This window comes from Ochlerotatus camptorhynchus, unplaced genomic scaffold (genome assembly GCF_037179485.1).
Source record: "Ochlerotatus camptorhynchus isolate MF236.1 unplaced genomic scaffold, CSIRO-AGI_Acam_v1.1 ptg000491l, whole genome shotgun sequence".
Lineage (NCBI taxonomy): Eukaryota > Metazoa > Arthropoda > Insecta > Diptera > Culicidae > Ochlerotatus > Ochlerotatus camptorhynchus.
In genome coordinates, this window is record NW_027040976.1 from 2,419,284 (window position 1) to 2,563,462 (window position 144,179).

The 144,179-nt window shown below is 39.7% G+C and overlaps 1 protein-coding gene across 1 annotated transcript; it reads right to left on the reverse strand.

The window, feature by feature from the left end:
* Positions 1-48,336: 48,336 nt before the first annotated feature.
* Positions 48,337-109,402, reverse strand: LOC135712523 (protein yellow-like). The gene is made up of 3 exons (XM_065235478.1): positions 109,147-109,402; positions 67,633-68,433; positions 48,337-49,593 (listed from the first exon to the last, which is right to left on the reverse strand). The coding sequence occupies exons 2-3, from the start codon at positions 68,132-68,134 to the stop codon at positions 48,539-48,541; spliced, it is 1,557 nt and encodes a 518-aa protein (XP_065091550.1). The 5' UTR covers positions 68,135-68,433; positions 109,147-109,402; the 3' UTR covers positions 48,337-48,538.
* Positions 109,403-144,179: the final 34,777 nt, after the last annotated feature.

Below are 144,179 nucleotides of genomic sequence, written 5' to 3' on the forward strand. Positions count from 1 at the left end.
TTAAGCGAAAAAATCCGGTTATCTTGTTCACCGACGAGAGCATGTTTACCGTCGATCCCGGTAAAAGAAATGGCCGACGAGTACAAAAACGTGTATCTGACCAAGCATCCTGCTAGCGTTATGGTCTTTGGATTGGTGAAGGCGACAAGATCAACACGGAAGTCTACATCGGGATTTTAAGAAAGTATGTTCTTCCGTGGATCAAAGAGCAGTACGGTCCGAAGCCAAATGTTGTATTTCAACAAGATGGGGCTCCGTGCCACACCTCGAACCGCACTCAGAAGTGGTTGCAGGCACATCTTCCGTTCTGGGCGAAGGATATGTGGCTGCCATCCAGCCCCGATCTTAATCCGCTGGATTACTCAATATGGCGCGTCATGAAGGCCAAAGCCTGTTCGAAACGCCACCCGAGTACAGCAAGCCTCAGACAAACATTGACCCGTACCTGCAGAGAAATGGATCCAGACTACATTATTAGAACCTGCCGGAAGCGTGTGGAGGCCGTAATTGCAGCAAATGGAAACTCGATGATGATTTACATAGTTAAAGACTCTGATAAACATCCTCCTTTGAAGAAATAAAAAAAACTCGAAAACAAAATTTTTGAGAATTGTTTTAATTTTGACATTGCTTAATGGTGCAAACATTATCACGCATACGGTACTGCGTCAGAATCTGTCATGATTACCTCATTTTTGTCAAAAAAAAAAAACGTACACATTTATGCTGTATACAGCAAAGAATCGGCAGTCCTGCAGTTTTGTGTCAACCATATGATATGATCAGCATAAATACTTCTTTTTACGGCTACTGCTGGATACGGGTTGACCCGGTGGTTTGAAAGGCATCGAACTTCGCTACGAGAAATGGGCACTCAGAGAGTCGGCCCAGTTGCTTCAGGATTAGAGGCTTGGTTGCTACCACACTGGTTTCAGGAATTTCATTCATGCCAAGTTTAGTAGAACTCCTAAACCATCTCTTTTGAAATAAGTTATTGGCCCTGAAAAGCGCCGTTTCATATAAGGAAAATGAACGAAGCTTAACCTCCGAAACCATACAGGGTGCGTCCCTAACGCTTCAGAGTGGACACATGGCATTTTCAGAGTAGGTAACAGCGTCACGAATGACGTTTTCCAGCAACACCTTCAGCACATCTCGGGTTTCCTCGTAGATCAGACCGGAGATACGCATTATCACGACGAGCCTGACGACAGTCTTGGAAATATACTGTAAGGGCCCATGCATTAATTATGTCACGCTAAATCCCCCCCCCCCCCCTATCGTGACGTTTTTCCTATACCTAATGCATTGCTTATCACAAATTCTTAGACCCCCTTCCTCCTTTAGGGCGTGAAATAATATATGCATCAACCCTAAGTTATCATGCAACCCCTTACGATGACGCTTGGCTCCTCCTTAGCCTCCCTTGCCACTTCCAGGCAATGTTTATGCTGTTTAAGCTGCCATCGGGTACGGTTGACAGGAAATGGATGCGAAAAACTTTCCATTTAACTATAGAGAGCGAGCTCAATACATACTGACCTGCTTGACGGTTTAACAAAGAATGATGCTTATTTTGACCATGAATACCTCTTTTATACCTACTCCAAGGCTCAATTCTGCTGCAATTTGTTGCATTTTTGTTCTTTCATCGTTTATGATTGGTTGAATATAACAAAAGTATGGTAAGAAATAGAGGAGAAAGCGGTTGAAATTTTTATTCAACGTATTCGGAACTACCAGCAGAACCAGAACGGCCGCCTGCTATTCGACCATTCCCAGCATGGTCTCTATTCCGTCTGGTTTCCGGACGAACCAACCTTCACATCACCGACGGGCAACCCATCGACGCTGGACCTGTTCTTGGCAAACACCAGATTAGCCAAGCCGGTTGCCGTCAACGACCTGAGTTCGGACCACCAATCGGTGCTGACCGAGCTGGGCTACAACGTGGCCCCTGCACCGTGCCAGCGGAAGGACTACCATCGAGTCAACTGGGTCCAGTTTCGACGCGTGGTCGACCGCCACATCGACGACAACCCACCGCTCGACACAGTGGATGACATCGACCGGGCCCTGGAGGGTCTCCATCAAGCCATATCCGTGGCTGACGAAGAGTGCGTTCGACGAGTTCCTGTGAGGGGTAAGTTTCAAGCAATTGATTCCCACACCAAACTCTTGATTCGGCTCAGAAATGTTCGTAGACGCCAGTTTCAGCGGACTGGGGATCTGCAGCGTAAATACGAAATGGTCGATCTGAATCGGCAGATCGCTTCCAGAATGGTATCAATCCGGAACGAGAGTTTCGGGCGGCTCGTTCAGAACCTGGACGACCGTTCCAGACCATTCTGGAAGGTTGCCAAGGTGCTGAAGTCTCACCCCAAGCCCATTCCACCACTTAGAGTCAATGACGAACGGCTTATCACCAACGAAGAGAAGGCCAATGCAATTGGGGAGCACATTGCCCAGTCGCATTTGCTTGGCTCTACAATCCCAAGTCCACTCGAGAACCAGGTTGTGCAGTGCGTCCAGACGTTAGATGCCTCCCCTTGTGCCGTCCCTCCAGAAGAACGGATTACAGAGGAACAAATTTGCTCAGCGCTGAAACACAGTACGAACATGAAGGCTCCCGGGTTTGACGGAATATTCAACCTAGAGTTGAAAAATCTCAGCGCGAGGGTGCACTCGCTGCTGGCTGCCATCCTCAACAGATGCTTGGAGCTGCACTACTTTCCAAGCATCTGGAAGGTGGCAAAAATCATCCCGATCCGCAAACCTGGGAAAGACCCTTCACTACCGTCAAGCTACAGACCGATTAGCCTGCTCTCAGCGCTGAGCAAGCTGTTCGAAAAATTGATCCTCAGTCGACTAAACAAGTTTGTGGAGGAACATGACATTCTTCTTCCGGAACAGTTCGGGTTCCGTAAGGGGCATTCCACCAATCATCAGCTAGTGCGGGTGATGAATAACATCCGGAGTAACAAAGCTGTATCCAAGTCCACAGCCATGGCCTTGTTAGACGTCGAAAAGGCGTTTGACAATGTCTGGCACGACGGACTTATATACAAGCTTTGTAACTCCAACTTTCCACCATACCTTGTGAAAATCACCCGTAACTATCTCCAGCAAAGGTCGTTCAGGGTGTCGTTGAATAGTTCCCTTTCGGGACAATTTCCGATCCCAGCAGGTGTTCCGCAAGGGAGTCTGCTGGGACCACTGCTTTACAGCATCTACACGTCGGACATCCCTCCTCTAGGAGACGGTTGCGTGTTCTTTCTGTTTGCAGATGACACCGCGATAGCTGTCAAGGGTAGGATGCCTCGTGAAATTACGAACAAGCTCCAACGATGCCTTGACACCTTTACTGATTATGCCACCACGTGGAAAATCAAAATCAACGCCTCGAAAACCCAAGCGATCATGTTCCTTCACAGACAATCATTAAAACTTAAACCGTCTCCCTCCTGTACCGTAATAATGGATGGTACAAGGGTCGAGTGGTCCACTGATGTTACTTATCTCGGGATGTTGTTCGATGAGAAGCTCCTGTTCCGCTCGCACATAGAGAAAACCCTAGTTAAGTGCTCCGCCTTGGTTAGGTGTTTGTATCCGCTCATTTGCCGCAGATCCCGCCTCTCAAGGCAAAACAAACTGGCTGTTTACAAACAGATCATAGCCCCCGCGATCTTCTATGCCGCCCCGGTGTGGGAATCGTGCGCTCAAAGTAGATTCCAAAATTGATGATATGACAACTAAATTTATTCAAAAATGCAATCTTTCTGAACATGCTTTAATAAGCAATTTGTACATAGTAGGTTAAGTGTATATAGTAGAGTAGGTTAGTTTTAAGCTGTAAATAGTAGTATTAAGTAGTTTCTCTTCAAATTCTAAAAACAAAACAAACCAATCCCACCAAGGTGGTCGACCGTGTACTAAGTCTAGGACTAATTCTGTAAAACAAATTTTGAATTTTGCCCATACCTTAAGATGAAGAAAGCAATTAAATCACTTAGTAAAAATTTATATGGTAATCGTCCAAGTTAAACTAAAATAAAGATCATTTAAACTAAAAAAAAAAAAAATAAACTAACTTCGATTCATTGTATCTGCACCGTAACTAAGGCTTGTATCAAGCAGACCGCTCGTAAGTCCACCGGAGAAAAGGCTCCTTCTGAAAACGCCCAGGACAGACCGATCTGCGCTTCCAGAGCTCGGCCGTTGCCGGAATCCAGCACGGCCATCTGGTCGGTCTGTTCGAAGATACCAACCTGTGCGCCATCCACGTCAAGCGTGTCACAATTATGCCAGAGGACATTCAGCTGGCTCGTCGTATTCGTGGTGAACGCTCTTAATTTCTCCGTCGAAATCTAACAAAACTGGCCCTTCTCAGAGCCATTAAAAGATTCCACAAGAGAGTTGGGAAGGAAATTTCTGCTGCTTTCACTAATCGCATCACAGTGAATCCTGATCTTAAAATTGCAACCAGCAAGTGCCCTAGAACCAAAAGCGGTGCGATGCTAGTTTTCATTGCTGTTACGAAGACTGTAAGGGGCTTAGAAGCAAAAGGATTAAAGGCAATTATCTATCGATTTCCTCTTTTGTGATCACCTTGGCTTCATTTACCTATTTCGCACTATTTCTGCTATTATCTTCTATCATCCACAACAACAATGGTATCAATGAATGTTGGCCGTCGAGTATCCGACCTCCTTAGTTGCTCCTCAGTGAATGATCAGAACTAATCAACTTGCACATTTTGGTTGTTACTAGAGACCGAGAATTCTTCAACACGGCTGTCTCGGGAAGGATAGTTGTGCTAGTGAGGTAGGTTATTTTTAGATCAGGATTCATGTGGTAAGTGATGCGATCGGTTAAAGCAGAATTTGTTTTTTATTTAAATCTAGTTGGGATAGGATAAGGCAAAGTGAAAAATTGCAAGGATGGGTACAGGCCTGGGATTGAACCCCGACATACTGCTCAGTAAGCAGAAACGGTAACCACTGAGCTATCGAGCCTCGTCGTAATGCTACATCGACATGTTTCGTCTAGGAATGATTCTCTGATGACTGTGTTAGGAAAGCAGGAGTGTACCCCATTAGGCATAAATACGTTAGGCATACGGACGTTAGGCATACGGACGCTAGGCATAATGGACGTTAGGCATAAAGTCATTAGGCATAATGGACGTTAGGCATAATATACCTTAGGCATAATGGACGTTAGGCATATAATACCTTGCTGCTGTGCAACTCTAGAAACCTGTTTCGAGCATGGTGAACAATGCTTAAATAAGGCTAAGCGTTGAATAAAAAATGATACAAGTTAAACAAGCATAGTTTCTTTAATAAGCACAGTATGAAATCCATTATTTATCATATCATAAGTGACGTAGCTACATATTTACTCAGATCCAAGATTAGTAGCGATAGCGGTTAAGTAATCTGGCAATGAAAACTCAGCATAGTTTTGAACTATAACTTGAAATAAATCGCATCTAGAAATAAAAAAAAAATCACACATTTGATGTAATATATTCTTACACACATATTACAATTGTCAAAGAAGAAAAGATTTTCCTCAAAGAACAGCTCATGAAATGAAGAAAAGTGAATTCTGTGATTTTTCATTCAATAACAAAAATCAGCTAAGGTTGAATAAAATATGATGCAAAAGAACAGCTCATGAAATGAAGAATGGTGAATTCTGTGGTTTTTCATTCAATAACAAAAAAAAAACATACCAGTGAGCGATACTTCCATGAACAATGACGAGTTGCCGAAACAAACAAGGAACTGTGGCAAACGTACCATCTGTAACCCAATACTTTGCCTGCCCAAGACGTCGCAAGTTTTCATGAGTTCCAAAAATTAAGGCTCTTTCATTATTGTCACCGAAGTCAGCAATCAATAGACGGTCCCCATTATCATCCTTCTGGAATTCATCGGGTAGATTATACCTAACGTCCATTATGCCTAACGTCCATTATGCCTAACGTCCTTTATGCCTATTGTACATTATGCCTAACGTCCGTATGCCTAACGACCGTATGCCTAACGTCGTGTACCCGGAAAGCAGCATAAGCATTAGACTGATGCAAAATTTGAAATTTTAGCTCCACAGTGCTTAAACGGTTCCAAATCGGGTCCTGGTTAGCCTCCCAAAATTTGAACTACTTTAGTCAGAAACTGCCTTGGCACAAACCATTTCAAGTTTATATGGGAATTACTATGGGAAAACTTATGTTTTTGTTCATTTCTATCTAACAATTCACCACATCACTATGCTTTTAAAAATCATACCAGTGATTGTAGAAAATTTTCTCAGCTACAACTTTAATCAAAATCACTTTTCAATCAAAAGTAAGGAACAAAAGTTATTAATGATTCAAGCCACTGATGTCTTATAATTATACTCATTCAACTGTTCAGCAGGCAACATTGGTATTTCTGGTGCGAAGAATAGAACACAAATATCATGGCTACTATGTCACACTGCAGAATACAGTGTTGCCCACAGAACAGCTGCTTGATCATGCCATAAGATTATCAATCTCTTAAAGAATTAATAACATTTTGATTTGACATTCGACTGAAAAACAATGTTCCGCAAAGTTGTAGCTTAGAAAATTTTCCGTAAGAATAATTATTGCAATTTTCGAAAAAGCAATATGGAAAATTGGTAGAAAACAATGAACAGAAAGTTTGGTTTTCCCATAGTAATTTCCATATAAACTTCGAATAGTTTGTGCCAAGTCAGTTTCTTTCCAAATGAGTTTAAATTTTGGGAGGCTTATCAGGACCTGATTTGAAACCGTTTGAGCACTGTGGAGCGAAAATTTCAAATTTTGCATCAGTCTAATAAGCATGCACGTTATTGGTCGATTTTTAAGTAATTCGACGCTTTTGGATAATGCTTGACATTTACCACTTTTTCAGTAGTTTCTTGTTGAAAATCAACAGTCAAAAGCATTGTGTTGCTTAGAAATATTGCTGATCTATTGGTGATAAAATTTTTGAAATTGGACTAGGGGCAGCTAAGTTATTAACGTTCAAAATCTTTCAAAATTTTGTTTATAGTTCCATTTTCGGTTTTCACAAAGTGTACCCCAATATAGAAATCACAGACGTAGTCCTACGTCAAAAAAAATCCAGTTTTACTTCGGTATGGAGCTAAGTAGTCATTACCCACGAATACCCACAACCACAGCGATGGATGGCAATTTTTCTTTTTGTTATGCATTGAACGCCATACTCCATAAACCTTGCGCTGCTTCTGTCCAATAACAGTGTGATAAAAAGCCCTAATCGAGTCCCAGATCCATTGGCAGGTGCAAATCTTTAAATAATTGGCGAGCCTAATTGTTCCGATGTGACCGATCAGCAGCAGCATAAAAAAAAGCAGATTAATCAGAATCTAATTAGGGTTCCGTTGTCAGCTGGTCGGTCGTTCAGCCCACCAAACGAATGATGAAAACATGATTTGCTTGCTTTCCCATATGTTTCTTCTCCATCGGGGTTACATTCGCAGATTCCTCATAATATGTTTGCATAATTTGATACGATGTCATTTGCCAAATAAACCCAACTGGGACAACTCTGACAAGCTAACGATACACCAAACAAAGCCACACATTTCCACCGTAATCTCCTGTAATCCAGTGCTGTTGGTCCAGCCCAGCTGAGCTCCCGCACGGAATAACACGATTATAATGTCCTGCCCAGCCGAAAACAATACAAACACGCACATAATACTCCCCGTGGATGCAAAAGTCATTCTCCTCCTCCCGAGCCCGTATCTAGAGATCTTCTACTGTTTTGCTTCACCATCGCTTTGAGCACGCTTTTCCCTAGAATCCAAGCCGACGGAAAACCAACAAACACACTCCAGTCGATCTGAGACACATAATCTATTTCAATTAAGTAAACCAATTTATTAGCTCTCCGGAGCAATCCACCCGGAGGCCAAGTGGCGTGTGGATCTTAAAGTAAAATTCGCTTTCCGCCGAAAAGCAGCCTTGCCTCACGGCGGCGAAATAATCCATCTTGGGAGCTGTCTTTGTGGACGGGACTGGTAGATGTCACTGCTTGGAACATTTTCGCGAACACAACATCGCCGTAGGAAGTTCGTTATTGGGAGCAACGTGAAGGAGTGGAACAAGTCTCGCGTAACATTAGAAATGGGCCTGACTTTGATGATTGTCTCAGATAGGAGATAAAAGTGCCTGTTTGGGAGATCAATCGACATACATAGGTTCCTTTGGCATGTACCGTGAGAAGTGTCTAATTTGTTGCTACCAATTGGTTCGGTGATTTTTTTACGGTAACTTGAGCAATCATCGAAGGATTTGTAAGCTTCCATTTGAAAAACAAACAATCGAATACAGGGAATCGAAAGCAAAAGATTGGGGAACAGTCGTATTGACGCTGATTTCATCCGAGCAGTGTGGGCGAAATGTTGACTTAGCAATTAAGATATGAGTTACACAGTTTTCAATCTTCAATAAAATGTAATTTGTGTGGCAGTTTTTTCCAGAATTAGATAAACGACCCGATGGATAGCCTCCCCCATATTGTTCCCACTTGCTGGATCATTATTGCTTTCAACGTATTTCAACCAAACTGATGTGAGTTTTATTCCAGTAATAAATTAATTTTAGGTAGCCTCACCTTACTGCATCGTAAAATAAAACTGATTTTATACATTTTTAAATTAAAAAAATGTTAAAATATTTTTAAAAAATTGCCTTCAGCTTAAGGTTCCACGTTTTGATAAATAAATGATTTGATTTTAGTTGTGCCACAGGTGATAGAAAAAATCGTTGGAAAACAATTTCACGCTCAAATTGTCTGCCCTTATTATAAATTAGATATAATTTTTGTGCCCACCAGATAAAAACATTTATATTTTTATTGGGCCACCTTATTAATGCGCATGTGCTTGTGTTTAGACTTACACTTTGCAAATGCAATAAGGAAATATTGAAAGTCAATTTTCTGAAGACGCTTTTGGAGTAAACAAATATTGGAAAAATGAAATTAGGTTGTCAGCGGAATGCTTAAATAAAACAGCAAAAAAAAGGCTAATATAACGGTATATCTACTTAATTAATCGGAACCCACCCAACTAATAAAAACCAAAAATTTAAGTATACTAAAGGAAAAAATCTATGCCACTCTCCTAAAGGAAAATTCCCAAAGGCTTGGTAGCCATCATAATGAAGAAATGATATTGGGTTGTTAGCGGAATGCTTTCAAAAAAGGTTATCTTCCATTTAATTTCACTTACTTAATTTTGATATCCATGTCATGGATAGAACTTTATTACAGTTCCACGGACCTTTTGGAAAATTTTGATAACTTATATAAAAAGTTCACAAAACTTCAAGATAGTTCTATTTACTTCAAGAAAGGTTCAGGAACTTTACAAGAACTTAAAGAAACTTCACGTAACTTCGATTAAGTTCAAAGAACTTTAGGGAGGTTCTGAGAGCTTCAGAAAATAAATTCTGAGCACTTCGTCAGTTTCATAGACATCTGGAAAATTATGGAAACTTGAAGGAAGTTATAAAATGTAGGGGATTTCTAGTTCATTTCATTCTGCAAAATTTCTGGAAATTTTCAGATGTTCCCGGAACAAAGTCCAGAGAACATCCAAAAAGTGACGATTATCAGGAATTTATGCAAAATTTTGAAAACATTGTTAGTTACATCATTTAGGTTTATCAGCCATTCCATAGCAAAACGATATAGTGGTTCTCAGAATTTCGTAAAAAATGGTAGTTTTTTTCCTTATAGAAAAATATAAGACACATATTTTTTTTTATTTTCTCATTAGGGGGATCACTTCCATGTAAAGGTGGTCCAAAAAATCGATTTTTTTCTCTTCTTTCAAGAATGACATTTTTTTTTAAATCATTACTTTTGAACCACTGGGCCGATTTGAATGATCAAAATATCAAATAAAAGGTAATTAAAAATACTTTTCAGAAAAAAAAAATGAATTTTGATTTTGTATGATTTTAATGGTTTGTAGACAATGGGTGTAAAACGTTTTTTTATATTTTTCTTGAAAAAATTAGGCTTTTCTACACAACATATAAAAAAAAGGCAATCTTTTTTTTTAAACATGATAATTTAAAAAAAAATCGTAACTCAGAAACAAAGGAAATAACTTAGCTGATTGTTTTTTTATGTTTTGTAGAAAAGCCTAAATTTTCAAAGAAAAATATAAACCGTGTTACGCCCATTGGCATTGTCTTACTTACCTTACCAATCAGGCTAAGGCCTTGTTGTCCTCTGCTGTCCGAAGAAGTCGTCTCCACTCTACTCGATCCATGGCCACAGTTCGCCAGCCTCGTAGTCTGCGAAGGGTCCGCAGGTCACCTTCTACTTGGTCGATCCACCTTGCCCGCTGCGCGCCTCTTCTTCTTGTTCCTGTTGGGTCGCTTTCTAGAACCATTTTCACTGGGTCGTCGTGCGGCATTCTTACGACGTGCCCAGCCCACCGTAGTCGCCCAATTTTCGCAATGTGGACGATGGATGGTTCTCCCAGCAGCTGGTGCAATTCGTGGTTCATTCGCCTCCTCCACGTTCCGTCATCCATCTGCACTCCACCGTAGATGGTACGCAACACCTTCCGTTCGAAAACACCAAGGGCGCGTTGGTCCTCCACGAGCATAGTCCAGGTCTCGTGGCCGTAAAGGACCACCGGTCTAATCAGCGTCTTGTAGACAGTCAACTTCGTGCGGCGGCGAATTTTATTCGACCGGAGCGTCCTCCGGAGTCCAAAGTAGGCACGATTCCCTGCCATAATGCGTCTTTGAATTTCTCTGCTGGTATCATTTTCGGCGGTCACCAGTGAGCCCAAATACACGAACTCATCGACCACCTCGATTTCGTCACCGTCAATCTGAACTCGGGGTGGGGGGCTAACATTGTCTTCCCTAGAACCTCTTGCTTTCATATATTTTGTCTTTGATGCGTTGATGGCAAGTCCAATCCGTCTAGCTTCAGCCTTCAGTCTGATGTACGTTTCCGCCATCATCTCAAAGTTCCGTGCCATAATGTCAATGTCATCGGCGAAACCAAGGAGCTGGATGGACTTCCTGAATATCGTGCCACTCGTGTCTATCCCAGCTCTTCTGATCACACCTTCTAACGCAATGTTGAACAGCAGACACGAAAGTCCATCACCCTGCCGTAACCCCCTTCGAGATTCAAAGGGACTCGAGAGTGTCCCCGATACTCGAACAACGCACGTCACTCGATCCATCGTCGCCTTGACCAATCGCGTCAGTTTATCCGGAAATCCGTACTCGTGCATAATCTGCCATAGCTGATCTCGATCGATTGTGTCGTATGCGGATTTGAAATCGATGAACAAATGATGTGTGGGCACGTTGTATTCGCGGCATTTCTGCAGAACCTGCCGAATCGCGAAAATTTGGTCCGTGGTAGCGCGGGCACCCATGAATCCCGCCTGGTATTGCCCCACGAACTCTCTTGCATATGGTGACAGACGGCGGCATAGAATTTGGGAGAGTACCTTGTAGGCGGCGCTCAGCAGTGTGATCGCGCGGTAGTTGCAGCAATCCAACTTGTCGCCCTTTTTGTAGATTGGGCATACGACACCTTCCATCCACTCCTTCGGTAATATCTCCTCCTCCCAAATCTTGGCCACTACCCAGTGCAGCGCTCTAGCCAGTGCTTCTCCACCTTATTTTAATAGCTCACTTGGTAGTTGATCTACACCAGTTGCTTTGTTGTTCTTCAGCCGACCGATCTCCTCCTCAACTTCTTGAAGATCAGGGGCCGGTAGCCTGTCGTCTTCTGCGCGTGCTCCAAGGTCTGTTGCCGTGCCACCTTCGTTTTCTGCTGCTTCACCGTTGAGGTGCTCGTCATAGTACTGCTTCCACCTCTCAATCACCTCACACTCGTTCGTGAGAAGGTTACCGTCCAAGTCCTTGCACATATCGGCTTGCGGCACGTAGCCTTTGCGCGAACTATTTAGCTTCTCGTAGAACTTCCGTGTGTCGTTTACGCGGTACAGATTTTCCATCGCCTCGCGATCTCGATCTTCCTGCTGACGCTTCTTCCTTCGGAAAACCGAGTTTTGTCTGTTCCGCGCTTGTCTGTATCGCTCCACATTCAATCTCGCGCGGTGTTGCAGCATTCTCGCCCGTGCTGCATTCTTCTCCTCTACTAACAGTTTGCATTCGCCGTCAAACCAGTCATTTCTTCGGTCCGGGATTGCAGTACCTAGTGCCGCTACAGCAGTACTACCTATGGCTGAACGGATGTCCCTCCAGCCATCTTCAAGAGAAGCTGCGCCAAGCTGCTCTTCCGTGGGTAGTGCAACTTCCAGCTGCTGCGCGTAGTCCTGGGCAACTCCGGTGTCCCGTAGTTGCTAAATGTTGGGTCGTGGCGTTCGACTTCGACGTGTGTTATGCACCGTCGAGAGTTTTGAGCGCATGCATACTGCAACTAGGTAGTGGTCCGAATCTATGTTCGCACTGCGGTACGTACGGACGTTGATAATGTCGGAGAAGAATTTCCCGTCGATTAGAACGTGATCGATTTGGTTTTCTGTGTGTTGGTCAGGTGATCTCCAGGTGGCTTTGTGGATATCCTTGCGGGGGAAAAAGGTACTTCGAACTACCATACCCCGGGAGGCTGCAAAGTTCACGCATCGTTGGCCGTTGTCGTTCGATACGGCATGCAGGCTGTTTGGCCCGATTGCCGGTCTATACATTGCCTCCCGTCCTACCTGAGCGTTCATGTCGCCGATGACGATTTTGACGTCCCGTTGCGAACAGCCGTCGTACACCTGCTCCAGCTGCGCATAGAACGCTTCTTTCTCGTCGTCGGGTCTCCCTTCGTGTGGGCAGTGCACGTTGATGATGCTGTAGTTGAAGAAACGGCCCTTAATCCTCAACTTGCACATCCTCGCGTTGATCGGCTGCCAACCAATCACGCGTTGGCGCATCGTACCCAGCACTACAAAGCCGGTTCCCAGCTCGTTGGGGGTGCCACAGCTCTGGTAGAAAGTAGCCGCTCGATGCCCGCTTTTCCATACCTTTAGAATAACACACACACGTTGCGTGATGCTGAAGAGTCAAGCTCTCTAACCACTTTTGCACTGGAATGTTGCAATTGGTCGGCGTTCTGCATTTCTCCAAGGGGAAATAAAGTACAAAATTGTTAACGGTATCATTTTTTAGGATTTTTATTTAGCTTTAAGGGACAAATACAACAACAATTATTCGTCAGCTTTTCGGATGCATTTTCGAACTTTTCGCGGAATACCTCTCATCATTTCTTGCACAGTAGTACTGTCATCCTCATCTACCATCCGTTTCCACTACTTCTCCAAATCAGATGGACTTTTGATTGTTTTGACACATTTCTTCAATTTGCGCTTGAGGCGAAAATCTGAACAATTTGGTGGATTGATACTTTTCTCAATAAAATTGACATTATTCTGCTTATAGCATTCTATGACATCGCGGTTGTAATTGCAGCTGGCTAAGTCAGGCCAGAACTTTACGTGTGATTGAATGAACGGCAAAATTATGTTCTGGAGACACTCATCCTTATAAAGTTGTCCATTCATAGTCTTTCCAGTGATGAAAACCTTCGTTTTCTCTCCACAACTGCAGATGCCTTGCCAAATCATCAGCTTGCGAGTGAATTTATCTGCAAAGAAAAATTTGAATTTATCCGGAGAATCCCCCTTACGTTTAGCAAAGTAAAATTTAAAGCCCGGAATTTGATCAAAATTCAAGTTTACGTAAGTTTTGTCGTCCATCAAAATGTGAGTGTGCAGATTTTTGTCACGTCTGTCACGTTCCATCTTCGATAACTTTTGAACAAGTAGGGAAGAGCGCTACTTCGTCGTAACCGCCCATTTCCGTTCTATCGAGCAGAAATGATCAATAATATCAATGATTTCACCATGCACAAAATAATAATACGTTTGTTCCGATCCATTAGCTCATAAGCCACAACATGAAGCCTATTACAGCGCATTGTATGAATATCTACACTCATTGTTCTCAAAACAAAGGAAGCACTCCTAGCGAATTAACTTTTCTACCATCATCCGTAGGCGTTTCAATGCGTTAGGACGGAATTGAAACTCGTAGGCAGGCATGGAAAATCATTTACATTCATTTTGTGCATTCATTTAAATTCATTTGCCCCTAACTTTTTTCATCAATAGATCTCGCAAAATGTTATATGAAGCTTTTGTAGGTTTAGTTAGTAGCTTTTGTTAAAAACTCAAATCTGTATCTCTTATGCATCACGAATTAGACCGGGCAGACCTTGTTACTGTTTTTCAGTGAATGTAAAATACATTCACTGAAAAACAGTACTGGCTTCTGTTCGCTCTGGTTCGTCATGCATAAGAGATACGGATTTGATTTTCAAACAAAAGTTGTAGCTATTAACAAAACCTACAAAAGTTTCATATAACATTTTGCGGGATTCTGTTGATGAAAAAAGTTAGGGGCAAATGAATGTAAATGAATGCACAAAATGAATGTAAATGATTTTCCATGCCTGCTCGTAGGACAAATTTAAAATCTTGAAGCAGTGTTAGATTTTTAAAAATATCTCAACATCGTTTGACTCTTTATCAAATCCAACGGTACGTATGGAAAGGTGAATAAATTTAGAAGTTATCTTTGATGAAAACATTCCATGTTTTGTTCAAACCCTTTAAAAAAAATAGAGGTAAAGTGCGAGATGTTCTTAGTAGTACGGAAATTAGATCATAAACCTCATATGAATCCTAATGAAATTTTTATTACTAAATAAACAATCCTTCCGGATCAAAACGCTGTCAATAGTTTCTTGCTACGACAACTAGAGGTGCTACAGTAGTTAAAAATAAGCGGCCAAATACTAACTGGAACAGACTTCAGGTATTGATCGGTGATTGGTTAATTTAGTACATAGTGACCTTAGGCGCCTCCAGCTCAAGTAAATGAAATGCTTTGGATAAGTCAAAACCGTAAAATAAACCACATTCAATTTTCCGCCTACATACCAAGTGACATAAGAGCTACACAAGTCTTGAAATCTTCTAACTTCTGGAAATTTGCGGAAACTCTCAAGAAATTCCATGAAGCTCAGTGAAGCTAAGTCTAGAGATCTTCAGAGAACTTAAGAGCGATCTCAATTGCTACAGGAATGTGAAGACTTTTGGATATGCTTATAGATACAGAATTAGTTTGGATAATTTTAGGACAACTCCATGAGTTTCAGGAAAATTTCGAGAATCTTTAAGAAGTTCCAATACTTTTTGGAAAGTGCAGAAAACTCTTGAGAAGTTAGGAAAACTTCAAATATATTCTGGAAGTGCATACAAGTCCAGTGATTTTCAGGCAAGCAAATATGCGAGGGCTTGATAGTAGCTTTGAGATAATCAGGAAAGATCAGAGTACGTCAGGGCAACTCAATTTACTGCAAGGAAATTCGGAAGAGTCGAAATACACAGGGAATTTCTAAAAACTTCAGCAAAGTTCCGAGATCTTCAGAACAGTCGAGAGAACTTCAGAGAAGTTTTGATAGTTTTGAAGCAGATTTTAGGGATGTTTTGAGTATTTATGAAAAAGATCAGAGAACTTCAAAGCAGTATCAAGAACTTTCGAGGAATCATGGAAAATGCCAATAATGTCAAGAGTATTTAAAAAAAAACCTAAGAGAAGAGGTGACAATACGGAGGCGAAAATGAACCACTTTTCTGTCAAACGTGAACCAGCTCCTGATTGGCCGATTTCATGTGCGTAAGATAGAGATAGAGATACATAAAGATAGAGATAGAGATAGAAATAAAAGAGGAAGAAGCCAATTGTCACCTCTTCCTCTTAGAAAAAAAACCAGCGACATTGCGGGGCCTCAAGGGAAGTTACATGAATATCATGAAAATTGTTGGAACCTTAGAGAAGGTCCAAGAACTTCATCATGAAGGAATAATAACTTTAAGTAAAGGGGACGTGCTCGACGTAGTGGTTAGCTTTCACATCTCTCACGTTAATGGTCACGCGTTGATAAACTCAAATCTGAAAATAATTCTATAATGTAAAAATATATTTAAAGTCAGTCCAGAGATGTTCAGGACATCAGAATAGATCGAATACCTCCAAGGCAGGATTATTAACATTAGGAAAATTATGGGATCTTTTCAAAAAATCTGAGAAATTCAGAGAAAACTATACATGTTTTACATAGTAGGAGATGCTTAACGTTAAATCTTAGACTTAAAGTGGTCATTTTTATACGATAGATGAGGATATGAAAGTTTAGAGTTTATAGTTCCGTTAGAATACGGCAGTGTGGAAATTATATATGGAGAGTAGAAAGCAATCATGGACAACTTTGAGGAAGGTATGAATCGGGTTGATCATCTGTCTTTATCAAACTCTCCTGTTGGGTTACCCCTCATTATCCCTCACCTGTTTGGTAAAGGAGATGATCAACCCGATTTGTGCCTTCCTCAAAATTTACCTTTGGTCGCTTTCTACTCTCTATATACAATTTTCACACTGTCGTACTCTAACGGAACTATTAGCTCTATACTTTAAGTCTGATGTTTGACATTAAGCATCTTCAACTAATAAAATCGTTAAGTTCACGCATGGGGTAATACAATCATGATTAGTTATAGTATACATGTTTATTGATGTTCAAATAGGAAGTTTTAATAACTTCCGAGATGCACTAGAAACTTCAGAATAATTTAGCCTTTCGGGGGTAGGAGTGGATATATATGAAAAATCAGTCAAAAAAATCAGGTTGAAATTTACCATGACAGCACCACTGGCGTGAACAGAGTGGGCAAGGTGAGGGGGGGGGGGAATTGACCCCCTCCCCTTTATAAATAAGATTATTATTTACACATTTATAAAATTATGATATAACATAACTTGATTTCTTGATAACTTGATTTGAAGGTAAAATTTCATTTCATAAAATAAGGGCACTGAAAAACCTGCGTTAATTCCTTTAAGATGGTGTTTGAAAATTGCAACACAAAGGTACATGAAGGGGCAAACTTCAATGAAGTCGTTTGGCCAAAAAATTGCACCACAGCGAATTAGCGAAATTTGATATCTCTTCGAATAAAAAAAGATATACCCAAAAATAGTAAAAAATATGAATAAATTCAAATTTATTTTATACGATTTTAAATATACCAAACCTCTATTTTTTTAATTATTTAGAATAACATACGTCCTTTCAAATGCCGTAAAAAAAAACTATTTGTTTGTTTGTCCCAACCAGAGATATTAACATTTGAAAAGTGTATATTTTAAGTAGAAAAACGTCAATAACTCTTGATTGGCGAAAGATATTGACAAGCATTGTGTAGCAAATATTTGCACCTTATAAAGACCTAAAAGTTATTTGAAGACATCTTTGCTTTGACACATTCGAAATAAGAAAACTAGAGCAAAACAACTGTTTTTTTTAGAGCCACCCTAACTCAATTCAAGAAAATAGCCCTAAATAGGCCAATTTAAGAGATACAAAAAAGTTGTTTCCAACAAAGTTGCTCAAAATTAACTAAACTTTAACTTTGCCGAATAATATAAAGGGTGATACGGTCAAAATTTGGTCAATATCAACTTGACGTATTTCTTTCAATTTTGCATTTAAAAAACCTGAACACCCCTAATTTCGAAGGTGTGTGTGTGTAGAATGTTGCTCCTATTTTGATTTTGGAATTCACTCTTCAGTTGTCAAAATGCCATCCAAGCAAGAAGAGCAGCGTATCAAAATTTTGCTCGCGCATCGCGAAAATCCGAGCTACTCGCACGCAAAGTTGGCAAAATCGCTAAAAGTTGCCAAATCAACCGTTACAAATGTAATTAAAGTGTTTGGGGAACGTTTGTCGACAGCCAGGAAGTCTGGATCGGAGGGAAATCGAAAACCGGAAGCCGCTGAGACGACAAAGAGAGTTGCCGGTAGTTTCAAGCGAAACCCTAACATCTCTCTCCGAGATGCCGCAAATAAGCTGGGTGTATCGTCTACAACCGTGCATCGAACCAAAAAACGAACCGGACTATCGACTTACAAGAAGGTAGTGACTCCAAATCGCGATGATAAACAAAATACGACGGCCAAAGCGCGATCCCGGAGGCTGTACACGACGATGCTGACGAAGTTTGACTGCGTGGTAATGGACGACGAAACCTACGTCAAAGCAGGAGTTTTATACGGCAAAAGGAAGGGGAAAGGTAGCAGATGTTTTCAAGCACATGAAACTGTCAAAGTTCGCAAAGAAATATCTGGTTTGGCAAGCCATCTGTACCTGTGGCTTGAAAAGCAGCATTTTCATAGCTTCCGGGACTGTCAACCAAGAAATTTACGTGAAAGAGTGTTTGAATAAACGTCTGCTGCCTTTCCTGAAGAAACACGGTTGTTTCGTACTGTTTTGGCCGGATTTGGCATCTTGCCATTACGGTAAAAAGGCCATGGAGTGGTACGCCGCCAACAACGTGCAGGTGGTTCCCAAGGACAAGAACCCTCCCAACACGCCAGAGCTTCGCCCAATTGAGAAATACTGGGCTATTGTCAAGCGGAACCTAAAGAAGACCAAAAAAAACTGCTAAGGGCGAGCAGCAGTTCAAGGCAAACTGGCTTTCTGCGGCGAAGAAGGTGGACAAGGTGGCTGTACAAAATCTGATGGCAGGGGTCAAGTGTAAGGCCCGGCAATTCGGATTTGGAAAAGCGGAAGCCTAACTGAATATTTTTCCTGAATTTTATACTAATTGAACTTGAAACAGAAATTTAATTTGATTTTTTAAATAAACGATTTCACCGATTTACACGCGTTTTCCCTTGACCAAATTTTGACCGTATCACCCTTTATACCTTAATTTATTCAAACAAAAAAAAAATAGATTTTTGATTTTAATGATAATGAAAACCATTCTAGAATTCATTGTCATAAAAATAAGGGCCTAACTATAAGGAACAACTTTGTAGAAGAAACTTTTAGTCTAAAGTTTCAATTTCAGGCTCAAAACATATCATTCCACCTAAATCTGCATTCTGGACCACTGTGCAGTAGTACATATAAAAAATTTCTGGTGTAATTTTTTTTTCAAGGTGGTTCATGAAGGGTTAAGAGAAGAGGGTAAATTTAAGATAGAAAAAATTCACCTTCGTGGTGGTAAATAGAAGAAAAAGCTTTTAATGAATGTTTCTGGTATAAAAATATCATTGAAAATGAATTGAAAATTGGAAAAAAAGAATCACGCTATAAATTTGGAGGTTCACATTTAACTGAAAATTTCTGTTGGAAAGCTTCCAAAACTGTGGTGAATGTAGAAGCAAGATTTATTAATTTTTCTGGTGCATAATTTTCATCGTTCTGATGAATGCAAGCATCATTAAAAATTTATAGTGGAAAATTTGCAGCATTCTGGTGCATGAAGAGGCAAAGCCTGAAAATTGCACCACAAAGGTGCATGGTGAAACAAACTTCCCTGAAAATTTTTGGTGAACCGTTCTGGTGAATGGAGGAGCATGCTTCATTGAAAATTTCTGGTGCAAATGTGTATCGATTTGATAAATGAAATGAACGGAAAATTTCTGGTAGAAAACTTGCACTGGTTTGGTAAATGAAGGCACAAGCTTTATTTAAAATTAAGCTAGGGGAAATGTATGTAATGTCGGCCTAAATGTTCCTAATTTGGGTCCATACATAAACTCATCGATCGACTAAATTTTCAATAGCAACCAAAAATATCCATTAGTACCGTCCCAATGACGCGTTCATCTAGATAAAATTGATAAATAGCTGAAGTTCAGCGACGGGCCCAATCTTAGGTCCATAGGCCAACATTAGAGTCATTTCCCCTATATTGAAAATTTTTGGTGGAAAACTTGCACCGTTCTGGTGAACGGATGGGCAAACTTTTTGGAAAACTTTTGGTCTTAAATTTGCATCCTTCTGCTGTATAGAGAAACAAACTATAATAATAATTCTCTGGTGTAAAATGTGTACCATTCTGATGATTGGAGGGAAGCTGCTTTACTGAAAAATCTGACAATAGGGGTAAGCTTTATTTGGTGGAAAACCTGCAAAATTCTGATGATAGGAGAAGCCAGCTATATTGAAAATGTCTGGTTGAAAATGGAAAAAGGAAATCTGCACCAATCAGAAGATTGGAGAAGCAATTTTTATTGAAAATTTAACGGTGGAAAATTTGCATCGTTCTGATGAATTTAAATTTTCTGGTGTAAAATTGGATGGGGCAAGTTCCAAGGATAATTTCAAGCTCATTCTGGGAAGAATTTCTGAAGAATGCAGAATGAAACTTTAGGGGAATTTCAGTTTCAAGGTGTTGTGACAAAAAAAAAGTTCTTAAATATTCCGAGAAGAACTTTTTCTGGAGAGAGTTCAAAGAAAATTCTGTGGATAATTTCTAGTGCATCTTGCAGATAGAACCAATATAATTTCAAGAAGAAGCCCGAGAAATCAAATTTTGAGTGAAATTCCAAAGGGATTTTAAGCAAAATTTCAAGCGAATACCGAGGATAATTTCTAGCTCATGCAGTTTCAAGGTGTTTTGAGAAAAAAAAACATAAAGAGTTCTAAATATAATTCCAGTTGACTTCTGAGAAGAATTTCAAAGGAGTTCTTAGGATAGTTCTAAAAAAATCCGAGAACAAACTCAATGATACTGAATTCTGAAGACAGTTCTAAAGGATTTCTGGGGAGTATTCCAAGAAAGTTTTTCGAATAATTTCTAGTGAATCCTGTAGAAAGTTTCTAGATAATTCCGGAAAGAATACCGAGAAAATTGAATTTTGAGTAAAATTCCAACGGTATTTTGAAGAAAATTTCAAGGGAAAACCGATAATTTCAGGCTCATTCCGGGAATATTTTTTTTATGAAATACTCCTGAAACTCTAAAGGAATTTCAGGTCCAAGGTGTTCTGACTAAAAGTCAAGAAGAGTTCTTAAAATAATTCCAAAGGGCTTCTGAGAAGAATTTCAAAAGATCTCATAGAGTTCTAAAAATTTCGCTAAGCTCAAGGAATTCTGAGGATGGACTTTTTTGCAACGGTACAAAGTTTAAGGGGTTACGCCTACCTGCAAACTTTCAAAAAATCGTTTTTTTTATTGTTCTAATCGAAAGTATATAAAGTCAAGAATATTTCCTCAAAAGATCAAGTTGATCCGATGAAAATTGTGAAAGTTATGCGACGTACAAGAGTGTGGACTTATAGTGGACTAAACCCAACTTGAAACTTTAAACGCGATTATCTCGGAATCATATTTTCAAAACCGGTGCCAAAAATTTCTCGAAATGTATACATTCGATTCGTCCGATTCGTTTTGATTTCTGTTCAGTACTATTTTGTGCAGTCCACGATCGTTCGGATTTCGTCGATCATTTAATTTCGATTTTTTACAGCCGATCAAAGTCAAATTTTAAGGATCAAAAATCGGCACTTCAACTTTACAAGGCCGCCATTTTGTCAAAAAAATTTAAAAAAAAAAACAGATTTGGCATGGTTTTTTTTTTTTTATTTCAGATGATTACATCACAAACCGCAGTTGGCACCGCAAAAAGCGTTTTTTAGAACATCGTCCACTGGGAGCAGCCGTGCGGGGCACCAGGACCTCGTTTTTACAGCATCGACTGATAAATGTACCATTTAATGTGTGTTCAATAAACGGCAGAAAACCGATTTTCAATATGTTGCGTCGTTTTCGAGAAAAAAAAAATCCAAACTTTCGCTTTTTTTCGGTCTTGCAGCCTGCAAGTTGCAGGTAGGCGTAACCCCTTAAAGACAGCTTTTGGATTCCCTAATTGAAAAGTGGGTATTAGTTTGCCATCTTTGGTCATAGTTTGGTCTATTGTTGTCTTACTAAAAATTTGTGTAAGAATCTTCTCTGAAAATTTCAAGTCATTTGCTACAGAGATTAAAAATTTACAGCTGTTTATGTGCGTTGCAATAAATTCGGGTTTGTCCTTTATATCATCTTTAAAACATGTTTAATGTTCGGCATCATTTTCTGTCACCTCGACCAGCGGTACTTTGGGACGGATTAAATTGCCAATTTCCATTGGCTGTCTGAAAGCAGTTTGCATTGAAGAAGATGAACCACCACCGTAGGGAAACAGCGGTGGGTGGACAGCACCATCTCTCACGCACTTTGGAGTACTCCCCATCTCCAGATTAAATGAACCATAGAAAAAAATTGCCTCTCCTTAACAAGATTCCTGTGCACACTAGTGGACAGCACTGCTTTCAACAAAACCGAAAGGTTAATGTTTGTGTTTTTTTTTTTGCTTTTTGACATTAGGATTTGTATCGGAGATTGCATTCTCACGGAAAGATTCGTATTTAATTTTAAAATTCCGTTACGTAGACCAAAGTATCTTAGATCATACACCGTACAGGAAATCAAAAACACCACCCCCAGCATCTAAAGACTATAGTCGAAGGAAATGTAACAAACAAAAATGATCTACGAATATTAATTTTAAGTCGGATATCTTTTAAAACTATCAGGGAATAAATAAACACACATTAGCTATATTTTTGCAAAGTTGGTTTATTCAACCTCTCCTAGGCTAAATGCCCGCACCTTGGACTTAACGCTACCTATCAAATCCTGTGCAATATTTGCACCATCTTTCTTACACACTTTTATCCAATCTTTCTTCGTTGTTTTTGAAGACTTTCCCTGTTTTCTAGAGCTTGCCCTTCATAATCGCCCAGATTTTTTTTTCTATTGGCCGAAGTTCTGGCAAGTTTGACAGAAAAACAACACCGTTGGTTTCGTACCACTCCATCACCGGTTTCGCGTAATAGCACGATGCCAGATTCGGCCAAAACAGAGTGTCACCTTCGTATGACCGGAGGAAGGACAGCAGGCGCTTCTGGAGGTATTCTTCTTTATATATTTTGCCGTTGATGGTGCCGGTCATTATGTACGGCTTGCGGACTTTGCCGCACCCACAGATCACCTTCCACATTAAGTACTTCTTGGAAAATTTGTCGACCTTCATCTTCCGTAACATCCAGATGGGACTTGCCGACGAAAAACTCCAGACCAGCTATCTGCTTAGCGTCCGCTTTAATGTACGTCTCGTCATCCATTACGATGCATTTCGGCTGCACCAACCACTCGCGGTACAGCTTCCTGGCGCGGGATTTGGCCACTGGTTTATCGGTTCGGTTAGGCGCCTTCCTTACCTTAAAGACATGAAGTCCGGCCCGCATCATTGCCTGCTGGACGAACCAGACGGAAGTATTGGCCTTCTTGACCACGTCCCGAATCGAAAGGTTCGGATTGCACTTGCGTTCACGGAGTCGGTAGTCTTTGCTTTTCTTCCGCTGCCAGCTCGCCGCTGGGTTGTCTGGTTCTCCTTGAACGATTTTACCACACGGGACACGGTCGAATTGTCGATTCCAAACTGTTTCGCGATCCACCTGTGGGGCTGGCCTGGATTTTCCACGACCGATTCCATAATTTTTGGTCGAAGCACTTCTTGCTTGGAAGCCATCTCGATAACCAGTTGGAAGATTGTGACGAGAATTTTGCACATGTAAACATTACACTCTAAGCTAGTTTTACTCAAAATTTCATAATTTTTACCCATTCAATAAAAAGTTGTACACAAGTGATGCATTTTTTTCCAGTACAATCTTTATTCTACATTTACTCCTTCTGAGAGGCTAAGAAAACAAAAAAATATTAACAAAAAATCCACAAGTCCACATTAAATCTGTTTATTTAATAACCATTTTACTTTCTGCCTCCCATGAATATACATTTACATACCACACAAACGACCTGTTCACCTCTTCACCACCCAAACAGAAACCACAAAGACAAACAAATTGTTCGACACATTCCAAATTTATTCCTGTACTGGTAAGACAAATTGCACTTAGCCACCTTAACAACCCCGAAACGGCTAGTTTTGCTACAAACATACACTCACATGAGAACTTTTCCTAGACTGGGATCCTGGGATCCTGGATTTCCCATTCCCTTGTTTTCCCATGAAACGAGACAGATAAATCAAGCTCTGTACAGCAGAGTCATGAAGTTTGGATTAACTTCCTGGTTTGCTTTTCCCTTGCACTGAGAGGACCCTCCTGGCATCCGTTTTACTTTTGGATCAGGGGGTTTTATCCGAACGGAGCACTTTTCCTCCTGGAAGGACAAAGAAAAGCAAAATTGTTGCCAATAATGGAAGTAATTTGCGGTCGATGAAAAAAAAAAGTATTCCGAGTGGTGGTTATTGCATGGCTCTTTGGTTGGACGATGCTTTGGGGACGGGAGTGTGAACTTTTGTTCTTGTTCACAACGTCAGGAATCAGCGAGGAAGAAGATGATTGGGAGCGTTTAGTGGTGAGCGTTGGCCATTTTGTTCAATACAAGCTCATTGGTGTTGAGTCGATGCAAAAAGGTCTTGCATTACTGTTGCCCTGATTAGATTTGTTTTGGTGTAGGAAGTTTGTGTTGAGTTGAAGTTGAGTTTGTGTACAAGACAATGATATCGTTCAAAATAAGGTTTGAATCTAATTTTTGGTCTACAAAGAACAATTAGTTACACAAAATGGAATATTTTTACTACATATTACTTATTTTTTATTAAATACACAAGCCTGTTTCTTGATGTCGAATTCGGTCTAATGGTTTCAATTTCGTACAAGCACATGTGGATGACACTGGATTTACTTCATCAAAAGTGATATGAAAAGATGGACTCGCGTTGAGAACAAATGGTGTAAATGTTCATTCAAAAGCTTTCTGTTGTAGCGTTTGAAATAGATTATTGTACTAAGCGTATATGTCTTCTTCTCACTAGGATATTTAACTGATTCTCAAAATAAATAAGTTTTTGATTAATTCAAACCATTCAATTTGAACTGCTTTCCTGCGCTTCTTATGTGATCCATATCCCTGCAATTTGATAATATTTTCAACAACATACCTACTTCTTATTCCTAAACATTCTAAATGAGCTCGAAAATCCAACCCATCATTACCCTGGCTGGTTCTTTCCTGGAGTAACGACCGAAAACTCATTTGGAAATAGCCAATAAATTACCAGTCTATTCAAATCCCAAAACCTCTACCCAACCACAACGCTTGAATAGAACTACCAGGAGGCAACAATTTTCCTCTTTAAATTGCCAGCCCCCGGGGATCTTCTTCTTCTTCTTCTTCTAGGCGTTTTACGTTTCTGTAAGCGAGCATTTTGCCGGTTCTCAAAGTGGTGCTCTACTAGATGCATATCCACAGTTATTAATTGAGAGCTTTCTATGCCAACCAAATGCTTGAAATTGTGTACTGAGTGGCAACCCCTACCCAAAAGATTTCCTCGACCGGACCGAAAATCGAACCCGCCACCTGTGGCCTGGTAATACCGTGCCTTTCCAGACTAGGCTATGTGAGGTCCCTCCCGAGGATCTATGGTTCGTAAATAAAAACTTGCACCACCAAAGAGAGTGTAAATTTACCAAAAGTATAAGAGCATCAAACTCCTCCCTTCTCGCTGCTACGATCCGGATCCGGAAGTCTAAACTGCTTTGCTATGCTTTCAAGATTTTCGAAGTGCTTCCCTTCTCTTAATGCTCATCTTCTGGGTGTACTTATATGTGTACACATCCTAAATGTACACAGTAATACTAGCTATCCTGGAGCGAGGCTGAGAGGAAAAAGTTTATCTGGTCTGGGCAAAATTCGCTTGATCTTCTTATCGTTCATATCCATCGGGGGTGCTTTTCTGGTTCCATGCTACCGGCTCGGACTATTCAGATGAATAGCATGGGCTGGGAGGGAAAAGATCACATCCAGGAGGCGAGCGGAGATGCAGGGAAGTGGGTGGTTTGCTTTTTCCTGGGCTGCTGTCCAGCCTCTTCCTCTGAAAACAATCACAAGTGATGAGATAGTGAAAAGCCGGTCTCTGGATGGACAAACCGGTGAACATCTCGGCCGTCTTGTGTATCGGTGTCTGTGTATGCACACCAAAATCTCTTCCTCTTTCAAACTGTTGATTTTGCTTCCTTGGTTAAGTTTCGAGGACTGATTGGTGTGATTGAAATGAATCTAGGACCACTTTCTGAAACAACTTTGGGTAGGAAAGGAGAACAAGTGTTGATTAAAGTTGTGAAAGGAAACTGGCTGGAGTCACTGAGATATGGAGACATTAATTACAGAGTTGATACTGTGTTTAAGATGAATTTTAGCATGCCAGGAAGAATTGGGGAGGCTGAAGCCTGAGGAAAATGTTCCAAAGAATGAGTTATGGCTGATGAGATCAACTTAAAACTGTTTCTTGAAGTCTGAATTAAAATTTTCCTCGATTTTCCTCATTTTTTAGTCCGTAACGTTCCCATGTAACCTTTATGAAGGCCTGAAAGGTGTTTTATTACCGTGCGCCCTCCTGATGCTTTTCATCCACACACAATTCGTTTAAACTTAAAATAAAATTTCATTTATGCAACAAAATCGCCAGTTTGTTTTTCGGACCCATTCGTTGTTAAAGGGTGTCCCACATAAAATTGCATCACGGAAAAAACGCTGTAGAAAATAACCTAGTTGACCGATCCTTTTCAAACTTTCAGGCAACAAAATATAACCCATTACTAAGCTTTTGGCATATTTATTGCATTCAACTTCAGTACCATAACCGTACACTCGCACCTTACGCTTAACTCTACTCATTAGCTTCTGTACAACATCTGGCTACAGCTTCTTCTGACCCACTTTTTCTTCATGTCTTCCTCATATTTGACCTCCTTGGGATATGCTTCTGTAGTGCCTGCTTCATAATAACCCAGTATTTTTCGATGGGCCTTAGTTCCGGTGCGTTGGGGGAGTTCATGTCCTTGGGTACGAAAGTGACCCCGTTGGCTTCGTACCACTCCAGGACAACATTTGAATGTTGGCACCAAGCTAGATCTGGCCAGAAGATCGTAGGGCCCTTGTGTTGCTTCAATATTCAGGTTGTGGAAGACGCCTCCATGGCATTCGATTGCCGTCGTAATTAATCACCAATTTCCTAAGGCAATTTGCAATAGACGAATGTCAGTGATTGTGGAACACAGATGGACGATAAATATGTTAAAAAAGTGATTTTCATAACTAATTTACAACTCATAAGGGATAAGATCTTATTTCCGTCATACTAAGCGCACCTCGCAGCTTACCTCACTTTTTCGAATGGATTTGAATAAATAAAATTGAATGTTTCTATCAAAGATGACTTCAAGAGCAAATTTTCATTATGTCGTAAGTAACATTCGCACCAATCCGAGAAAAATAAAGTTTTGTTTGATGATCGAAAAGTTATTCCGATTTTCAATTAAACTCGTATAATCTCATAGTGATAGCAATGTTTAACATATTTAGCAGGGTTTTAATCATACAAATGCAAATCGCTAGCATTCATGCAAAAAAACACTGGTTTTTGAGTCAAAAGTTATTATACGCCGTTTGGTGGCCCCTATTGTTACTTAAGTCAAAGTGTATTTACCAAGATATTCGGGAGAATTATCAATTACGTCTCCTTACGTGCAGCCCATTAATCATTTTAGGACCACCGAAATCATCTTAGCAACAAACAGTTCGATTTATTCACTTTAATAATGAGAAAGCGAAACGACGAACGTACACTTTTCACGGGTTTCTCAGCACTGTTACTTAAGTCAAACGGCATCTCCATAGAAATTGGGTGACTTAAGTAACATCGAAAACTATTTTGATCGGAAGGTGATTACGTCAAAAAGCAATTTGACTGGTAAATAAATTTAAAAATGGGAATTGGTCCTATATTCGGACAGTATATAGTGTAATAGCAGGAGAATCGATTGACACTGATAGCTCGACTTTGTTTACCTTTGTTACATTCGACGTAATGAAAATTTGCTCTTGACTTGTAAATGTATTTAACTTTCTAAACGTTTCTTTTTTTTTTTGTTTATTAATTTATTTGGTAAGGCTCAACCGAATTAACTTTACAGAGCCGAGGATTCTTGGTCACTATACAATACATCTTAAAAATATAGTCAAAAGGTACAACACAATAAACACTTTATCTTCCGCTATCCAAAAAGCCTCCTCCATCAGAACTGGAGCCGCTTCCAGTAGTTTCATTGTATGGCAAATTGTTGTACGCCAACGAGGGTCAGAGCGCGTCCATTGCAGCAATGGACGCAAAACGTGGTCAGCACTCACACACTCATCACGAAACGGTTGCTTTCCAAAGTCGACGACGCATCGACCGAAAGAACTGCTGATGAAGAACAATGAGGAGGACCACACAATGGTTGCTGCCGAGAAAACAGACGATCGCGTAGCACACATCGAGAGTGGTCTGCTTTTGTCGACAGCCGAGTGAACACTGTTTCTAAACGTTTCGTTAGATTTGATAAAGAGTCACAAATTGCTGAGAAATTGTTGAAAGTCTAACACTGCAACTGGATTTCCATTTCAACATAAAGGGTGCAATGGACAAAATTTGGTCAAACAAGAATGCGTGTAAATTGATTCATTTTGATATTCAAAACATCAAATGAATCTTCTTTCTGCCTTAAACTGCTCTTCGCTTCCAACAGTTTTTTATTTTTGGGCTTCTTCAAGTTCCGCTTGACGATGGCCCAACATTTTTCGATTGGCCGGAGCTTTGACGAGTTGGGAGGGTTTTTGTTTTAAGGCATTCTCGGATGAGACGTTGGACCGATCAGTCGACTATACCAATCGCTCTCGTATTATTTCCGTTCCTTGAACACGGCCTTGCCGTGGTAGCAGTAGTGTTAGTGTTAGCGGAATCTATTGAAAGATAGATAAAATGGAATCGAGTGCACGAAAGAACACGTTGAAACTGTGCTTCGAATCTGATGCTAAGATACCTTCGCATCTGGAAGTCCTCAGATTTATTGCAGGCCAACTTTATCTCAGCTCAGCAAACAAAAACGACGGTTTATTCTTCATCAAGTTCCTTGATGAAGGTAAATTCAACGAATTCTGTAACCACGTGGAAGAGGTCTACGCCTTCAAGTATGACGATAGTTCAAAGACGCCAGTCACTCTGGTCATGGCCAATCGCATATTTCGCTATGTGCGAATCTTCAATCTACCTCCCGAAATTGATGACAAGGCCATTGCTTTAGTTTTGGGACAATTTCGAACAGTCAGGCAACAGGTGAGAGAACGCTACCCAGCTGAATATTATCTGAGTATGTTGAGCGGTGTGCGTGGTGTTCATATGGAGATTGCTAAGGAAATCCCAGCGAACATATTCATTGGACATTTCCGAGCGCGGATTTATTACGATGGTTTGATGAATCGCTGTTTTTATTGTAATGAAGAAGGGCACTTGAAGGCGAACTGTCCTAAGTTGGCAGCCGTTTCTGCTTCCCACGGTGGAGGTGCACGGTCATACAGCACGGTTACTGCTCACGGGATACCAGTACCCACGCCTAGCACAACCATACCTTCGCTAGTGGCCAACATGCAGACTTTGACCAGGAAGAAAGACGACAAATCGAACGAAATGACACCCAGCCCGAAAGGAGAACAAGAACCCCAGCCGGAATCCAGCGAGAAACCGGAGACAACCGTGGCAGAACAACCCAAGGTAGATGATAAACCGGAATCGATGGAGATCGATCCGAAGCAAGGACAAATGCGAGCAGCTACATCCCCAGAATCCTATGCGAGTAAGAGAGGTGACACAGTCGGAAGAAGTGTTAGTTTGCTTACTAAAATGAACTATGCTCATTTTGTTATGGCAAGTTTTGCTATAAGAATTTGCTTCTCGTGTTTATTAGCGAAATTCACATCAAATGTTGATTATTTGTGTAGGAAATCAGTTTGGCACGGCATTTGTGACCAGCATACACCTTTCGGTCGTATGAAACAGGTTGAAAACTGTCCAAATCCGCAGATAAAAAATTTTGTTTTGAATTTCTGTATGGCAAAATAGTGAACTTTTCGTGAACATTAACGGCAAAGAACTCACCAACACTGGGAGACCGTGAGTTCCTGCCCACCTGTCATTTCCCATCACGCCCAGAATCACAGACGGAAACAAAAGAACCAAAGCGAACAGATGAGAAACAAACAGATGACAGTGAGAAAGAAACGGAAGGTTCCTTCCTTACTCAGAGAACCAAACGGAACAGAAAAACAGGGCATCAGCAGTTAATTAAAGCAATAAGCAACCGTTCACAATCAAAGAAAGGCGCGTAAGTACGATGCAAACCGTTATAAATATTGAGCACGAATTTAATTTGAGAGAGTGAGTGCTTATTAGAGTAATGGTATTTCTACGAACGGTATGTACAATTAATATCAACGCTATTAACAAGCTTGTAAAGAAGCCTCTTCTGAGAGATTTCGTATGGAATAACGATATTGACATCGTGTTCTTACAGGAGGTGGCTTTTGAGGATTTTGGGTTTCTCCCCTCTCATGCCGCTATCGTCAATATAGGGACTGAACACAAGAGCACAGCTATTCTTGTGAGAAAAAGCGTTAACTTTGAAAACGTCATTATGAGTTCCAATGGACGTATAACATAATGTTCACTACTGATATAATTCCGCATTTATCAACCAACAAACGGAATGTTATCGTAGGCGATTTCAATTGTGTTTTGTCTAGAGCGGATTCAAATAGTAGAAATCCAAATATTTGCACAGGTTTGGAAACTTTAGTTAATACACTGAGGATGTACGACGTAGAGATGAAAAAAAATGAAAACCAACTTTAGTTTTATTCGAGGTGATTCCAAATCCCGATTAGACCGGTACTACGCATCAGTAGAATTCATCGATGAAGTACGATCGATTACTACAAAAGCAGTTGCTTTCTCCGACCATCATGCTGTAATGGTGAAATATCAGGTACCTGATAGCATTTCGCTCCACGTTCGTGGTAGAGACTATTGGAAAATTAATCCAAGTCTCCTTTTTAATGAGAATGTATGTGATTCTCTAATACGAAGTTAACTAGAATTTAAAAGGAACGGTATGTATCATAACGATATCAATGTGTGGTGGAACGAATACGCCAAACACAGAATGTCTAGATTCTTAAAAAAATCAAAGCTTGCTTTTAAATCAACAAACACATAGAGAGACACAATTTTCCTATGTAGGTTTGAATGAAATTATTGAAAAACAGTCGGCAGGTGAAGATGTTTCCACTGAAATGTGTTCCGTAAAGTCCAAATTAATGGAAATTGAATACAATAGGTTATCAAATTGAGGAATGAAAATTAGCTCGAATTCTCTGTTGCACGATGACAATCTAAGAGTACAGACTCTTGCTTAATAGTTGATGGTGTTACAACGTCTGATCCTAGTGTATTGGAGAACTACTTGTTTTCTTATTTTAGTAAGGTTTTCCAATCAGATAACAATGAAACTGAATACGAAGAGATTCTTGGTCACCTTACAGCCAAGATGTCTGATGAAGATGGAGCTGATTTGGTCAGGCCTATAGAAAAAAACTGAATTAGAGACAGTTTTAAAAGAAGCTGCCAAAAAGAAAACCCCTGGTCCAGATTTACGAATTTTATTTAAGATTTTTTGAATACCTCATTGATGATTTGGTGGTACTCTTTAACAAATACTTGGTGAATTTCCAGTTTCCTTTATCAACTGTCTTAAAAACCTTTACTGTAATTGTTTATTTAATTAAATCTTCAACATAATGTTGTACAGACATTTTCTAGGCTAGGTATCGAATTCTATGTCTGTAAGTAGACTTACTAATGTTAAAATCATATACATCAAACGTTTCATTAAAAACACGACAGCACAAAGTCCACGGTTCGTTGAATCCATAGTTGGTCCGATGGGTAGGTTGCCACAGAAGCGTGTAACTACGTAGAACTCTTTGAGGAGCATTGATGTAGATTTGGCTCACAAGAGAGTTGCAATCCACGTCACCGTTAAGCAATCCAAACACGAAGAGTCGCTGAAGTAGTTTCCTCCTTGCTGCCAACGTGTCCAGGTCAATCAGCCTGCACCGTTCCTCGTAAGACGGCAAATTAACCGAATCGTTCCAGGGCAGAACACGTAAAGCGTATCATACGAAGTTTCGCTGAATGGCTTAATTCTGTTAGCTTGAATAGCGTAAAAGGGTACCCACACAACAACAGCATACTCTAGAAGACTGTGGATGAGAGCACAGTATAGTGATTTCAGCGCGTAGATGTCCTGGAATGCGTTTGTGTTTCGTTTCAAGAAACCTAATGTGGCGAATGCTTTAGCAGTTATCATGGAGATGTGCTCATTGAATCTGACTTAAGAGTCGATGATAACACCCAAATCCTTAACTGAAGAAACAAAGAGCAAAGTCCTATCCTATAGTCATGTCGTAAGGGCTCGCGTGAACGGCTAAAAGATATTGCGTAGCATTTTGTGACATTAACCTGCATACCGTTCAATGTACACCAGCGCAAAAAGGAATCAATATCCTTCTGGAGTGCGCAACAGTCAAGTCTTGACTTAATTGTACGAAAGATCTATAAGTCATCGGCAAACATAAGTTTCGAAGAACAAAGTCGACTACACAGGTCGTTCACGAACAGGATGAAAATTAAAGGCCCAAATGGCTACCTTGGGGAACACCAGAGGGTATCTCGAAACTAAGCGAATTAACACCGTTAATGCTCACATAGGCTGAGCGGTCAGTTAAGTAAGACTGTAGCCACTTCGTGGCCCAATTAGGTAATCCCATACACCTAATTTTGTCCACTGCAAGCACATGTGGAACCCTATCGAACGCCTTACTGAAGTCCACGTAGATCGCAATTCCGCGATAATTTTCAACGTTGTGGATGTTTCCAGCTTTGTGAATAGGTGTGATGGACGCAACCTTCCACATTGTGGGGAAAACACCACTAACTAGCGAACGATTGAAGATAATCGACACAGGTGAAGCGAGAGATGCAGAAAATTTCTTAATGAACGATGGCGGCAAACAGTCTGGACCAGGGCCTTTGGAAGGATCTACAGATGAAAGAACTTTCATCACCTCTTCAACAGATACATCCAACTGTGGCAAATGCAAGCTGTAATGAGCTATGCTGCTCATCCAGTCACGACGATCATCCGGAGAATGAGCGGGAGGGGTAGTCGAAAAAACATCCTTGAAGAATTTTGCGAAGAGATCAGAAGCTTCTTCCGCGGAGTCAGCACGAGTTTCTTTATAGGACACATCGAGTGGTATACCGCCATTCCGCTTAAGTTTCTTCACATAGGTCCAAATAGACGATGGATCCCGCTTTGCCTCCTCAATGCGCAATACATATTCATGGAAAACTGTGTTCAACCGGCTGGTGTAGTGCTCCTCCATGTCGTGAAGTAATCGCCTGTTTTCCTCAGTCCGTTGTTTGAAAAACCGTTTCCTTGCTTTCCGTAACCTGTTTCGGAGGTTCCTAAGTTCCGTGGTCTACCATGGTTGATTGTAGTGAACACGGAGGCAATGTCGTCGAATAGGAGTATATTCGTGGATGATATCGAAAATGACACCATAAAACCGGAAAACAGCATCGTCAACGTCACAATCAGTCAAATGCGTCGTCCAGTCTATCGAGCCTATCCGGGCGTTGATAAGGGGTTCATTGCAGAAGTTGAAATCGTAATAACAGCAGTCCAGCCCAACGTCGTCAGTATTACGAAGGTAGTCAAATTTGATGATAAAAGATTTGTGATGAGCGTTGAGTTTTAAAATTCCACAGGGCGATTCGAAAAGTTCGATTCTGTCAGTATCACTAACGAAAGCCAGGTCAAGTAATCTCTCGTTTACGTTACGTACATCCTGAACCTGTAATACAAGTTCCAAAGTACTCTTCAATGGATTGCTAACCAATGACATTCATGTTAAGTCTTCAGTACGCCAGGGGTGTCCTATTAGTATGGCACTATTTGTTCTGTACATAGAACCGCTTATACGAATGATTAGTGATAATATTAGAGGCTGCTTCGTGGCCAGTACTTTTAGGTATTAGCCTATGCAGACGATCTCAATATTTTTATCCTCAACGATCATTAGTTCAACACAGTTCTAGAGATCATCAACTATTTTAGCACTTATTCTAAAATAAAATTGAACATCCATAAATCGCATTATATGCGGTTTAACAATTGCAAATCTGGACCGCACCAAATTCAAGAAAAGGACAGTTTAAAAATATTAGGTGTAATATTTCATACAAAATATCCATATACAGTAACAAATAATTATAATTCAGTGATTCGATCCGTTAAACACTGCCTTACAACGCATTCTACAAGAAATTTGAATTTAATACAAAAAGTCTGGGTTTTAAATACTTTTATACTATCGAAAATATGGTATCTAGCACAAGTTTTTTTACCCAACAAAAATCACCTGGCACAAATTAATACAAGTTGCTGGATGTTTCTTTGGAATCGACATATATTCAAAGTTGCTCGCAACCAGTTGTTCATGGATACGAGTAAAGGGGGCCTCTCCCTCATTGACCCTTACCTTAAAATTAAAGCTTTGTTCACTAAAAATGTATTATTTTCCGAACAAGCCAGATGACACAGTTGATCTAATAGTCCTTTGCTAATTTCAACAAAACTAATGTACAGCGCTATGCTAAGTGAGCGTAATCATGCTATTAAGATAGAGATGGAAAACCCTGACATACAGTGGGATATCGTGTGGGAAAATTGTAGTAAACCTTGCCTCTCAACAAATGCTAGAGAAGGTCATTACTTGTCCTTGAATGATATTGTTAGCTCTAAAGTGAAGCAATTTAGGAATAGAATTTCAGGGATAAATACTGATACATGCGAATATTGCGGACAGTTAGATACTACAGAGCATCGTATAAAGAAATGTATAGGATCAGACCAAATATGGAGCTGGATTCATAATTTGATTAGAAGAAGATTGAATTTAGTGTATGATGACCCAGAAGAAATAATAGGAATAAGTATCAATGAAAAGAGATATAAAGAGAAAGCAGCATTATGGCTAGTCGGCGAAGCAATCGCCTTTAATTTGAGAAATTTGGTAAAAAATAGAATGTATAAGTTTCAAAATCAGATTCGCAAACAGCGGTGGAACAATAATGATGCAATGAAGAAACATTTAAAAAAATGTTTGTATATATTCTAAGGAATTTAATAAAAAAAAAAAACCATTTGCCGAGTTAAATTAAAAAAAAAAAAGAAAAAAAGGCACCACCCACACGTTGTTGTCGGCATACCACTCCATGGCCTTTTCTCCTTACTGGCCGAAAAAGGAAGGGACAACCGTGCTGTTTCAGGAAAGGATCCAGACACTCGTTCACGTAAATTTCCTGGTTAATGGTCCCGGTTGCAATGAAAATGTCACTTTTCAACCCACAGGTATAGATAGCCTGCCAAACGAAATATGTCTTAGCGAACAACGACGGTTTCATATGTTTGAAAATGTCTGCCACCTTTCCCCTTCCGGTTACCATATAAAACTCCTGCCCAGGAATCTGTTTGCCTTGACGTAGTTTGCTGCGAGTAGTTCGAATTTTCGCGATGTGCGTGCAAAATTTTAATGCGTTGCTCCTGTTATTTGGACGCAATTTTGATAAATGATGAGCAAATGTCAAAATCAAAATAAAGGGATCATTCTGCATGCACACACCTACAAAATGAGGGGTTTTCAGGTTTTAAATTCTCGAATAAAAGAAATGTGTCAAGTTTAAGTCGACCAAATATTGATAGCAACACCCTTTACGAGTTTTAATTCCGTTCATTGAAACGTCATTGGATTCACTTTGGCATAGGGATGAAGGCAGAAACAATTGATTCGCTAGGAACGCTCCCAATAAACAATATGTGCTGATTAAAGGCTCAATAAGCCATTTTTAGCTGAAAAAGTATATGTTTGCCTGAATAAGCTCTTATACTGCTTCCAATATTTGTTGGGCTTCTTTCGTTTATTAAAAAGTAGAAGGGTCTGTGCCTAGGGGCACAGCTTGACGTAGGACCGCTAGTGGACGGAACAAATATGAATATTCAGTTCTTTTAATTGATCAATCATCAATTATCTTATCTCTTTCTGTTTTTTATTTGTAAGCGTATCAAATTTGTAGCATTTCAAAGAGAAAGTTGATGAAGAGAATCCAAGGGACTGTCAACTTGAGTATTTTCGATTCATCTACCCGACTTTAAAAGGTTTATTTTGATTTTTTTTTTTGTTATTTATGAATTTTTAAGTTTTGTGGATTTTGGTATTAAAGTGTATTCAATTCACCCCTCAGGATTTGCTACCGAATTATATGAATGGGGCGGGGTGGAAAGTATCGTTTGTGCAGAATATGAAAAAAAGGAGGGACTTCGAGAGATTGAACTCGTGAGAGCTTATTTTCTCACAACTTTGCCCAAAGCGAATTATTCCCACTTCTCTCAAATTCTATATGGATTTTCAACACTTCCTACCACAGCGTGTTCTGGAAAATGTTCGGACGTTGATTAACCTCACCAATACATTTGGGCCTACAATTCCACACCTTCAATAGAGACCAGGTTGAGCCTTGATAGCTAGCTGCTTGCGGGAACTGATGACCTTGACAAATGTCCAAATAATACTCTTAAGAAATTTATGGTGGTCCTGAAAAGGACCGTTTTGTAGTGATGGTTGAGTAATGCTGAGCTGAGCACGACGAGCTACTGATTCCGATCCTAGCCTAGCAGTGGGACTTCTTCCTCCTTCTCTATGGTGGCTCATATGAGCTCTGCAGCTCGCTGTTTGCAGGCAGCCTTTCGTTGTTGTTGTTGTTGAAAGCACTCCTGCTGCTGCTGCTGCTGGACTGGACACCACCACTTACGGTGGTGGGACCGCATCGAATTCAATTTTTTAAGTCTGTGTTATGGAATGCGCTGTTTTCAGATATTCGGTGATAATTTTGATCACCATTGCAACAATTGGACATTTGGTATTTTTCAATAGTGACCTATTGAAAATTAACTAAGTGTTCATTTTAGCAGATTGGTAGATAACTGTCCAATCGTTTGGCTTGTTTAGAATTAAAATCTATCTGCTATTGGTCGAAACCTGACCTCTTCTCGTAATGCTGTGCATTTCGGTTTTTTGAAATTGCGTGGATTCTATAGATCCTGTGGAGATCTATCTAGCCCTGATGTATGTGTTGGTAGAGGGAAAAATGTAAACTTGGCGGGAGACGACGTCTTAACACTCGAAAGCAATTTGGTGAAATATGAAGTAAAACAAATCCTAGCAAGTTCTGCATGATGATTTTGTTTGATTTTATTTATTTGTAAATTCACCGGGAAATACCAGCTGGCGATTTGTTTTTATGATAACTCCTTACTTGAAAACAGGCAAAAACTCACAAACAGTGTGATAATTCAATAATCAATAAATTATCTCAACATTTAGTGGCAAACCATTCATAAATTTTGGTAACATACAAAAAATTCTATAATCCACATTAAATTTCATATGCAAGCGCCGATTGAAACAATCTTTTCGACGTCACTACAAGGGTGATTGATTAAACGAAAGAAACGAATCGTGCGGAATGAAAGCCGAGGAAAAACTAATTGCGCCAATATATTCAGGCCTACAATTCCACACCTTCTATAGACAGGTTGCGCCTTGATAGCTAGCTGCTTGCGGGAACTGATGACCTTGACCAATGTCCAAATAATACTCTTTAACACATTTTTGGTGGCCTGAAAAGGTCCGTTTTGTAGTGATGGTTGAGTAATTCTGAACTGGGTGTTCAACACGGATGAGGCTGTCGAGCTGTATGTCGTTTGGAGCGAGGGTGACACGCTTGGCATAGATGACCGACCCACAGCGACTCACGAAGAGCTACTGTTTCCGATCCATAGCATAGCGGTGCAGCTTCTTCCTCCTTTGATGGTTCCTTGTGTGGGCTCTGCAGCCTTTCGTTGTTACTGGAGAACAATTTTCGACGCCACACGCCGAAAGCACTGCTACTGCTGCTACTAATTTCGACGACCGAACACCACCACACAGTGGTGTGGTCGTTGGGAGCGTGTGGTTCTGAGTATGGCGATGAGTGTGCAAAATATTACGCAATTCCATCCTCCCTATTCGCACGTACCCGAGGATCGGAGGCGAATGCCACTTCGACTTGTTTCGTCTACTTACTTCTCTCTGACGACTGTTCTGGGGAAGCAGCATATGCATGTAGGTAATTGGAGGATATACTATAGATATATAGTTAATTCGACACTTTTGGACAATGATGGACATTTACCAGTTTTTCAATAGTTTCTTGCTGAAAATCAACATTCGGAAGTATTGTTGTAACACTCAGTAACGTTCAAAATCTTTCTTAATTTGTTACATGTTCCATTTTCGGTTTTCACAAAGTGCACCCCCATATAGAAATCAAAGTCGTAGTCCTACGTCAAAAATGGATGTAAATATTGATGTTATGCATTCCTATGGATTTTTTTTGTAGCTTGTGAAATTATGGTACGTTTAAACTATCTGATTTGATAGTCTGATTCGAGCGGACTGCTTGATAATTTTGTCGAACATGATGATAAGATTTGACGTTTGATTTGTCGAACGTCATAGATTTGTGGTTAATTTTCATTCGACTCATAGCCGCAAGTGAAATGAAAATATTGTTTTTTTCTTCTTCTAGAGATATGATTTGTGTGTTAGTGGCATCCAGCAGCAAGGTTAGCCGATTTCACTATTCATTGTGTATAATTTGACTGATTTTTATTTTTCTGTGTGTTTGGCCGCCAACAAAACAGTGTTTATATAATACGAAGTATGTGTTATATAAGAATAAGCATGCCGGATAATAGGTCTGAGAGCCTACTAAGATTTTTTTAGAGCTTCAGAGAGATTTAGAGATCTACTGAGAAATTTTTTGAGCTTCAGGGTGGTTCGTAAATCTTGAGAACAGAACTACAAAACTTCAGAAAATTTTACGGAAATTAAAGGAAGTTTGCAGAAATTAAGAAAAATTCACAAGAGAGATCGTAGATCTTCAGATTTTGGAGTTTGTAGTTCTATTGAGTAATTATTGAACATCAGAAAAGTTCGTAGATTTTCAGAACAAAGCTACAGAACTTTAGAAAAATCACAAGAATGGTCATAGATCTTCAGATAAATTCTTAGACCTTCAAGAAAGAGTGCAGATTTTTCGATGTATTTTTAAAATGTTAGAAATGTTAATTGAGCTTCAGTGAAATTTGCAGGACTTCAGGGAAGGCTGGCGGTTAAAAAAATATATACATGACTTCAGGGAAATTTGTAGATACTTAGAGAAATATTTAAAACTTCAAGGAAGCTTAACTACTTTAAGATAAATTTAAAGAACTTTAGGTAGTTTAGAAGATCTGCAGGGACATTTTTAGACGTTAAGGGTAGCCCAAGAGCAGAACTTCAAAACTTCAGACAAGTTTGCAGATCTACTCAGAAATGTATTGAGCCTTGATAATAAAACTACGGAGCTTCAGACAACCTTATAGAACTTGAATGGTATTTGCAGAACTTCAGGAGAGTCGATATTTAGAGAAATCTGTAGAACTGAAAGGAATTTTGCAGATCTTCAGAGACATTCAGTGATTCAGTGTTTCAGAAAAGTACTTCAATTCCAAAAACAAATCTCTGCGAAGTTTTGAAGATTTTGCAGAACTCCAAAACTAGATGACCCTTCCTTAATATTCAAAAGCTTTATAAAAGATAATTTTATTTTTCATTTGGAGTTTAACTCAATCTTACTTAGTGGTAGACGTGAAACACGTCTTTCAAAATTTTTAAATTTGTCGTTCCCACCCTGTGCGAAGACGTAAAAGTTTTTGTTGAATAACTTTTTTCCTTTAGAAGTGCCCATCTTGGGATGTATGAACGAGTTGTAGATAAATGGTTTGTCTATCTTTAGAAAAAAATTTAAATTGTAAAAAATCGTGTTTTTGAGAATTCTAATTTTTAAGTTTTAAAAATTATTTTTTTCAGCGTAGAAAATAGACTTTATTTTTTTTTTTATTTTTTTTAACAAAAGCTCATTTATCATCCTTTGGCAACATTTTTGTAGGACTTTACATTATTGAGTTATAATTTCTTGAAGAAAATGATGACAAAAAAGTTCTGCCCTTTCCGAATGTTGGTCTAGATTTTTTCAAAGAAAATAAGTATGCAAAGTTGCTTAAGTCGACGAAATCTATACACTTACAAAAATTCATTGACATCTGAGAGGGTGTTGCCAACCATTTGTCGAGTTAGCGTGAAATTCGCAGAACTTCAGGAGAGTCAATATTTAGAGAAATCTGTAGAACTGCAAGGAATTTTGCAGATCGTCAGAGACATTCAGGTATTCAGTGTTTCAGAAAAGAACTTCAATACCAAACACAAATCGCAGCAAAGTTTTGAAGATTTATCCAAACTCCATGGAAGTTGGAAATAGATAGATCTGAAGAACTTAAGAAAAGTCTGAAGACCTTAAGAGAAGTCTATACAACTTCAAGAAGTTCGTTCATTTTTAGAAAAAAAAAAATGCAAAACTTTAGCAAAACTCACAGAAATTCTAGAAAGTTCGCCGATCTTTAGAAGTATTTACACAACTTCAGAGAAATTCAAATATTTTCAAATAATTTGTACACGGAAACAAATCCGATTCCATTTTCATGAATAAAAAATCATGAAATGAAAAAAACTTGCCATCCCATGAAATCGTAACAATGACTCATGATTTCGTCATGGAAATTTATGATTTCATAATGCAGTGGAATCAAAACCGTTACAAGCGTTACACGTACTTGGCAAACCGTGTTCATAAACCACACTACATGGGTGTCTCTTATACGCCTTTTATCTTCTATCTTATACAAGTACTAATAGTCTAGTGGTCAACGTATGGGTTTAATGATCTCAAGGTTCTTGGTTCGAATCCAGTCTGATGCTTTATTTTATTCTTTTTACATTTTTTGGTTATAAGTTAAACCCATGAATGTACACGCAGGCAAAAGAACGTACGAATTCCATAAGAAACACAAGAAATCAGTATGAATTTCATTGATTTGCCTTATGAAAAATAATGTTGACAAAAAAATAATAAATCGGAGCAGACTGAAACCTAACCTTGAACGTTATGCTTACGGGGCCCGTGTGTTGATCACTCGTCTTTCAACGCTTGGGAAGATGAAATGATTAAAAGTGTATAAGAGCTACCCCATGTTACCCGAAAATCATTCATAAGTCACGCTTTTGAAATTCATATTTTGTGTTCATAAGCAGTGCTGAGTTGCATCACGGTACTGACAGCCTTTAGATTGACAAAAGAGATTCCTACGGTTAACAATCAAAACAACTGAGAACCCTCTCTCCGTAAAACTTCTCACCAGTATGACACAATAACCGTCAGATGTCGTTGTTTTGCTTTTCTCACTCATTAGTAATATCATTAACATCTGCCATGTGTAACCATCATATCACCGATGAAAATTAAACAGACATATAAATTGACCGTCATCTCATTTCGAGCATAAATACAGTTATGACGGTCCTTCCCCTTCCAAAATCACGGATGAGGCTATAGCTGTGATGCATCAAGGAAAAAGTCTTATCCTGCGTTATACAATCGTATCATAACCAGTAATTATTATTGTGAGAATTCATATCTGCATGAACACGTACTACCTGCAGTCTCGAATTCTGATTCATGGATAGAGATTTTGCAGCTATTAATTTTTTCGGATACCGTGACGCTTGAGCTCCAAGAATAAGGATGCTGACCGCATATCGTATCCACATTACCGAAGCCCAAGTATCAAAGGATCCGTAAAAAGCAAAACCAATAAAAAATCCTTGCGTAATCCACTAAATATTGGAATTGTGGCTAGCAATCAAAGCAACAATTGGTATCCATCAACAAAGAAAACTTCAAATCGTTACTTTGAATTCCGTAAGGAAACGCAATGTATTTCAATATTTCTTCGCTAAAATTAATAGCGAATTCGTTTATTATTCAGTTCCAACCTGGATCAGGTATCAATATTGGATCTGCTTGTTTTCGGAAAAACGTCAGTTTGATCGTTTGCTTTTTAAACCCAGCTCAGGTTGATGTTTACACGGACAAAAAGTTTGGTTTCGCACTGATTTGTCGAAGTTCCACCTATTGGTTCCATGATGGTCCTGGAAATATTTCGGAGCAATTAAAAAAATTAAGATTTTTCGCTTCACTTTTCGCACGAAACGTAATAATGTTGAAAAAGATATTTGTTTTGACAGTAAATTTCTCGTGAGTTTATCAATTGTGAGTTGTGCCAGTTTTGAGATTTATTAAGCATCGTAAACAATGACGCGTACGTAAAAGAGAATTGATATTGCCGATGGATCATAAAAAAGTGGAAGTGACTTTAATGTGCATGTTAAGAAAGAAGATAAACGGATATTTTTCGACATTGTAACGTAATAGCACCCACATATTTATTTGTTACAAGGAAAATGAAAATCCAACATTTTCTTCAAAGTGTTTCGTATGTTCTGAACTCAACAACTTTTAGCAAGAACAGGAAAATGAGAGAGCATTATTCTCACTTCCCACTTATAAATGCCCAACAGAGATGATCAGTGAGTGAATGATTTTGCTACCCTCTCCTTTTCATTTAATCTAACTGTCATGGATGGCTTTTATGAAGACGGTCTAGTGAGTTAGAGGTGTTTCCAAGTGATATGCTAGTTGACCGTCATTTCTGAGATGTGACGGTTATGCGAGGATGACCGTCAAGGTACAATAACCGTTATGATAATGCACAACACTGTTCATAAGTCGAGCCTTATGAAATTATTATGTCTATTTGCCTCAGTGTAGCTCATGATTTTAACTCGAATGATTCATGATTTTGGGAATATTTGCTGCGTTACGGAAAAGTTGCTCATGATATCATGAATATTATTCATGGTGTGTTTTCATAACATGAAAACACGCTGTGTTCATGAAATCATGAGTAGACTTGTGCGCCGCCGCGCCACGCCGCCGCCGCCGACGATTTTTATACGCCGCCGCCGCCGATGAAATTGAACCGGCGCGCCGCCGCAGTAAAATGGTTCACGCCGCCGAATTAATTTATGTCACGCCGATGAAAATTCCGTAACAACTTTTCGGCTAAATGCATCTTTAACGCGTAGAAATTAGAACTTGTGGGCACGCTCGTTCGTGGCTACTAAAAATTGAGTGAAAAACCAATAAAATTAATTAAAACCAGCTCTCCTCTAAATTGAGTAACAAAGCCAGAACTGAATTTTTACTAAAACGGCTAGGTATTTGTTGATGAGTTATTTTTACTCATTCCCATAAACTCAAATGAGCGTGTATGAGACAGCAATTGTCACTTAGTATTTCGTTTTTTCTATGTAGCACACAGGGATGAATCGGATGAATCATTTTTTTCCCTCCTGCTCGCTCTTGTTCGAGATAGTTTTTTGGTGCGTTGATCAAACGTAAAAAATCTCAGTGGTTTTGTCTCAATGAGCGAGATCTATAGGTGAGGCAGAAGGAAACTACCTGTCTCTTTCTTTCTCTCGATCCGACGAAAACATAGGATGAATAAAACAGTGGACTAGAGTTTCCTCATACCCTAACAACGTTGTAGGTGGAGATATTCTATGCTTTTGGAAAATTAGAAAGCTGCAGTATTGTTGCAGGAAATCCAACATCATATCAGCAGAGATGCTCAAAACTGACTCCATGCTCCTCTACTCAAATGTTGCATCAACTATTCTGCAATATTTGAGACACCGCGACTTTTCCGGATGCAGGGCATCTTAGTGAAGGTCCCAAAGAAGGGGGATCTGATTGTGTGCGACAATAGCCGAGGCATCATGTTACTGTGTATTATTCTCAAAGTTCTGTGCAAAGTTATCCTGAATGAAATACAGGAGAAGATCGACGCAATTCTCTGGAGGCAGCAGACAGGATTATGTGCCGGAAGATCTTGTGTGGACCATATTTTCATGCTCCGCATCATCATGGAGCACGTCAATGAATTCCAATAGTCCCTTTATTTGATATTCATTGACTAAGAAAAAGCTTTAAACCGACTCAATCACGAGAATCTGTGGGGCGCCCTGAGACGCAAGGGATAAAATCGTCAACCTCATCGAAGCGCAGTATCAGGCTTTCTCGTGCAGAGTTCTGCATAACGGAGCCTTGTCTGACCCTATCCTGGTGTGAGGCAAGGATGTATACTATCACCGCTACTGTTCTTCATCATAATCGACGAGATCATGGTGGGTGCAATCGACCGTGTACCAAACCGTGGGCTGCTTTGGAAGGCTATCATCATGAAGCATCTCAACGACTTCGATTTGGCTGATGATTTTGCTCTACTAGCACAACGGCGTTTTGATATGCAGAGTAATCTCAATGACCTAGGCGAACGCTCCTCTGCGGCGGGTCTCACCATCATCGTCAACAAGACTTAATCGTTGGATGTCAACACGGGCAACCCTTCCAACTTTACGGTAGCGGGGCAAACAGTGGAGAAGGTCGAAAGTTTCCAATTTCTTAGCAGCCAAATAGCGTCGGACGGCAGGACCAAGAGCGACATAGGTGCACGAATCAAGAAGGCTAGGGCTGCCATTGCGAGTTTACGAAACGTATGGAGATCAAACCAGATAAGTCAACGCACCAAAATCCGAATTTTCAACTCGAACGTGACATCTGTGTTGCTATACGTCAGCGAGATGTGGTGTGTATTAGGGGAGAACACTCAGAAGCTGCAGGTCTTCATCAACCGATGCCTGCGGTATATAATTCATGTCTGGTGGCCTCACAACTTGATATCAAATGCCGAACTTCATCCTCGATGTCATCAGAAGCCGATAGCAATAGAAATTCGATAGCGAAAGTGGTGGGTCCGCCACACACTTCGACGGGGCGGAAATGAAATCTGCATGCAAGCGCTGCTTGGAATCCGGCAGGACATCGCAGCAAGAAAGAACCAGGGGCTCATGGTGGAAAAAACTCAGCAAGGAAATAAAGCAAGTCGATAGGAATCTGACCTGCGCCCAGGTCAAGGCAAAAGCGAGCAGCCGCCCATGATGGAAGTCTTTCGCGTTGGCCCTTTGCACATCCGGTGGTGTACAGGACCCTTAAGTAAGTATCCTTGGTTGGCAGCCTTGATTCGCAAGGTATTGTGTGTGCCCACCACCAGCACGCCATGTGAACGAGTTTTTAACATAGCTGGGCAGATACGGTCAGCACGTCGGTCAGTCATCCACCCTAACAATGTGGATAAAACAATCTTCATTCATGACAATTACAGCATTTGTAAAAATAGAGTTTTGCAGTAAGCAGTGGCTGTTACGTAATGCAACAGATTGCTTTTATATACTATCCACCCCTACATAACGTACTTTTTTTTATACTTAATAAAAGGGTTGTAACACTTTGCCATATGACTCAACCCCCCGCAATTTTAACTAGCACATACTTTTCTAAACAAATTCCTCATGCACGGCTAATGAAAACACATTTGAGCTCAGGTTACTCAAATTACATATTTGAGTTCAGGTTACTCAAATTCGCGAAAACGTAGATATCACGCCGCTGCCGAAAATATTTTGATCGGCGCACAGGTCTAATCATGAGTCATTTTTCTCATTTCGGAAATCTGATTTTTCCCGTGTAGAGCTTTAAGGAATTTCAAAGAATTTGAAATAAATGTGCAGAACTTTACGGAAGTCCAAGAATCCACAAAAAATGTACAGAACTTTAGAGAAGATCTACTGAAAAATCTGCAGAATTTTGTTGAGGTTCTTGAAATTTAAGTAAAATTGACCGAACTTCTGGGAAATTCGCAGATCTTTATAGATATTTGCACAACTTAAATTTCCGGGAAGCTCAAAAATTTCTAGATATTTTTTTTTATACTTAAGGGAAAAGCTTAGATATTCAAAGATATTTTCAGATATTAATTGAATCATGATAATCTACAGAGGTAATTATATAACTTTCGAGAAGTTTGTAGATTATTAGACATTTAGTGAACATCAGAACTAACTGCTGATATTTAATGATCTTAAATCTGTATGGATTCAGAAACCTGGTAAATTTTTAAAGAAATTTGCAGAACATCTAAAGAACAAACAGAACTTCTAAGAAATGCCGCACTACCTAGAAATTTGCAGATCTTCAGAAAAGTTTGTTTATTTTCAAAGATATTTTACCAGAGAAGAAAAATAAATCTTCAGGGACGTCCGAAGGTCTTCAGAGAAAAATGCAAAATTGAGATCTTAACAGAAATTTTCAGAACTCAAGGAATCATGTGGATCTATAGAGAACTTTTCCCACTAGCTTGTCGAAAGTTGGTATCAACATCCTGGTGAAGTTTTGAAATCCTTTTTCGTCTTAATAAATATGGCAAGTCAAGATAACAAGATAAGCCAGATTCCTGCAGGTGTTTCTCCTGAGCAACCATTTCCTACTCTACAAAGTTCACCTTCTCCTTCTCATTTTATTTAAAATAATAAAAGCAAATACACCTGCCAAAGCTAGAGCAATTTTCCGGTTATTCATTATGCAAGCAATTACTTTTTATTCCCGATACAGTTTTATTTTGAAATCTAAATTGACAATTATTTCGACATGTGCAAGCAGCGACGGTGTAGTGGCAAGCGTGATTACCTCTCACCCCAGCAGGCCTGGATTCAATCCCAGTCGGCGCCGCCGGGATGTTCTGAGGCATAACATCTCTGATCACGTTTTCCTTCGGAAAGAAAGACTTGGTCCCCGGTTCATGAGTTGATGTGTTGATAGGTATGGTCCAGGTTTGGGAGCTGCCTCCCTGGCGTCGGTAGCATTGGTGCTCAGCACGGAAAACAAGATCGACGGAAAACAAATCAAGGACATGCGCAAACAGTGTGAACACCAGCAAACAGGGCGGTCGACAAAGTGTGTCGAAAGTAAAATCGAGCAGATTTTTCATTTTGGCGACCGGCAAAATCAGACCAAGAAATCAGATAGCCTAAATGGACCTTGAACTACCGTACCAAACGCACGATTGATTCGTTTACGTCGAAATCATTGATTGGTTGATGTTCCTGCTTGATATGACGGAAATGGGCGCTTATGCCAAAGTAGTGTTATATCATATTCAGTATTTAAACGGGTTTCAATCCTTTGGAAACGCCCATGTGGACCTCATTGACAGTCACGAAGGTCAACATTGATGGACAATTGATTTTTATCTTGACAAAAAAAAAAGGAAATGAATGAGAGTCAACATTACCGGGTGGTCAGAGGTGAAATGTAAATGAGGCACTAATTTACAATCTACTTCGAGTCATACTTAAGCTGCTTATCACATTCTATGGAAAACGTGAAAAAAGGACCCATTTCCAACGCCGCTCAAATGTTATTTTCGCAACGGAGCAACGATAACGTGGGCAACTCTTATTTTTCAGTGCTTGGATGTGGGGCTGGGTGTTTTTTACCATCAAACAAGTTGAATGAAAGATCGTAAAAGTTACATTCCCGATTGCACCGCGCCAAACAGAGGCAAGAGCGAGCGGGTTGATAACGACGGTATTGACCATATTTTTTCCGACATCAAAGACGACGAGTTGACTTCGGTCAACTACCTGTTGGGCCTTTGTTTCAGTCCGCAAGGGGTCTTTTTGTTTTTTATGTCTAAAAGGCCAAAAATGCAGATAATTTGATGGGTCAATCAGCATGTGATTGGACGACGGGTTGGTTTTATTCGCATTTGTTTTCCGGGGAATTGGAATTGGCGCTGTGGGGGGGTAGGAATGTGATTTTCTGCTCGCTCCTGAGGCCTTGTTCATTTACTTTGATGTTCACCTTTTGACTGACCAGAAATATAATCACTCATAATGATGACGTTATCGGATGGTTGTGTAAGCATTTGAGAAAAAAAAATATAATTTTGTATGTTTTCCGGATTGGTGGTAAGAAAGGGTATGCTTTGGCTATTTTATGTAACGCTGCATAAATATGGTTGCAGGTGAAACATAATTTTAATGAGAGACCCAGGCTGGTATCTTTACAGAAGAATTCCATTGTTTCCACAGCTTAGCATCCGCAATTTGCAGACCGTTTGAAGTGAGTTAGATATTTCCTTTTTCTGTAATAATGAACAAAGCAAACGAGAAAAATAATAACAGCAAGAGCTCAACCAATTGTCTTGAGTATATCAGAGAAGACTGATGATCTTAAGAATAGCGTATTGAGCAACGACGCACTATAAAATTCAGAATGCTTTATCGCATTTTTCACATTGCTGAACGATTTTCATTGTTTAGCCAACAGGGACTTCCTTCATGAATCAATCCAAACATCTCCTCTTAAAATCTTTATTCCAGTTTTAAACTGCACAACGTCAACACTTCGTATCGTCCATCGGTTTCTAAAATCTATTTACACTTCGTAACATCAATTATTTACAACTTAAGCTCGACTTACACGGTAATTAAGATACTCTACTCGGTAACTGAAATCAGGAAATGTTGCACCACTTTCTCCTTCTTTTCGGTGAACGAAGCTCTAGGCTGCCAAGATCTTTGCCAGCGCCAGTGAAATCGCAATCATCACCAAGCTAGCTTCTTTCCCACCGGCTGCTCCTCGGCCGAAAATTCCTGCCGTTTCCAACCGGCTCGATACCGGAGTCGTTGATGAAACGCCATAGTGCAGTAAGCTGTTGTCCACTTCTCCGTCGTACTTATACCGGACATCATTGTTGAACACATTATTCGGCGTGTTAACGTATCCCAGCGCGTTGGTCTTCGACCGGAGAATCCTAAAGTTGGCCTCATTCGCTTGCATCCGTCCGGCGACAAAGTTGTGCAATCGGTTAACCACCACGTACAGATACCCCTCGTGATCGAATCCCATTCCATCCACCCACTGGATGTGGGTGCGATCCTTTGCAATAACGACCTGGTTCTTAGGCGTGAACGGTTTGTACGAATCCCATCGGGCGATTGCGTGATCCCCTAGCAAACCGAAATACAGCTCACCCTGGTTGTCCATGATCATTCCGTCGGTTTGCGAGCTCTTCCTTCCGTAGTCCGTCACCGCTTCCAAAACATCCCGAGGAGTCGCCTTGGCCACATACTCCGGATCTCGCAACAACGAAGCCGGCAATGAGTACAGATGGTAACTGGACAGTGGAGTATAGTACACGTTCCTCTCGTAGTTCTGATTAGCCAGCAACGGATCTACCTGGGGATCGATATCGTTCTGAACGTTCGGATTGTAGTACGGTCCCAGTGCGATGGCATCGATGTGAATCGAGAATGTCAGCTGGGTTTCGTTTATGGAAAAGTTTACGGCATTCTGTGCCGCCCGCATCGAATTGTTTTCGCGAACCTTCCATGACCGATGCAGACGTCTCGAGAACACTACGATGCCCGGATCGGATCCGCTGTTGTCGGTGATGTAGACAAAGCCACCGAAGGCGTCGTCGATTACGATTTTGTTCAGGTAGTTGTTACCGATTGGGACCACTTCCTGGGGGAATTCGTAGCGAAGAACGATCGATCCGTTGCGCTTCAGGTCCAGCAGGAGAAGCTTTGGTGGACAGATCACGTGATTGTTACCTGCGAAATAAAAAGGGAGATTGAATTAGTAAACAAATTAACTAATTGATGATTGAACGCGGGCTTCACATGCACATCGGTGATTGCAGACCGGTATTTTTCGAGATAAAATGTATCACTTAGTGTGATCAATTAATTTGCATTGCTGCCTAGATCAGTTGGTCGATCAATATTGATGGACTGTGTTTATAATTGATAACACCGTTGCTAAGGCGATTTAGAACCTATGTGCTTATCAAATACTAATAATTAATTGCATTGTTGAACATGTTAGACGAGATTTCAGAACTGCCAGTGTGCCAAACAATGATATAACTAGACTGTTTGTCACCTCACGTGTTATTCATTCTGTTGGCGTATCAATTTATTCACCTGCTATCGAGCACCTCGTGATGTTCTTATTAGGCATTGGACGTCTTCAGTTTGAATTATGCAAACACTACTGAGCAAACAATAATATTGGTTTGTGCAAGCGAGAACGTGATGTTGATGTCATCGATCAGAAAGTAGAAAAATGGCCTCCGTGTGTGGTTCGTGATATAAGTTGGCTATACTTGGCTATAGCCAATGCTCCAAATAGGCTTCATATTTGTAATATCTATTATTGTCATTGGTTGATAAATGACATGAAATTCATTATCATTTAATTTATTTTATGCCCAGTGATTTTCATCGAGCGCGTGTCTAAACAATTAGAAAGGTATAACCAGGCATGGAAAATCATTTGCATTCATTTCATACATTCATTTGCCTCTAACTTTTTTCATCAACTGCATTCCGCAAAATGATGTATTAAGCTTTTGTAGGTTTTGTTATTAGCTACACATTTTGTCAACAAGCCAAATCCTTATCTCTGATGCATGACGAACCAGAGCGAACAGAATCCACTACTTTTTTTCAGTGAATGCATTTTACATTCACTGAAAAACAGTAACAAGTTCTGCCCGCTCTAGCTCGTGATGCATAAGAGATACAGATTTGAAATGTGATCAAAAGTTGTAGTTAATAACAAAACCTACAAAAGCTATATACATCATTTTGCGGAATGCTGTTGATGAAAAAAGTTAGAGACAAATGAATGTAAATGAATGTATGAAATGAATGTAAATGATTTGCCATGCCTGGGTATAACTAAATTATAACATCATTATTAAGCTCCTGTTATTAATAAAAAGATTTGATATCAGTTTGTTTAAGGGTTCCAGTGTGAAAAAATCATCTAAATAATTGAAACAAATTGGTACTGATCAATTCAATCTTTTCCAGATCAGTTCTATTATTTTTAGAATACCGTGAAACGGGGTATCGTTGATAATGCGGGTAACTTTGATAGTATAATATAAAGAATAAATTTACTCGCTGCCCAACAAACATTGGAAGCAGAACAAGAGCTTATTCAGTCAAAATTTTGCTTCTTCAGCTAAAAAATAGCTTATTCAGCCTTTAAGCAGCTCAAATTGTTTGTTTGTTGTGCTTTTTCCAAATAAGAAACATTGGTTCCATATTGTAGCTTATGGTATTTTCGTTGATATCGTATATAGTTTTTATATAGTATGTGTTACATATTAGCACTCAAACCATCACTTATGAAATGTATTTTCGATACAGCCATCACAAATTCAATGTTGTATTCTTATTGCTTATGAAGTTTTCTGATTAAATACTCTTTTAACGTTTCATATTTAAAGAACTAAATTGTTTGAGTTTCACTCATTTTTTTCTACATTTATCGATCATTATCAAAGTAACCCCAAATCAAAATACTGAAGTTCGGTCACGAAACTAAAAAAATAATGCAAATGCTTTAATTTTCTTTCAACATATTACTTACGAATTAACTCTTGAATCCTCAGTACTTGTTTTAAAAATATAAAATTTGAAAAACATTCATTGCTGTAAAAAATATTTAGAATACATATACTTTAAAAAACTATCAATGTTACCCCGTTTTACAGTACTTAAATTAAAAAAAATACAACTCTAAAAGCCAAAGTTAAAAAGATACGTCTCTAAATATTTGGCTGCTGACTCAGCATACGTTTATCAATTATTTGCTCAGAATCGGGCATATTTGTTTGAGTTTACAAAATGTTAGAGCAATTTAAGGAAAACTCCGTTTTCTTTAAATAAAATGAACATATTTTCTTGAAATTTTGCTCATTTTAAGTCGTAGTAGAGATCATTAATCTGCCACTAATTGTACAAAAAATCGTCCACTAGTTAAAAAAAATTTAAATCGAGCGTTTTAGGGCCCATGCATTAATTATGTCCGCTAAATCGAGCAAAAAATTACATACCCTCCCTCCTATCGTGACGTTTTTCCTATACCTAATGCATTGCTTGTCTCAAAATCTTAGACCCCCCCCCTCACTTAGAGCGTGACATAGTATATGCATCAACCCTTACTTAAATAAATCCGACTTCATACAGGCTCCTCCAATTCAGACCAAAATTATAGCAAAAAATCAATAAACATCTGTTCAATCACCAGGCACGATTTAAAAAAATACGTCTCTTTATTGCTCATGCAATGAATTTTTAGACTACTGTGAGGATCGTAGTTGACAGGTAGTTTTTACTAATTCACTGAGACGAATGATCTGTCAAATTGCAATAAAACACAACAATATCCCATAATTACGCAGGTAATTATTAAAATATTTTGAATCGAGAATTATCATAAAATTAATGTATCCTGTATTTTGCATCAGGTCTATTGATTATCTGTACCATCATGTCAGATATCTTGCTGCAAGTTTCGCAGAAGCCATTTCCAAATGGATTTCCACGTAGGGTTAACTACCCCATTTCCGGCCTATTTAGCACTACCCGCACTTAGCATTCCTTAATCTAGCGTAGTTTAGCACCAAACGGAATGTTATTATTATTGATGGCTTCCAAATTTATTTACCTTTCCGTACATATCGTAAGATTTGCTTATAGAGAAACCAATCGTTGAGATAGGCAAAGGCTAACACTGCTTTTTGACGCCAAACTCGGCCTACGGATTCCATACTCGGTCTAACGCATTGAAACGTCATTGAAACGTCAATGAATTCACTTCGGCCTATCAGATGAAGATAAAAATTGATTCTGTCGGAGCGCTTCTTTTGTTTGTGGAAATAATGGGTGCAAACCTTCATATCACGCGTTCTCATTGACTTCGTTTGGTAGCTTATTAACTAAAGTATCGTACCAAACGCATAATTGACTTGTTAACTCTGAAATCATGGATTTATTTGAAGTTTTCTGTTCGATAGGCCCAAAATGGGCGATTAGGCCGAAGTAGTTCTCTACCCTATCAACAGAACTAATTTTTTCCCGAAAGGATTCCCCCCCCCCCCCCGAAAAAAGATTTCCCCCGAATTCCTTATAGAAAGGATCCACCCGAAACAAACAGCACGAAAACTGATCGGAAGTAGGTGTGTTGATATTGAAGGCACTCCGGTGGCACAAAAGTAATCCAAGAACACTTTGCTTGAAGCCGATTTTTTGGTTCTTCTGGTTCAATTATACGTCAGTTTTTGACAGCTGATGTAAACATTAGAAGTTTCAGCTTCATTTATGCGTTGCGGTAGGTGAAAATTTATAAAGTGCGTGATATAAAATCTTTAGATGTTATTATGATATGTTGTACTTATAAGTTAAAAGAAGAGGTTGTAAAGTATGTGTTTGACACATGAACCTGCCAATTTCGCTTTCAGAGTGTCACAATCAGCGATTTTATGATTCGTGAGCGTTCACTCAGAATGAGCGCTCGCGAGTCGTAAAATCGTTGATTGTGGCTATCTGAAAGCTAATTTGAATAGTTTTATGTGTCAAACATTTGCCTTTCCACCTCTTATTGTATCTAAAAAGCACAAAATATCATTGTAGCATCTAATGATTCCAAAATCCCGAAAATTATTTTTTTTATAGCAAGTGAGTGGAAACAAGCCTGGTTTTAAACAACGTTGGTTTCGTTGGTTTTGTGCAATTCTGGCACAACACAAAATTTGTGAATTTTGACAAACACCGTTTGAAAAATTGGGTTCTGAATTTCTGTGTTAAGTTTCAATTTTATAAACTTTTTCATTTCCATTATACCTTGTTCAGACAACAGAGTTATAACATATTATAGCGATATCTAGATGGTGGTTTCTGTGTTGCAATTATTTGACAACCGTTATAACATGTTATAACTGCTCACTCTGGCCAGTGTTTTACGCTGTAACGAGTGTGTTGCATTCATTATATCTTCTTTCCTTTATTTAACGTCGGTCTCTGTTCCGCAATCTAGTGCCAATCACCGACGGACATCGTTTGCCATCCATTGACGGCAATCGAATGTGCAGGAAGGCAGCTTCCACACCTGCGTAGGATATCGCACCCATTCAAGCACACATGGGCCGGGACCAACGGCTTTACTTCCCTTCCGAAGGAAGACGTGACCAGAGATTTTTTTGCCTCAGAAAAATCCCACCGACCTCGGCTGGGATTGAACCCAGACCCATTGGGGTGTTAGAAAGCAGTCACGCTTAAAACTACACCACCGGCGCCGGCATTTTTCATTATATCTCTTGCCGTCGGTAAAAGCCAGCTGGGTGGCAGCCCTATCTTGTTTGCCTTGCCTTGAAAAGAGCTAATATCGCTGCGGGCCCGCGAATCGTGGGCCCCACTGACAGCTCATAATTTGTAAACAAATAGAAGATTCAAGCCAGAATTTCAAAAAAGGCGTGACTGATATTTTAGATATTCTTAATATTTTTGCTTACATTTTGTGAAAAATAAACTTAGAACTCTTAAAATATTATTTTCTGATTTTCTATCACGAAGTCAACCATTTATATGGCATAAAAGGGAAAATAATTTCATTTGATAAAAATAAGACACTTCAGTCACGCCATTTTTGCAGTTCACACTTGAATTGTGACGTTTCAGATGTTGGTTTCAATAAAATGGCGGCATACCACCCAGCTGGTAAAAGCGAGCACCCAGTTGCGACTGGGTGACTACCGTGAACGCGCCCGTCCACTGACAGTTTTCAATGGCAGATGAAGATAAGTCAAATGAAAGGCACGCATACATGCGCAGCTGATTGCGCAGTGGGATCAGCAATCACTGTTTTGTTATTGTTGAAGGGAATCAGAAATGGTGTATTTTGCATTATGTGATATATTTTGTTTTTGGTCTAATCATAGTCCCGTTAATTAGACATGTGTTAATTTAAGATTTGTTCCGGTAGTATTTCGAGCATCTTATCGACCTAGAAACCAAATTTAGGAATGTTGACAGTGAGAGTAGGAGTATTTGTATTGAGGAAAACTTAATTTTGAGTATCGCCGAAGGCATAATTTGTAACATAGTTTCTATGCTCGATCCAAGGGATAAGCTCACTTACATGGCACTGTTTGACACCCATGGTAGTTCTTTTTTTGTGATCTCTAAAGTAACTGGCATCACTGCATTATTTCTGCGTATGCGCAGTGAGGACGTGTCAAAATTTGATTGTTGATACAAACAATTCAGTGCCAACATTTCAAAGGGGCGTAATTGCATTTGTAAACAATGACTTTCGCCTTCGATTTCTCGCGAATGAAAGCTCACTCATGAAAATGAATGACACCAGCAGGTAGAGGAATGTTTCTTGTCCCAGCTAGCATTGATAATTTGGAGGGGTGGGCTTTTATTAGCGAGAAATCGACGGCTAAAGCCATTGTTTACAAAAGCAATTACGCCCCTTTGAAATGTTGGCACTGAATTATCGGTATCCGCAACAAATAATTTCGCCGGAGCCTTACTACTCACCCTTACTGCTATGATCCGCAACCGGACCAACGGAAGATGCCGACATCACGACAACGACCGGGTGGATTAAACCCTCCGTTACTCGCGCCAACTTTTGTAACACGAGTTGTACTTTGTACAAAAGTGTGAGTTTTCCATTGCCATTTTGCAGTCGAGCTACCAAACGATATGAAACCAACGGGTATTCCTTAACTTGTTTTTAACTAAAAAAGCTAAACTTTTAGTACAGTTAACCCCCAAAAAATGCGGAAAATAGAGAAAATGTGAATGGAAACCGCGTAAACGGTGTCCGTATTACGTGGGATTTGACTTAATTGGTTACAACATAAAACATCTCGAGATCCAGACCAGATAGAAAGCTACTGTCTTCGGCAAAGTTGTTCTAGAGATCATAGTTTTTCGCTGGAGGAGAGTAGTTTAGAATTTTCTCACTACGTAGCGCTAGAATACATGTGAAATTATCGCATGCGACATATCTCGAGATCATGACCAGATAGAAAGCTACTATCGTTGACAAAGTTGTTGATGAGATCAAAGCCTATTTTTTGGTGCACAATAGTTCAAAATTTTCTCAATACGCGGCGCTAGTATACACGTGAAATTTTCATTAAAAATATCTCGAGATCCTGACCAGATAGAAAGTTACTGTCTTGGGCAAAGTTTTTCAGGAAGTCAAGATCTTTTCGTTGGTGGAGTAGTTCAGAAAATTGTCACTACGTGGCGCTAGTATATACGTGCAACTTTTGCATATACAATAGCTCTAGATCCTGAGCAGATAGAAAGTTACTGTCTTCGGCAAACTTGTTCAGGGGGTGAAGACGTTTTGGCTGGTGGACAGTAGCCCAGATTTTTCTCAACACAAGGCACTAGTAAACGTGTAGAATTCTCGCGTATGCTAAGCTCGAGATTCTGAACAGGTATAAAATTACTGTCTTCGAAAAAGTTGTTCATGAGGTCAATGTTTATTGCTTGGTGCACAATAGTTCAGAATTTTCACACTACGTGGCATTAGTATACACGCGAAATTCTCGCATGTAAAATATCTCGATTATCTGATCAGATAAATTTCGCTAGTGGCTTGTTTCGAGATCCTGACCAGATATAAAGTTACTGTCTTGGACAAAGTTGTTCAGGAGGTCAAAGCCTTTTTGGCTGGTAAACAGTAGTTAAGAATTTTCTCACCACGTTGCGTTAGTGTACATGTACACTTCTCGCATATGCTATATCTCGAGATCCTGATCAGATAGAAAGTTACTGTCTACAACAAAGTTGTTTAGGAGGTCAAGGTCTTTTGGCTGGTGAACAGTAGTTCAGAATTTTCTCACAAACTCTAGGTTTTAACCTCCTGAGCAACTTTGTTCAAGACAGTAACTTTCTATCTGGTCAGGATCTCGAGAAACATCACAGGCGATAATTTCACATTTCACTAGCGCTTCGTAGTGAGAAAATTTTGAACAACTGTCCACGAGCAAAAATTGTGTGATATCCTGAACAACTTTGCAGACGACAATAATTTTCTATCTAGTCAATGTATACTAGCACTATGAAGTGAGGAAATTCTAAACTATTGTTCACCAGATAAAAAACCTTGACCTCCTGAACAACTTTGTCGTAGACAGTAACTTTCTATTTGATCAGGATCTCGAAATGTAGCATATGCGAGAAGTGTAAATGTTTACTAACACCACGTGCTGAGAAAATTCTTAACTAATGTTTACCAGTCAAAAAGTCTTGACCCCCTAAACATCTTTACCCAAGACAGAAACTTTCTTGCTGATCAAAATCTCGAACTATTGAATATACGAGAAAGGCACGTATATACTAGCACAGCATAGTGAGAAAATTCTAAACTATTGTAACCCAACAAAAAGATCTTGACTTCCTGAAAAACTTTGCCGAAAACATTTACTTTCTATCTGGTCAGGATCTAGAGATATTTTATATGAAAGAGTTTCACATGCATAGTAGCGCCGCAAAGTGAGAAAACTCTGAACTACTGTCCACCTACGAAAAAGCCTTGTCCTGCTGAACAATTATGCCGAAGATAGTACCTTTCTATCTGGTCAGGATCTCGAGATGTATCACATGCGAGAATTTCACACGTATACTAGCGCTACGTAGTGAGAAAATTCTGAACTACTGTCCGTCAGCGACAAGGCTATGAGCTCCTGATCAACTTTGTCAGAGACAGTAACTTTCTATCTGGTCAGGATCTCGATATATTCCATGTTGCAATCAATGAAGTCAAATCCCACGTAGTATGGCCACAGTTTACGCGGTTTTCATTTACATTTTCCCTATTATTCGCATTTTTTAGGTGTTTACTGTAATAAAAGTTTAGTTTGTTTAGATCAAGATCAGTTTTTTGAGGAATACTCGTTGGTTTCAGATCGATTGGTAACTCAACAACAAAATGGCAATGGAAAACTCACGTGTGTTGTACAAAGTACAACAGCGCGAATAACGGAGGGTTAATATGAATCTTGGAAAGCCAACGCAGGAGTGTATAAATGGCCACGGAATTGGGAAGTTTAAGCACTTCTGCATTGATTTCCAGATGTTTCACGGATTTTGAAGCAAAAGCATTCACTAACATTGTCTGTTGTAGAGCTCCAGACATAGATACGCTATCTGGCACACCAACAGAACCACCAACCGGTTGAATCACCAGGAAGCATTTAACCACAAACGAAGTGACAGACGGAGCGGCTCGAAAACTTTGATTTCAAACCTGCTATTGCGATTTTTCAGTGTACCACATGGCAACACTACTACTGGATTGTACCACATGGCAACACTTAATGTACTAGCATGTTTTGGTTCTATCTATTTCACTCTTCTCAAAACTGAAATGCATAAAAATGACAAAATGATACACTTTTTGCACACTGTCAAAGATCATTGCACAAGAAATGAACTTTGTTTAAATCAAAACAAAAATACTAGCCCATCTGATGGCTGATGGCACAAACTTCTAAGAAAATTCTATTACAGCGAACCACATTATTTTAATTGATTTCTTCGTCAGTTAGTCGTCTATCACTTCGTTCGTGATTTAACGCTCAACCTGGACTAGTTCAGGATTGATTTAAATAGAATCACTGCTACTCTGCCCTAGACATTTTAACCTCAGATTCTTAATAAAAAATCATTAAAAATGAAACCAAAAATATATTAATTAAATAGCAGTATATCCTTTTTTTATTCGGCATTGGACATGCTCATCCTCATCTTCACCATCGATATCATGCAATATCGAAAGGCTGTGTTGCGACTATTTGCCGTCATTTTTCTTCAAAATCTCCAAAAAATAATTCTTTCGACTTGTGAAAGTATTGCATGAAACCCACGAATTGTATTGACAGTTCATGCAGTGGACTGCATCGTACAAGAAAGTTACCCAGAATGCAGAGTTTTGTATAAATCCTTCACGAGATGATTTTCTAGATGCAATGTATTGGGGGAAACAAGCTTTGTTCGAAAAATAAGCAAACATGCATAGGGTAGATAGGAGCAATATGGTCCCCCTAAGAAAAACACACCATAACACATGAAAAACATTCATAAATGTATGATAACTGTGATCATTCTCATGCTTTGGAATATGTTTGATAATAAATAATGTTCAAATTATGGATAAAATATGATAGACTCAATAAATTATTATGTTTGAACAATTTCAGTTTTTGCTCCGATCAACAACCGTCCGGGGCAATATGAGCACCCTAGTAAAAGTTAACGTTTTGACAGGTTTTCACTAGAAAATAACATTCAGGAATCATGTGAAATAGAAACATAAGTTCTTTTAGCAACAGTTACGTGTATTGCTGGCTGCAGAACCAGCGGATCAGTAAAATGTTATATAGTGAATGCAATGCTTGTTTTCTGAATGCAATGCTTGATTATAATATTCTAGAGATTTTGAGCTAATGTTACATTGCCATTATTATCTTAGACATGTAATTGCATTTTGATACGGTTTACATGGAGATACATATGAGAAGCATTTTCAACAAGTTTGTAAAAAAATTAGATTGAGTTAAAAGGTATAATGCCCAAACAAACGGTGGCCCATCTCGCCCCGTATGGTCTTCTTGCCCCTATCCCCCTATTTAAAAAAAATAAAAATGGTGTGGTTGTGTACAAGACACGACCGCAGGGTTGACGTAGACTACGTTAAGCTGTGTAGTGAAATTCTCGTGCATTTTTTCTAGATATTGATTTAAAATACAGTAGAAGTAACCTATAATTTCGGTCCTATGTACATATTTTGGATTTCCTACTTAGTAAAACTTGGTTTATTTCAGAACCTCATAAAAATGCGAATACATATTCTATTTCATTTGGTTCCTAAATTACAATCAGATATGAGTAAGGCTTTCTTCAAGTGATTCATTGAAGCGTCCAACAATGACCGTCATGATGGCTGATATTCCCTATCACTTCAAGATTTCTAGGACATAAATCTTGGACGGTTGTGACATCACTCATGACATTGAAACTCCTTGTGTACTGGACTGCAACAAACGTGAAGTTCCAGTTTCTTTGTTATAAGTTTTGTGAGAGCTGCTATCTGTACTCTTGAAATTTTTATATGGTAATGAGATTGATCGTCAGCGATTCAACTTCAAAACGCTAAAAATAAATGCACACACAAAAACGGAGTGCACAATTTTGCATCAATGTTACGCAACATTTCATAGTTGATCGAGATGATATCAATTAGCCATGAATCCCTCCAATAAGTTCTCGGTGCATCTTTTATCTACCGATTGAACAAATAAAAAAAAAAATACTAAGGCTGTGTTCCATTTGGAAAATTTTCACTTAGATTTGACACTTCGAAAATAAATTAAGATGATCGAAAATCCCTCTGTTGTACATCGGCCGATTTTCGAGAAAGCGTCTGTCAAATTGATTGCTTGTCTGTCAGAAATAAGTCTGCTGGAATAGCAGGTTTATTTGAAAATTTTCCATCTGTCAAATTTAAGTAAAAATTCACCAATTGGACACAGCCTTAATAACTTGAGCACATAATCGTTTCTTGTTGTGTTTGTCGTATTAGATGCTAGATAAAAACTTATTTTATCGATATGTGTGCTGAAAATACCTGGGCCGAGTGGATTCAAGGAGAAAGTCGACTAAGAGAATCTTGTCAGTGTTACTTAGGACCTAGTGCAATGTTCAGCTTGAATTGTTTCGCTTAGCTGTAAACAGAAAATCGATGAAGAGAATCGAACATTACAAGTAGGCCCGTTTGAACGCTCGCTGTCGAATTTCAGAACCTAGCACTGGAAAAAAAACTCGACGGTAGCTCTATTTATGCTAAGAGATATCATTGCAAGTCCCTCCTACTTGAAGAATTATGCAATCGAACGGCTTGCTATGCCTCGCCCCCATCAGCAAAAAAAAAATGGGGTTGTATAAACCGTTCTATAGCATAATTTTCCAAGTAGGAGGGACTTTCACAGCTAATCTAAGAGAATAAATAGAGGTACCTTCTGATAATTTCAGTGCTTGGTACAGAAAACTGTAATCTGTGTAGGAAAATCCTTTTTATCACCACACAAACACCCCGTTCCCGTTTTCTTATGCAAAACAATGAATGAGCGTTCACAAAACGCACGAAATCTTTAAAAAAAAAACCTATTAAGAATTGTTTTTAATTCAATCAATAGATCAAAGATGTACCGAGAATTAAATGGAGGGATTTCAAGCTAAAATGTTCTGATCGCGAAATATTGACTATCAATACCAAAATTTCGCATAGATGTCCAACCCATTTTGGGTGGTGTGTGCTGCTGTCTTTCAGTGTTGCCCAATGATTAGGGAACTTTCATAAATAACGTAGTAGTTGAGGGAGGAGAGGGGTTTCAGAAGTTGGGACCGGCCATGTATTAGGTGTATTGCAAAACACGCTCCGAGGGGGAAGGGGGAGTTAATTGGTCAAAATATACGTAATTTATGGATGGCCCTAATTTAACTTCCAAGGCTGTGTCGCAATGGGTGAGTTGAATTTAACTCGTGTTTAAAAGTGACAGATGAGTTATCGAATAACCCTGCTATAAGAGCGTGGTTATTTCGGACCGACTAGAAGTTAAATTTTGGTCACCGTGGCTGAATTCTGTTGGAAAACTGATCAATTTCCGGCATTTTCGAAATGTCACGTTTAACCACGAGTTAAATTTAACTCGGCAATTGGTTCACAGCCCAAGAAGTATTTCTCGATTACTTTTTCGAAGGAACGTATCAGCTTTTGTTAACAATGCATTTGATCGTCGATTTGGCGTAGCTTCTAGCCCGCCCACGCATGCTAGTACTACCATCAGATAGGAGAAAATGTTCCCAACCTGTTAGCGGTGTTAGTATGTGGGGCGAGCTATTAGTTATGCCAAACCGACGATAAAATGCGTTGTTTACAAAAGCTGATATGTCCTTCCGAAAAGTAATCGAGATTTGTAGTTATCATTCAGGCAAGGAGCGCTTGCGCCATCGAGGCGACGCCGCTACCAGCAGCCAATGATCTCGGGAACGACGCGCAAAGTTCAAGGTGCAAAACTCGAACTCTGCGCGCTTGACAAGAACCGCCTTCCAACTGCTTCTGCTGTTGCTGCTTGCTACTACTGCTGCTGCTGCTACCTGCTTACCCGCCGTCCAATGCGAAAATGAGTTGAGGAAGTAGTAGTAAAATTTACGTTTATTTTCTGGGTTTTATGTTTCAACATTTGATTTAACATTTCAATTGGTTAGCCTTTGGCTCTTCATCTTTGTTCTAGTTAATTGGTTATTCTAATGTGATGATTGCGTTTAGCGCTAATTTACAGGATACCCTTTGTGGGATTGTTTTGGTTTGAATTTAAAAATTTGATAACCTACCTACTTGAGCACCTAACTACTTAAACTAGGTTGCCAAATCACGAATGATCTGGTGGTTTGATCGCAGACAGGCGACTCTGAACCTTTCCAGCGTGGAAGTCTTTCGCTCCTCGAGTGTTTGAAGACCGGCCAGGTGGTGAATCTCAGAATTACGAGTTCGCGGTGGACTGTTAAGGATCATTCTGAGGATCTTGTTTTGGATCCTCTGAAGCTTTAAGTGGTGGCACTTAGCACAACTCTCCCAGATTGGCATACCATACTCAATAGCCGGCAGAATGATTTGCTTGTGGACAGCAAGCTTGTTTTTGAGGGACAGGGTGGACTTCCTGTTTATCAGAGGGTAGAGCGACCTGATCAAGATGTTACACTTGGTGGATGTCTTGTCCACATGGGATCGGAATAGCAATTTGCTATCGAGGGTGAGACCAAGGTAGACTACTTCACTCGACCATTCAATGGGAGTGCTATCAAGATGGATCTTGACGTTAGCAGGCGGGACAAGCCGAGGTGAATACGAATGTGGAAACAGAATGGTTTGTGTTTTAGCTGCATTGATACAAATCTTCCAGCTCTTAAAATAGTCGGACAAAACATCCAGGCCTGATTGTAGTTTACTCGCCAGAGCACGGATCACTCGACCCTTATAGATGATGGAGGTGTCATCTGCGAACATTGACAGGATACCACCACCCGGCAGGGGAGGAACGTCTGACGTGAAAATGTTGAATAGGATAGGCCCAAGCAGGCTACCTTGAGGGACCCCTGCATCAACGTTGAACGTATCAGAGGAGACATTGTTCAAGTAGACCTGGAATGATCTGCCCGACAAGTAGTTTTTGATGATCTTCACGAGGTAGTTCGGAAAGTTGTATCGATGCAGCTTGTACACTAGACCATCATGCCAGACATTGTCGAACGCCTTCTCGACGTCCAACAATGCCATGGCAGATGTATTGGAAACGGACTTGTTCCGCTTGATGATTTTAGTAACCCGTGCGAGTTGGTGGATGGTAGAGTGGCCTTTCCTAAACCCGAATTGCTCTTTGAGAAAGATGTTATTATCATTTGAAAACACCAGCAGACGGCTGAGTATCAATTTTTCGAATAGCTTCGAGATGGAGGACAAGAGGCTGATGGGGCGATAGCTTTTGGCACTGGTAGGGTCTTTGCCAGGTTTGTGAATTGGAATAACTTTGGCTAACTTCCAGCATGCAGGGAAGTAGCCAAGCATTAAACACTTGTTGAAGACCACTGCAAGGTGCTTGAAGAAGTCAACACTCAAGTTTTTCAGCTCGAGGTTGACCACTCCATCGACACCAGCGGCCTTCATGTTCTTTGTTGATTTAATCGCTGCTATCACCTCATCAGCCGATATTCTACTTTCGTCAGGGACAACTACGGGGGTGGCAGCGACACTAGCCATTGCCTGTGATACTGCAGGCTCGTGGGGACTCACCATGGCGTGGCCAAGGTTATGTGAATTTACAAAGTGTTGTCCAAGAGCATTGGCCTTTTCAAATGGGGTTATTAGTAAAGATGGGTCCGAATTTTGGTTAGGAGAGGAAAGGGGAGGAATGGGCCTCGGCTTATTTTTCAAAATATTTGCCATTTTCCAGAATGGCTTAGCACAATCTGGGAGAGAGCGAATCTTGTTTGCAAAATCGATATTTCTGAGATCCACCATCCTGGCTTGGATGATTTTGTTCAAACGGTTGCAATTGGTCTTCAGGTTAGGCAGCCCAGAACGCTGGTACTGCCTACGAATCGTGTTGCGGAGTCTAATGAGGTCTTTAGTAGGCCTGTCAAGGTTCAGAGTATTACTCACCTGTCTGGATACTGGCACATGTAGCTCCCTGGCCCGGGAAATTGCTTGATCGATGGAGCGCAGACACCGGTCAACATCTTCGGACGATTCCGGTTGGACATCGTAGTCTACAGCGGTGTCGACGCAATGTTGGAACTGACCCCAGTCAACACGATGATAGTTGCGCCGGAAAGCTTCAAATCGATTTACGGAGGATCCCACCTCAGTCACCACCGGGTAGTGGTCCGAGCTGAGTTCCTGATAGGTGATAGGTTGAGCGATGTTGTTGCCCATGTTGCTGATGAAGATATCGATGGTAGCGTGAACACCGGACCGACTCAACCGGGTGGGAGTTTCCGGACTCAAGATGTTGTACTGCGCTTCCTGCAGGTCGTTGTTCAGGATGGTGCCGTTTTGATTGCGCCGATTGTTGCCCCAAGCTTGATGTTTGGCGTTCAGGTCGCCAGCGATGATAAAGTTTTCCCGTCGTCGTGTTAGCTTGATAATATCTCGTCGCAGATCTGCTGCCGATCCGTCCCTGATGTTGACTTGTTTGGGGCAGTAAGCCGCGACGATGGTGATGGGGCCGATAGGAGTAGAAACTTCCACCCCTACGGCTTCGATGATCTTCATCAGTCGACAGCAGATGTTTCTCCTTATTGCAATAGCCACTCCTCCTCCTCCAGAGTTGGTTCGATCTAGCCTCACGAGCCGGAAATCGGGAAGGTAGACGTTTGTTTCAGGCTTCAGGTGGGTTTCAGTTATGATGGCAATGTCGATGTTTCGTTCATTGAGAAACTCAACAAACTCGATGTTTTTGCTCTTCAAGGAGCAAGCGTTCCAATTTACGATCTTGATGGCTTCACGGTCCATACTTAGTGACAAGGGACAGGGCAGCATGAAGCTGTTCAGATCGAGTCTTGCAGGTGCGCAAGATGATGATGACCTCGGCCACGAGCGTCACAAGTTCCTCCGAGGTGAACGGAGAATCGTCGACAGGCTCACCTGAGACAACACCAGCGTATGATAAACCAGGGGCGGTGGAGGGACCTGGCATTGGCTGGGCAGCAGCAGCAGCGAGACGATGCTGGACTGTTCGATTGTTAGGAATACTCACATGCTTGACTTGTTGGTTGTTGAGCGGAAGTGGTTCTAAGTTCGGAACATGTCGACGGGGCTGGAGAGCTGGGTACTGGACTTCCGTGCGTGCAGGAGGCGAACGATGATTGCGGAGGCGACCGGGCTGATTATTGATCGTAGCCTTCCGACGGATATTGATGAACTCCACTCGCTTGGGACATCCGCGATTGGAGGCTTGGTGGTTACCACCGCAGTTGACACACGTTGGCTCGATGTCATCATCTTGCTCACAGGACGCAGTCGAGTGAGTTCCAGCACACTTGCCGCAGATAGTCTTCATATGGCAGTTTTTGGTGCCATGGCCGTAGGAGAGGCAGTTCATACACTGCGTAACATCACGATGTTGTGATTTGTAATGCTCCCAACTGATGATGACCTGAAACAGGTCCCGGATTTTGGATCTCAGAGCCGCCAAACTGGTGGATCCCTTCGTGAAGTGCACCAGGAACAACTGGTCACGGAAGCTGGTGTTGTGGTTGGAACGCCGGTTTATTGGGAACACCGCCTCAGGTTTGAGCCCAAGCCGCTCCAGCTCGGATTTAACCACAGCCACCTCGAACGACGGTAATCCACGCAATACCAGCTTCAGTGGCTTGCTCGATGGCAGATCGTGCGTGAAGAAGTCAACGTTGTTTTCCTTTAGGAAACATCCTGTTTGATTGTACTCCTCCAGGCTGGAGCACATGATTTTGGTGCCGATGCTGCAAAGCTTGAAGCGAGGCAGCAGCTTGTGTTTTGCCAGTTCGGCACGCAGCTTGGCAACATCCTTCTCCGGCGTGAAAAGCGGGGGAATCCGCTCTCTTGCAGCGATGGGAACGACGTCACCATCGCCATTTTCTTCGGGCAGCACCGCAAACTGGTTGGTTTGCAGTACCCGTTTTCCAGCTTCATCATTCGACGCGCTGTGCTGGATTACCACCTTCTTTGAAGGGCCCGCTGCTGAATCATTGGTACGTTTACGCACCATTTGTTTCGTGTTGGCAAGTTGCAGTAAACTTGCCAGAACGCGCGAAGGTGGCGACGCTTCCACGGCGCAACGCGACAGCACAAACCGAATCGAAGCGAGAACTCGAGCGAAAAAGAAAACGAACTGAACAGCTCAACAGTCGAGCAAAGAGTGAGTTGAGGAACATTAGCAGCGCTGTTTTATAACTTTTCTGATTCAAGCAGCTCGATGTGCAACCAAATTGTACTTGATTATGAGGACTGGGTTTGGGGAGAACGTTTATTTCATGAAAACAGTAATAAAATTATCACTTTTTATTTGTCCATTTTTAAAACAGTTTTTATGAAAAATTTAAAAAAAAAGTTTATTTCAACAGCTTACGAAAGGTATTTCCTATCGATTGGTGTATTCGGATTTTAATTTCATCAATAAATGACAAAGCTTATAGCGTTCAAAAAATTACACCTTTTCGTGACGGTCGCAATTCTAGATTTTCGATTTACCCCCAGTACCTTCCCGTAAGACGTAGTCTACGTCAAAAATTAACATCATAATCATTACTGAATCTTTTCGTGTCACGAAACACTTCAAGTTCTGTATGTTGTTCATGCAAATCTGTAATTGAAACGTACATTTCCCGGATGGGTATAGCTATTGAATATAAACAGCATTTTTTTAATTTTTCTACAAGGGTGGAAAGGGTCATTCTTAATGGGTAACCAGTTCCTAATTTTTTGGGACGGACCTACCGTTCTGGTTAACATTCATACCTCTCACGTCAAAGTCACGAATTCAAATGTTATCCTCGGACATGTCACGAATGAGTGTTAAAGTAACTTTAATAGTAATAAAATCATAATATTGCTAATTTACCATAATTTCAATGGTTATCAGTGATCGAACGTGATCAATAATTGCGCACACTACGTATGGCATATTTTGGAGGAAACTTTTACCGGGCTTTCGTCTGAAAGTAATGAAATGTGAATATTTACGAGAGAGTTCTATTTTAGTTAGTAAAATACCATCAGTCTCCATTCCCGAGCAGGATAAAATAACTAATGAATACCTAATTCTGGCTTGTTATCGAAGCTTGGTGTTGATCAGCACGACATAAGAGGTAAATAGCCAAAGAATAATACCACCAAATTGCATGCAAAATACTTTGTAAATAACAAAAAAATATGTTTGGATACCAAAAGACTACCTGTGTGGTATTGCTATGGTATTGCATTTGCATAATTTGGTATTGGACTGGTATTGTGGTAACATTTTTTTGGTATTAATTTTTCGTCAGGCTCATCCATACCAATTTAAGATATCGAGATATTCATTCCTGCTCGGGTTGGCATCAACACATTCCTCAAATAGGCTTTAATTGATTGCACTCATTAGGCATACGCAGTTCAGAATAACTAACCACCCGTCCAGTCCGTCGGGCAAGCTCATGCATACCATTTAACCATATAGTTTCCCTTTAACTCACCTCTCTGCAATGTTTCCGTCCGTCCGGAATCGACCACCCACATGATGCCATACTTGTCGATGGCGATGCCCTGGACGAACTGCAATGCCGAGCAATTTCCCCTTTCGTTCATCGCCCACGACGGGAATGGCACTATTTCCGGATCCGTGCGTCCATTGTTCTCCGGGCGTACGAAATAGCCGAGCGTAGCCGGAACGCCAGGCAGCATCCGTGGCACCGTCACGTACAATCGATTGGCGTAGGGCTTAACGTCCGAAATCAGAACATTCTTCGGAATGTACTCCCCGCTATACAGAGCACGTGCCCGGTCATCCTCGGTGGTGTAAGCGAAATCCATAACATTCCACTCGTAAACCACTCGAAACTGTCTGTCGGCCTGGGTCGTTGGCGTTCCGGGGGTGGGTGGGTACAGGACGGGGTCTGCATTCTGAGCCGAAGCTGCCAAAACAAGCACTCCCAAGAACTGCGCAATCAACGCAGCTCCCTTCACAATGTTCTTCATTTTTCACGCTGAAGTACTCTTCTCAAACTGGACGGACTATCACCACAACACGATCCGATTCTTAATCGTTCCAGCAAACACCGCTCTTCGCAGCACTGACAACAATTAACATAACGTGACTAATAAATGAAGTATCGTCAAATATCTTCACCTCCCACCCTCGTTTGCGCTCGTGTGCTCACTGGGGAGGTACTCGGTCGGCCGGAGAACTGAACTGCCACAATTGAGCGAGACGATTCGAATGATCACTTGCTGGATGATGATGATGCAGAGACGTTGAGAAGGGAGGGGGTTGGATTCTGTAATAAGAAACAAACGAAAAGAAGACGTGTTAATTTAATTATTGCGATCTCATTTCGATGCTAGGCTGTGGGGATGGGAGATTTGGGACGCTTTCGAAGAAGGTTCATTCGCGCGGCTCGTCCCATTGGATCTCGGAAATGAAATATTCAGTTCACTTAGGAAATTCCATCTAAACATTTCATAATGGCATTCTGATTTGGGTTAGAACGGAAGTAGAAGTAATTTTGTTCGTTTCCTCGTCATTTGTCATTCGGAAGACTGCGAAGATTAATACGAGGACCCGTTAATTAATCAACACGTACTAATGAAGTGATTTTCGTTTATTCTTCTCTCTTCCGCAGGTAAATGGCACTTCCGCATCACGTCCTGACATTCCCAAATTAGCGCCTGTCGGAGTTAGTGAAGAGTAAGAGGAAAAAGAATCATCAATCTTGTCGCGAAAATGGGACTTTTCGGTCATAGGAAATTTTACAAACCCATCTGAAGGCGATGCGGTTTTTGCATTTGTTTGTAACTTTCACTCACTAACTTTTACTTTTGTTTTGTCTAGGACGCTAATTTTCTTCGGAAGTAGCGGGGAAGGAAGGTTGTTGGGGAATACTTTGCTCACTTTCTTCGGTTTTCTTTCAGTTTCCTTTTTTGGAACATGCTAAAAAGTGAATCATGTGTGCAAAATGCTCGGCACACAAATGGAAAAAAAGGTTTGGTGCGAATTGTTGGAAGTGCAGCGTAAATCATTCTGGAATTTTTTATTTGCATTACAATTACTTTGATCTGACTTATATTAAATCCGTCACGCTACGGTAAAGCAACGATTTGACAGTAAAAACATCTGTGACTGTCAAAATCGCAGTTAAAATGTACGGACGTAAGGTTCATAAATATGAAGCTTGAAAGCAAAATAATCAATATTCTTCATTATTCTCACTCAGGCCACCCTCACCAATGCTTTGCTAAAGCTATTTTTGCAGCCTCCAGCATACCGCAGTAACCGCACCGGGGGTTGCTATTCAAGTACGGGGAATAACAATCTGCCTCTCGGAGAACAGCGGGTTAAAAAATGTGACAGCGCGATAGCAACCGACCCAAGCGTTGCTATTTGTGAAATGTAATTATTGTTTTCAATTTAAAATTGTTAAAAATAACTTTCAATGATGAAAGGGGAAATGGATGTAATGTTGGCCTATATTCTCCTAATTTTGGCCCATACATAAATTCAGCAATCGACTAAATTTTCAATAGCAATCAAAAATATCCATTAGTACCGTATTTTGTCCGTTATCTAGATAAAATTTATAAATAGCAGATTTTTAACGATGGGCCCAATATTAGATCCATAGGTCAACATTGAAGCCATTTTAATCTGGGACCAAAATGTAGACCCCGGACTTGTGCTCCGGGAGATTTGGACTATCCGTAAAAGTCGTCAATTCACAAAGAAGATCCTAGGGACCATCCATAAATGTTTTAGCATATGTATGACCAATTTAAGACCCCCCTTCTCCTCTCGAAGCGTATTTTGTTATACATAATGAATGGTCGATCCTAACTTCTGCAGACCCCCTCCCCCTAGAATGCTACGTTATTTATAGATCGTCTCCTAGAGCTCCCCGGTTTATTTTAAATCACTTGTTCTGATGCTAAATGTATGAATTAGGATCTAGGACTATCATATGCACTAGGGTGGTTCAAAATATCGATTTTGCTCAATCAGGCTCAACAGATTCTAAATCAGGTTCTAATTGTTCTCTCAAAATTTGAGCTTTTTCGAATGCGGATTCATACTGCACTGGCCCTTTGAAGTTTATATGGGAACTACTATGGGAAAAGTGAACTTTTTGTTCTCAACACCCTACCCTCATGATAATTTACGGATAGGCTTGCTATCTGTGAAATTTTTTCAGCTATAGCTTTGCTGAAGACCACTTTTGATTCTATGCCGATAACTTTCTGCTATGATCAATCCACTACATTCAGCGCAACACTGTATCTTGTACATAGTAGCCTGGATGTTTTGCTCAATTCTTCGCGCCAAGCAAACAAATGTTGTTTGCCGAACAGTTTATGGAGTATGTCGAAAGAATATCATATTCTTAATTAATTTATCCTGGCTGTCAATTAAAATGTGCAGTAAAGATGCAGCTGAGAAAATTTCACATTATGGTAATTGATTCTGGTTGGACCTATCCAAAAACTGATGTGGTTGGACCTATTTTTTCAATCGCTAGTTTAGTCAATTTTTGCTATTTTTTTCTACGTAGAACTACTATACTGGGGGGCAAATCAAAAAATATGTGTGGTGAAATAGTGTTAGGTTTTGAACGCTTGTAACTTTGTCACTTATAGATGAAATTCAAATCCAAATACGCCAATCGATAAGATATTACTTAAAAAATCTTCTGAAATAAATACTTTTCAATTTTTTAATCAAAAAACTTTTGAAAAATGCGCGTTTTATAATTTTATCACTGTTTTCATGAAATAAACGTTTTCCCCAAACCCAGACATCATAAATGAGTACCACTTGGTTGCACATCATTCTGCTATGGTCAATTGTCTACGCAGGGGATCGATCACCTTGACAACCAGCGATGTCGAAGGAGAGACGGTAACTAGTATGAACGATGGAATTTATGAACAATTATGTACCCCTCTTCCTACAATAATGGCAACCTGAAAAAAAAATGAACTTTGACGATCACCTTTTTTTCGATAAATCAACTAACAATTAAAATAAATTAACTTCACCCGTTTGCCAAGAAAATAATTGTTCACCCAGGTCATTTTGATGATATTTTGTTTGTGATTTATCAACAAATGACTAAAACATATTTGGTACCAAATATAGATTCACATCCGAAGTCCACCCTTTTTTACATATTCTACACAAAAGTTACTTTCTGCCCCACCCCATTCATAAAAAAAATGGCGGGAAATCCTGTCGGGTCGGTTGCACATCCTTCGTCTTGAATATGAAAAGATATAAAACAGCGCTGCTGTCGTGCCTCTGCTCATAACCGCTTCGGACGACGTGGCACTTGGTCCTGCAGCAAGCAGTCACGAGATATATCACGAGATCCTGACCAAATAGAATGTTACTGTCTTCGGCAAAGTTGTTCAGGGAGCCAAGGCCTTTTGTCTGATAGACAGAAATTAATTTTTTTTTTCACATCATTGCGCTTGTATACACGTGCAATTTTCGCCTTAGATATATTTGGCTGATGAACAGTAGTTCAGTAATTTCCCAAAACTTGGCGGGAAAATCTCGCATATCAAATATCATAAAATAAAAACACAATTTACGTCAGCCTGAGTGGGATATGACAAATATATTCTGGATTTCTTTTACTGGTGAAGATTTTCATGCAGATTTGTGGATACATAAATTGAGGTGAGTCGTTCCACTTGTATACCTCTGATAAATTAGTGGTAACACGTATCTCAGATGGAAAACATTATCTTAAAAGATCAATATTGCTGAGTCTTCCACCAAATGAATGATTAGAGTCTCCCTTTCATTTAAGGCTAATTTCAAAGTGTCTTATCGAGGGGTCTAGGACAAAAAAAAAATCGGTGTATTTACGTGTGTACGGACAACGAGACTAACTCAGAGAGTGAGACACTTTTGCTCAGTTGAATCGAAAAAAATATAAAACCGTACACTTGTGGCATACCATTCCCTATTGCAGTAAAATACAAATTAACAAATATGATATTCCATTCCCTGACATAACTAAACAACCAAAACAGTAAATATTCATTCACCCCCGGACAGCAAAGGCAACGCCCGGGTAAAAAGAATGCAATTATGCAATTCTAAACGAGCCATATGTGTAGCCACTCGATACTGGACTTTCAGCGCGCTCTCGTCTCTCTCCACCCTACCGGTGTGGTCCGAGGTCGTTCGCGCAGTAGGAAAAGTTTCGGATGACAACGCCAAGCGCTTAAGTAAAGTACATGTAAACTTATCGATTATGCTAGGATGAGCAATTTCGGACAAATTATATGTCACTCTAGTCGTCTCACTCTAAACCATACCCAAGTAACCAAAAGTTCTGATAAAAGGCTATTTGTGGCTTAAGCAGCTTGGTTGGTGGTGGTCTATAGAATTCTAAGCAGCCTCATTTTTAAGTCGTTATAAGAACTTGAAAGTTCCGATATCATAATTCAAGAGCATTCTAAGCAGCTTCTGGCGGAGCTTGAACGGAACTTCAGAAAATAAATTCAAAAAGGTTTTTGTCCTGTACACCAAATTCTATGTATAGTTCGCACTTTTATGAAAGTTATACCTTATTATACCTTATACCTAAAAGTAGGTATTATTAATGTGTTTTGATTTATAAGCATTGGAAGTAGAATTGGCGCTGTGTGAAGAATTAAACCCAGTCCTTCTGCGTGCGAGCCCCAGCACGAACCGCTGTGTCATCTGAGATATAATAAAGTGAGCTGTTGTCTCGCCTACTGTTGGAGTTTTCAGTGCCAGCTGACTGACTTGAATACGAAACACAACACCTTGATTAATTTGTGGCGCAGTAGTTAGCGTTCGTAGATCGCATGCCGATTACACGGGTTCAAATCCAGGAAATATCGCTTTAATTTTTTTTTAATGTTTGAATGGAATGTTGATGCACTGCATAAATATAAGAATTATGATATATTCTGGCCGCTGATCATTTAATATTTACGTACATTAAATGTTGTTACTAATAAATACTTGTGCGGATTGCTTCATGTGGTTTCAAAGTTCTGTCGGAACTTTATTTGAACTTTATGGAACTTGAAGGTTCGGTCGGAACTCTATTTGAACTTTATGGAACTTGAAAGTTCTGTTGGAACTTTATTAGAACTTTATGGAACTTGAAAGTTCTGTCGGGACTTTATTCGAACTTTATGGAACTTGAAAGTTCTGTCGGAACTTTATTTGAACTTTATGGAACTTGAAGGTTCGGTCGGAACTTTATTTGAACTTTACGGAACTTGGAAGTGATTTTAATCATTGAATGCGGAACTTTTGGTTACTTGGGTAGATATCTTACTCTACCACACATAAACCAATATAACCAAATTTGTATAAAAGGATAAGCATGTTCAATAAACAGCGATTCTGATTTTGAGCTCGATCCGAATGGGACTACCCATCTCGGCATTTCGACATTATCAATAAATCAAGTGAACGCCAGGCATTTCGCACGCAAGAGAAAGTCCATGTCCATGCTAAGTTTTGCGCGCGTTGGTACTCTTGATTAAAACCGTCAAAAGAACGGTAAACACTCCCGATCATAAATTTAAAGACATGCCCTTAAAACGTTCAATTTTTGTTCTTTTTGGAATATTTCAAAGATTTTGAATGGAAATACGAAGAGGCAAAATGCTCAATATCATTTTCAAATTTTGTTTACCAATGGTTCACCCAAAGTTACACTGTTTTTCAAAAATTACTTTGAAGAATCATGCTTGATTTTCTCAGAATTGACTTGGAAAAAAAATGAAACTAAAAGTTGTAGTAAAACTCTCATGCTATACCTATTTATACCATTCAAATAACCTAAGGAGATCAAAAATTGGACTTCAAATGAGAGAGCTTTGAACAAAACACATTTGCATGTTCATCATCCGGAAGAACTTTGCCGCATGTACAACTTTGACGATGACAGTTACTTCCTGACCTTAAGCTATAGCATATACAAATATTTTACATGCACACTAGCGCCGCATACCGAAAATATTCTGAACTATTTACTGTTCACCAGCAAAAAAACTTCGATCTCCTAAACAACTTTGCCGAAGACAGTAATTTTCTAGCTGTTCGGGATCTCGAGCTGTAGCATATATGAGGATTGCACGTGTATACTAGCGCAGTCACAGTGAGAAAATTCTGAACTTCTGTTCACAAGCCAAAAGACCTTGACCTCCTGAACAACTTTGCCGAAGACAGTAACTTTCTATTGTGTCAGGATCTCGAGAAATTTTATACGTGAACATTTCACGTGTGTACTAGCGCTGCGTAGTGAGAAAATTCTGAAACATTGTTGACCAAAAATAGGCTTAAACCTCCTGAACAACTTTGTTCAAGGCAGTAACTTTCTATCTGGTCAGGATCTCTAGATATATATTACAGGTGAGAATTTCACATTTCACTAGCGCTACGTAGTGAGAAAATTTTGAACAGCTGTCCACGAGCAAAAATTTGGTGATATCCTGAACAACTTTGCCGACAACAGTAATTTTCTATCTGGTCAAGAACTTAAGATATTGTATATGCGAGAATTTCACATGTATACTAGCACCATGAAGTGAGAAAATTCTGAACTACTGTCCACCAGCCAAAATAGCTTGACTTCCTGAACAACTTTGTCGTAGACAGTAAATTTCTATCAGATCAGGACCTCAAATTTGCGAGAAGCGTACATGTATACTAAAGGGTGATACGGTCAAAATTTGGTCAAGGGAAAACGCGTGTAAATCGGTGAAATCGTTTATTTAAAAAATCAAATTAAATTTCTTTTTCAAGTTCAATTAGTATAAAATGCAGGAAAAATATTCAGTTAGGCTTCCGCTTTTCCAAATCCGAATTGCCGGGCCTTACGCTTGACCCCTGCCATCAGATTTTGTACAGCCACCTTGTCCACCTTCTTCGCCGCAGAAAGCCAGTTTGCCTTGAACTGCTGCTCGCCCTTAGCAGTTTTTTTGGTCTTCTTTAGGTTCCGCTTGACAATAGCCCAGTATTTCTCAATTGGGCGGAGCTCTGGCGTGTTGGGAGGGTTCTTGTCCTTGGGAACCACCTGCACGTTGTTGGCGGCGTACCACTCCATAGCCTTTTTACCGTAATGGCAAGATGCCAAATCCGGCCAAAACAGTACGGAACAACCGTGTTTCTTCAGGAAAGGCAGCAGACGTTTATTCAAACACTCTTTCACGTAAATTTCTTGGTTGACAGTCCCGGAAGCTATGAAAATGCTGCTTTTCAAGCCACAGGTACAGATGACTTGCCAAACCAGATATTTCTTTGCGAACTTTGACAGTTTCATGTGCTTGAAAACATCTGCTACCTTTCCCCTTCCTTTTGCCGTATAAAACTCCTGTCCCGGAAGCTGCTTGTAGTCGGTTTTGACGTAGGTTTCGTCGTCCATTACCACGCAGTCAAACTTCGTCAGCATCGTCGTGTACAGCCTCCGGGATCGCGCTTTGGCCGTCGTATTTTGTTTATCATCGCGATTTGGAGTCACTACCTTCTTGTAAGTCGATAGTCCGGCTCGTTTTTTGGCTCGATGCACGGTTGTAGACGATACACCCAGCTTATTTGCGGCATCTCGGAGAGAGAGGTTAGGGTTTCGCTTGAAACTACCGGCAACTATCTTTGTCGTCTCAGCGGCTTCCGGTTTTCGATTTCCCCCCGATCCAGACTTCCTGGCTGTCGACAAACGTTCCCCAAATACTTTAATTACATTTGTAACGGTTGATTTGGCAACTTTTAGCGATTTTGCCAACTTTGCGTGCGAGTAGCTCGGATTTTCGCGATGCGCGAGCAAAATTTTGATACGCTGCTCTTCTTGCTTGGACGGCATTTTGACAACTGAAGAGTGAATTCCAAAATCAAAATAGGAGCAACATTCTACACACACACACCTTCAAAATGAGGGGTGTTCAGGTTTTTTAAATGCAAAATTGAAAGAAATACGTCAAGTTGATATTGACCAAATTTTGACCGTATCACCCTTTAACGCCACGTGGTGAGAAAATTATTAAATTACTGTTTACCAGCCAAAAGATCTTTATCTCCTTAATAACTTTGCCGAAGACAGCAACTTTCTAGCTGTACAGGATCTCGAGCTATTGAATATGCGAGAAAGGCACTTATATACTAGCGCCGTATAGTAAGAAAATTCTGAACTATTGCCATCCAACAAAAAGATCTCGACTTCCTGAAAAACTTTGCCGAATCCATTTACTTTCTATCTGGTCAGGATTTAGAGATATTTTATATGCAAGAGTTTCACATCCCAAGTAACATTTTAAGTTTTATGAAATACTACAAAGCTACTATAAAAGAACATTCATAAAACCCTGATCAAGAATGCTTTGCCATTGATGCATCCACCAAAACCTCATTGATGCTAGAATCTGTCTAGTTGACCATCTAGTTCTCAAAGCTCTTCAAGATTTATTTACTGCAAAATGGTTGAACGATAAACGCATTGAGATTCATTTCAAAACCGTATTTAAGCTACAATAAAAGCTATTTGGCAACAATTAAAACCATTATCCGAGCCATTTACCCTAGCTGCTAACTAAGTTCACTAGAAAAAACAACAATCAAGATAAAAAAGATTCATAAATACCATCCGATCTTATCAAAATAATTAAAATAAAAACTGATTGTATAAACATCCTGCCGAATTGTAAAAATTATAAAATAGTTATCATGAAGTGGCCTAGTTTTAGGTTGATGTGAAATGTACGTGATAACATCGAAAAACTTGAGTCCGCCCAACATCGATTTTACCAATTATTTAACATTAAGAAAAAAAATATATTCTTCAGATCGATCATTGAGCTTCGCCGAGATTTTATTTCTCATGATTTTTTGCATTCTAAATATTTTCTCATTGCTAAATTAACTGAAATAAAGTTAAATCCAAGGAAATATAGATTGAAAATCGAAGATTGTAAAATACAAACAAAATAATTGTGAGATGGCGGAGGCATAACAGTTGATTTTCATGGGCCATTTGTGAAAAAGTTATTTTGCTTTCAAGAAATCATGAACAAATTCATAAGGTTTTGAAATGGTATTTATGAAGAAAACATGTTGACTGAATTGTATTTATCTAAAGCCATTTTGATTGATCCTAACCCGTTCAGATTTATGGCAGCATTTATGGCGGCAATGTTGCCTACAAAATGTTAAACGTCAAAGTTTGTTTATCTTTCGATAGTTGCGCTGTGCGATTCAGCGTTCTTCCAGGCGATTCTCTCCCGATGGCTTGGAAGCAGTTACTCAGAAAGTGTTCACAACATTTCGAATTTCACACAGCTGTAACCTCGTTCATTCCCGAGAAGATCCCTTCTTCCGGATGGTTCTGGAAGTGCACCATCAAACGATGCAGGAATGTACGGTTGAATGATTTTTTTTCCAAGTGATGACCCTTTCACCGAATAAAATCGCAACTATGGATCGGAAACCAACTAGCGTCCGCTAACTGACAGTTTCAGTGGTTTGCTGTTGGTACTGACGCAAGTTATTCCGATCTTCATCTATTCGCAAGGTCTGGAGAAGGCTGGTCTGTTTTCAGACTGTTTTGACAATGTTTTACGAATTTGAGGACCACGCTCACTTCACTCTTCTCCACCAGATGCTCAGTCGTTGATGGTACCCGTTCCACCGGACGTGCTGCTAAAGAACTAATTTTTACTGAAATCGACTTCCCTTTGGTCGTTAGCTTCGCTTGAATTTTTCCTCTAACTTCGTTTATCCTTCGAGATATCCTTGTCATAAATTTGGTTTTTATTCACTATGAGGATCCATCCTTAAAATTTAGAGGAGATTTGATGATACACTTTTAAAATCCTAAAAGGCAACAATATATGCATTTTACACTCATTTAAAACCGAATGGTTTTATGATTGCTTTTATAATGATAGAACAGGTTAATATAGTATTTTATCAAGACATTAATAAAAAATTGCTAATGAAGCTTATGATTGGTTTTTAGAACAGTTTTATGGTGGGAATTTAATTTTAAAACAAGACAGTTTTTGACTTCTCGCCAGACTGTAAAAGGTTTTTAAAACAGAAAAGAGGTAAACTACTAAGCAGGAACGTTTTACACTGTGAAATGCTGAATTTAAACTAAATGGATTATTCATTGCCATTATAAAACCATCATAAATCAGAGTCGATGCCAAATGATTGCAGAATTGTTACTTGGGATGTATAGTAGCACCGCAAAGTGAGAAAACTTTGATCTACTGTCCACCTGCGAAAAAACCTTGACTTTCTGAACAACTATGCCGAAGACAGTACCTTTAAATCTGGTTGGGAACTCGAGATATTTAATATGAGAATTTCACGTGTGTACTAGCGTCGCGTAGTGAGCGAATTCGGAACTATTGAGCACCAAGCAATAGGCTTTGACCTCCTGAAAAACTTTGTGAAAGACAGTAACTTTCTATCTGGTTAAGATCATGCGAGAATTTCACACGAATACTAGCGCTACGAATTGAGAAAATTCTGAACCACTGTCCGCCAGCGACAAGGCTTTGAGCTCCTGAACAACGAGACAGTAACTTTCTATCTGGTCAGGATCTCGCTATACTTCATGGTGTAATAAATGAAGTCAAATCCCACGTAGTATAGCCACAGTTTACGCGGTTTCCATTTACATTTTCCCTATTATCCGCATTTTTAGGTGTTTACTGTAATCAAAGTTTAGCTTGTTTAGATCAAGATCAGTTTTTTGAGGAATACTCGTTGGTTTCAGATCGATTGGTAACTCAGCAACAAAATGGCAATGGAAACCTCATGTGTGTTGTACAAAGTACAACAGCGCGAGTAACGGAGGGTTAAGAGATCGAGCATTGCAATTCAAAATTGAATGATTTGAAATCTATTAGCAGCATATGTAGCTTAATTTACTTGCTTAACATTGCTGGCGGCAGGTATAGATGTAGAATATGAAGCTTGTAAGCTGTTTTGTACCTACAGGAATGAATGTAGAATTTGTTACTTACTGACCGTTGTTAGCAGCAGAGGAATCAGTACCTGGTCGTGAACGTGAAGCGTTTCCTATCTGGCGCTTAGAACGAGATTGTGGGACCACTTGGCAAGTCTTAAATTCCCAAAAATTGGATTTATGATATTCACCAACATTTGAACATTTTATTTTCTTTGGATTTTCCTTCACAGGATTTGCTTCATTTTCGTGAGTGACCTTAATAAAAATCATTAGAAATCCCGTTGTGCGAATCGCCAGGACGGGATTTCATTTTCATTGTGATAACTTGAACTGGCTCAACTAAAAGTAATTTGGTCAATTCATCTTTGATCTGATCCAGGGATTCAGCTCTGGGCAGACCTTTAAAGACAACCGTGAACAGACGTTCGACCCCAAGGTTCAGACAAAGGGTTAACCATAAGAACTAACGAATCAAACAGTGCTAAAATATGTCTGTTGTGTGTTAGCCATTCAAATATTTTGTAAAATATCTTTCATTATCCGACACATGTTATATTGTTGTAAACCGTGATAATAATTATCAAATCAACAATAGATGGAAAACGAGAATACATAAAACTCGTAGCAGACAATTTATGCAAAACAAATCAACTCGGCTCCGTCTCATTCAAACATCCCAGTACAGTTCTAAATATTACCATTTATTTCTTTTAACATCTCTCTTTTATCTTACCACCTGCACTCAATTTAGAACTCTGACAACAGATGACGTTTGCGTGCAATCGATCGGTGCCTGGAAGCAATGATTAATCAGTGCGCTCCCATGACAGATTGATTGCAGTAATTCCGTCCTTCCCCGTCACGTGCAGCAACACCTATCAACGTACCGCTCGATGACTGCAGATATAGTTATGTCGTTGTGTGCTCAGATAAATGCTCTCCTCCTCTGGAAAGAGGGAGTTGACAAATCGTGAGAATGTGATGCCTCTAACGGCTCCGGAGTTCTGGAATGATTGGTGATGTTGTGATTGCGTAATTACTGGCAAACACGAACACAATGTGTCTGCGTTGGTACACAATTTAAAAGTCACTTAAATTCTCATATTTTTTTTTGTCTGCTGCACTTGGATTCAACAATCCATTCAGCGATAATTAAAATAACGTGATTAAACAGATCAAGCGTGCAGATGTACATAATTTATCTACTTTCAACCGATCGGAGCCCATTACATGAACCATTTGTTGTGAAAATAATGACGGTTTGTTGATATAGTAATAAAAAGTTCCGAACAAACTTTCCACGAATGCCTGGCACATAAATTCTGTATTTCTGCAGACGTCATTATCATCATCGTAATTATTATCATTATTATCATTATGCTAATTTCATTGGCAAATTTTGTGCCCCATTTAGCAATGATTATTTAAAACCGGTGCGTCGGTCGTAAAAATCATTCCAGCAACACCACAGCCACTACTGAGTTCATGATCGGATTGATATGGGGCTTCCCTTGGCCATTTGGGCCATTCAGAACCAGTGATAAATTGACAGACATTTGTGGCTCCGTTCGTCCAAACACACATTCGCAAAGGCACCATCATTTTTTACGACCGACTTTGAGTCATCAACAAGTGCCATCAACCAGCAATACCTACCTATGTAAACAAATAAGCATAGAGGTGGTGGGGGTAAAATGGGCATCCTACGGAGATTGCCCAAGTAGCACACATCTGTGACACAATGTTGCAGCATCTTGATTGTGACTAAAAGGAGTCCTATAGCAATTACCTCAACCGGTTTGTGTTGAGATGTTGTGTGTGTAGATGTTGTTTATGGTGAAAATATGTGTATTTTGGATATCTCGTTAGACATAGTTTACTTATGTTCGTTGATATCAAACACAGATATTAACTTAGCAGTATCATTTTCAACATTTTTACTAAATAATAAAAAATAAATGTATTGTAGAACTTTCTTTTGGGGGTGAGGGTAAAACGGACATGCGTTGGAGTAGAATGGTTATATAATTCTTAGGTTAGTAAAAGCATTTTTGATGATTATTTGGTAGTGAAGTTGGTTAAAGTGATGCCTTAGGAGCTGGAAAGCATGCATGACATAAACGTGTACTTTCGAAAAAAAAAAAATACAAGGGACAGCGCTATGCGGTTGCACGCAATGGTGACGTAGGACTACGTGGTCTTATATAATAAATATAATTTTTTAACTGCAGCAGGAGCTTGTGTTTTGCGTAGGAATAGGAATTTGAGCGGAGTAACCTCTGTTTAAACTCTTTAGTATGATTATTGCCCTGAAAAGAACCTTTTGATATGAATTTTAGTTTAAGCAGACTTAAAACCTTATCAGCTTCAATTGAGAACATATTGCTGCAGGCCTACACTTTTTACAAATTGGGTAGTGGCTCAAACAGTTTTTGCTGAAAAAATATCTTAATGTTCCGATTGCAATAGGGTAGCAATATGCGGTCCATGATCAGACTAATTATATTCAATGTTTTTTTTTATTATAGTCACTTTAACACTCTTGGGTCATTCGTGACTTGTCCGGGGGTGAGATTTGAACTCGTGACTTTGGCGTGAGAGGTAAGGATGTTAACCACTACGCCAGGGTCGCCTCTAATATTCAATGGTTTCCCGATGAAACAAATACCTACCCGTTTTACCACTCTAGCCTATTTTACCCCCATCTACCCCATTAGCCATAAACACACAGTCCCTCCGGTCGCTGCGGTTGATTACGCCTGCGACCCGGGTCAAGTGTGACATCGTAAATATCGGTATTTCAATGAGATATGTGTGTTGTTTCAAACTTCCCTCACATTGCAGGAAGAAGGTAGATTCAAACCCTAACGCTACCAATGGTAGGGTGTGGCACCATTTTGGTATACCTCACTTAACTTCGGCACCTCCCTAAATCAATCTTCCGACAGCCCCGTTCAATTGTGTTTACAGCATTCGTAATTTAACTCGTGAGCATTGAATTTGATGCCTGCATATTGGATGCAGCTGTTGTATGACGGCAATGGGTTCCATATGCTGAAGTAGTGCTCCTCCCTATGCGTCCGTCGATGAGTGAAGGAAGGAAGTTGATTGAAATGTTTCGCGGTCTCTAAGGTGATCGTTTGAGTCCGCCCGGCCTTCATACGGGAACGACGACGGTTGTGAGTAGACTTTGAAATTAGTCTCTTCCGAATGAGCCGACCGTGGTGCGTGGTGTGACTCGTAAATGTACGAGTTCGATGCGTCGTCGTCGCCGTTGTCCATCCATGGACGCAGACAGGTGTAGTTTGAAGCAGTGTCGTAACTAGCTTCTGAATGTAGGGGGACTAAAGCACTTGTGCGTGGTAAGATTTCATCTGAAGAGACCCTGGCAGCGTTTTGAATGAAAACATCCATCTTTAAGTTTTCTGATTTCATTTTGATGCAAATGAAATAAGAAACTAAATTGGATTTGAATTTTGTTTATTTACTCTAAGAAAATGGAATTGCTTCAAAATCACGCTTTTTATTTATTTATAGCTCCATTAATTTCGGTTTTTTGATTTTGAAAAATGTATATGAAGGACACCATTTTTTAAGAGCACAGAATAATCTTGAACCGCACTACTGTTCATACTGCTGACATCGTTCTGATGAGATAACGAAGCCCCACCACAAGCTTCTCCCCTGATCCTATCGGGTAAGTCGCTAGTAGTCAGCCCAACTCTCATTAGACATAATACACGGCTGGTAGCGAGTCACTTATTAGTGACTTGGTCACTTTTTTCAAGTCAGTCACTAAAAAGTCTCTTTTTTTAGGCCAAGTCACTAAAGTCACTTTTTCTTGTAATAATAAGTCACTATTTTTAACTTTTTTAGCGTGAATTTATTTCAAGATTAATTATTCTTTGTGTTGTGACGTTTAATCGGATACAGGATATAGGATGTCTACTCATTTTTCAGGCTAAAATTACCTGCGTTTTCCAAGCAAGTAAGTCCAAGATCTAAAAATATTCAATGTGTTGAAGTTTCGTATTCCATGTACAAGTTCAAGATATTGAAAAGATTCAAAGTGCCAGGATTAAGCGAGACAATAAATGATTTATTTCATGTTCATAATTAACTTTATGAAAGATTAAAAACCTTCAATGCACTCCCATTAATTTTACAACAATTGTAGGAACTTTGGAGAAGTTCTGAGGAATGAAAGGAAATGCTGAGAATTTCAGTGAAGCTCTATAAACAAACTGCAGGAAGATAAGGGAAGTGTTATACTATGGGAAACTTACTGGAAGCTGTAAGAACCTCAAAGCAGTTATTTTAGCATCCGTGACTTTTCTGGAACTTTAATGAAGTTCCTAGAATTTCAGAGAAATTCACAGGTGTGAAGCGAACTTGAGAAATTTAGAAAACTTTAGTGGTATTGTGCAAATTTTTAATAATTTCTAAGCACCTTAGACAAGCTAGATCTAGAGATCTTTGGGGAATTTCAGATCTTAAGAGCAATTCCCGTAACTATAGTCCAGAGTGTTGGAGCAGTTTAAAATCAATGATCGTAAATTTAGATAAAAAAGATAGTCCCATGATGTACAAGGAAATATTGGAAACCTTAAAGAAGTTTCAAGAAACTCAGTGAATTCCCGAAAACTTCAGCAAAAACTTCTGGAAATTTTATGAACATTCGGAAAACGTGAGAGTACTTTAAGGGTGATGTATCATTAAGATTTCAAGAACTAAAAAAAATACGAAAATTTAGGTAAGTTGATTAGACACCAACAACGAAGTTCCATTAGTAAAAAAACCGAGAACTTTAAGCAAGCAGCGATATCTTCAAGAAATTTTAGCGAACTAAATTTAGATATTTTTAGATAGTTTAATGATATTCAGTGAAGTTCTGCGTGCTTCAAAGACGATCAGATAGCTTCAGAATAATCATATTAACTTAAGCAAATTTGCAGCGACTTACAAGGAGTTCCGTGGAATTATAGGGTATTCCAAGAATTCTATGATTGATCCTTAAACGTCAGAAGCGTCAGGGAATTATGAATATATATATATCAGAAAATTTGCTGGATTATTAAACAAATTTAGAAAACTTCATGTAAGCATAGATAAGTTCAGAGAAAATAAGCGAGTGTTGATAATGGCTATAATGCTTAAGGAACATTCTCGAAACTTCAATGCATGTTAATTAATTTCAGTAAAGTTGCGGGTTCTTAAAAAATACTGATAAATTCAGGGCAGTCTAGAGAACTTTAAAGAAATTCAGTAATTGTCTAGGCACCAGGAAAGTCTAGACTACTGAAGAAGTTTTAAATAAGTGTCGATAATTTAAGGGAAGTTTTATGAACTTCAGAAAAATCTAGAGAACTTCAGTGAAAATCTTAGAACTTTATTAATTATTTCGTTCGAATTCCATGAAAATTGCGGGAGCACAAAAGTTCCAGCAATTTAGAAAAACTTCGAAAACTTCACAGAAGGACAGTGGTCTTCAGAATCATTAGTTCATAGAAATCGATGGAGCTTAAGATGAGATCCGCGAACTTCAGGAAATTTTATGAACATTAACGAAATGCGGAAGCATTTGAAAGAAGTTTTGTAAGCTCCGAAAGTTAGTGAGGAATTTAAAGCAGTTCCCAGATTTTCAGATAACTTCAGAGATGTTAAAAAGTTGTTTGAGGTCTTCGCATAAGTTCAGAAGTTAGCTGAAGCTTAAACATTTTTAGGACGATTTAATTAAATTCAGCGCAGTACAACAAGCTTCTTGAGAACTGCAAACACTTTAGAGAAGTTTTGAGAATTTCAGATAAGAACAGAGAACTTCATAGCAGTTCCGTCAACATTAGAGAAGTCACATAAATTTTAAAGAAGTTTAGAGAACTTCAGTGAATTGTTAAACCTTTAAACAAGATCCATGATCGTCAAAAACATTGAGCAAACTTTAGGAAGCCCTATAAAGTTCCAGATTTGAGGAGAAGTATTGTGAGCATCAGGCTAGTTTATCAAACTACAAAAGAACTTCAAGACAGTTTCATTAACGTCAGCAAAAAATTGAAAACTTTCAAATGGTTCTGAAGACCTTAAAATGGTCCATTCCATATTCAACGGAGATTTTCTCAAAATCTGAAATTCTCCACAATTAGAAATCAGAAAGATTCTCCGAGTATTCATTGAATTCATTTCAGATTTAATTTTCAATCTCACTCCTTACCTTGGAATTCTACTCACATTGAAAGTCTTCTAAAAATTCATTGACTTTACTCCTCAGAAATTCCTTAGATTTCTTCTCATAATTTGTTTGGAAAACTCTCCTGAATTTATTGTGCGTTTTTTTTTTGAAGATTTTCTGGGGTTATTCTCACATTTAATTGTTATCCTCCTTTTAGTATTTTCAAACAATGTCCAAGAACTTGTGCTCCGGATTCATTTTTTCCCACAAAATTTATGAAATTGTCCTCAGAATGCCCTTGGAATTTTCCGGTGAAGTTCGCAAGAGTTGTGATCCCCAGAAATTCCTAAGATTTTTCATTAAAATTTACTTTTAACTAAACTACTTACTTTTAACTAACTAAGGCTTCACCTGAAATCTAAAATTCATAAGAAACAACCTCGATAGCAGATTGCATTTGATGTTTTTCTGAATGACTTTTTCCCAGAGCTCCCTTGGAATGAGGTCCTTAGAGAAATTATAATAAAATTCCCCGTGTCTTTAAAATTGTGAGTGGAATTTGACTCAAGATTCTTGAAAATTTCTTGAAGTATTATAGCTTTTAAGTCCAGAACTAGTTCAAATTATTTTTTTTTAGTAAATATGCACGTTCCAAAACCCAAAAAAATATTTATAATAATAAAGTTAATCCTTTCTGAAGATTAATCCACTGTGAATCTTTAAAGGTCAAAGTGTGAATGAAAATTACGAAAAAAAATTAAATGGTTGTATTTTAAAATTCATTATTTTCTTTAAAAAAAAAAATTAGCTTTCCAGGTATTTTAAGGAAACAAAAAATTTCCTGAGGATTCCCAGTTTTCCAGATATTTGAAGCTAGTAGACACCGTGACTAATACGGTGGATTTGATTATAAACTTTCTATTGAATCTTTCGCTTTAAAGGTGCATATCGTGTTAATGAGATAATAATTGAATAAGTCTAAAACATCAAACATTTATTTGATGTGCCTACTCTTAGGTCACTTTATAGTCACTATTTTTACAACTATAAGTCACTATTTGGTCACTTTTTTATTCAACATAATCACTAAAATCACTATTTCTGACAGCAGTGATCGCTACCAGCCCTGCATAATAAGGCCCAACTTCTATTAGTCAGCATAAGTGAATTTTGTTGCAATCAATGAAACATGAATTATCGGCTCCGTAAAGCTAACGCGATTGAGCCTTCCAAATAAACGAACAATTTATAAAAAAAAAACTTAAGAAATGTTCCAAAAATTTAAGGAGAATTTTGATAACCTTTAAGAAGTTCCGGAAATTTAAGGGAAGTCCAGAAAACTACAAAGAAGTTCAGAAAACTTTAGAAATATTTCAGGACCCTCATGGATTTCAGAGAATTACAGAGTTTTTTTTTAGATTTTTCCATATATCTCAGCGCTTCAAACAATTGTGAGAACTTCAGGAACTCTCCAAGATCAGAAAACTTCAGGGCGGTTCAATTTACTGCAATGAAATTACAAAACATTCAAAGAAGTTCTGAGAAACTGAACTTTATCAAAGTTCAGGTAGTTTTGGAAAAAAAATTCTAGATCTTCACGGCAGGTCCATGAATATCGGAAAAATGTGTGAACCTTTTAAGAGAAGTTCTGATTACTTCGTGGCAGTTTCATGATCATCAGAAAAATCTCCATCTCAGGGAAATGCAAAAAGGCTTAAAATAAGTTTAGAGATTTTAGGCAATTTCCCTATCCTCAGGAAAGCTCTGAGATCATTGAGCAATACCAAGAAACTTTAGGGCACTTTCATTTACTCCGGAAAAATTGCGAAAAGCTATCAAGAAGCTCAAAGGAATATTGAATAATTTTTAAATTTCAGAAATGATCCTATAATTTCACGAAATGGCGGGGTCATCAGGGAAGTTCCAGTGGTATCAGAAAAAAATGCTGGATCATTAAGGAAGTTCCTAGATCTTCTTTTAAATTTAAAGAACTTCAGGGAGGTACCGAAAACATCAGGGAGGGTTTTAGAACCCTACAAAAAATGTTAGCTGCAAATCATCCTTTTGCAGTTAAAATCAGGCTTATTAAGCTTTCAGCCATCTAAATTGTTTGTTTGTAAATTTTGGGAACTTTAGGGCTATTCCAATAACTTCAGGGAAGCTTCCAAAACGTCAGAAATGTTCAGGCTTTCGGAGAAATTTAAAGCTCCTGTAAAATAAGTTCTGATGAATGAACCCAAGTAACATTGCAAGTTTTATCGAGGTTTTAAAGAACTCTTCAAGGCTAAACCATGGTCTTCAAGAGCGTTATAAAACCAAAATTGTTGCTTGGGAAGTGTACTTACGTGAACTTTGAAGATATTCTTTAAATTCACAGGATATCTTAACAATGTGTTTATTATTTCAATCCAACTTCAGGAAAACAACGGAAACCTTACAGAAGATCCGGGAACTTTAAGGAAGGTCAGAGAACTTCAGTGATATTTATTTATTTTTTGACAACTCATCAAACTTCGCAGAGGTGCAGAGAACTCCAGTTGAGTTTAAGAAAGTTCCGAGATCCTTGGGGAAATTGCAAAAACAAATTTAGTTATGTTCAGTAAACTTCACATCGGTTTCCACTATTGCGGACAGTTTAGCTAAGATCATCGCAGCTCCATTAATTTCAGAAGAATCGAAATAAATTTTGAAAAGCTCCCAGTTTTTCTAGATGTCCAGAGAACTTGATAGAACTTTAGAAAACTTTAGAAAACTTTAGAAAAATTTCTGGAATTTCATTGAATTTCAGAGAACTCAAATGAAGTACAGTACCAAAAATTTCTGGAGAATCTCATGGACTACAGAGAAGTTCCGAGTAAATCAGGAAAGATCGTAGATTTTCATAGTAACTTTATAGTTCTGACTACATCACGACAAAAATTCCAGAAAATTATCGGAATCTTCAGGAAAGATCCATGAACATTTGAATTGAGGAAATACTCCATATTATTTTACTTATGTTTAGAGAAGTTTAATGATTTAAAGTCAAGTTCCGTGAGCATCAAACTTTCTTAAACTTCAGGAAAATTGTAGATCAAAGAACGTAAAAACAGTTGCATGAACTTAAGGGGTTACATATTTCTAATATCGATCAAAAAATAGAGTTTTCATAAATGGTCGAATACGATTCGTATTAAAGATTGTACTCGAAAAAAAAAATGCAACAGACAAAAATGATCACCAAAAATTCGTTTTAAGCCGGATAATTCTGAAACTCTCAGGGAATAAATAAATACATAAAAGCAATGTTTTTGCAAAGTTGGCTTATTCAACCTTCTTTGCTCGGCTAAATGCCCGCATCTTGGACTTAACGCTACCCATCAAATCCTGTGCAACAAATGCGCCATCTTTCTTACACACTTTCATCCACATTTTCTTCATATACTTGTCGTTTTTGAAGACCTTCCCTGTTTTCCGGAGCTTACCCTTCATAATCGCCCAAAATTTTTCTATTGGGTGAAGTTCTGGCGAGTTTTGCGGATTTACCTCCTTTGGCATAAAAACAACATCAGTGGTTTCGTACCACTCCATCACTGGTTTCGCATAATCGCACGATGCCAGATCCGGCCAAAACAGAGTGTCACCTTCGTGGGCCCGGAGAAAGGACAGCAGGCGCTTCTGGAGGTATTCTTCTTTATATATTTGGCCGTTGATGGTGCCGGTTGTTATGTACGGCTTGCTGAATTTACCGCACCCACAGATCGCCTGCCACACTAAGTACTTCTTGGCAAATTTGTCGACCTTCTTCTTCCGGAACTTCTCCGGAACATCCAGGCAGGACTTGCCGACGAAAAACTCGTCGTCCATTACGCATTTCGGCTGCACCAACTACTCACGGAACAGCTTCATGGCGCGGGATTTGGCCACCGTATTCTGTTTATCGGTTCGGTTAGGCGCCTTCCTTACCTTGAAGACATGAACTCCGGCCCGCTTCATTGTTTGCTGAACGAACCAGATGGAAGAATTGACCTTCTTGACCACGTTCCGAATTGAAAGGTTCGGATTGCGCTTGAAGTAATCCCTCACTTGCGTTCACGGTCGTCGGTCGTCTTTGATTTTCTTCCGCTGTCAGCTCGCCGCTGGGTCGTCTGGGTCTCCTTGAACGATTTTACCACACGGAACACGGTCGAACTGTCGATTCCAAACTGTTTCGCGATCAACCTGTCAAGCACTTCTTACTTGGAAGACATCTTGAAAACTACTTGGTAGATTGTGACGAGATTTTGCACATATAAACATTACAAACTAGTTTTATTAAAAATTTTATAAATTTTTACCCATGCAATAAAAAGTTTTACACAAAAGAAAGTGTTGTATTTTTTCGAGTACAATCTTTAGTAAACACGTGTTAGTATTAATATTAGTTAACACGTATTCGTAACTGATGTTCATTGACCGAATTTTGTTCCACGCGCAAACCGAACTGTAAAACTTGCAAAGCGTTTTTCTCGAAACACAGAGTTGATTTACGGGTCCCACGATATCTCAGGACTAGATGGACCAAATTGGCTGAAATTTTGGGTGAATACTCACAAGATGTGTTCCGTGTGCATGAGGAAGTCGTACCGTTCCGATTCAAATTTCGGACACTTTCATTTTTAATGAAATATTACATCCAGTTAGAAACAAAGTAATAATGTTAGATGATCGTGGAGGGCACTAGTCAAAAAAATTTAAAATTTACAAGACATGTGGATCATATTCGACCGAGATAATCAACTTTTAAAAGTGTCCGAAATTCGAGTTTAAGTGTCCGAAATTTGAATCGGCACGGTATTTTGAAATTATTATTTTTAAAAACAAAAATAAAAAAAACTGACGATTTTTAATTTAAACAAAAATAAACATAAAATATTTTTATTTTTTTTTAAATCCACTTTTTAAAAATTGGCCTAAGTCATGTACACGAGACTTGATCAACGAGTCTTCACCCCAAAAATTAGCCGATTTGGTTAAAGCAGTGATGATATATCGTGGGACCCATTTTTTTTTTCAAACCACTAACTTTTAATAAGTATAGCTCAGCAATTTTGTTACCAAATATCTTCAAATTTATTCTGTGAACAGTTGAAAATGTATATTTTGATGTCCTGAAAACAAGTTCAAAACAAAAATTTGAAAAAAAGATCTTAAAACCAAAATCTAGGGAAATTTTCGAAAGTTTTGAAATCTTATGAAAGTTATATAAGCTTCAAGACAGTTCCGAGAATTTCATGGTAAATTTAGAAATATCAAGGGCTGCAGAATCTCTACAAGAGTGCTAAGAACTTAAGGACATTTTGATAACTTCAGGAAAACTGCGAGAACTTAAGAAATCTTTCTAAATATTCTCCTCTTCAGGAATCCATTCGGTTTGGAGGAGTTTTCCCTCATCTTGTCAAAGGCCAGAGAAAGCTCAGCCGGACTGGACAAGGTGGGTTACCCTCTCATGTTCTCATGCGAGAACAGGCCAAATTCTTGGTGCTGCTGAATCAAGAATGGACACAAGACACCTTCCCGGACCAATGGAGGCACAGTCTCACCATCACGATCCCCAAACCAAACTCTCTGGGACACGAAGTCGACAAGTACCGGCCGATTTCGATAACATGCTGCGCATCAAAGATAATGGACAGGATGGTGAACAGGAGACTACTTAGTTTTTTGGAAGAAGGTAATCAACTAGACCACCGCCAACACGGGGCCTCCCTTAGCTCAGTCGGTAAAGGCGCAGCTACAAAGCAAGACCATGCTGGAGGTGACTGGGTTCGATTCCCGGTACGGTCGAGGAATTTTTCGGGTTGGAAAATTTCTCGACTCCCTGGGCATAGAGTATGATTGTACTTGCCACACAATTATAATAATGCAAAAATGGTAGCAGGCATCGAAAGCTCTCAATTAATAACTGTGGAAGTGCATCTAGAACATTACCCAAGCAACACACTTCCATCAAAATAGTTTGCTGCAACTTGACTGTGACTGGAATAAGTTGCAAACAAGTTACCACGACTTTTAAGTGACAAATATGCTGCTGGGGTCTGTTGTGAGCACGCCATAAGCTAATATGCCATATGCAATAAGCTTGAAATGCGAAGAAGAAGAAGAAGACCGCCAACACGCATTCAGACCGGGACACGGGACCAACACCTACTTCGGACAAGCGAGGCCCTTCAGGATGTATTTTCCAAAAACCTTCACGCAGAACTGGTCACTCTAGACCTATCCAAAGCCTACAACCGGACATGGATGCTGGGAGCACTTGCCCAGCTGAAGAAATGGGGACTCAAGGGACGCATACTAAGATTCATCCAGAACCAAACATACCTTTCATGTAACGCTTGAAAATTGCCGATCCTAGACATTCGAGGAGGACACTGGGGTGCCACAGGTCCGTGATCACCCTTACCCTTTTCCTCATTCGGATGAACGGTGTCTTCACGTGGTTACCAGTTGGAATCTTCAATTGTCCTAATGACCAGCTGTCCGCTACTAAGAGTGGATTCAGCCATATCATTCCGATAAAACACCAAGTCCTCAGCACCATCATAGAAGACTCAACACCGTTTCAAAAAACGATCCGAATACTCGGGGTCTGCTTCGACCGACATTTCGCATTTGACACGCACTTCAACGATGTCAAGAACGGATGCAAACAGCGTATCAACCTGCTCAAACTCTGGCCTGAAGACATCCAAATGCCAACCGAGGGACCCCACTGTCATCATCAACTCACGCCTAACCTACGGAATTGAAGCTACGTTCCTTGCCAAGTCCTGATTGATCGAAAAGCTACCACCGAGTCTGTTCGGGTTTATTGGCAGGTATCCCTGCTGCTTGCTGGTTGCATCGAAGGAAGACCACTCCCTTTTTTTAATTTCTTCTCCAAAACTATCTGCCTGCGAGCCACCGGACTTTACGAGAAGACATCATGAGACCACGAGGAAGATTCCCTTCTCACGGAGGCCAACAATTCACTCAAAGAAGCATCCAACCCAACTCTCCCCCCCCCCCCCCACCGTATCCAAGGTTCACTGGGTCGGAGCAAGGGATTGGAACGAGCTGAACGTTCTGACCGACCTCACAATCAAACACCAATTCAGAGCTGGTACCAATCCTTCAGCGGTGGCACAAGCGGTACTCGAACGCCACAACAGGAAATTCGGAACTCGGATGGTTCGATCGCCCTGGGAAAGGTAGGAATCGTGATTTTTGGCCCAAATCTCGCGGAATGCCATAGACTCCCGCATCAGTGCTCCATTTTCTCTGCGGAAGCCGCCTTCATTGCAGCCACCATTCCCGACGACCGACCAATAGCCATCTTCACACCCTTAGATCCAAGCGATACAGGAATACGCGCTGTGTTGTCGTTGTGGAAGGAAACGTAGAAACGACTCATGTAGCCAACTCAAGTATGAAAAAAAATGGGTATCTTAAGTCACCAACGTAGGATGGGCTTGCGATTGAGTGACCAGCAAGACCCCTGCCATTAGGAAGATTAAAGGAGACATCATCAGGTGGGAGGACCCACCATTGATAGCAGGTCATAATATCCCAAATACGTACACATCATACAAACATCTCCCACATCTACAAGGGAGATGGACCATTTCATAGGATCTGCGATCTATGCCGAATTCCACAAACGGTGGAACACATTATCCGCCACTGTTGGAAATACGAAGCTCTACAATATCCCGGGAAGCATCCGCGTTGCTCTTGGAAATGAACCTAGCAGAATTGCATACCTTCTAGCTTTCCTGCGGGAGGCTGGGCTGTTCGATCTTATCTGATCACCTCACTCACCATCACCACCATACCAGACCAAGCGCAATACAGACTATACAGACCAACGCAACGAAAACGAAATTCTATAAAACAACAATAGTACAACGACAGTATTATGACAGCCACCCTATGTCATTAGGGAACCCCTTTCTGGGTTCTCACCCTCTTGCGGGAGGCTGCCTTCCGGGGCCAACAAATTAAAAACTCTGTTTTTGGGGACCCGCTTGCTTTGCAATAATGCTACAAACGAATAATCCAAACAAAACCGAGCTCAGCTGGCATGGGTCCAATAAAGGAAATCCATCCAGCTGAGATGTCCCGACGGCCGCAAGAAATTCTTGCTATACCAAGTGGTAGATTTTGGCTTCTTTTAAGAAGGTTACTAGTGCTGCCGAGGCCGAAGTATCATTCCCGAGCAGATCGCTGATGCCGGAAGTTAGGCAGAGTGACTCCCGAAGATTTTGGAACTCCGGATAGTTGCACAGGATGTGTTCGACGGTGTAGGGTAGGGTAGCCCACAGTGTATGCATCTTCTGCGGAACGGCAGGCCACCGTAGTTATAGTAGAGTGGTTTAGTTGACCCTTTGACTTTGCCGATGAAGGCAGTTCTGTTCTGTTCTGCATGATCCACCGTCTGACGTCCTGTAAGGGTACCTTGTCGGTGAGTCTGGGACCCGATGTCGCGGCTCCGGCAAGGTGATCAGCAGACCTGGCACTCCGCAGTGTCCGGGAATCCATGTGTACACGGTGGGGCGTACTTGATAATCGCCTGGATCCATGGGTGTTTTGGTGCTTATCGAGGTGATCGCTTGGACGACGCTGTGTGAGTCAGTTAATATAAGTATCGGTTTGTTGGCTGGCGCCGTAGCGGCACGGAAGATCGCTGCAACCTCGGCCGAGAAAACCAAGCATTGTGAAGGAAGGCTGCTGCTTTCAGCAATACCGTCTCCAAAAATCCCGATACCTACTCCGTTTATCGATCGGGAGCCGTCGATGTACCGGTGTACGTGGTCGGCATAGTTGGACCCAAGTAACTCGGCAACCGATCTGTGCAGAATCTCGGATGCATTCCCTGCTTTGAAGCGGTTCTTGATCCGATTGTCCAATTGGATTCGTGAAGAGTGCCAACTTTTCTCTCCATGCCAATGGACTTTGGCCACTGGGGGGAGATCGATGTCAGCGGCCGTGCGGAGGACTCTGTTCCCCTCGTCGAGGAGAAAGATCCTATTGTTTCCGGAGGTCTTGGCGGAAAAGGCGGTGGCTTTTGTGGCCATATTTGCGTTTTAGCAGAACCGGAAAGGAAGAAGACCCACTTAGATGCATGCGGCGTCTGCTGGAGTGGATGGTAGGAGACCAGATATGATGTGGATGTAGCTGTTGTAGACTGGTGCTAGGGTTCCAACCAGCTTCTCGGAAGCGATACAAGTAATTTCCGTTCCGTAAAGCAACCTACTGTCGATGATGGCTCGCGCCACCCGGAACCGAACATCGCGGTTGTTGGATCGGTGAGGCCGAGAGATCGTTTTAACGAGGTTGAGTCTACTGCGGCAGTCCTTTTTGACCTGTTGGAAATGCTGGTCGAAGGAGAGCCTTCGGTCGATCAGTACGCCGAGGACGCGAACTGTTTTCCTGTTTGGAATGGCTTGGTCGTGGATCGTAATTGGGGTGCTATTGACTCGGTGCTGAGACGGACATACGTGGCATCGGATGCTCTTCCTGGATGTAAATGCGCCCGGGTAGCCGGTCAAATACCCCGTTCATTGCCACCAGAAACAACGTGACTGTGATAACGGAGCCTTGAGGGACTCCGGTCTTCTCGCTGAAACTTTTCGACCGCCACCAATACACGGAATGACCGATCGGTCAAGAAGATTCGAATGAAATACATCATATGCCCCTTCAAGCCCCAGTTTGTATGTTTTTTCAGGACGGCTATCGTCCACGTCCGGTTGAAAGCCTCGGAGATGTCCAAAGAGATGATTTCAACGTGGTGTTCCTGGACGTGTGGATTTATAATGAGATAATGTAAATTATGGAACACGGTGAGGTGTTTTGTTGGTAAACAGATCAACTGTTATGCGGTAAACAGGCTCGATGTGGTTATTGCATCTAACGGACTTGCCAATAAATTCTCATTTGCCACTCTTGTTGCTGCCATGTTAGGCCCTTGGGCCGAAAACAGGAGCACTAGTGCTAAAACTAGCACACTTTCCCAATGAAAAAGTTTCAGTGACTTCAGTGTCTACCAGCATACGAATGGCAAAGCTTCAATCGGTGTAAAGAGCTTGGATAAATCATTTCCTTATTTCAAAGCCAACAGTTTAGCTTTAGAGATCAAAGTACAGTAACGCCACAGGCTTTGGAGGCAGAAGGAGACTCAGCTGACCTTAAGCGTAAATTATGAAATACACACAGGCAGTAGGTTCGATTTGCAGACTGGTGTAAGATCTTCTAAATTTGAAAGTTTTCTCATTTTCCAAGTGCCCATCATTTGCCACAAAACTTACGAATGCGAATGGTGCAAGGATTGGAATTCCCTCATTCAACAACATCTGTGGCAGTACTTAAAGAACTCATAGTTAAGAGCAGGCAGCAAGTTCCAGTTAGGACGGACACGGTCGTGCATAATAATAAGAAGAAGAAGAATCACCACTGAGTTCTACTGAAGCAGTCAGTTGAGGTAGGCTTGACTGAGAGTGGTTCTCTCTAGCTCGCACCTTGCTACTATCATGGCAGTATCTCCCCATTAAGAAGATTGTCGATGATATCAATCAAAGCCGTGATTACTCCTCTATTATCTCGTTCGCTTCGTTCGTGATGACTGGCTGGCGTTCCGCGCTCGGCTTTGGGTCTACCGATAATGGATTGGTTCAAGAGAAGAGCCTGAGATTGGTATCGCCAATATACGTGAGGGATAATTGATACACTTGGATGGGCGACAAATCAGTTCTGCTTTGGAGCGAAATTAGTTGAACACACTTATGTTGGGAAAATTCCATGCTTCATGGGATTATTGCTCTTGTGTTGCAATAGCAATGCATTGTCGATAGTGGTAATCATTTATGACAGATGGCATCGGAAGTGGATTTCTAATGAGATATGTAAATTATGGAACACGCTGAGGTGTTTTGTTGTGCAATCGGTAAACAGATCAACTGTTATGCGGTAAACAGACTCGATGTGGTTATTGCATCTAACGGACTTGCTAATAAATTCTCAAGGTGAGTCACTCTTGTTGCTGCCATGCTGAGATGAGCTTGAATAGGGCGTAATGTAATCTTACGGTCAGGGTTTGTTGTCAGTTGCTTCCACACGGTCACATACTTGTGGTTCGTTTCTTGATTGTAGTTTTAAAGTGCTAATGCAATGCAACATGCATAGTTTGAACGCATAAGTAGGTGTCATTTTCATAATTTCATTTCTTTCATTGTGGAAAGGCTGGCAATATGGCTCTCTAATTCTTCTAATCTTCCATCCAAATACAATCTTAATTGGCATAATTGTAGGTCAGGGTTGGATTCCTTTCAAAGACAACAGACGAATCAACAGTTGGGGCTTTCCGATAAGAAGTGAGTAAAGACGCGACATACCATGCTGGAGGCTTCTTTGAGCTTGCCATACAATATAACAGTGGTTCAGCTTATAAAGCATTCAACTGTGAAAGTGCTCAAATGACACTCAGTTTGAGAGCAGGTGCAATGTTCTAGTGGCAATGTAAAATTCAATTATAAGAACACATACGCTACCAAATAGAAGAAGGTGATCTAATCGGCTCGATTACTTCAATAATATTTGAATGGGCGTGGATGACCAGACATTCTGAAATGGGTCTCTGTTTTTCCTTGATTTGTTTTCCGTCGATTTCCGTACTGAGTACCAATGCTACTGATGCCAGGAAGACAGAGCTCCCACACCTGGATCCTACGTATCGACCCATCAGCTCATGGACCGGGTTTACTTCCCTTCCGAAGGAAGTCGTGATCAGAGATTTTATGCTTCAGAAAATCCCATCGGCGCAACTGAGATTGAACCCAGGCCCTTTGGGTGAGAGGCAATCACGCTTACCACTACACTGCCAGCGCCGCTGAAATGGGTCTCTGGATCAGCAATAGATCTATCACCTTCAAACTCTCGGATTAAAGCTGCTTTCAATTATTCCTAATATGAACATTACGAACAGATTTCTTACATAATACCACTGCCATTAGTGGAGATTAGATTGAAGGCACAAATACACACCCACACACACCTAGTAATCGAATCAATATGGTGCAAATATATCTGCAATTTACTCGGGAATCTACGCATTATCTTAAGAAATCGCAGTGCGCTAGGACTACCAATTATGACCACTGAATCCGGATATCCGAAAGACCGTTTTATGGTCCCTTGGAAGCTTAATCTAAGGATTTCTTAGTGTAATTTGAGGCTTTCCGGTGATTCTGGATATCCACAACGGCGTTTTATGACTACCGGGTGTGTGAATCCATATGGTGATGAGATATCTCAATTTGACTCAGTATTTTCTAGACACTCACATAGCTCTAGAATCACTTATCGAAAATTACCACTATTCCGGTAAATCCAATCATCTATCCACCGGATAGAACAATCGATGGCATATTCCATTCAATGCACACTGGGGACAAAATCACACTGGGGACTGAAAAATTGTATCAGTTAGGGTTAATAAGGTAAATCATTTGATCTGAGCTCAAGACAATTTGGAGAATCTTGATTATAAAACAAAATAAATCTAAAACGATCCGCAGAAACTTTACGAACACGTCTTTGTAGGTTTTTTTGCTGAGGACATCGTGCAGTTCATGGTTGAGCCAGTAGATCAAATAATCTGAACTCCAAAGCAACTTGGAGGACCTAGAACATCTCATACACCATCAATTAAAACGGAAATGATGTGCATTATAGTCATGGACCTGGGTGCATAAACTTACAAAAATTATAAAAATTTGCCAAAAAATTTTCATTCTGTTAAAAAATGTCAAAATTAAGCGGAAAATATAAACCTCACTGTTTAAAACTTCTTTTGAATTTTCAACATTCTTATATGGTGCACGTCACTTATCCGTAGAAACAGTGAAAACATATTACTCTTTCTCCGAAAATGTATGGTTACGTCACTTTGTCTCCAGCCTTCCAAAACACATTTTTATCACGAAGGGAGTGTTTTCTGGTGTATCTTAGGGTATAGATTATGAATATGAAGAAAAGTGAAAATTGACCATGGTGGCGTTTACGTCACTTTATCATCTCACGGCAGTAAGGGAGTTGTACCGGTTATGACTGACCTGGTACATTATTTCATCTGAGATCAAGGAAAATTTGGTGAACCTTGAGCATCATATAGACATCAAACTGATCATGAGCGATGTACAGAACCTCTTTGAACATGTTTGAGCAAGTTTCGACGCTGAGGACATTGTGCAGGCCTTGGTTGTCTAATGTTCTAAACTACAGAATGCTTTGGATGACCTAGAACGTCACTTGAGCTTCTTATATACATCCAAATAGATCAATAACGATGCGCAGTAACTCCTTGAACATGTTTAGGCTGGTTTCGCCGCTGAGATATTTTGCAGGACATTATCAAAAAGTGATGACCGGGTCATAGAACTTGTTATCAATTTGATATTTTACTTTGCTCGGGATTATGATTACATAGATCGCTACGGAATAGTTTCAAAATTGGTCATACAATTCCGGAGATACGGCCGGAACAAGTTCTTAGTGTTCTTGAGTTCGAAGAGAGGCTGGACGAATACACCTTGAAACAAGATGACAGCGATGAAAACCATCGAAAAGCGGATGACTCCGGTGACCTCATCGAAGAGAGTGACGAAGAAGATGATGACCCCGGTAAACTTAACGAGGAGAGCGATGAAGAAGACATTTGAATGTTCCGTTGGATAAGTACCACAGATGTGTCCCTGTGGCTCGCACAAACACACACACACACACACACACACACACACACACACACACACACACACACACACACACACACACACACACACACACACACACACAAACACACACACACACACACACACACACACACACACACACACACACACACATACACACACACACACACACACACACACACACACACACACACACACACACACACACACACACACACACAAAGAAGAATACATGAACATACAGTAGCACAAGCATATTCATTTCAAATGCTCACTAGCGCCATCTAGCGAGAGAATTCCGGATTGTTCCTTGAACTCCTTATCAACTTTGCCGAAGAAATCATCCGTCTTAAAAGTCAGGATCTTGAGATACAGCAGTACAAACATATTAACTTCAAATGCTCACTAGCGTCACCTAGTGGAGGAATTCCGAATTGTTCTGTCCATCATCCAACAGTCCTTGACTTCCTGATCAACTTTGCCGAAGAAATCATCCGTCTAAATAGTCAAGATCTTGAGATACAGCAGCACAAATATATTCACTTTCAATAATCACTAGCGTCACCTAGCGGAGGAATTTCGAATTATTCTGTCCATCATTCAATAGTCCTTGACCTCCTGATCAACTTTGCGGAAGAAATCATCCGTCTATATAAACGGTATCTTGAGATACAGCATTCAAATCATGCAAAATAGGAGATTTTAGGGCAAAACTGTGAAAAACCCCAACTTACCCTATCGTGCCCAAGATGAAACCCACTCCAATCGATTTCTGAGCCTTTTTTCTATAAGAATGACTATTTTTTAGTCTCTTGTTCCAGCGAGCACCGAAGTTATTGAATTTTAACACATTGTTTCGATTTTGTCCCCAGTGTGCAATGGTCTAGATTTTATGCAATATAGAAAAAATCGCAGATCTCTGAGGCCCCAGGTAGAGTGACAGCTAGTGACCAAGCTGACACAAGATTTTACTAATAATTATTATAACTTTTGCTGGTCAGCTCGGTCAACAGCTTTCACTCTGCCAGTGGCCTAAGTCTACTTTAACCCGTAAAGTACCAGGACGAACGAATTTTTTTCAACAAACTCGTTCTCTGCAATGCCTCATCCGATTTTCAAAAACTTTGGTTTTTATTCAAGGGGAATAGTTGAACTAACTTTTGTCGTAGGTACCGTCCCCTTAGAACCCTCCTCGTTCTTGGAAAATGCAAATATGTCTGTGTTTTTTGTACTTTTTTAACCAGTTTGACCAATTTTTTTTTAATTTTCACGTGAATCGGTTGTCTGGTGCAGCAAATGATATCAGATAGATGAAATATGATTAGTAAGACTGAATTTAGATGGTATCGGTTACTGGAGTCCCGGAAATCGATTCTGTAGGACATAGTAATATCCCAGGCAAAAGTATCTTGTGGCATGTCAAATAGGTAGAATCAAGTGAATGAAGATGATTTGGGATGATTTTGACCAGTTTGGCATCGGTTCCGGAACGCGGATCCGAACGGTTTGTTGGCATATAATTTCATTGAGGTTATGATATCATATTATGCCAAAATGACAAACTGTTCAACATTTGCCCAGTGGATCCGGATATCCGGAAGGGTGAATCAATATGGTTCAGGGATACCTCTACTTTACTTAGGATTCTATGCATTTTCAGACAAATCACAGAGCTTTTGATGTACTTCTCGAGAATTACCACTTTTCCGTGGAATTCATTTTCTGGCCACCTGGTAACAAAATCGATATGTTGACGGTATATTTCCTCTATGCTCAAGATTGTATGTGATTTAGAAACAAATCGTGGATCTCTAGGTCTACTTTCAGGTATTGTCCATTTTCGCAGTGGATTCGAATATCCGGTAGGGTGTGGTCACCGGATCGACTCAATGTGATGTTGACACATTCTATCGCGATGTATCCTTGTTTTTACCTGTCTTTTGGGCAGTTTTTGTACTGTAACTGAAATAAATAAATAGAAGTAACCCTGAAATACTATAGCAGATTTTAAAAGTTCGGTGAATTTCCTATAATAATTGATTGAAAAATCATGATTTGAGTTGCTAAAAAATATGTGGTGAGCTACAATGGTACTTGACAGCATTTTTCACGTCTCATCTTATCTACGCAACAACTACTCACCAACACGTTTTGAGCTACTTAAATCAGAAACTCTTGATCAATTCTTACGGGAAATTTAACGCATTTTTCAAATCTGCAATTCAATTTAGGGGATACATTTATGTTTATCTTCAGTTACTATGCAAACACTGTTAAACAAATTTAAAGCCGTGTTAACCACGTCCGTTGAAATATCTCAACTTTATTCCGGATTCTATTTTTTTTCCTTGATTTGTTTTCCGTCGATCTTGTTTTCCGTGCTGAGTACCAATGCTATTTACCGACGCCAGGGAGGCAGCTCTCACACCTGGACCCTACCTATCGACCCATCAACTCATGAACCGGGGACCAACGGATTTTCTTCGTGATCAGAGATGTTATATGCCCTAGAACATCCCGGTAGCGCCGACTGGGATTGATCCCAGGCCTGCTGGGATGAGATGTTATCACGCTTACCACTACACCACCGGCGCCACTAGATAGATAAAAGCTTGTCCAACGATATGTTTGCTGAAAATACATGGTAATGTCTTTACATGGCCGGGGGATACAAAGAGAAAGTCCACGAATAGAATCTGTCAATGTTACTTAGGACTTAATGCAATGTTCAGCTTGATATATTTTGCAGCTGAGTTTTGTTTTCCTCTGCTCGGGACCTAACAATACTGCGACCAGTAAATTGATCTATTGTAATATCTCCCGTGTCCTTAGTTTAGTGCATGTCGTACTACTCCATCACTATTGAGAAATGATGAAGTATTCGATTTTTTTTACTGTTGCCACTCTTGCATTTATCGCAAGGATCTCACTCTAATTAAAAGGTTCCGCTATTTATACCCTTCGGAGTGTTGAAACACCCTCCAAAGGCGCGCTTCTTTGTCAGTCAGAATTGAATTCCTTAGCAACAAAATTAAGGTATGACACCGATAATGACCATGCATCAGAACCCTAGTCTTAACCACTTCAAACTAGGGAACAACGAATAGAAGATTAGGAATCACATATATGAAGACAACTAACTCATTTTTTTCCTTGTTTCAAGATCATCCTCGGTAGACAAAGCCGAGTCTTGTCACTATCAACAAGGCATAAAAAGTAATAAGGACTAAGATGTGTTCCTTGGATTACTGAAAAATCCTGTTCCCCTAGTTTGAAGTAGTCAGGACTAGGAATCGGTGGTAGATCTTACATCCCGTAACGTACCACGAAATGGTGATCTACCCACGTTACGGGGCAGCTGACAGACAGCTGAGTTAGCCCCCCTGCGCCTATGAGTATAATAGTGTGACAAGTACAATCATATACTCTATGCCCAGGGAAGTCTAATAATTTTCCAACCCGAAAAATTCCACGACCGGACCGGGAATCGTTCGGCATGGCCTTGCTTTGTAGCTGCGCCTTAACCGACTGAGCTAAGAGAGGTCCTAGGCATGCTTGGCATGCACACTTTTGGTCACGAACTGCTCATTTGCTAATAACTTTGCACACAGTTGACGAAACATAATTCTTTTTGAAGCAGTAGATATAATAGATTTTAAGCTTGTTACAGATATGTAACAAAAAGTAGATTTAAATTCTAATAATAAACTGTATTTGTTTTTGCGTTGTTAAAATGAAGTGAGAAATGCTCTCTGCACATCTTGGCCTTTAAGTGTAAACGTTCATTTATGTTGATTCAAATATTAAGATATACCTACTCTTTGCATATCTATAGTAATCTATGATCCTAATCTATCAATTATTTCAAAGAAAAACAAATTACAACAACTTAGTGAAAAATTAATAACAAATGAGCAGTTGGTGTGTAGAACTGTGAATACCAAGCATGGTCCTAGGTTTGTGTAAGATTAATTTAACATCTAGATTCTAGTTTTAGCTTTTAATTCACTACCCAACAAACAATTTTAGTTTCAGACTAGATGTATAAGTTTTTGGCCAATTTTTGGTTGTATAATCTTATCGTTAGCAACATGGCAACATCACAGAAATTTAAATGAATTATTCATACGATGTGGTTCCGAGAGCGGTCAATGTGGTCAATGATCTTTCAAATCTATAGAAAGCCTATTGATGAAAAACCCTGAATGAAGAGCTACGGAATGGCATGTTTTGTTGTAAAAATGCAGGTTTTCCCTGCTACAGATTCCCCGGGGCATTCTGGTGGTTCAGAAAGCACGCTAATGTGGTCAAAATTCACTTCAGATCTATCGAAAGCCTATTGATAAAAAAAATCACAAAGAAAGGACTGTCGTACGGCATGGTTTGGTGGAAAAACGCTATTTTTCCCTGCTACAGGTTCCTTCGATGGCATCCCAGAGGTTCCGAGAGTGATCCATTTGAAGTTTATGGAGAGTTTATTGATGAAAAACCACGAAGAAAGAGCTGTTGCCCTCTATGTTTTGCTGTAAACTTCCAGTTGTTTGCTGCTACAGGTACCCTTGAGCATCCCTGTTGTTCCGAGAGCAGCCAATGTTGTCATTGTTCTATTTAAAGTCCATCGAAAGCATTGGCGTTGCTAGTAAATTTATCTGGAGGGGGCCTAGCGGGGGCCCGTGGCAATTTTTTTTTTAAATTTTGCTTAACTACGGTTAAATAAGAACTTTCAAAGATGCTTTTCAATCAAATTTCGTCAAAGCAACTTTTTTTTTTGGGTCATTTTTTTCAATTTCAATTTGATATTGAGGTTTTTTTTCCTCTGTTCGGGACCACTCCACTGCGACCAGTAATTTGATCTATTGTAGTATATATCGTGTCCTTAGCTTAGTGCATGCCGTATTACTCCATCACTTTTGAGAAATGATGAAGTATTCGATTTTTTTACAGTTGTCATTCTCGCATTTATCGCAAGGATCCAACTCTAATTGAAAGATCCCGCTATTTATACCCTGTCGAGTGTTGAAACACCCTCCAAAGGCGCATATTGAGGCTTACTATTACTTTTATGGTGAAACAATAAATTTACCTATATTTATTTCATAACTACGATTGAGACCTCGATTTGGGGAGCCTTAAAAGCATACTGATTTTGAACAAGCAATTTTAATTTAATTCCTTTTTTAATTAAATCACATAGCGTCCAGTTCTCATAATTTTCAGTAACTCGAACATAAAAAAATTCTTAGATTTAGGTTATTCCATAAATTAGGTAATTCCATGAATTTTGCAACTAGCTTTTTTTTTAGATTTTCAATATTTCATCGTCCGTTCAATCTCAGACATAGCAACCAATCCTAAACTCTAAGGGTTTGAATTTTAAAATTTTCTAAGTTCAGTAAAATCAGGTTTTATCAGGATTCATCAAGTTTTTATGTTACCAAAAATGTCATGATTCAGATATTTGAAGAGAAAGGAAAGTAGTAAAGCATTTATCCAGAATTTTTTTTTATTTGGTGCTTCGGAATAACTAACATTTGGAGTTATATATATATATATAAAAAAACAAGATTTAACTTTAATTCCAATCGAAAGGAATGAACTTGAAACTTCAATAATTATGTCCCGATTTACTTATTGAATATATTTGGGATATCTTTTACATTTTTAATGGAGTTTTGGTTAAAGTCATTCGGTACCAGTTTATTATTTTCGTGTACTGTATACCGGTAAGAGCATTTTCAGGCTTCAAATAAGTGCCATGAAATTAAATAGAGGTTCCCGATCAATTATGTGTTTCCCTGAAGAAAAATAATGTCCCCTTAACTTCCACAAAGCTCCTCAAACTTAAATAAATGTTCCACTTCTACGCAGTTATCAGAACTTTTCCAATTTCCTTGTTTCTACGACTTTATTTTTATATCTATGAAGTTTCCAATATTTATAATAAGTATCCTGAATTTCTACGATGTTTCTCAGAATTCCTTGAAGGTTTACGAAGTTCCCAGAAGTTAAAGAAAAATCCCTGGGCTCATTGCTAATTTGTATTACCACAAGACGTCTTATTATGCCATCGATTAAATATTGATATAATAAACTTCTCAAATCGTTTCTTCTAGTCCAGAACATAAGAAAAGTAGTCAACATAAAGAACTTGTTTGTTTGTGGTCCAATTTGATGAATCGCTGTTAAATAGTAACATCGAACTTGACAAGCTTAACAAAATACTGGTGAGTCAAAAAACACCGAAAATTCTGGGGAGGGGTGCTAGATAACTCTAGAGGGGGCTTGGCCCCCTTGGCACCCCCATTAGCTACGCCAATGAATCGAAAGCCTTTTATTGAAAACCCACGAAGAAAGAGCTGTCGCAAGACATGTTTTGGTGTTACAATGCAATTGTTCCCTGCTAAAGGTTCTCTCGGGGGCATTCCGGTGGTTCCGAGTGCGGCCTATGTGGTCAATGTTCAATTTAAAGCCTATCGAAAGCCTATTCATGAAAAAACCATTATGAAAGAGCCCAAGTAACAATTAAGGTTCTATGAGGGTTCGGTAGAGCTGTCGCACGGCATGTTTTGGTGTAAAATTGCAGTTGTCCCATGCTACAGGTTCCTCCGAGGGCATCCCGGAGGTTTCAAGAGTGGCGAATGATGCATTGAAAGTCTCTCGAAAGCCTATTGACAAAAAACCATGATGAATGAGCTGTCGCACGGCATGTTTTGAGTGATTAAAAGATCTGACTGCATTCAGAACCCTTTTTCAGATCCGATTCCAGGGAAATGGCCATATTTCGGTTGATTATAGGCCGATTTTAGTTCGTGGCTTAACATTCGGTTTGGAAATGGTTCTTCTTTCTTTGTATTTAGTAAAAAATATCAATTTTAACTGGCATTCTATCTCTGGTATCCGGTGAACATGATTATTTTCGTGGCTACACTATATTAGGTTTGCAGTTGAATGCATTTAGAAGAATTGAAATGGGGCCACACAAATAAAAATTCTTTGATGATGTAAACATCCATGCATGCAAACATTCATTACAGGAAATGTTGCTTAAAAAAATGGATAGTTGCATACCAGTGGCGTTTCCTTAACCTCAATCTACCTGTGCACAAACTCTAAAAACATAAACAATTATCAAAATATTGCTTGCAATGAATAGATATCGAGTTAACTAGAAGATTAAGTGTATTTTTCAACCGATTCGAGTATGAATACGGCATTAAATCTGGTTTTGAAAGTTGGTGCACAGGTAAAAAGTGTGGTTACGGGACGCCACTGTTGCATACAATATATGGAAAAAATCATGACATTTCTCATAAATTTACACGATCTATAATGTAAACTTATATGAATAACATAGTAACACAAATGTACACTACTTTTTTTTTAACTGTGCACATTTGACGAATTTACAACACTCCAAAGTCGACCAAAAACTACAAGGGACAGCCCTATGGGGTTTTACGCAATTGTGACGTACGACTACGTGGTCTTATATAATAAATATTATTTCTTAACTGCAGCAGGAAGTTCTGTTTTGTGTAGGAATAGGAATTTGAGCGGGGTTCTCTCTGTATATACTCTTTTGTATGAGGCGCTTGACATAGATGGTCCACAGCGACTCACGAAGAGCTACTGAATCCGATCAATAGCGGTGCGGCTTTTTTCTCCTTCTATGGATGCTCATTGGGCTGCAGCTCACTGCTTGCAGGCAGCCTTTTGTTGTGTACTGAAGAACACCACCACTCACAACGCGGTGATTGATTAAACACCGTTTGGTGAGACCTGATGGAATTCAACTTTGAAATCTGTGTTAGGGAAATCGCTTTCGCAGGCAATCGGTGATAATTTTAATTATCATAGCAACAGTTGAACATTCGTGCAATTTAGAATAGTGACGTTTTAGAAAATGATAAAATCTTTAATTTTAAAGATGCGTAGAAATATTTCTGATCGATTGGTGATAAAATTATTGAAATTAGTTCAGGGGCAGCTGAGTTATTAACGTTCAAAATCTTTCATAATTTTGTTACATGTTCCATTTTCGGTTTTCACAAAGTGTACCCCCATATATAAATCACAGACGTAGTCTTACGTCAAAATTATCCTATCCTAGTTATTTTGAGTAGCTCCTGTATATGAGCAAGTCAAACGCGACTCGTTTGCCAGTGAATTTGGGGAAATACCTTAAGTCCCCTCACCCATCATCTGAGTACGCATCTAATTAGTATTGTCGCATGAATGGCCCTTCGCTCAATTTCAGCTTCTGTTAAATTTTCACTGATAGATCATCGCACTTAGCGGCGCCAGTGGTGTAGTGGTAAGCGTAATTGCCTCTCACCCCAGCAGGCCTGGGTTCAATCCCAGTCGGCGCCGCCGGGATGTTCTGAGGAATAAAATCTCTGATCACGCCTTCCTTCGGAACGGAAGTAAAGCCGTTTATCCCCGGTTCATGAGTTGATGAGTCGATAGGTAGGGTCCAGGTGTGGAAGCTGCCTCCCTATCATCGGTAGCATTGGTGCTCAGCATAGAAAACAAGATCGACGGAAAACAAATCAAGAAAAAAAAAGATCATCGCACTTATGCTTAATGTTGATATTTGTATAGCATTTTATACCAACTCTGTAATCGTAAACTTCACGTATGAAGTAACACACACTTTGATTGAATGTATCATCTTGCCATTTTTTTAAATGGTGAAACAAATTTAAAAGCATGCATCATTTTTTGTGCTGAATGGACTTTAAAAATTCAAAAACATTTAAAAAATCCATGTCTTTACTACAATTTTAGCTAATTAGGTGCGTCATACTTCAAGACATTTCAGTATCAAGAAGGGTATTACGAAAAAATGTGTTTTACTAAAATCACTGAAACTTCATACAGATATACAACTTCATGTACATCCAGAAAAGTAACAGCTCTTTGCACTTTTTTGGAGAGAAAAAAAAAAATCTAGGTGATATATGTTTGTCCGGTACTGATATACGTCTGTCAAAATTTCACTGAAATTCATTTAACATTTACAATGCCTCCGGTAAAATGTGTAACGGCAAATTGGCAATGTTTGAAATATAATTTTTTAGCAACTTATCATGAAATTTTAAATCTCTGGATACAGAATAAATTCTTAAAATCTGAAATTTCAAGTGGCGTCAACAGATTCGAAATTCGTTGATAAATGGCTGGGCTATGATTTTTCAAACATTGCAAGTTTGCCGTTACACATTTTACCGGAAGCATCCTGTTTGGAGTGTTAATGATCCATACAGGTATGATTCATGAGACTGCGCTTTATCTTAATATAAGTTAATTCAAATGAAAACAATACAAATCATTGAGCAATAATTATCAAATTGAATCTTATACCTGAATCGATACATGTACATGTATATTTCAACAGAACAAAAAATACTTCAACACATAACGATTACCAGAAGCAAACAACTAGAAGCCGGTTCAATTTCGACTCCCTCAAACGGATCAATTAATCACCGTCGAGTATAGAATTTCAATCATACTTAATTTTCCCGAGATGCAGTCGGAAGGATCCCTCTAACCGCAGCACAGAGTTAATAACACTACAATTAATGCGCGATTTTATTAGCAGCCTCACATTTTTCCCACAGTCTCAGTCGAAGGTAGATAACACTCTTGTAACCCGTGAGGTGGCACACGCGTGACATGTTGTTGTTGTTGATTGAATTGTTTTCAAACGCGACTCGACACCGTGGGAACTGCAGGAGGAAGCTGTGATGAATATGCAGATCAGATTTATCTCGTGTTTAGGTAATTGCTCGTTGAAGCTTGAATGAAAGGTTGATGATGAGTCAGGACTGTGCGACTGGTGATGATACTATGCGAAGAACCACGCCCGTTTTCAATTTCCTGTTTATCTCGACCCGGTCAGTCAGCCACCTTCAGAGAATCGAGTGCGTATCATGCTACTCGTTGAAAACATCTTTGCCACTTGAGTGGCTGAGTCCGAAAACTCTCACGCTAATCACCGATAGAAGTTCCAGTTCGCACTCTAGTGTCCCACTCAACAAGAGCCATATCACAGCGTCACTTTACACAAAACTTCAAAAGGCAGGGAAATAGCAGGAAGGAAGTTGATCCACTTACTTATTCGACTCTTGTCCGCATAAAAGAGCCTCTTCTCGAGTTAGTTCTGTACGTCACCACAACAGTCCATCTAAGTTTTGCACTCAATTCACACTGCGTGTGTGTGTCTCTCTTCTAGGAATCTTTCTCCGACCACTCACGTCTTCATGCAAACTAAACACTAAATTTTCACTTGAATTTTTTGGCTGTCAAGTACACTTACGACACACGTACGTAAAACACGGTGAGCTTCTAGCAGGTTGTTGTTATCCCAAGATCGTCCAGTTGTGAACTGAGCGCCATAGGCGGCCGCCAAGGTGTAGATATACAGATAGCACGAAATATTCCCGCGCGTCGCGATGCTCGCACATGGAGCAGTGAGGAAAGCGCGCGCGCGACCCACTACTCATCAAGCTTAGCATGTGCGACGACGCTGATTCAATAAAGGCGATGCTGTTTTTTTCTTCTGTGTGCGTTGTTCTCGTGTTAACAGTCAAAGGGATCGATTTGAGCGGCGACACTGTTTTCTTTTTACTCGATATTTCTGGTGGAAGATGTTAATTGGATGTGTGCAGTATTTGTGCATTGTATCAACACTCGTACACTAGCACATCGTGTGACAAACGTGATTCAGTATTCGATGTGACGGACTCGAAGATTCGAAGCTATCCGGTTAGTTAAATATATCCATTTCAATTTGTTGTTGAGCAAAAAAAAATTAAAGGGAGTATATATTACTCATCTGTCATCCGGGACAACTGACTAAAAAATGAGCTTAAGTAATTATCAAAATAGAAACTTCATGACCCACTTCAAACAATCGAAGCTTAGCGACAGTTTTACCTACTTGAGTACCGTTTGTTATTATAAGCAATCCTCTCGCAAAATCCCTGAGAAGTCAAACGCCGATGTACGACCAAAGAAAGTGGAGAAGACCTTATTTATTAGAATACCATCATAAGATTCAAGAAATTCAAGGAGACACGGCAACAAGGAAACCTAACTTACTAACTAACTTAAGAAATTAAAACAGCATTAACATAATCTGGTGCGAGGATAAAAAAAACTCTTAGTTTAGGTTTTAAAAACTCCTGTAGAAAAGATTTGGAAACTGCTTTCCAGGAATGAGCATAGTTATTTAAAGGAATTAAAAGAATCCATTGTTGTTATTCACAAAATAGCTTGAAAATAATATCTAATAAATAATAAATAATAATCTCTGATGATCGAATCCTTCTGCAAACGTTCTCAAAATTATTTTGCAAAACTACAAGCATATTGACCAAACTCACAATAGGCTAAGTGTACCAGTTTGGTTGGTGCGGTTCTATTCATGGTGAAACATCCAAAGTAACAACTTAGAAGCCTTTTGAATTTGATACTGATTCATTATGGTTTTATAACGGCTACAATTAATCTGTTTAGTTTAAATACAGCATTCAATAGCATAAAACAATGTTTATTAGTAGTTCAAGTCTGGTTTTAAAAATGAATTTAATGTAGTAATCTATCCCTTCATAAAACTGTTCTCCAAATCAATCATTAACCTCCTTAGTGTTTGTTTATTGATATCACGACAAAATACTCCTTAACAGTGTTTTATCATTATAAAAGCAATTGAGCGATTCCAGACGAATTCGGAAATCCATTAGGGTTTTTGATCTAATTTCCGTCCTACTAAGCACAACCCGCGCTTTACCTCCCTTTCCTGAACGAGTTTAAACAAAAAATGTAATATTTCTGTCAAATATGACTTACAAATTTATTCACCTTTCCATACGTACCGTTGGATTTGATAAAGAGTCACCAATTGTTGAGATATTGATTAAAATCTAACACTGCTGCTTGATTCTAAATTCGTTCTACGAGTTTCAATTCCGTCCTAACGCATTGAAACGCCATTAGATTTTCTTCGTCCTACGGATAAACGTAGAAAAAGGGGATTCGCTAGGAGCGCCTCTTTTGTTTTGAGAACAATGAGCGTAAATATTCATACAATGCGGTTCTAACAGGATTTATGTTGTAGCTAATGAACTAACGCATTGGAACAAACCTATAATTGATTTGTGCACGTTGAAATCATTGATATTATTGATCTTTTCTGATCGATAGAACGGAAATGGGCGATTACGACGAAGTAGCGCTCTACCCTAATGTTGGTATTTTTTTTAAATGGTTGAAAATTTTCAGAAACGTTCATCATGACCAAAAATGCCATTTTGCTTCTTCAGATCCCCAATTTAAATCTAGCCTTAATTTTGAAAAAGGCCTGAAAAATGTTAAACATATTTTCAGAAAACTGTAGTTCGATAAATGTTTGTCCAATCGATTTGGTACCTTCGGCAAATGTTGGAATGAACATCTCGAACTATTTGAAAAAAAAAATACACTCTAAAAAAAATTGACTATTAAATTTTTTATTTTCAAGTAAACACTCAAAAATCAATTTTCCTAAACATGCATGTTTTGTTCTTATGTTTTTATTCGGTGAATGCCACCTATTGTCAAGAAGGAGAAATAATGGTCAAATAAGTTATGATTTTTGAAAAAAACCAAAGTTTTTGGAAAAAGCTCCTAAACTTGGTTTAATTATTTGTTCGGCTTCATATATTGAAAGTACACCAAATTTTCGGTAAAATAGCACTTACGTAAAATTTTGCTACGTCACACCGTTTTCGAGATGTAGCGGTTTGAAAGTAGTTTTTTTTTAATGTTCATAGTTTTTGGCCATTTTCCAATGTGTTTCGTGTTTCTCCTGTCCGACAATATTTTGACGCAGGACTACGTCTGTGATTTCTATATGAGGGTACACTTTGTGAAAACCAAAAATGGAACATGTAACAAAATTATGAACCAATTTCAATAATGTTATCACCAATCGATCAGAAATATTTCCAACAGTTGCTTTTTATCAAGAAACTATTGAAAAAGTGGTAAATATCTAGCATTGTCCAATGAACAAATAAAAAGTGATAATGTTATCACTGTTTTCATGAAATAGTCGAGTATTAGTACAAGACACTGAAGAAGTCTGCACATTGTTGACGAAATACGCGTATCTGCCAAGCATAAGCAAATAAGGTAGTGGAATTAAATGGAAATTACTTATCCTTCTCTCTCTCATTATGAAATAAACGTTCTTCCCAAACCCAGTCGTCATAATCGAGCAACCAAGTGCACATCATTCTGCTGTAACCTGAAAGGTTATAAAATAGCACTGCTGTCCAGCCTCAACTCATTTTCGCTTCGGACGGCGTGGTGAACAGGCAGCAGAAGCAGCAATAGCAGCAGTAGGAAGGTGGTGGCAGGCAAGGTTGCAAATACTCATTTCAGTTAAAATAAAGTTTTTCTGAATAATAAAACCAAAAGATGGTATGATGACATGTTTTACTTGTAACTTGTAACCTCTTCTACAAAGTATGCGTTTGAAACATAAAACCTGTAAATTTTGCTTTCTATGAGTCACAATCAGCGATTTGCCGATCGCTGAATATGTGAGTGAGTGAGTGTGTGAAAAATCGCTGATTGTGACTCTCATTAAGTGAAATAAACAGTTTTAATATGTTAAACACATTCTTTGAAACCTCTTTTTGTATCTTACTTATTCAAAATATGATCATAGCATCTAATTATTTCATAATAAAAAAAAAACATTGTTTTGGCTGAAATGAGTATTTGCAACCTTGGTGGCAAGTTAGGCAGTTCACTTTTCTACCTAACAAGCAACAATGACTGGTCGTGGCAAGGAGGAAAAGGTCTTGGTAAAGGAGGTGCCAAGCGTCATCGCAAGGTTCTTGGTGATAATATCCAGGGTATTACCAACTCGCCATCCGTCGTTTGGCTCGCCTTGGCGGTGTCAAATGTATCTCTGGTCTGATCATCTGATGATCTCATCTAGTCACATGACCAACAAAGAAACTATCCTCGTGTGAAAGTAGAACCATCCGGACGATCAGCAAAACGGTACCAACCATGCTTATAATCCTGAAAGCAACAGGGACGAGACTGTTCTGAGTGCCCATTTCTCATAGCGAAGTTGAAATATCCTTCGCTGCACCTTTTCAACGGCCGGGTCAACCCGTGTCCAGCAGTAGCCGGGCCGAGACTATTCCAAGTGCCCATTCGTCGTTGAAGTATCCTTCCCTGCATCCTTCCAACCCGTCGCAGCCGCCTAGTCAACCCGTGTCCAGCAGCAGCCACGCCGAGACTCTTCCGAGTGCCCATTCATTGTAAGAAGGTTGAAGTTTCACTCGCTGCGGTTTGCAACCTATCGCAGACACCAGTTCAACCCCTGTCCAGCAGCAGACGGGCCGAGACTCATGCCCAATCATTGAACCGAAGAATATGGAATTGTACTGTCCGATTTGCTGATCCAGTTGTCTTCTCGTCATCATCATCTTCCAAAGGCTTTAAGCTGCTATCGGCCCTTTTCAGGGTCACCAAGATTTTCCAGAAGAGTTAAATTTCTGAACATGTCTAACTAAACTAAAATTCATATCAAAAGGTTCTTTTCAGGGCAATCATAGTCATACTAAAGAGTATAAACAGAGAGAACCCTGCTCAAATTCTTATTCTTACACAAAACACAAGCTCCTGCTGCATCTAACAAATAACATTTATTATATAAGACCACGTAGTCTTACGTCACCATTGCTTACAACCCCATAGTGCTGTCCCTTGTAGTTTTTTTGACGTAGACTACGTACTAGGTACTAGGTACTGGCGGAAAATCGAAAATCTAAAATCGACCGTCATGAAAAGGTGTAAGATTTTGAACTCTTATAACTTTGTCATTAATCGACGAAATTTAAATCCAAATACATTAGTCGATAGAAAATAACGCTCACAATCTACTACAATAAATGCTTTTCCAGTTTTCTCAAAAAAAAAAAATGTCGAAAATGTATAAATAAAAGTGATGAATTAAACGTTCTCCCCTAACCAAGTCGTCATAATCGAGTACCATTTGGCTGCACATCGTTTTGTTTGAACCTGTAAAACTATATAAGAGCTTTGCTGTCGTTCCCCCGCTCATTTCAACAGCTGGAAGATCCGTATCAACGCGGCAAAGACCCAGGTCATTATCTTTCTACACTCTAAATCCCCTAGACTTGTTTCGTCGGAGAATAACAAGATCTGCCTGAACGGCACAGTGGTGGAATGGTCCAAAGAGGTTGTGTACTTCGGGCTAACACTAGACAGCAAGCTTATTTTCAGGGAGCACGTTGACAAAACAAAAACCAAGTGCAACATCTTGATAAGATCGTTGTATCCACTTATCAACAGGAAGTCAACTCTGTCCCTGAAAAATAAGCTTGCTGTCTACAAACAAATCATCCTTCCTGTAATCGAGTACGGTATGCCAATCTGGGAGAGTTGCGCAAAATGCCATCACCTTAAACTCCAAACGATCCAGAACAAGATCCTTAGGATGGTCCTAAACAGCCCCCCGCGGACTAGAAATTCTGAGATCCACTTCCTGGCTGGAATTCAAACATTAGAAGCAACACACATGTTATATAACAGTTTATATAACCTTTATATACCTGAATTTGGTTGTAAAGAAGTTTACTCAACATAAATGCACGAAACTGTGTTACTTGGGAAGTTATACTCGTAGTTAGGTAGGTTATCACTTTTTTCAATTCAAATAAAACGCATCCCTAAAGGGGTATTCTGGTTCTAGCTGGTATTCTAGTTGAAAAACACAAATATTAAATTAGAATATCAAATTAAACAAAGATGAAGAGCCAAGTAGGCTAATCAATTAAAATGATATATCAATGTACTACCATAATTAACAGAAATAAACATAATTTTACTACTACTACTACTTCCTCCGCTCATTAACGCTTCGGGCGGCGTGGCAAGCAGAAGCAGGAGAAAATCAGGAAAGGTGGAATTTTTCCCTCTACCTCTACTGAACAATAGCGCAGTCAGGCTAGAGCAATGCTGTTGTGAATCCGCTTATTTTCGCATCGGACGGACGGTGTGTTAAAAAAGCAGCATTCGGCGTGATCATCTTGATGACAACCAACGATGGGGTGGAGAGGATGTGGAATTTGTGTAGATCGAACAATTGGTCCTTTTCAGGACCACACATATTTTACAGAAAGAGTTACTGAGACTGTTTTCGGTCCCGTTCAAATAATATGAAACGCGACAATCGTTATTTTTATATAACAAACCCCACATCCTCCTACAAAGACAACCTAAAAAGAATTGACGTTAATTTTTCACCCGTCAAAAGAACCAAAATATTCCAGTTAAGAGAAAATTTGCATGTAATGTATTATGTACCTCTCATAGCCACAAAATAGTGTAAACATGTCTGGTACCTCTTTATTTGCAATTAGATTAACATCTGAAGTCCATCCTTTTTAACAAATTCTGCACAAAAGTACTTTCTGTCACGCCCCATTCATACAAAAAATGGCGGGAAATCTGGTCAGGGTTGTGCAGAATATGTAAAAAAGAAGGGACTTTGGATGATGTTTACAAATTAAAGATGCATTACTGTAAGAACTGTCAAAATCCTATGAATTTACACGCTAGTGTTCGTGAGATTCTGCTTGGCGAACTGAATTTTGATGCTTTTGGGCCGTCCCTGTGTTGAAGTGGGATCCACAGGGATGGTAAAAATTCATTTTCATCTTTGAGTAGAGCTTAACGTTATTATTTGTTACTAAATTCATGCACCAAGTAAATTAACGAGTTTCTGGGTGGTGCTGTGTTCAGTTCGGTCCAACAAAAATTAAACCTCTGAAAATGGGTTGGAGCGTCTTTGCGTAAATGCAAGAATGGCAAAAAGTTAATAGATATATTTCTGAATACTAGTTCCTCATTATGTGCTTAAGAGGCGGATAAATAGGGTAGTTAAGCTATCCAATGACTATTTAGAATTATGATCCTGATGGGATGTACGAATATTTGATTGCTTGAAGTAGCAAATTATGATTAAATATTGAACATGGACCAAACTTTCTAATTTTGTGAAAGCAAAACTCTGAATATCAAATTTTCGATTATGCTGATGGAAAGAAAGAGAGGAGGCAATCCCAAGTAACCAACAAGCCTGCTTAGTAATAATCCGACTTATAATGCGCCAAAGCCCTGTATTAGTCGTATGTTAGCTTTATGTAACAAAATCAATCCAAATTAGCGGGCTTATTTTATTTACCTCCCAAGTAACAATTTGGGTTTTATGAGGGTACTGTAGACCATGATTTAAACTTTTAGAGTGCTTTAAAACCTCAATAAAACTTAAAATGTCACTTGGGCTGGGATGTGCAATACATGCTTGTGAACGATTTCCCACCGGAGGTATCCCACTGCGATCAAGCGTTTTGTTAAACATGTTATCCATAACAAATGTTCAACGGAGATGGAATGGGCATTGAAGTGTGCACGGGGAACATATTTCATAACATAAGATTAAAGACAACTGTTTCATATGCGGAAATATCCCTAACGGAAAGTCCAGAAACAGTCAGAAAAATAACTTATAATGGTGAGGAAATTGACATGTCAAGGAGAGGAGATGGAGTAAATTGAGGAAATAAACTACTTCTACTGTATTTTAAATCAATATCAACACACAAGTACACAACTCCACTATTTTTTTCCTTTCAATGTTGAAGAATAACACTTACAAATTTCAAAACAGTTCTGAATCTTTGAGAAAAACAGTGCAATCTGAGTATTTTGAGAAATTTTAGATATGTAGAAAGACTAAGATCTCAAAATATTCAATTTCTTAAAGTTTCGTTTTTGATATACAAGTTCAAGATACTGAAAATTTTCAAAGTGTTAGAATTAAGGAAAAAAAATGTGATCTATTTCAAGTTTGAAATTAACTTTATGAATGATTAGGGATCTTCAGTGGAATCCAAATAAATTCACAACAATTCACATCCAGCGGAAATACTGAAAATTTCAGTGAAGCTTCATAAAACAAACTACGGAAACATAAAGGGTGATACGGTCAAAATTTGGTCAAGGGAAAACGCGTGTAAATCGGTGAAATCGTTTATTTAAAAAATAAAATTAAATTTCTTTTTCAAGTTCAATTAGTATAAAATTCAGGAAAAATATTCAGTTAGGCTTCCGCTTTTCCAAATCCGAATTGCCGGGCCTTACGCTTGGGTCAGGGGTCCTGCAATCAGATTGTGTACAGCCACCTTGTCCACCTTCTTCGCCGCAGAAAGCCAGTTTGCCTTGAACTGCTGCTCGCCCTTAGCAGTTTTTTTGGTCTTCTTTAGGTTCCGCTTGACAATAGCCCAGTATTTCTCAATTGGGCGGAGCTCTGGCGTGTTGGGAGGGTTCTTGTCCTTGGGAACCACCTGCACGTTGTTGGCGGCGTACCACTCCATGGCCTTTTTACCGTAATGGCAAGATGCCAAATCCGGCCAAAACAGTACGGAACAACCGTGTTTCTTCAGGAAAGGCAGCAGACGTTTATTCAAACACTCTTTCACGTAAATTTCTTGGTTGACAGTCCCGGAAGCTATGAAAATGCTGCTTTTCAAGCCACAGGTACAGATGGCTTGCCAAACCAGATATTTCTTTGCGAACTTTGACAGTTTCATTTGCTTGAAAACATCTGCTACCTTTCCCCTTCCTTTTGCCGTATAAAACTCCTGTCCCGGAAGCTGCTTGTAGTCGGCTTTGACGTAGGTTTCGTCGTCCATTACCACGCAGTCAAACTTCGTCAGCATCGTCGTGTACAGCCTCCGGGATCGCGCTTTGGCCGTCGTATTTTGTTTATCATCGCAATTTGGAGTCACTACCTTCTTGTAAGTCGATAGTCCGGCTCGTTTTTTGGCTCGATGCACGGTTGTAGACGATACACCCAGCTTATTTGCGGCATCTCGGAGAGAGAGGTTAGGGTTTCGCTTGAAACTACCGGCAACTCTCTTTGTCGTCTCAGCGGCTTCCGGTTTTCGATTTACCCCCGATCCAGACTTCCTGGCTGTCGACAAACGTTCCCCAAACACTTTAATTACATTTGTAATGGTTGATTTGGCAACTTTTAGCGATTTTGCCAACTTTGCGTGCGAGTAGCTCGGATTTTCGCGATGCGCGAGCAAAATTTTGATACGCTGCTCTTCTTGCTTGGACGGCATTTTGACAACTGAAGAGTGAATTCCAAAATCAAAATAGGAGCAACATTCTACACACACACACCTTCAAAATGAGGGGTGTTCAGGTTTTTTAAATGCAAAATTGAAAGAAATACGTCAAGTTGATATTGACCAAATTTTGACCGTATCACCCTTTAAGGGAAGTTAACATCCTGAAAATATAGGGAACTTATTGCAAGCTTTACAAATCTCAAAGGGGTTAGCTTACTAAAAGCTGCAGTAGTTTTGAAAAGTTGCTAGAATATCAAAGAACATGACCGATGTCAAGAGAACTTCAGAAATATAGATAACTTGAGGAACATTGAACAAGAAGTTCTAAGTACCTCAGAAAAGCTACAGATGTTAAGATAATTTGAGAGATCTTCAGGGCGGTTCCCATAATTTCCTGACTTTTGGAGCAGTTTAACCTTTATGTGCGGGACGATTTTTCCACCCGATGAGACAATGAGGATTCGTCAGCATCTGGGTGTACAGTTTCCGTGCCCGTGACTTTCCCACCGTACTTTGCCATTCGTCACGATTTGGAGCTTTCTGCACTTTGAACGTATACAGTCCCTCCCGGTTGTTGGCTCTCTGAACAAACTTGGACAGATTCAACTTTTTGGCCACATCCCTGACCGAAACATTGGGATTTCGTTTGAACGCTTTAACGGCACACTTGTGATCCTGATCACTAATAGAACATCGATTCTGACCGCATTTCTCTTTCCGTTCGATGGTCAAAGTTACGTAGTAACGTTTAATCACACGACTCACCGTTGACTGCACGATTTCGAGAAGCACTCAATCATTTCGCGACGTTGCTTTTCAGATGACGCCATTTTTTCCAACTTGACAGCGATAAAAATACACTGTAAACAATACACTCTAAACTATTTCTACACAAATGTTCAATAGAAAATGGGTAATTTTCTACAGCTTTTCTTTTCCATGATGCATTTTGATGTGGGACACCCTTACAACGCGAGTGTACTGGTTGGGAACTGAAGAACTAATAAAAATTTTATTTGCACATTGAACGTAGCAAACTCTTAAATCTTAGGTTACTACTCAACTACAACAATAAGTCTTAAATCATCAAACATTTATTTAGGACACTTTTAAGCCACTGTTTTACGACTATAAATTACTATTTGTTCACGTATTTCTTCAACATGGTCACTATAATCACTATTTTGACAGCATTGATCGCTTCCAGCCCTGGCTCCTCCTAAAATTCATAGATTTGTTATTTTTTAAATTAGCTAGTGAAAAAATCCACCAAACGAGAAGTTTGTTTTGACATTTAGTACGTTCAACTGATGTAGTGGTAAGCGTGATTGCCTCTCACCCCAGCAGGCCTGGATTCAATCCCAGTCGGCGCCGCCGGGATGTTCTGAGGCATAACATCTCTGATCACGTCTTCCTTCGGAAAGGAAGTAAAGCCGTTGGTCCCCGGTTCATGAGTTGATGGGTCGATAGGTAGGGTCCAGGTGTGGGAGCTGCCTTCCTGGCACGTCGGTAGCATTGGTGCTCAGCACGGAAAACAAGATCGACGGAAAACAAATCAAAGGAAAAAAAAAGATTCTTGACGATATATTGTGGAGATCTTCCATCCTCCGCCTTACTTTCTTGCCTCGTCTTCCCCTAATATGGAATATAATTTAATAATCTATCTAAAGGAAATGACTCTAATGTTAGCCTATGGATCTAATATTGGGCCCATCGCTAAAAATCTGCTATCCATCAATTTTATCTAGATGAACGCGTCATTGGGACGGTACTTATGGATATTTTTGGTCGCTATTGAAAATTTAATCGATTGCTGAATTTACGTATGGGCCCAAATTAGGAAAATTTAGGCCGACATTACATCCATTTCCCCTAAATACATGGTATACACCCTTCAAAATTGTAGAAAATTACTCTGTTTGACGGTACCTATCGCTATGCTTCGGTCAAATTGTCTTACTTTGAACATCGAAAGGGGAAAAATATTCATAATCACGTTTAAAAGAGCCCTCCTTAAATGCATGATATTTTTTTTTATCAGTTAACATAGTTATGACATAAATGTTCCTGCAAGTGATGGATAATGTTTGAATAATCAACTACGTATTACTATAAATAAAAACCGCAAGCAATCACATTCAAATCGAATCGATTTAAAATAATTACTCCGTGTGAGTGCATAAATGCCAATCATTCTAGACCCATTCGAACGTTTTCACGGTAACAACATCGAACCCAACAACCTGTGCCAGTTAAACGGCCAGTGCGGTGCGGTGACGTTATCTTCAAATATGGAACTCTTTACGGACTGCTCCGTCCGGTACTCGCGGCTCTTCAACCATTCCACCCCACGAAAAGACACTTGTTTTGAGTGATGACTATCAAGAAGTATTCTTCCAGCGCGCCGCCGCCGCAGCAGCCTCAACAATGGGCAACTAAATAATGATGGCTCGTGCTGCAAATCCGATTTCGAACGCATCATTTGTTTCTAAAGTGCCACTTTGGGGTCGTCGTTGTCGTCGTCGAACCAAAAAGGGGGTGGACAAGTTAATCTCCTAGCTGGGCGATTATGTCTACGCACACCGTATTCCCGGTCACGAACGTAGGCAATGTTGGTCAAATGGTGATTTGATTCTGACGGCGACAGAACATGCAGCAGCAGTAGCAGCAGCACCGATGATGGGCTGGGTAACTACTAATAAGTAGCTGAGACGACGAGCGCAATGTGACTTACTGACCTCCACCAATGCCGCACTACAGTCTGTACATGACCATCCTTCTGCTTCTGTGCGAAGACGGTGGAATGGGATGGGACTAAATTGTCATCGTTGACCAACATTGGCCCGGAATTGCTGTCGTGGTTTGTCGCTATTAGGTAATGTCCCACATGACAATGCGTAGATCTATTTGGGGCTGATGATGTTATTGTTTTTTTTTGCCTGTCTGGAACATATTTCACTAACAGCTTGTTAGGGGCAAAGGTGACAATGCTATTTGTGCTGTTGCAATTATTTCCCTAAAAGGTGAAAGAAGGCTTGTGTTTTCAGCGATTTGTTTCAACACTGGACAGATGTGATCAAGGGAAAAAATTCCATGCGGATGTGCATTTGGATTGACAGATTAGCTAATGCTCGGAGGATAGATTACACAACAACTACTGTTGAGTGTGGGAACTTCGAGTGGGATTGCAAGCGTAAAATTAAATTATTAAAATACGTCACAACTCGATATTGCTGAAATCACCCGTAATAAGCACGACCTCAGCAGCAGCAGCAGTGTATCGGCTCACCACGATCGCTCACATACTCACTTCAAGATCACCCAGTGCTCGCGATCCGTATCGATGTTTGCGAGAATGGCTCTCTCAGCTCACCACCAGCGTGCCTCAGTGGCAATGGCAATTTAAGCACCCAGCGGTAGTTCACGTTTGCCGGCTTTTGTTTTTATTTTGTACCTGTTCGCTAGGTGGTGGGTACACTCAATTCTATTTTTACGCGATTTTTTTTTTCGCCTCTAGTTTTGATCGTGTGACCTCAACTTGCAACCAAATTTAAATCAACTTGTTTCAAAAGAATCGAAGAAAAATTGGGAGGTTTTGAAATCCTGCATGAGGGCATCGAAAAAAAAATCAAAATCGCGCAAAAACAGCATTGAGTGTATTCGCCTTTTCATTCTCCTGCATATCTATACAACGCAGTGCGCATGCTAAACGAAATGACCAACGCTATGGCGTGGAAGCTCCTTAACTTGGGTGTGATATGTATAGGGATAACTGCATGCACTTACAGCTTCACCAACTGAATGAAAATCCGTAAAAGCGTGCGGAAGATGACGTGCCTGCGGAATTTGAAGTAGTTTCTAACAACGATTTACGCTGTTATTCGCAATTAATGTGGACATTGTTATGCAGGACGCCAATGACTTTGTTAGCTACGGCAACGCAAATGTTTTGAGTTAACAGTTTGAAAAAATGTGGTCAGGTAAATTTACTAGATAGATACTAGATTTTTTTTTGTTGGGATTTGAACCATTTAGGGTAACTGCTGTTGTTGCCTGATAATGCGGAGTACCCCAATCTGGTATGATTCTTCGATTGAATTCAACCACCATTTTGGGATTTTTCTGCGCACGAATAGTGTCGAACATTCGCAGAGCAAATGTTGAGAGGTCTCTGTCTCACAGTCACAAAACCTACAGATATATCTGTTTGACTTCGATTTATCTTTTTCAAGTGATATCTAACGGGATAGTGTCCCGTAAGTACACACCAAAAATTTCTGAATTTTACTGGCGATGTAAACATCCATGCATGCAAACATTCATACATGTAAATTTCCTTTACACGTAAACTAGCAGCTTGCAAGAAATGTTGCAAACAAAAGTGGGCAGTTGCATACAATATATGATATATTGCATGACATGTCACATAAGTTACACGATCTTTAATCTAAATTTGTATGATATATGACGCTCCATTTATGTGCATCATAGTAACGGAAATTTACACTACTTTTTTTTAGCTGTGTAGCTAGCTAAGTATGTTTAGTGATTTTTTATTTAAATTTATTATTTTTTCCGTAATTACAATTTGGATTGCCTTAAAGTATTCGTAGCAGCCCAATTTGAGTGTATCATATTGTCTTCCCATTTCTTCATTTCCATTTGTATTACACATTTAGATACCCTACAGAAAGGTTCTGATCCTATAAATTGGACACTTGAGCCTTGTCTACCGAGTAAATCGGCTTTTTCGTTTCCTTCGATTCCCAGTACAGATAAACCTGGTTTATGACTTCCAGTTGCTTCAGAAGTATTATGCATTCCCACACCAGTTTTGATAGGCATGTGAAAGATTGTAGTGCATTCAATTCGGCCTGGCTATCTGAAAATATGCAGATTCACGTGTGTCTATAATCCTTTTTTTCGACAAATATATGCACACTCTAAGATAGCGTAACACTTGTCCATCTTCCCATTGGTATTGAAACGTTAAGCCCCGGGCCTGTGATCCCAGCTCCAGTGCTACACAGCAAAAAATTCTGAATTTTAAACATTCATTCATGTAAACTTGTATTTCGTTGCACACAAAGGAGCAACTTGTAAGCAACGTTGTTTGCAAAGATGGGCTTTTGTATACAATATTTGCAACTTTTCATGAAATGTATCACAACTTTACACGATTTATAATGTAAACATCTATGATATGTGACGCTCCATTTATGTGCATCATATTGAACAGAAATTTACACTACTTTTTCGAACTGTGTAGCAGTCATTTTTGAACCATCTGTGTAGACAATTATTGATCCTGGTGGAAATATTGGCCCTCCTAAATCCCATATTTCGCAATTCGCTTTAACTACTTTACTCGGTATATCTAGGTTTAACCTTTTTCCATCCAGTCTTGGTTCATTACTACTAATGGATTAATGAGAAAATATTTCAGTATACTACGGTGCCCTGAAAGATTGCCTTCAAAATAGACGTTTGTTCTGCGTAGCCTTAATGCACTCTTTCCAGCTGCCATTTGCACGTATTGATGCAGTGGGAGCATATTGAGAGCTGCCTCCATAGCCTTTGATGGTGTGACCATGCAGGTCACACGTTGAATTTTTTTTAGCTTGTTTCTGGGTCACGCTTTGCTTTGTTTTAGGCCACCAAACCAATTAAGCGTTTACTATTCTAGGTCTTACAATAACCGTGTAGATCCAATGAATCGTTTTCGGATTAAGTTCCCATTTTTTCCAAATGTTTTGTGTTTATAAGTTCCAATTAAGTTTATCATCTAGAATGACTCCTAGATACTTTACGTTTGACGAGTATTTTATAATAGATCTATTAATTGACCAACTTTTGAGTGTTACTTGTCTTCTGCGAGTGAACGGAACCAAAACTGAACTTAAACCCTTCATTTTGGTACCACTGAAATGTGCAGTTCAATGCAGATTGCATTCTATCTCTGATGATGTGATCTAATTTTAAAACGAACTATTATGACCACGTCATCAGCAAACCCGATAACTTCGAAGCCTTCTTCCACTAGTTTATTGAGAAGATAATCATCAACAAGTAACCATAATAAGGGTGACAATACACCTCCTTGAGGACACCCCTTAGTGATCTTTATTGTTATTGATAATTCTCCCAAGTCAGCTAATACATTGGAGTCGCTTTTTACACGGGGGATACGTGCCACGTAAAAAAACCGCGTAAAAAAAAACTACCGAGATTTTGATTTTTCACATACTTTTTTAAAAAAGTATGCCATTCGATTACCTATAGCTTGAAACGGATAATGTGATTGGAATCAAGTCGTTGTTGAGAAATCGTTAAAAACGTACCGCGTAAATTGTGACTCACATCTCACTGCGTCCTAGCAAGAAGAACGATCGACTTGTTTCGCGCTCCGTTAATTTGGAAGTTTTCTCGCTATTATCTGACGTAAATAATCAGTTTTTTCTCGCTTAGTGATTCCTGGCATAATTCCCGATAAATTTATCAAAAAGTGAGTTTTTTTCTGAGAAGAAAGTGTGTTTTCGGCATCATCGGAAGGAAAATTGTTTTTGCGATTGCCAATTCGCCAACCATTTTGCGCACCATCGGTGCGTGGTCACGCATACCTGTGCACACGGATCATCGTCATCGAGTGTCAGCATCTGCCTCCACATTCAAACCGCTCATCCATCTCGTGTGTTCAGCTGAGTGCCGAGCTTCATACAAGCACACACCAACGAAGACCGCCCGCACACGCGGATCGAAGATCATCAAAGCTGCGCGTCGCTCCGCTGCTGCTGTGTAAACGCTCGGTCGTAGTAGTATAGGATTATCAGATAAGTTTTTGTTCTTGTTTCTTTCTTTCTCCCATCAGTTAAATTTTAAGTTTGTGTTGCTGTGTTTGTATTTTTTTTTCTCGTGTATTGTGTCCGAGTAATTTTGATTATCGTTGCAGTGGTAGAGCGTTTTTCGCTCCCACTAGTACGGCAAAATGGACATTTTGTCGGAAGACGAAATGGACGTTTTGTCGGAAGATGACACCACTTTGCCACGCGATAGCAAGAAGGGTCGAAAACGTCTGTCAACCCAGAAATCAGATGATGCCATCCCTGCTTCGTCATCTCAGTCTGGTAATGGACAGGGACAGATAAGCCCCCGATCGCGAGCCTACCCAGAAGACTCGACTGGCCCATGGGTTGTTTACTTCCAGCCCAAAAAGAAACCTTTGAATGTAATGCAAATTACTAACGATCTGACGAAGCGGTTCTCGGCTGTGACCGAAATCTCGAAGGTGAGGTACAATAAACTTCGCGTTGTCGTCTCTAACCTGAAACAAGCTAACGAGATTGCTGCCTCCCAGCTCTTTACACTCGAGTATAGAGTGTACATCCCAGCTCGTAATGTGGAGATCGAAGGTGTGGTCACCGAAGCGAGTCTGACCCCCGAGATCTTGGCGAAGCAAGCGGTTGGCCGTTTCAAGAACCCCTTGCTTCCCACGGTTGAGATACTGGAAGTCCAGAAGCTGAACTCAGTATCTTTCAGCGAGGGTAAAAAGAGCTTTACCCCCACAGACTCGTTTCGAGTGACCTTTTCTGGTTCAGCCCTTCCTCACTACATCGAGTTGGGAAAACTTCGGCTACCTGTGCGTTTGTTTGTTCCTCGGATCATGAACTGCCAAAACTGCAAACAGTTGGGACATACGGCCTCTCACTGTGGCAGCAAGGCACGCTGTTCCAAATGCGGGGAGAAGCACGAGGATGGCGCCTGCACAGTCACTGCACCAAAATGCGTGTACTGTAAGGGAACTCCTCATGGTCTCTCATCGTGCCCGGCGTACAAACAACGCGGGGAGAAACTAGAACGCTCTCTTAAGGAGCGTTCCAGGCAGTCTTTTGCAGCAATGCTAAAAACAGCCACACCATCAACCAACGACAAAAATCCCTTTGCTGTTTTGTCTGATGACGAGTCTGACTCTGACTTGGCTGAGGAGGGAGTTTCTTTCAGTTTTCCGGAAGGTTCTGCACGGAAACGAAAACGCATCCGTTCGCGGAAAGTTGCAGATAAGGAACCCCAAATCAGCTTGCCCAAATCAAGGAGTGATGGAAAAAAGCAAGTTTCAACTCCTCCTGGTTTCCGCAGAACTGACTATAACCAGAACTTTCCATCTCTCCCGGGGACATCAAAAACCCCTGATGGCCCATTTTTAAGAACAGAAGCCCCTTCTTCATCCGGGTTGTTCTCATTTGATAAAATTGTGGACGATATTCTCAAGTACCTCAATATTTCTGATCCTCTCAAAAGCATTGTTCTGGCAATGCTTCCTTCTGTGAAGACCCTCTTGAAGCAATTGACATTGAAGTGGCCCCTCATTGCAGCAATCATTTCCTTCGATGGATAATTTTCCAAACGAGGTCGGGGATTTGATCACTGTTCTACAGTGGAATTGCCGAAGTCTCATTCCTAAATTAGATTATTTTAAGTTTTTAATTCACAATAATGATTGTGATGCATTTGCTGTTTGTGAAACTTGGCTCTCTTCAGATATCGATCTTCCTTTTTATGATTTTAACATTATTCGACTGGATCGTGAGGATTCGCGTGGAGGAGGGGTACTTTTGGGGATCAAAAAGTGCCATTCCTTCTATAGAGTGAATCTTCCACAATTTCCAGGTATTGAAGTTGTTGCATGTCAGGCTATTATTAAAGGTAAGAGCCTTTGTATTGCTTCTGTTTATATTCCTCCTAGAGCCGTTGTTAATCGAAAACAACTTTCAGATATATGTTCAGTACTTCCTGCTCCACGGTTGATTATGGGAGATTTGAATTCCCACGGTACAGGCTGGGGGGAACTGTATGATGACAACCGTTCTACTTTGATATATGACCTCTGCGACAGCTTTAATATGACAATTCTTAACAATGGAGAAGTAACACGTTTGGCTGGCCCATCCTCGAATGGAAGTAGATTAGACCTCACACTTTGCTCTAACTCATTATCGTTGGATTGCACGTGGAATGTGATCCAAGATCCCCACGGTAGTGATCACTTGCCGATCAAAGTTTCAGTTGCCAGTGGGTTCAATCCGTCGGAACCCGTTAACGTCGCGTACGATCTTACCCGTAATATCGATTGGACAAAGTTCAAGAATGTGATAGAAGATGCCCTAACGTCGGTAGAAGGGCTTCCACCGTTGGAGGAATATAACTTCCTCTCCAATCTGATCTTGGACAGCGCGCTTCAAGCTCAAACTCGGCCGGTTCCAGGAACGTCTTTCCGTAGGAAACCTCCTTCCCCTTGGTGGGACCAGCAATGCACTGAGGTTTATCGTAAAAAGTCCGACGCGTTTAAGCTTTTCCGGAAACGTGGAACACCCGTACATTTCGAAGCGTACTCGGCTCTTGAACGCGAACTCAAGAGCCTCATCAAAGCCAAGAAACGCGGATACTGGCGGCAATTCGTGGACGGATTATCGCGCGAAACGTCGATGAATACGCTTTGGAATGCGGCGCGAAGAATGCGTAACCGGTCTTCAAACAACGAGAGCGAGGAGTACTCCGATAGTTGGATTCTCAAGTTCGCGCGAAAAGTATGTCCTGATTCTGTGCCGGCACAGATGATTCCTCGCGAAACGACGAATTCGGTAGACGAGATCAGCCAGCCTTTTTCAATGCTGGAGCTCTCACTCGCGCTCCTTTCGTGTGGCAATTCGGCTCCGGGGGCTGATAGAATCAAGTTCAACTTGTTGAAGAACCTCCCAGACGTCGCTAAGAGGCGCATGTTGAACTTGTTTGGTCAGTTCCTGGAGCTTAATATTGTTCCGGATCATTGGAGGCGGGTGAGAGTTATAGCCATTAAAAAGCCTGGAAAACCCGCGTCAGATCACAATTCGTATCGTCCCATTGCGATGTTATCGTGTATTCGAAAATTGTTGGAGAAAATGATCCTTTTTCGCCTGGACAAATGGGTTGAGTTGAACCACCTCAGATACTCAATTTGGTTTCCGTAGGGGCAAGGGAACGAACGACTGTCTCGCGTTGCTTTCCACTGAAATTCAGTTGGCTTTTGCTAAGAAAGGGCAAATGGCTTCTGTGTTCTTGGATATCAAGGGGGCTTTTGATTCAGTATCGGTTGAAGTCCTTTCAGACAAACTCCACGCTTGTGGCCTTTCTCCATTAATTAATAACTTTTTGTACAATTTGCTGTCAGAGAAACATATGAGCTTTTCTCATGGAAACTCTACAGCTTCACGATTTAGCTACATGGGTCTCCCCCAGGGCTCATGTTTAAGCCCCCTTCTGTATAATTTCTACGTCAGAGAAATTGACAATTGTCTAAGGGACAACTGCACGTTGAGACAACTTGCAGATGACGGCGTAGTGTCTATGACAGGACCCAGAGAGGCCGACCTGCAAGGACCATTACAGGATACCTTAGACAATTTGTCTACTTGGGCTATCCAGCTAGGTATCGAATTCTCCACGGAGAAAACTGAGTTGGTCGTTTTTTCTAGGAAGCATAGCCCAGCACAACCGAAGCTTCAACTTTTGGGTAAGCCGATCACTCATTCCATGTCTTTCAAATATCTTGGGGTCTGGTTCGATTCCAAATGCACCTGGAGATCCCACATTGAGTATATGAAGCGGAAATGCCAACAAAGGATCAATTTTCTCCGAACAATTACCGGAACGTGGTGGGGAGCCCATCCGCAAGATCTTCTAACGTTGTACCGGACAACGATTTTATCGGTTTTAGAATACGGTAGTTTTTGCTTCCAGTCGGCGGCTAAAACGCACATCATCAAACTGGAACGGATCCAGTATCGCTGTCTTCGTATCGCGTTAGGATGCATGCACTCGACTCATACGATGAGTCTCGAAGTTTTAGCGGGCATGTTGCCACTCTCTGATCGGTTTTCGGAATTATCTCTCAGGCTCCTCACCCGTTGTGAAATTATGAACCCACTGGTGATTGCAAACTTTGAGAAGCTTCTTGAGCTAAACCCTCAAACTCGTTTTATGTCATTGTACTACGTGTACATAACACAGGATGTCAGCCCTTCGCAGCATAATCCCTATCGTGTTTGTTTCTCCGACTTCGACAGTTCTGTTCATTTTGATTTATCAATGACGCAAGAGATTCGCGGAATCCCAGAGCATCATCGTTCCATGATTGCTCCGTCAATTTACGCTGCAAAGTTTGGCCAAGTTGATTCCGCAAGATCGTTCTTCACAGATGGATCACTAATAGAGGCGTCCGCTGGTTTTGGTATTTTTAACGAATTTCATAGCGCCTCTCGAATGCTTCAAGCTCCTTGTTCCGTATATGTTGCTGAACTGGCGGCAATACATTGTTTGCTAGAAACGATCGCCTCACTTGCACCAGATCATTATTTTATTTTTACGGATAGTCTCAGTTCTGTCGAGGCTATTCGCTCCATGAGGCCGGTAAAGCACTCCTCGTATTTTCTCATGAAAATACGAGAGCTTCTAAGTGCTTTATCTTTAAGATCTTTTGTCATCACCTTTGCATGGGTCCCATCTCATTGCTCGATTCCGGGTAATGAGAAGGCGGACTCGCTTGCAAAGGTGGGCGCTATGGAAGGCGATATTTACGATCGACAAATCGCCTACGACGAATTTTTCTTCATTTATCGTCAACAGTCACTCGCCAGCTGGCAAAATAAATGGAGTGAAGGGAGTTTGGGACGATGGTTATATTCAATGATCCCTAAGGTGTCGAAGTGTCCTTGGTTTAAGGGGTTGGATGTGGGTCGAGACTTCATTCGTATGATGTCTCGCCTCATGTCCAATCACTATTCGTGAAACGCTCACTTGTTTCGTGTTGGGCTGGGAGACAGCAATCTCTGTGAATGTGGACAAGGTTACCAAGACGCCGATCACATCCTTTGGTCTTGTGCTGAGCATCGTGGAGTCAGATCTGAGCTGTGCGATTCCCTTCGGGCTCGAGGTAGACAACCTAATGTTCCAGTTCGGGATATTTTGGCTAGACGCGATCTGGAGTTTATGCAACTCATATATGTTTTCTTGAAGAATATTAACCATAGATTGTAAGTTTGATTAACCTTGTGTTTAGTTTGTGTTTTGTATGTGTGTGTGCATTTTTTTTTTGTAGATTTGTTTCTGTAATAATTGTATAATTACAGAGTTGATATAACGTCGATAGGATTAAGTATTTGTTTTAGAAATAGTGAAATTTTTGAATCATAAATCATATTCCAAATCTCCTTTTCCCTCTCCCGATCCAAACAATTGTCATCCACTAACCTCGAGAAGACCGCGAGTAATCGGTTCCAATCCTTTAATTTTAGATTTAAGACATTTATAATGTATAAAGAAAATGATAACTTGGCTCTGTAAAGTTTATTCGAATGAGCCTGTACAAATAAAGTAATTAACAAAAAAAAAAAAAATGTGACTCAGCGGCACTAACCGTGTAAAAAAAACGCGTAAAAAAACCACGTAAAAAAGACTTCAATGTATTTCTCTATTATTCAGCATTTTCTTAATCCAAATTATAATGCAGGGATCCACGTTCCTTTTTTCCATTGAGTTTTTTCATAGATTTGTAAGATGTATTATCAAAAGCACCCTCTACATCGAGAAATGCTCCGAGAGCAATTTTTTTTGTCAAGAGTATTTTCTACTTTTGTAACCAGTTTATGTAAGGCTGTGACTGTAGATTTGTTTGTTTGATAAGCAAATTGAAATCTGTTAAGAGGACTCGTTTGCAAATATTTTGATTTTATATACTCGTCTATTATCATTTCCATGATTTTAAGCATGGTGGATGTAAAACTTATTGGTCTGAACGATTTTGGATTTGTTTTGTCTCTTTTGCCTGCTTTAGGAATAGAGACAACACGAACGTGGGTATTTGAGGTATTTGGTATATGACCAAGCACTAAACTAACTTTAAAAATATTAGTTAAGGAATCAAGTAGTACTTCTCCACTTTTCTGAAGAAATGCAAGAAATATACCATCTTTTCCAGGAGATTTGAATGATTCGAAGGAGTTCCTTAGTTCGTGTGAAGATGGTATTAAATACGACTGAATTTAAAGTCGTAGTCCCGGATGACCTACAATTATCTTCTCTACCTACTAAATTATCACTAAACTTGATCCTGGGAAATGAGTTTTCATCATTATTTCAATGGTATCTTTTGTATTAATAGTAAAATTACCATTTGTTTTCTTTAAATTTCCCAGACCATTTGAATGGTCCTTAGAAAGTACTTTTTGTAGTTTGGCTACATCTGGAGTTTTCTCAATGTTTTCACAGTGAGACCTCCAGGTTCTTCTGCGTGATTTTCTTAATTCTTTATTGTATGTTGTAAGGGTATAAAGTTATATAAAGTCCACGATTACACGATTGAAAAGTTTCCGAGTTGTTTTCCTTAGATTATTCAAAGTTTTATTCCTCTAAGGAACATCTCTGTTTGAGAGTTCTTCCTTGACTGGACAGCTCGTTTCATACTTCTGTATGATTTTTTCCAGTGATATTTTCTACTGCTTTGTCCAGTTGTCTGATTGATTCTATTTGATCCTCCAATTTTATATCTACAGATCGCATTTCAACTCGTATCTTTCCCAGTTGGTAATCCTAGGATTTCTGTTGGCTACTTTGATTAATTCACCAGCATTATACCCAAACACTATATGTTTGTGGTCAGAAACTAGATACTCATGCTTGAATGAAAAAAGTGACCAAACTATGCTGCAATATTCAAGTATTGATCTTACATTTGAAATGTACAGTGATTTTATTGTATACAGGACATGGAAGTTGTAACTGAATCATTTGATAAAGCCAAGCATGTTATTTGCATTGTTGATAATTGTATTATGTGTGATCAGTGAATGCTTGTTTTGAATCAACTTTAACTCCTAAATCCCTAACTCGTTAACAATTTTCTACCGGTTGGTTTCCTAATACTATTGTATTGATATTTTTTTTCTTTTTCTACTAAAAGCTATTGATTTACATTTTGAACGTTTAGTTGCAGGAGGCTTTTGTTACACCAATCATAGAATAAACTTATTAAATTCTGGTATGTCTGTATATCTTTTATATTTCTTATATCTAGAAAAAAATTCATGTCATCCGCATGGATTAAAACTTTTATGTTTTTAAGAATAAAGGGCCGTCTCGAGAGCCTTGGAGGACTCCAGAACTAACAGTAATAGGATTTGATTTTTCACCTTTGAATCTAACTATTTGTTGGCGATTAGTTAAATATGACTGAAGCCATTTGAGAAGTCCAGGTTCAATTTCTATTTTTTTGTAATTTGAAAATAAGTATGGGTATATCAATACGATGAAATGCTTTGCTAAAATCGGCATAGAGTGCTTCTACATGGTTTCCATTATCCATTGCAATCAAAGAATAGTTGAAGAATTCAAGTAAATTTGTATTAGTTGATCGTCTTTTGAAGAAACAAAGTTGAATGTTAGAGATTTTGTTTTTGATCTGATAGAATATTGTTTCATTGACGATCGCTTCGAAAAGCTTTGGGATGCAGGAAATAATAGCAATTTCTGGTTAATTATGCATATCAGATTTTTATGTAACTTTTGAAAATATACACTAGGCAAGAGCTTTTCCATATTTTTGGGAAGATTTTACAAACTTAGAAAAAATTATGTAAATTTAGGTACTCTAAGACTGACATATACGAGCGTCAATTTTGTCATACAATTGAGTCATAATAGACGCAAAATTCAGCTCAATCAAACGTACTTTCGAACTTTTCAGTCTCGGAGCACTTAATTTAACATGACATGTTTGTTTACGTCTCATCCTTTATGTCAAAGATTAATTCCATCACGTGTATGATGAGGTATTTCAAAGTGTGTAGATTCTAGTGACATATTGAACGTCCAGAATAAAGGAGCTGTAAGCCTGTAAGATCCAGTGCCTGGTTTTTCATGAATACTGGTGGAATACCGTCCGGTCCAGAGAAAAAGCTCACTTTGTAAAAAGGCTCGCTATATGCGAACCGCTCATCTTCCAATGAAAGTGAAGAATGCTCCTCCCAATGGATATTCGACTTCGCTAAAAAGGTTTGTCCAGACTCTGTACCAGCACAACCAACTTTACGGGATACAGCTCGAAGTAACGGTTCTCTGGATGAACCATTCACAATGCTGGAATTTTCAATGGCACTTCTTTCATCAAATATCTCTGCTCCGGGAAGCGATATGATCAAATTCGACCTTCTAAAAAACCTCCTCGATATCGCTAAAAGACGATTACTTCACCTTTATAATTAATTTATGGAATTGAATATAGTTCCACCAGCATGGAGGCAAGTTAAGGTAATAGCTATTCAAAAGCCTGGGAAACCAGCGTCTTATCACAATTCTTACCGTCCGATCTCTTTGTTGTCATGCCTGAGGAAATTATTAGACAAAATGATCCCATAAAGACTTGACCATTAGGTTGAATCAAACAACCTACTTTCAAATATGCAGTTTGGTTTCCGAAAGAGTATAGGAACAAACGATTGTCTAGCGTTGCTTTCATCTGATATTCAACTGGCCTTTGCGCACAAGGAGCAGTTTCCATAGACATACTGTCAGACAATTTGCACAGTAGTGAATTAATCGGTATTTTAAATAATTTCGTGTACAATTTGCTGTCAGAAAAACAAATGACCTTCAATATAGGTCAACTGACAACTTCTAGAATTAGCTGCATGGGCTTAATCCAAGGTTCATGTTTAAGTCCCTTATTTTATAATTTCTATGTCAAAGATATTGATAACTGCTTAGATAATCGATGCACGCTTAGACAGCTTGCAGACGATGCCGTGGTTTCCCTGAGAGGTCTACGTGCGAAAATCTTGCAAAGACTACTGCAAAATCCTCTGAATAATCTGTGTTTTTGGGCAAGAAATTTAGGGATCGAGTTTTCACCGCAAAAAACTGAATTGGTAGTGTTTAAAAGGAAGCGGTTTCCGGCCCCACTGCATCTAAATCTTTTGGGCAGATAAATTACCCAATCTTGAACCTTCAAATACCTTGGAGTCTGGTTTGATTCAAAATGCGCTTCGGGTACCAACATTACGTATTTGAAACAAAAGTGTCAACAAAGGATCAACTTTATACGATCAATTTCCGGGACATGGGGGGGTGCTCACCCGAAAGACCTCATTAAACTGTATAAAACGACTATTCTTTCAGGTCTTGGGTATGGCTCTTTTTGCTTCCTCTCAGCATCAATTAAATTGGAACGCATTCAGTATCGTTGTTTACGTATTGCCCTTGACTGTATGCATTCAACACACAATATGAGCCTAGAGGTTATAGCAGGAGTAAAACCCCTGAAGAACCGTTTCTGGGAGCTCTCATTAAGAATATTGATTAAATGTAGTGTCACAAGGTTGTTATTGTGATTGAAAACTTCGAATAAATGCTCCCACCCAGGCATGGAACATCATTTGCATTCATTTCATGCATTCACTTACATTCATTTGTCCCTAACTTTTCTCATCAACAGAGTTCCGCAAAATGATGTATGGAGCTTTTGTAGGTTTTGCTATTAACTACAACTTTTGTAAACACAACAAATCCGTATCTCTTATGAATGACGAATCAAAGCGAACAGAATCCACTACTTTTTTTCAGTGAATGTATTTTACATTCACTGAAAAACAGTAACAAGTTCTGCCCGCTCTAATTCGTGATGCATAAGAGATACAGATTTGAGTTACAGGCAAAAGTTGTAGTTAATAACAAAACCTACAAAAGGACATACATCATTTTGCGGAATGCTGTTGATGAGAAAAGTTAGAGGCAAATGAATGTAAATGATTTTCCATGCCTGGGTGGGAGCCTAATATGGTCTTCCCTAGAACCTCTTCCTTTCATGTATTTCGTCTTCGATGCGTTGATGGCAAGTCCAATCCGCCTAGCTTCAGTCTTCAGTCTGATGTACGATTCCGCCATCGTCTCAATGACGATGATGTCGATGTCATCGGTGAAGTCAAGAGGCTGGATGGACTTCCTTAAGATCGTGCCAATCGTGTCTATCACGTCAGTTTATCCGGAAAACCGTTCCCGTGCATAATCTGCCATAGCTGATCTCGATCGATGTGGATTTGGTGTTCAATTGTATGTGTATTATGAAGAGAAGAAGAACGCGATGGAGATTGCTCCTCTTAGAAGTAAAATTTAAACGTTATTTTCATTAAAATTAAGCAGGATATCACATTGGCGATCCTGCCAGGTATGTAAATCTTGAAGAAGCATGAAGCATTCCTGACATTGCTGAAAATTATGATAGCGTCAATTGCGGGGTTGCTAGTGTAATAGGATGCTTTGTTGATTGTTCATTAGCTCTTGATTGCTTGTAATATTTATGAATATTTTAGGTGGACAAAAAGGCGAGCTAAGAGGTGGGCGCCTGAGATTTTCCACTTTCATATCGCTGTGAAGCAACTGTAAACTCTAGAGGGAATTTATATCTGTAACTGAAACCAGTTCGATTTTATTTGCAAACCTTTTTAAATTGTCATATTTAATTATCTTGAAGATAAATCGTCCAGCTCAAACCTTTGTAGGGGTAAGAGGTGGGACCACCATCATCATCATCATCATCATCATGTGTGAATCTTATGCTATGAATAGCTTTGCACATCATAGTTCAATATTCTACAATATTCTACTTAATCGACTTCTACTTCTCCGAATCTAAAAATGAATCGACAAATAAATAAACAAAACTGCCTAAGGCCATAGCTTTCACATATCTTTTTAATGGGTCTGATTTGAGATTCGATCATGGACTGTTGGGGTGTGCTGCTGCCGGAGTCTTCATTCGATCTCACTGAGCCACGGTTGTTCTCATAAAGTCACAATTCTTGTTTTCTGTGTCTACCTTTCTGAGCAAGCAATTCACATCGCATTGAAATGCAAAACACTTTAAAAAAATCTGTTTTGAACAGTAGTGTGATTCAATGTGCAATACACTTGAATAGATAGTGAAAGATTTTCAACATTTCAAAGTTTTAAACACTAGAAATTAACGTGTATAACACATTGAACCAAGGTGAAATACGCTTAAAGTAAATGTGATTGTACATTTAAAACATCAAGTGCTTAAACACTTCGATCTAACGTGTGGAATTTTTTGAGTGCCAAACAACCCAGATGTATCAGCTCACACAGTTAGAATATCAATACCATTCGCCTCAATGTCAGTGCGCATCGTAATCGACATCGTAAAGAGACCACTGATATTCAAAGTTCTGCCGCACTGTTTCTTACATACGCCATTGAATCGAGTACCGAGCAAACAATGCAACGGTTATACAAAAACCTTGATTTATTGAGATAAAAAAAAATCAACTTTTACCTAGTGAAATGCATATGGATAGTAATATCATGTAACATCAAAGCCGTATCACCTGAAATGAAATTCAGTGCTAGACCAATATTATACGTCAATTGACATAGTTGACAGCCCGCAGCACTTCTATAACCACATATCCACTACCATTTGAAAAAAGTAGGCATTGAGCAAATAGCAGTCGAAGTTACATGTACATATTTCAAGCTTTACGACAAACACAACAAAACACGGTTATGTGCTCAAGTTATTAACGAAAGAGAAAGTCGACGAAGAGAATCAATCAATGTTACTAAAGACCTAATGCAATGATCAGCTTGATTTGAAAATTCATAGTAAATATTTTAAAAACTTAATATTTGGTAAAGTGGAATAAAGATTGCAACCAATAACAGATTCATGATGACGAAATAAGATAAATTATTGGATAATTAAACGCATTCTACAAAACTAAACAGCGGCGCCGGTGGTGTAATGGTAAGCGTGATCAGCGCTCTCCCCAGTAGGCCTGGGTTCAATCTCAGTCGGCGCTGCCGCGATGTTCTGAGGTATAACATCTCTGATCACGCCTTCCATCGGAAGGGAAGTAAAGCCGTTGTTCCCCGGTTCATGAGCTGATGGGTCGATAGGTAGGGTCCAGGTGTGGGAGCTGCCTTCCTGGCGTCGGTAGCACTGGTACTCAGCATGGAAAACAAGATCGACGGAAAGCAAATCAAGGTAAGATTTGAAAACCCCTGATTTAACTTCTACCAAATGTTCTCCAAACTTGTCCTCTGATCGCCCCTTAGAAGACTTTTGAACTCTTCCTAAATGTGTCTTTACTCTTAAAACAATGTTTTCCAACTTAGAATATCTCTAAATATAACTGAGAAGCCCTTAAAACTTCCGTTTTGGAGTTCCCTCAAAATGTAATCCTTCCAATAACTCATTGGCACGCTGCATTGATCTTTAATGTGGGTAGCTTTTGAACAACCTTAAAGATCAATTTCAACTAAGATAGGATCTTAGTCAATTTATTAGAATTTACGTTGATCATCTGAACATCAAACCTCAGCAACTTAAAAAAAATAGTAACTTGAAGTTACCTGTGTTCATTTCAGCAGAAAATAGAATTCGAGCATGAGGCTCTCAATCAAAATATTCGAGGTAATCACCTGAGTAGTATATTTCCGGCACAATAAGTATGATCATCGGTTGTACGGCATTTCACGAAGTGTCATTTGGCGGAATCCCATTTGACAGGATAGCCATATTAAAAGAGATATCTTCTTCTTTTAAACAAGAGCAGTTCTTTGGAGTTTTCCTGTGTTTTTTGAAATATGAGAAAGTTGTGAGCCCAATTTGAAGTCTGATTTGTTTACTGTAGGACTATTTTGCTTCTGTAAAACATAAGCACTTCTTTGGAGTTTTCTTGTCCAATCCGAAATATCACAAACTTGTGATCTTGTGACTTGATTTTGCTTCTTTTAAACATTAGTTCTTTGGATTTAAACTAAATGGGTTCCGCAAAATGTGCTTCCGCGAAATGTCGTACAATTGGATCATCGAATTGACTGAAATAAGTTTCTTAAAACTAACAACTGATCTGTGAAGAGTGTGCCAAGAGACTACAGAAAATGAAAATATTTAGAAATTACAGTGACCGGCTTGAATAAAGTCACCAAGTTACTAAAAACTGACCTGCTGCCAGCCCTAAATAATCCATGCTACAGGCGTATGCACCTACAATTAGAGCTTCCATTTCCCGGTGGTTTTCACCATCCCGGGATTCGGGAAATATTTATTTGATATCCCGGGAAATCCCGGGATCCCGGGAAGTCAATAAAGGCAGTAAATTGTTTTAATGTTCGTATGTATCTAATTTCTCATAACGATGTTCTGAAATGTATGTTTCATATCCTTAGAAGAATGATTAAAAAGGAGATTTCTGTAATACTAGGGACACCAGATTTAACGACATATCTTCATTTTTAAGACATTTAAAATTCTGTGAAGGCAGATATGCATACATTTTGAAGACATTTCATGATATGTAAAGTTGTTTCAAGACATGCGGAAGCTGAAGCAGACTTCCGATGGTTTTTTTTTAATTTTATGAAGATTTTTGTTAAATAAATGAAGTTTTTGATTTCATATTTTAAGCTTCTGCCTGAATATGTTGAATATGAATAATGTAACCAAAATCGGATGTTTCAAAATAAAACTTGATCTAATTGAATATTCACAGGACTTTCACGGAAATATTCGATTAGCTGGAGATCTTTTGAATACTTCCTGATCAACGTTCAGTTTTGGGAGAATATCTTCACAATAATACTTGATCAACCTGAAGCATTGAAAAATATCCAGATGACTTTATTGAAATCTTCGATCAGCTGAAGATCTTTTAAGTACTTCCTAACCGATCTGCCATCTTGAGAGAGTCAATTGAATGTTTGACCAGTTTAAGATCTTCAGATTTCTTGATCAACCTGAAATTACTAATAATTGACCAACCAGTAATCTTGAGAGACTATCTAGAGACGTTATTTGAATTTTACGAACAGTTGAATTATCTTAATAATAATAATTTATCGACCTGAAGTCTTTAAAAATATCCAGAGGTCTTTAAATCTCCACCAGCTATACATCCTTTAAATACTCTCTCATCGAACTTCCGCCTGAAAAGGATGTCAAGAAGACGTCTTTTGAATTTTTGAACACTAGCAAATATTCAGAACATTGCTTGATTAAGTTGGAAAGTCTTGAATAATATCCAGAGATATCATCACAAATCCGTGAATATCAGTTAAACGAAGATTCGTGTACTTTTAAGAAGTTTCTTGAACTTAAACTCAGTTCCATGAACTCAAAGCCTATATAAAGTTCCCTTAATATGTAGAATATTCTACGAAATCCTGGGATTTTTAGTCAACTTCTTCGAAGTTCCCAGTACTTCAAAGATTTTTCCATAGCTTACGTCTTTTAATTTTTCGATGGGTACAACTGAATTTCTGCTCAGCTTGCTGAACTTGTACGAATTTCAAATAATTCATGCGATGTTCCGTAATCATCGTCCACGAAGTTGTTTAACATTCTACGAAGTATCCTGAAGATCTATGATGTTCCCTGAAATTTTACGAAGCTCCACGAACTTCTATTAAGTTTTCTAAAATCAAATGAATGTCTCTTGACATCTAAGAAGTTCCCTAATGGGACGTGATATTATGTCTGTCAGCCAAACTGCACAATAGTCTGTGCAGATCATGATGATTATGGTGGATGATTTCTCTCATGAATGTATTTGTAAAAACTATTTTGCCGTGCTTTAGGATTACATAGATTACATACTAACGGGTAAAGGAAATGCATACCTTTCAACGTAACGACAAGATTCCGCTAGCTAATCTAAGGAAGGACTCTAAAAACTGCAAATACTGAGTCTTTTCATCAGTTGAGACCAGCACTACGTACTTCCAATCATCTTAACAATGCATTTCAATGGTTTTAGATCAACTATGAATGATGGACATCTCACGACGTTCAACCTGATTGAATCAAAATGTTGACGATTTGTTTCACTGCTAGATCGTATTTTTCTCGAGTGCTTCTTGTACAACGATCATATACAAAACGTGATGTCTGTGTGCAATTCTTTCGAAAAATCAGAATGAATGGCAAACTAAGGGAAGAGATATATTTCATAAGATGTAAAAATTCTGGATTCAAATTCTGCTACAGATATTCCATGAAAGGTTTAAAGTGGTAAAAGAGTCTCAAATTAAAAAATCCTGGGGTACACGCGATCCCGGGATTTTTAAATTAATTTCCCGATATTCGGAAATCCCGGGAAATGTAACAATCCCGGGACATCCCGGGTTGGAAGGTCTACCTACAATCCACCTAATTATGCCATCACAGTTTCAATGATGACCTAATTTGCCAAGACAGACAGTTTTGTACCTGTTCAATAAATACGTTCCACGTACGAATGTTAGAGATCCATCTGGAGCTCTACTCTTATTGACCACACCGGCAATTACTCACCGTCATAGTACTCGGACTCCATAGTTGCTTCCCGACAGGCAAGACACAAACTTCCCGTGTACGAGGGGTGACCCTCCTCTGTTGCCCTATGCTGCTGCTACTTGCGCTACGAAATTGTAATATCGTTTGGCCATACAGCCGACCTGCGAATCAGCCGGAAAACACTTTCCCCAACAAGCACCGGGTTTGCATCAACAAAAGAAATCAAAACCGAACGGAATTTGGATTGAATTTTGGGGAAAAATTAGAAGAAAAAAATTACCGTGATGCCAAACAATCCAAACAATTAGAAGAGTTTTTCCCTTTTTCGTGCTGGGACCTTTTTAAGATATATGGGTAAATTTTTGTTTTTAATTTTTACTTAAAATAAATTAGAAACTGGTGTTTTTAAGTTTATTTTTCCCAGAAAGATAATACTTTTCTCTACAAGTTTGTCTCAGTCGTCATTTCGATCAGAAATGCAGTTTCCGTGCTACAATCTTTTGAAAACAATTCTAGGATGCATTTGCAAGGATGGAACATTTTACAACATCTGAATTGGCTGAATTTTATCAAAAAAGCAAATCATTGCCATACTAAACAATTACGCAAATTTCATACAAATCGGTCACTTCAAAAATTCGTGTGCATGTAACAAAGTGCAATATTTGATATCATATCATCATATCGGTGGTGATTGAACTTTGAAAATTATAAATTTGTATTGTTTCTAGAATGAGCGAAAAAATGTATGAGGGATTATTTTATCCGCATGAGTCTTCTTTGGAATATGCATTAATATTTCGTCAAGATTAATCGCTATAATTTGTAGGTGAGTGGATAAACAACAATGAAACGAAAAATGTTTGAGAACCATCTACAAAATCTGAGATTTAGCGGCGCCGGGGGTGTAGTGGTAAGCGTGATTACCTATCACTCCAAAATGCCTGGGTTCAATCCCAGTCGGCGCCACCGGGATGTTCTGAGGCACACAATCTCTTATCACGCCTTCCTTCGGAAGGGAAGTAAAGCCTTTGGTCCCCGGTTCAGAAGCTGATGGGTCGATAGGTAGGGTCCAGGTGTGGGAGCTGCCTCCCTGGCGTCGGTAGCATTGGTGCCTAGCACGGAAAACAAATTAAGGAAAAAATCTGTGATTTCGTCATCCTAATGAGTTGAAATTTCACCTTCCTTATTAATGATAGGTTTAATCATTCTTAAAGATTGCGAACACTAAGCTTGAACATTAATTCTCTTCAAATATCGACAGGCGTGACGGTAAACCATTAACTGGGCGATTAAAACCCTATTGTATCCCCACTCCCATCATCAGTATTCATAGCATGATTGCAAATCACTGAAAACTTTGTAACAGTATCATACCCGCAGGTGAAACTTAATATCTCCATACGATGATGCATTCCACACATCGTCGATACTTCAAAGTGCTACGGATCATCGTAAATCTCCTCCCCAACCGTATCCAACGGAACAGATAATAATTATTTATCGTCTCTGAAAGCGATTGAAGGTTCCTGAAAAGTAGCGCTAATTGCTAATAAGTTTCTCCCCTAGAGGGAGATCCACTTCGGCAATAAAAGTCAACACTGTATCGAGAACTAGCGCTGAACGCGTTAGAACACCGAGCACCCATAAGGACGGATGACCGCTATATCCGCATGATGGGCTTCGCTTGTCGTCGTCGTCGTCGTCGTGAACATTAGTGCTTCACTCTATTCCCATTCTGGGATGCCTGTGGAATGCGTGCTTCCGTGCGAGTTGCTCGATCAACCTGTGTGCCGGTAAAGATATGTTGTTAAGCTTCTACCTACATGGAAGACGCAACCTGACACGCCAATAGCGGCGGCGGTAGCGGCAGTGTGCTGGCCTCGCATCGGGGCGATCTAACTATAAACGCAATTTAGCGGTTTCCAGTGTCTTATTTACCTACTGTTGTTTGCAAAAGCATATGAGATCACGACTACGTCGTCGTCGTCGGCGTCACCGACACTTGCTGATATGTTATTAAATTCGATGACACAATTGTCTTGTGTGATTTCGGATTCTGTGACTCCGTGCATAGCCTTAGTGACTCATCAGATCAGTCAACTGATTGATTTATTATATGTATTGACCGCCACAGAACAAAGCCGTTTCAAGGGTAAGACCTAAAAATCCTCGAAGAGGACCCAAAATTAGGGGCTTATGAAGAGTGCTACCTAATTTAATGACACACACCGAAGTTACAAAATTACACTCCTTCACAAAGCAGTGACACACCTTGAGTGGGGACACTAACAATAAGGCACGAATGGAACCATAATAATCGAGCACATATTGTACAACTTAATTAAGACCGCCATGAATCACGCGGCAAATTCTCGGCGTAGACGACGCACATTTATAAATTATCTCACTCCGTGAGAGCATTAATACATTAATTATTCACTACCCGTGTTTCGCTATAGCTCCCATCATCTTCAGGATTTGAGTCAATCTTTCCGGAGCTGCCCGGCATTAAAATGAGTGATAACCCTCAACGCGACCCATAATTCACATCTGGTTTACCGTAATGCGATACCTGACCTTGACCAAAGAGAACAAGTCCTCTGTGACAATAACAGCAGCAACGAGGCAGCATCCTTCACACAGGCCATCATCGCCAGGCAGTGGTTGTCCTCCACCCGCGCACACTCTTCAAACAGTTGTTGGACAAAAGATTCCCGCACACACATCTCGCGGGACATAAATAATAAAAGTGTATGTACATACCTACAACTTCACCGCGGTCAGCCAGAGGCGTATGAGAAGCCATTGTAAATCATATTAATAATGAGAAGTAAATATTCTCTCGGTAAATCTCCGCACGAATGCGACTTTTGATGAGGTCCTGCGACTCTCGATCGGTACCTATATGCTTGATATGGAATGTGCGCACCGGGTATGACAAACAATAATTGGGCCATTTGCCTGCCGGTCACGTCGGTGCAGTCAAACGCTTAATCATTTTGAACAATTTCAGACGACGCAAAAAAAAAAGCGATGAATAAATAAATTACCTTGGGTATGGCTATCCTGGCACAATTGACTTCTCGTTTGCTGGATTTCAGGCAATCGTTCTGGATGCGAGATGGGATGATTGCTGTTTATTGAGTTTTGAATGTGATTTTTGATTTCATGAACCAACCGTCAACAGCAGGTGAAGTGTTGGGCTTAGATTGACAAATTCATTATTTTAACCATGTTGATGGGATAGTGCACCAACAGCAACACATTGTTTCTCCGTTTTTGGCTGTTACGCCTCAAGTGGAACTTTCTGTAATTTCTATTAGTGTTCTCAATGGCCTGCATCAGTTGAATCATTATGGTAATGCGAATGGAAGGATACTAGATTTGGTTTTCTCTACTGATATCAATGTACTCGAGCTTGTGGAGCCCCCGTCACCGCTACTGCGTGTTGATGAACATCATAAACCATTGGTGCTTGTGATTGAAACTGCAAGCGAATGTGAAATTTCCCGAGCAACTGATCCGTTAGATTTTGACTTCAA

Excerpts from the sequence above, each read along its gene's own strand:
- LOC135712523 (XM_065235478.1), bottom strand. The coding sequence starts at position 68,134 with ATGAAGAACATTGTGAAGGGAGCTGCGTTGATTGCGCAGTTCTTGGGA. Across the intron at positions 49,594-67,632 it reads GACGGAAACATTGCAGAGAG|GTAACAATCACGTGATCTGT; the intron begins GTGAGTTAAAGG and ends TTTATTTCGCAG.